Source organism: Argiope bruennichi, chromosome 8, assembly GCF_947563725.1.
Source record: "Argiope bruennichi chromosome 8, qqArgBrue1.1, whole genome shotgun sequence".
Taxonomy (NCBI): Eukaryota; Metazoa; Arthropoda; class Arachnida; order Araneae; family Araneidae; genus Argiope; species Argiope bruennichi.
In genome coordinates, this window is record NC_079158.1 from 107,498,014 (window position 1) to 107,626,600 (window position 128,587).

The 128,587-nt window shown below is 30.1% G+C and overlaps 4 protein-coding genes across 4 annotated transcripts in view; all 4 read left to right on the forward strand.

The window, feature by feature from the left end:
• The window catches only part of LOC129980713 (protein unc-93 homolog A-like), a 13,117-nt gene extending 6,773 nt beyond the window's left edge, over positions 1 to 6,344 (forward strand). Inside the window, exons 3-4 of the mRNA XM_056091096.1 lie at positions 1,559 to 1,826; positions 6,103 to 6,344. Coding sequence (XP_055947071.1) covers positions 1,559 to 1,826; positions 6,103 to 6,326 — 492 coding nt within the window. The 3' untranslated portion in view covers positions 6,327 to 6,344. The remainder of the gene's footprint in view (positions 1 to 1,558; positions 1,827 to 6,102) is intronic.
• Positions 6,345 to 35,613: 29,269 nt separating this feature from the next.
• On the forward strand, positions 35,614 to 51,530 carry LOC129980714 (protein unc-93 homolog A-like). The gene is made up of 5 exons (XM_056091097.1): positions 35,614 to 35,678; positions 43,075 to 44,436; positions 45,595 to 45,862; positions 50,217 to 50,363; positions 51,523 to 51,530. The coding sequence occupies exons 2-5, from the start codon at positions 43,189 to 43,191 to the stop codon at positions 51,528 to 51,530; spliced, it is 1,671 nt and encodes a 556-aa protein (XP_055947072.1). The 5' UTR covers positions 35,614 to 35,678; positions 43,075 to 43,188.
• Positions 51,531 to 56,466: 4,936 nt separating this feature from the next.
• LOC129980716 (uncharacterized) lies at positions 56,467 to 61,772 on the forward strand. The gene is made up of 3 exons (XM_056091098.1): positions 56,467 to 56,695; positions 60,541 to 61,689; positions 61,767 to 61,772. Exons 2-3 carry the CDS (start codon positions 60,619 to 60,621, stop codon positions 61,770 to 61,772), a joined length of 1,077 nt encoding a protein of 358 aa, XP_055947073.1. The 5' UTR covers positions 56,467 to 56,695; positions 60,541 to 60,618.
• Positions 61,773 to 74,265: 12,493 nt separating this feature from the next.
• Positions 74,266 to 87,367, forward strand: LOC129980717 (protein unc-93 homolog A-like). Its single transcript, XM_056091099.1, has 4 exons — positions 74,266 to 75,387; positions 78,416 to 78,683; positions 83,020 to 83,143; positions 87,304 to 87,367. Exons 1-4 carry the CDS (start codon positions 74,266 to 74,268, stop codon positions 87,365 to 87,367), a joined length of 1,578 nt encoding a protein of 525 aa, XP_055947074.1.
• The last annotated feature ends 41,220 nt before the right edge of the window (positions 87,368 to 128,587 follow it).

A 128,587-nucleotide genomic window follows, 5' to 3' on the forward strand; every position in this document is an offset into this window, starting at 1 on the left:
ATATATATATATGTATATATTGATATTTTTTTTAAACTTTCATTTTAAATTTTTCTAGCTGGCAAACAAAGATTTGAAGCTCGACCGTTTGGAGATGAAATAATAGCTATGATGTCATAGTTCTATGTCAACCTTTTAAAAACGCATCTGCTGTCAAAGAAGCATACGTAATAATAAAACAATACTGGTAAAAAAAGGTCAACCTTTTAAAAACGCATCTGATTTCAAAGAAGCATACATAATATTAATGCAATACTGGTAAAAGCAGTATTGCGTATAAAAATATATGCGATTAAAAGATGATGATGAAAATTGCCACTTATGCTTTATTTATTGCCTACGTGATTTCAAGTTTCAAAACCCTTAGCCAAAACAACATCATGTCCTCACATGATAATAAGTGCACCACTCAAATTTAAAGAAAAGATACTAGGAAAATATATCTTTCTTGAGAAAATAAAATATTCCTTATTGGTCCTTATTCCCTTAATGAAATATTCCTTATTAGCAATAACAATACATACGAAGAGCTTTTGCAAGAGCACATGTACAAAATTCTAAGAGCAGATTTCAGAAACAAAGGCAACATGTATTGTAACAAGAAAATTATTAATTTATTTTATTTTCCAAGTATTTATTAATGAAAAATTAATTGTTTAGTTAATTGTTTCTCAAAGTGCCCTGTAAAATTTTCTAACACTACAGCGTTTGTGATCAAAATTTGAAGTACTAATATTATAAACTAATAAAGAAAAATTAGCTTACCGCAGGTTTTAAAACCATCTGTAACTTACATTCAGATATTAATTTTTTCTAAAAAATATTTCAAATAATAAAAAGATATTATTTCATAAGATTTACAAAGGGCATAGATATAAAACTACAGAAAGATAGGACTGCAGATGGTAAAATTGTTATAATATTTCATAGAAAAGTAATATTTACATTAAAAGAATTACACATGAAAGGATTTTAATCCTGGGAACGCCAAATTATATCTAGTTTCTAATTAAATTTGAATATTTAAAAAAGAATTTTAATCTACAAAAAATTTTGAACTGTTAGAGAAAACACAATATTTTTTTGCTTCTAAATAAATTGAGATTGATCTAAATATAAATTTTCATAAATGTAGAAATATTAGAAAATATATGTTAGAAACATTCCCAGTGTCAAGGAAAAAAATGGAAAAATTCCCAGTGCCAAAATATAAAAATATCCTTTCAAAAATATATCTTAAATTCGTAATTTTCTTTTCTTAGAAAGAAATAAGAATATATTATTCTTTCTGAATAGAATAATTGTTCTGAATAGATTATATCTAGAATAATTGTTTTAAATAGAATAATTGTAGAATAATTTCTTTCTGAATAGAATAATTGTTGTAAATATAAAAATTTTAGAATAATTTTTTTCTGAAAAAATAATGGTAGACTAATTTCTTTCTGAAAGAATAATTGTAGACGAATTTCTTTCTGAATTGAATAAACTTAATAACTTTGAACAGAAAGATGTTATTTTCTGTTTTTTACTAATCACTGAATGAATTTATTTGTAGTCTTATATCGCATGCTCTTGGAGTACTTCACATATTGGACTGGTTTCTGTCTTTTACGGCATTACTTCCGCTTTATCATCTATGATATCCGGTGTGTTGAATAGACTAATTGGAAGAAGAATCGTTTTAATTTGCTGCCAGATTATCAACATAGTGAGTCTAGTCCTGCTTTATTTGTGGACTCCCGATGCACAACAACCTATTATGTTCTACTTGGCCGGTGGAATATTTGGCTTTGTAATTGGAATATTCCATTCTCAAACGAAAGGTGAGTATGAAGTTTCGTATGCTATATCATTGGAGAAAATTAAAAATAGTTAACCCTTGAGAAGTTTTGACCTTGGACAATTTCTATCAAATTATGAGATATATGGCAATTTGCCAGTACTTCCCTATTTGGTTGTACGGTGCTTTGGATGCAATTTTCCTTCCTATATAAGAATCATTAGATTAGAGTTTAGGTTAATGAGTTCTAGAGGTTCCGAGGTTTTTATTTTTTACATTTTTCATTCTTTAATGCACTTTAAAATAAACTTGCATTAAATTAAAATAATATGAAGCATTTAGCATCGTAATAATTTTAATTTCATCTGTAATGGCATGCAACATTTGAATCCTAAGTGGATTAATTTTAGATTATATACAAAACATCACATTTGGAAGATTTGAGTCTAGCCAATCATAGAAACTTGAAATCACCAAAAACGCAGTACAGCATCAAAAGTATGAAGTAAAGTATGTACCTTTAGTTATGTCCGAAACGCTTATTCATGTTGGCACTTAAAGTAAGATTTTTGGTTGAGATCAGATTTATAGTACGGTGGATTCTTCCTCCAATATGGTAAATCCAACAATTATGCTTGATGGGTATATTGCCGTAACTTCGCCTTGACTGCAAACGTAATTGCCAATGTACCTAATGATCATATTTTATAAGGCATTAAATATTTTAATGTTCTAAAATAGACATATCCATGTTCATGTGTTTTTTTATTACAAAAATGTTTCAGAATATCCTGAGGTTGCTGATTTCAAAATTGTGTTGCTTCTGCCGTATTGGCTCTAAATTTTTAAATAATGAATAATCTCAATATTTCAATGATGTCTTCGGCCAGTAATATATTCTGATTTCAGCTTATCTCTTTACCTGTTTATTTTAAACATTATATTATTTTACTCCTAAATTTAATATCGTAATAGGAACTGTGTACTTAATTCATTATTATTAATTCAGGTTCTTGAAGAAAATTCGATACTTTAATATTCTTATTTTTGGTCTTCTTGTTAGTATTTAGATCTTTACGCTTTTCATTGACATTTGTCAACTTTCTAGTTATTATCTGGGAGTCGAAAGAGAATCAGAACATTTCAGATTTTTTTTATAGTTGTTTTTTATTTTGTTTATGATGCGTCGTGGCAATTGAAGGTAACAGTAAGTAGTATCAAGTAAATCGATTACATGTTCGTTATTACTGCTATATTCTAGAAGCTATTGTAAGCGTGGTAAAATCAGCTGAATATAGAACAGATAGTTTGTATATTTATATTGTAATATTTACAGCATATTCTCTGAGGAACATTCACAATTTGTAAGAGTTCAGTTAAAGACGTAAAAGTGCTTTATAACAGCACACTTTTGTATACTTTTATAAGTATACAAAATATCGTTAACGAATAAACATAAATTACGTATTGCTAAATTACGATAATTGAAACGAAAAAAAAGTTCGAAATCACCAAACGGTATCCTCGTGATTCTTTGTGATGAAAGATTAATTAAACAAAAATAAAAAGTCAAACGATAAATTAATTGCGTCGTTTGAAAGCCTTAATTAAAAGTAAAAAAACCAAATGATAAATTTATAGCGCCATTTGAAGGTGACGTCATTTTATAGAAATGCCGCATAATAATCAATAAGACATATTTTAAATGTACAGTGGTTCAAACCTTACACCTTACTTTTACTTGATAAATCCGACTTTCAATAAAAAAACATATTACCGAGAAGTGAAAATATGTTTTAATTTTACACATAACAGATGGTTTAATTTAAAGTAAAAACAAAATACAATCAACGAAAAACTTTTAAATTGAAGAGTTTCAGAAGCATATTAAATAAACATACGCAAATTTTTGTCTCAAAAAATTGAGAATACACCAATGAAATTTTTGTAATATCTGGCATGCTAAGAAAGTAGCATTTGACATTACGTGCAGTGTGTTTGGGGTAATTGTCTTTCTGGAAAATGAAATTTCCATCTAAACCCAAATTTTTGGCACTTTCCTTTATATTGCTGCGAAGTCTATCCAAGTAAACCTATGGTTTATAATGCCATCTATAGGAACTAAATTACCCACCATGTATAAAGCCTTACAACCCCAAATCACGACAGAAATATAACCATGTTTAACTATAGAAGGTAATTCTTTTTCGATCCAAAGCAGTGTTAGGCTTTCTCCATACGGTACGACGGCGGTCGCTGCCAAGAATTTTGAGTATTCTTTGATCATTAAATATAACTTTCTTTGAAAAACTGGTTTTCAATCCGACTTTTATATCCTTCTCATTTCATTTCTGAAATATTCAGCACTTACACTTCTGCCTATGATTTGAAAAATTTCTGCAGCAAGTTGAATGAGCCATATGGTTGCAGCAATCTAAAGGAAAGTGCTAAAAATTTAGATTTAGATGGAAATTTCATTTTCCTGCAGGACAACGACCCCAAAAACACAGCACATAACGTCAGAATGTGATGTCTTTTTCATTTTAAACTGCAATTACACACACTGCCACTGTCCACCGACATGAATGTCACGAAATGTCTGTGGGCCACACTCGAAACAGTGGTCAAAAAACACAAAATTAGAAATAAAACCCATTTAAAACAAGTGTTGCAAGATGAATGGGGTAAAATATCTTCAGATACCCCCGAAAATTGATTCGATAAGTATCAGGACGTTTAAAAGCCATTATAAAAGCCAAAAGACATGCAACTAAATATTGACACTTTCTTTATAATCGAGATATTACAAAAACTTCATTGGTGTATTCTCAATTTTTTGAGGCAAACACTTGCTTATGTTTATTTAAAATGCTTCTGAAATTTTTCAATTTAGAAGTTTTTCGTTGATTGTTCTTTATTTTTCTCTAAATTAAACCATTTGTTATATGTAAAAATAAAAACATATTTTCACTTCCCGGTAATGTGTTATTTATATGGAAAGTCGGATTTATCAAGTAAAAGTAAGGTGTACTCGCAATTGTTTGTGCCACAACGGAAATCATCTCCTTCCCTGACAATTTCCTATTCTTTTAAAATTTAGGAGGAATATTAAAATGTTAAAATGGTTTTGTACTAGCTCTATTGTCAAGGACATCAGTGATATATTTGAGTTGATCTCAAGACGGTCATCTTCTTTGTGGAATAATGAAAACGATATACGCAATACGATTTGCGTGACAATAGGGTACACGGATGTCACTGAAAAGAAAGTGAAATGGCCTTAAAAAGATATACTTGCTTTATGAGCAAAGAAAACTTTCAGAGAGAAATTGATTAATAAAAATAAGAGAATTATCTTAGTATCCTCTGAATCTTCTATTCATAAAATAATACCTTTTGGAACTCAATAAAGATGGTGATTGCTTCCAATATATTAGCAAATTCTTCATCTGTGCAAAGAAAGTCCACTCAAGGAAACGGTTAACGATCCTCAAATTCATAAATTCATTAAAATGCAATAAAGGTTTTGGCAACTGTAATTAAACTGAATCATCTGATTGGTCACCTTTCATGTTGGTTATTAAGGTGTTTTGGAGAAACCACAAAAAAAAGTCAATCAGAAACAACACAAAATATATTAAAAAATACCTCTAAATCATGACGTGGAAATATGAGCATAAACTACATTTTCTACTTATTTGCTTGGTAAAATATTTGAACAACATCGGGGATTTTAGTGAAGACCAATATGTGTGGTTCCACCAGAATATCAAAATAATGAGAAAAAAATGAGTTCGAAATCAAAAGATTATGGTAAATTATTTCAGGGACCCTCCATACAAGATGTCCACCGGACATAAAAAGTAATCATATAAAGAGTGCCTTTTTTTACTTTTTTGAAAAATTGCAATGAATTGAGACAATACTTATGATTATATAGTGATATAGAGATACTTGTACCATAGTCAATACTTATATCATAGACAATACTTATACCATACTTATAGATAGACAATACTTGTACCATACTTAGAGATAGACAATACTAATTCCATATTTAGAGACAGATAATATTTATACTATACTTGAAGATAGATAACTTATACCATACTCAGATAATATTTATACAATACGAAAACATAGAAAATATACCATACTTAGACAATACTAATACCATACTTAGGGATAGACAGTAATTATACCATAGATTGATTAGATTGTTACAAAGAAGAAGAAGGTGAACTTATAACTGGCTCTCTTACGCAAATAAATAATTTTTAGAAGTTTATTTAAAAAATTCTTTTTTTTATTTATTTTAGCGCTTTATGGAGTTTTCTTCCAAGGAGAAGAAGAAACAGCCTATTCCAGCTGCAACATGTACAGTTCCATAGGATGGGCGTTACCATTTGTCTACAGTGAATTCTTTTGCACTTCAATCAAACTGTACATCATGTTTACAATTTCATGTTTGGGATTACTAGGATATTTACTGGCTGAAAGGAGTTTCAGCAGAAGAAAAAAACAAAATGAAACATTTAAATAAATATCTACTGATTAATTTGTTTTAATTATTCGTATAGTAAATGTTATTTTCTACTTCATAGTCTTATATAAATCAAACTTAATATCATACGCTTATTTTTTTAAGAACAGAACTTTGCAATCCATTTTTCACTCGTATCCAAAAATACCAGATTTCTGAAATTTTGTGCAGTTGGTGGTTCCATATGAAATAGAATATTTTAATTATTTCAGACTTCTTGATTATCAATAAATAAATTAATGTAGCTGAAAATAGATTTAACAACAACGGCGCCATCTAAAAAGTAATTTTCCAGAATTTTTAATAATACATTCCATACTATTTCCAATTATGAATTGAAATATATTAAAGATCGGTTGTTGTTATTGTTTCTAATGACATTTGCCATGGACAAGCTCGTTTAGGAAGTCAGTGATTTTTAAGCCAAGGGAGCATCTCTTGTTTTTTATTTATATTTATATTATATAAATTATTTATATTTGTTTTTCGAAGAGCAACTTCTTATCAAAATATTCAATTAACAAAATATGATTTTTGTCAAAGCAACAAGAAATGTAATCGAAATTCACAAAAGTCAGTAAGTAAAATCAATCAATGATTAATTAAATAAATAATCAAATAAAAGAATAATTAAACAAATAAATAAAATAAAATTAATAAGTAAATTAAAATCTTCAGTGAGAAAATGAAGACGAATTTTGGAGGGGAGTGATAGAGGAACAAAATAGATTGGGTTGGGTTTAGGATCAAACCCAGAATAGGTTTAGGATCAAAACCAGAATAGGTTTAGGATCAAACCGGATAATGTCAGCCTTGAAAACTCTTAATTCAAAGGTAGAAAAAGTGATCTCCAGTCTTCAAATCCATCAACTAGTTGCAAGTCTAGAAATTCATAAAATTATATCATAATACAAAATACGAAACTTTTTCCTTTAATTTCAACTAAAAATGAGCATACAAAATGAGAGAATTAATTATTTTAAAATGTAAATTAATTAACTATAAACATGACAAATTTTAATAATTCTGAAATTATTATTCTTTTTATGAACTGTGAATGCCAACTACTGCTTTGTTAAATAGACTGCTGAGCATATAAAAAGTAATTGAGTAACAAAACTCTCTTGAAAAAAAAAACCTTTGCATAGCAAATTTTATGTTTATTAAAATTAAGAAAAAAATTGCATTAAAATAACATAAAAAGCCATTTTTTTTTTTGGTTTTTGCTGCAAAATTGATATTTTTTAAGCTAAAATAGACTTTGAAGTTATTGAGAACAAGCATTAATATTTCGATTAATTATTAATTAAAAACTAACCAGAATTTAAAAAAGAACTTACAAAGCGAACACCTATATGGAAGCTTAAAACTCCAATGATTTGCTCTACAGAAAGTTTTAAACGGTTTTCATATCCGAAAATTTACAGATAAGTCAACCTACAAGAATTTTCATAATAAAATAATTTTTTAAGACGATTCTTAATATTTCGATCTGAGCAATCAATTTATTATTTGTTTTTGATCAAATCAGACATTGGTGGTGTTAGCTTTTTTTTTTCAATGTCCAGAGTATATTTCATAGACATTGAGAGTAATGTACACTGCTATTCCTTTAAAAAAATGCAAACTTTCAAAACCTTTCTTTAAGCACAATGGATCAAACATTTTACTTCATTCTGATTGAAATAGCATTAATATTTTGCACTAGATACATCTGAATGATGATGCAGAAAATTTGTATATAATCACACTATGTATATTATCGAGTTCTTTGCAATATGATCAAAGGCGATGAAACATTCATTATCCGAGCAGCTGAATATTTATTTCCTGTAGTTTTTTTGGAAAGATTTATCGACTTTCATTTTAAGGAAATAAAAATATGTACAGTTCAAAATAAAAAAGAATTTTTAAATGCATGCTCTTATTCGTGTAGTACAAAATCAAAATATTATTTTATTTTGTTAAATTTATTTAATTATTATTAATTTGTCTAAAACGTTGACAAAAATTTGTTTAGACAAATAAATTAAGTTTCTGTTGTTTTATGCTGTATGTTTTTTATTAATGATTTGTAATTATAAATATTATTAGAAGTGTAAAAGCATTTACTTTTTTCAAATTTGTACCACTCGTATCAAATACAAATTTAATTAAATTAATAGATTAATAATAAAACAAGTGCTGAAAATATTTTTTAAAAATGTTTAATTTTAGAGCAGACATTCAAGTCAAAAACCTTTATAATTCAAGTACATTCAAACTTGAGTAAGTTGTGTGGGAAATTAGGCTTCAAAGTTATCGAGGGAAAAAAACCACATTAAAATTTCTGTTAATATGAATTTAAAAAAGTCTAACTAAGGTTTCGAGAAATCTTGACTTCAAGGACCAAAAAGTAATGACACCCTAAATGGGGTAATTTCCTGCCCAACTGGCGGCACTGGACTGTGTTTTGAATAATGCTAATTTCATACATAACATGTTATGCCGAAGTCCATTTAGGCTAAAGAATGTCATTTAAAAATAATAATTCGAACCATTTTATAAAATCTCTTCCATCAAGGATAGAGTAGGGTTCAATGACATGATAGTATCATTAAAAACGTAAGTCTGAGGGGGATCTATCTGTTAATTGTATGTTGTCTTTCGCAGTAGTATAACTTCACTTTCTAGCTTCTTATAGAAACTGCGCAGATAAGTATCAGACGCTCTCTTCCTTAACTTTCAATTACGGAATAAAACTGAGCCAGTAAGCATTTGATGACAAAAGGAAAATGGCTTGAATTTAAAGCAGCGATGAAATTTATTGCCGTCAATCACGAGATGTACGTATAAAGAAATGCTGACATTCAGGTAAGAATCGCATGATTATTCCGTTGATATGATGAAAAGGCGATTCTGAATTTTTTGTTTGCCGTTTTGTGTGGTGTGGCTGTTATCACTACCGTTTACGACTCGTAAACAACTGTTAGTTGTAGTGTGCTGCTATCTAATCGTCTGAGCTGTATATATTTGTCGTCTGGGTGTTTGTCGTCTCTGCGCATTCGTCTCTTCCAGTGTAATAAAAGTCGTCGTCTTTTCTACTAAAGGACTATTTATTTCTGCATCGAACATCAAATCGTAAAAGAACCCCTATGGACGAGGGATTGAATGCGTAACACTTCTGACTGAATGAAGTATTTGACACGTCAAGTAGGTGTTTATGTTATAATACTTAGATGTAATGAGTGAAGTGTTGAATTAAGTGCAGCTGTAAAAATGTTGAAAAAAGCAGTCAGCGCGATATTTACATACATGTTTACATTTACAACATGCGCCTCATTAAAATTCATATAGGCTTTTCTTTTATTTGATGTTTGCCTGTGTATTTTCCTTCAAATCGAAGGAAATTATTATATGTTTTTTTATATTATCCTGTGAGAAGTATACAATGAAAAATCGTAAAAAAAATCAATTTACAGATTCTGAAAAATTTTCATGTTTCATTCCTCCGAGAGTGAAGTTATTGATGTATGAACACAATAACTGAAAACAGTTTTTAGCAAGATGAATGAAATTAGGTATGTTAAACTTGCAGAGTAATATTAAATTCTGAGCAAAGTCCATGCAGCGAAAGTCTGTCTGCCCGGTTACTAGGTTTTTCTATAATTATTGAAGAAATTACAACTGTGCTGCTAAAGGGAGTGGAAAAGAGGATTAGACGATTCTACATTTTTTCCGCCATAGCTTTGAAAGACACTGTCTTACAAATTTTTTAACGACATTTTAAAATTGTCTTTTCAAAAAAAAATTCCATACAGGTTTACTTTGCTTTTTAATCAATTTTTCAAAATTAATTAGATTAATTAATTATTACATAGAATACCATCAGGATACGTTTTCCCGAAATTCTTTTTGCTATTCTCTAATAAAGGTACTAAATGACACTGGCGTGCAATAGTTACGAAATATTAAATTTTGGCTTGAATTTAGCATTTTTTTACTGAATCTATCGTGTCCTTGGCGAAATATTTATCCATTAATACATGACATGAAATAAATAGCATCCAAATATCAAATTTGCACTTTAGAGATATTTTTCGCAATCGATTGAAACAAAAATTTAACACAAATCTGCACGTTACAAAATTCTACACCTATTTTGATGCATTTAAGTCTTCGTGTTTTTGAGTTATTACACATTTCTGAAAGTACAGACCGACAGACGGTCAACTCCTCGTTGTATTTACTCCAAATTTGGTAATTTTTTATACTATAGATGTTAAATTTGTGTGCCTAATCTAGCTCTCTTTGTTTTGTAATTACCGTGTTAACTTATATTCGAAAAGCCGGAATGACAGACTTCCTGTGAAAGGATTTTGCTCCAAATTTGATAGAAAGCTACAAATTTGTTGTAAAGAACACATACCAAATTTCAGGCATCTACCGCAAAGAGTGTTTGAATTATCTTTGTCACAGACAACCGGACAAACAGACAGACATTTTCCAAAAAAGTGTTTTTTGAACTCTGGAAAGTTAATACATGGATATTATTCAAAATCTGTAATTCGAATTTTTTGACGATTAAAATTCTTTATAATACGTATATGAGAAGGTAAAAAGCAAACATTTTTAAATGCGTGCGCAGTATTCACCATTATATATTTTCTTTTAAAAATGTCGTTATTATCTTTACTACCTCTAAATTATTAACTATTTAGGTTGTTAATAAAAATTTAGTGTCCTGAAAAGTTTAAAAAATTAAATATTGTGGAGTGAAGAGTTATGTGTTTTTTTCGACTTCTTTCGCAATAGACAATTTATCACACACGTACAGCGAAATCTTTTATTTCACGTATTCTCTTTATTTTATACTTGACGGAATTTTAAAAACGAAATGTGTGCTTGCTTTGCTTGATAGTAAAATATTACATCTCGATTACAAAATGTCTTGGGATGTTTAATATAAAAGGTATTTTATTCTTAATTTTTCCAATTTCTTCCTATTGCTTTTTATTTTTTTAATAGTATTGGCATGACTTCGGAATTTTATTCATAACCGAAAGTACAAGGAAATTATTATTGAAGGGAGTTATTTAGTTTCTTGGTCATTTGATAGATGGCAGCACATGTCATTGAGAAAATATAAAACATCAAATTGTTTTATTCTTGTTTATAATAATAATAATACTTTAACTTTTAAAATGAGTTTTTAATAATAGGACATGTGGAAGAAGCAACATGTTTTTCTCAATAAAATTATTTTTTGAAATGAAAAAATGAACAAAAACTTTAAAATGTGGAATTTTGATAGCAAAATTGTATTGTAATTTTGTTCTTCTGCTCCAATATGATCCTTTGATAGCCTGACATATTATTTGTTATTTGCTTAATGTGTCATGCATAATAATAATAATAAAAAAAAACTTTGAAAATGGTCTGTTGGGCAAATCATTGTCTGAGGAAGAACTACCACATTTGGCGAATAGTTACTTTTTGATAGCTGATCAGAAAGATTTTTTCCCAATATTATAATTAAATTTCTAATTAAAAGTTAATAGGAACTTTGTCGCTTTCTCTGAATAACTTCAAAAAAAATGATAGAATATCGCATTTTAATAGACTTTTTCGTAACTATCGTTCACAATTGGCATACTGTTGATAAATCAAATACATTTGTTAGAGAGTGTAACAGAAAGTGTTTGGTAGTTTATTTCCGCTAATATTCATCGCATGTGCAAAAAATACATAAAATTTCGAAAAATGCGTGAATTTCTCCATTCGCAAAAAATATAAATATTTTTTCTGTAATATTAAATTGTTATTTTTATTTATTTATTTATTTATTTTGCAAATTAGCATTTTTCATTTAAAAATATTATATATAGTTTTTTAAATTGATTTTTTGTTGGTGTCCTCGTTGTCAATATGTACTGCTTTTTTATAGATTTTTACTTTCTTTTGAACGATGTATAAAATTATTAATTAATTCTAATTGCTTAAAATTATTAAATAGTTCCTTAAAATTTTGTTTATAGCGTGGAGAAATAAGACAATATAAATGAATGTTTTGTGACAATTACATAGTTAATATTTTATTAATAATAAAGAATTAAAAATTTTTTTAATCCTAAAGTTTTTGGTCGTTGTACGGTGTACTGTTATTTTGAGAATTTTTAATCAAAGCCCCTGCTAATTTTTAAAAAACATTATTGAAGAATATTTCTTGTTCAAATATTAAAACAATTAAAAAAAGACAGAATGTAATTAGATCAGTTCTCAACATCGAAATTTTAAAAAAAATCACCCTCACAGTATCGTATCATCATATAAATATATGAACCATAAATACAACCACAAAAAATACCAATTTGCATAATAAATACAAAGTTACAGAATCTGAAGAGAAAGAATCGGAAATTCAGCAATTAACAGCTTGTCATTAAAAATATTTTTAAGAAGATTATCCATACATTTGTTATATCTCAAAAAAGTATCTCAATTTTTTTTTAATGCCGAAGTTCTTATTTTTATTTTCCCAAACGTCTTTTTATGATCCGCGGAATTAAATTTTGGCTGAATTCGATTGAGTTGCTTAAGAGAAGACATATATATGTAGCCACAATCACTTTTATTTATATTAAGGTAATCATAAATTAAAGATCAAAGAGTAGATAATTGAAATAAAAAGAGAAGTTAGAAAAGTCTTGAAAGATTGTTTTTTGACTTGTTCATATTTTCTTTTTCTGAAATGCAAATGAGACATAATTTTTCAAACGAATGAAATCAAATAAAAAACCAAGCCCACAAATAATCTGAGTCGAATCGTGCATGTTTATATTTCAAAGTACTCGATAAGATAGTTATGCGGCAGTTATGAAAAACTTTCCTAACTAGTAGATTTAAATTATACACGAAGTGTGAAACGTTGTCGCTGTTGCAATTGAAACGATGCGGAAAGTTTGAATCATTACGCATAATGTAAGTCTTTAAAGATTTCGTTTTTTCTTTTTTACAAGCTGTAATAGGGTATATTGTATTGAATGTTTTTGAAATATACACTGAAAGCTACAGGTGGAAAAATCTGGCGATAATTGCCAATGTTTTGTTTAATCATAAGCAGATTACCGATTGTTTTTGAAATCAGATTATTAGTATTTGTCTTTGAAAAATTATTTTAATATAAAAATATTTATATACTGGCATACTATCAGTAAATTGCAGGATTTGAAAAATAAATTTTAAAGCATGCTATAAAATTTAAACCTTAAGGCTTCGAAATTCTGTATTTAATTATTTCTTAGAAAGTATATATTTAATAAGAAAAATTTTTTTAAATTGTGATTAAATTTTTAATTAAAAATGAATTTAAATATGAACATTTTTTTCTCAATGATTTCATCGCATATTATTGCATAATAAAAACAAGTTATACATCATATTAACAGCCAAAGCATTAGGTTTTCAATGCTATTTTCAAGCGATATTTCTTATTCTAATAAATTTACTAAAATTTATTATGTAAAAATTTATTTCATAGAATTTTTTTCTTATAATCTTTTAGAAATTTAAACACTTAGAAATCTATAGAATCGTGAATATGGCTTCGTAAATATGCAGTAGTAAATAATAGTTAAATAAATATTAATAGCGAACTCATTTTAAACTTCGGAGTTTAATAATCATTTAATTTATCATCATTAATATCATTTAATATTAATATCATTCATATCATCAATATGAGTTCATATATTAATCTGTATATATTATATATTAAACATTCATATTTTATTATTAATATCATTCGTAACATTAAGAAATATCATTTAATTATTCATATCATTTCATCAGTTTTATAAGAGCTATTTTAAAAGTTATATATTGTCTTGTTTATTGAATTATATGCCTTTCTGATTTTCTGTCATTTCAGCAAAAATTTTATGATTAATTTTAAGTGAGAAGTAAACACATTTTTTTTTAAATTATAAGAACAGAAAGAAGAATCATTGAAAATTGAATTTGCATTGAAGTAAGTTCTCTGATTCAAAAAGAAAAATTCTATGTACTATTATAAAAAAAGAAAAATATCAAACTAAAAGATATAATTTTTATTTTAAGAAATTATAGATTTTTATTATAAGTCTATACTTCTGAAGTTAGAGGTCAACTTTGATTTCCAAGGTTAAAAGTTTTTACTAACCTTTTCGCAACAGGCGTGACATATATGTATCACCAGTGAATGACTCTCACAGCCGAGCTTACCACCCGTACATTTCTAGAAATCGAACTCATGGGACGGTGATGCATATGTGCAATTTAAACTGAAATAATTTTTAAACGCCACTAGAAGGCTCCATGTGCCCATTACTTTTGACATAAATATGGTTTGAGTATCCGGACCTTCAGTTTGCTCATATTCAGCCTTTGGTATTTTCTTCATCAGCTGCTGCGAGGGGGCGGGGGTATGAATTATGTAAAAAAACAGAGTTGGGTTGTGTAACTTTCCACTTGATAGAATCATTCGTGTTTCTGATGTCCTTCCGAAATCTTTTCTTTTTTGTTATTACTGTTTAAACGTAACTACTCTTTTTGGGTTCTTCCTTGAATTCTGTGTATGTTCCGTAGTTTTTGGATATATTTTGCGCACTTTTCTATTTATTGCGGAAAGCTTTGATTTCGGTTTATGATGACAAGAAAACGCGATTTATCAAAGGAAGAATGAACTCTTATTATGGATGAACTAACAGCCTAAAAAGGTATAAAATCTGACGATGTTAGGACATAAACTTTTTTTATTTTTGGCTTAGGGCCGCAAAACCTCTCTCCTGTGGGAGGAATCCTTTCGCGTACGCTTCGTCCTGTACGTGCATGCAGGATACAGGCCTCCCGTCCAGAAAAGGTTTTAAAGATAGGCTTCCGAAATCTATTTAATAATGAAAGCTAGTCGAATTTTTATATCTTAATTACTAGTAACATTTGTAAAATTCTTGATAAAATAACAATTGTAACAATGGAAATAATTGGGGCATTTTTCTAAATCTTGCAATAAACGTTCTTAAAAAATAACTTAAGATATGTTTAAAAATTCATTAAACCTCAACTAAAGAATTCAACCATAATTAATTTGGTATCAATTAAAAGATAATTTTTAAAAGTTTTAGAAATGGTTAAAAATTAATTTTCTACAATAATATCGTAGAACGTTATGGCAAGATAAATGCCAAATATCTGCTTAAATTTTAATTAATAGAAATTCTACTTAAAATTAAAAAAAAAATTTCACAGGGGCACTCTGAGATGCACATTTTTATTCTCCAAAATCAATTCTCCTGTAAAATTTAGGTGTTCTAGCTGAAAGATTTTAGCTTGTAGTGCGCCAACACACACACACACACACACACACACATTCACACCTTCATCTTTATTATTAGTAGAATAGTAGCTACAATTTTTATTCTCTATATAGAATTCAAAAAATTTAGTGAAATCTCACGCAACTTCTAATGGATGAATGAATTAAAGGAAACCGGTGAATGATTTTGTTAGAAAAGTCTGTTGTGCAAAAAGCAGAAATTGCAAAATCCCAGTTTATCAGTCTGTGTTGTTTATAAAATCCGATCCGAGGTCTTTCCCACATATGCAACAAAAATTTTGTTCATACTTTACGCTCCCACGCAGATGGTTGATTTACGTTTATCAGTGTGAATTTTGTTCTCCAAAGCGGAAGATTTTGTGAGACATTACAACAAATTTTGAATAAAAAATGGGAATCCTAGATTCTCTCTGAAATAAACCACTTAAATTATAACGCAAAGCAAAAAGACTTTACCGAACTTCAAAGTATGCATATTGTTGCGAATAATTAAGGAGTTCTTTTCACTCTTTGTTATTCCATGAAGAAACACACAATCAATAGGCCTGAGTAGGAAACAACGAAGTTTATTGAACATGAAGACATAATACAATAAATACACTACCGAGACGAAAACAGGCAACACATATCAACACACTACATCAAACAGTAGATCAAAAGTAGTAATAAATAGTAATAACAACAACAGCACACAACGCGGTTGGACAGAATTCAGCAGGAGGAGGTAATCTATTTAACTTCACTCTACTGCCACTCCTAACGCCTATGATTTTCCACAGTCTCATCGCGGCTATTATTAGGTCGTATAGTCTTTCCATGATTGATTTCGGCTTGAGATTGTCGGCCTTTTATAGTTCCCGGAGGCGGACAGAGAAGGTTCTAGATCAATCAGGCTTATCTCGGTTCCTATTGGCTCAATCGCTAAAATTCTGGAAGTTTCCAGTATTATCTATTTTGTAGCCAATGTCGCCAAATCCATCACCAAATCGCCAAGTTTGTTGCCAAGCGCTGAGACTACTGATTCGGTATCCGATCAGCATCCAGCAGAGCTGATCGTAAAATGGTCTTTCCAGTGATTGAACCAACCATGCTCGGAAGCAGCATCCCAGATTTGTAACAATATGTATTACAAACCAGCCGTTTTAGATGATCATTTGATACTCTAGGAATACTGTTTGCGTGTGGTTAAATTTCATCTCTAATATATAGTTTGATGTTCATGTTTATCTCCACAAAGATATATTTAAGCTTCAGAGTGTGATAGATATTAAAGTCGTGTTGCATTTTTTTCTATTGATTGTGTACACGAACCATTTTAATACAGTTAAGTCTCTCTTTTAATAACCAGTAAAGATAAATGAATCAGCCCAGTGAATGAATTTTAATTATTTATTGCAACAAAATTTGCTATTATTCTACGTTCGCAAATGCTTAAAAATTAGTTTGTTTTTTTTTTATCTATAGGCATTTTCTCAATTTCATCACATGCTGCAAGAAATTTTCAGAAACACTTCAAAGTCTTAATTACCCAATTACCCAAGCATGGAATACCCTCAACAAAACAGAAACTTCAGCAAATTAAGAATCATTAAGAATTTGATTGTAATATCCGTATCATTCCTTTTCTTGTTCACTGCTTTCAGTGGTTTAGGCATGCTGCAAACGACGATGAATAAAGAGAAAGGCACGGCTGCTCAAGCTGTCCTATACCTTTCTAACGGAATATCGTCATTATTATTTTCTAGTTATCTAGTCAGAAAACTTGGTACTAAGAATGCCCAACTTGTGGGCATGATTCTATATTTACCTTACATTGCAGCAAATTTCTATCCTTCACGGATTACTTTGGTGCCATCAGCAGCCATGATTGGCATCGGTTGCGCACTGCTTTGGGGAGCTCAGTGCACATATTTTAATGAATGCTCAGTCCTTTATATAGACCTTACAGACAAATCCCCTAATTACGTTACAAATCTTGTGATACCTAATACAAAAGGAACAAAAGAATTATTAGGAAAAGACTTCATGGAAAAAACTGAAGGTCTAAACTTTGAAGAAAATTGTGAGAACTCTCTAGAATTTTCTCCACCAATATGTCTGCCATCATATAAACGTTCTGAATCTGGAAGTGAAGCAGAATCAAATCGACAATGTTCTGAAAAAACTTTCGAAGAAATAACAGAATATGATCAAGGTTTTGAAGACTTAAATTCCGAAAGAATCACTGATCATAAATCGTTTGACGCCATCCAGTCCATTACGGAAATCGAACGAGATATTATCGAGTTACAAGGAATTAAAAATATTCAAAATAATCATAATCAAAAGTCCAAATCTCTTAGTTCAGTGAATTCTTTGTTTTTTAGCCTTCATGGTTTCGTATTTTGTTCTGCACAAGTTTGGAGTAATTTGATCAGTTTCTATGTGCTTGCCTCGGGACGTGTGGATAACTATGATAAAATTTCAAACTGTTCTTGTGGGGCAGATTTCTGTAATACTGACCAAGTGTGTGTTGATACTAAAATAGAAGAAGTCCCTGCAAATATCAGACAATATTACACAGGCGTTTGCTTTGCTTGTGGAATCCTTTCTGTACTACTGATATGGCTACTTGTGGATCACTTGGAAAAATCTAAAAGACGAATGACTCTATCGTGGAATCACATTTTTGCCACCATTAAATTCATCAGAAATAAAGAACAATTTCTTATAATACCGTTTACCATTTGTTCCAGCATGCTTCAGGCCTTTTATGTCGCCGATTTCACGAAGGTATGTTAAAGTACATTTTATTTAATTTATTGAATTTGTATTTCCTCATTTTGTCCTAAATCTGATTTTGAATTTATTTAAAGCTCAAGAAATGCTCTTATTAGATTTGAATGAACGTATTAGGGTGTCCCATAAGTTTCTTTCCTTTATCTAAAATGAAATGAATACACAATATTTACTGTTTAAGATATTATTTATTTTGTTATGTAAGAACTCTTTTGCTCTATTACCTTCTTCCATCTCTCAGGAACTCATTATGTCTTCTTTCCAAAATTTTTGTGCTTTGGACAAGAAGTAATCCTCGAGATTCGCTTTTATTCAGCTGATGGATTTAAAGCGCTTATCGTGAAGAGTATTTTTTAAGGACAGAACGAAGTAATAATCCGATGGAGCGAGATTTTTAGAATATGTAGGATGCGGTAAAATATCCCAATCTGCCGAATTATGTTGCTACCCTCGTATTATTTCCTGTTGAATATTTAATAGTTTTATTGGGAAGGTTAAAATAATTAATATAACCAGCACCTAAATGGCTAAATGGTCTTTAAATTAGTGATTTTATTATAGAAGGTCAGTTGTTATCTCTAATCTAAGGTTAATCTGTAAAAATAGACATCTATATTTCTAACACAAGCACAGCAAGCAATGCTTTCAAAAATATGCATAAAATCTATTTTCAATATTATCACATGAATTTGACGAAATGCATTAGTCGTAAGCTTCTCTCTTACGACTAATGCAATATGTGGTCTCGCGTTGTCATGATGAAAAACAATGTCTCATCTTTTCATTAATTCTGGCTATGGCAGCTTTCAACTGATTCAGTTGATGACAGTATTTCGCAGAATTTATTGTTTCACCTTGAGGAAGGAGCTCGTAGAAAACTCCGCCTTTTCAATCCCAAATGAACAAAAGAACTTTTTTGAGGTGTAGTCCGGCTTTGCAACAGTTGAAGGCTTATTGTCCTTACACCAAGTGAATTTACTATGCACATTTCCATATAAAATCCCACTTTCGTCTCCAGTGACATACCTGTTTAAAAACGGATACTTTTGCGCGATGAGAAAGAAAATTTTGGGACATGCTAATACATTTAAAAAAAATTGCTTTAAGTGAAATTAACGAGACCGAAGTAAATTTGAATTAGCTAGATCCGATCAAAACAGAATATTTATATTAATTGAAATTTATGTAGATTTAAATAGTTATAAAAAAATTTGTTCTTATCGAAAGGAATTTTTGTTTTCAAAGAACTACGAACTGCTCAAAAAGGGCATTTTTTTTTGTCTAAGTCAACCTAGTCTACTCGAAATCTATACATAACATTCTAATAAATTAAGTTAAATCAATTTAAAAAATGTCAATTTATTTAAAAAAAATTTCAAGAATAAAAGCATTTTTTTTTACAGAGAAAACATAGTAATCGTTAAAAATATTAGAACTCTTGATTTGGACGAATCTCAACGTTTTACACCTCCTTGAGTTCGAAAAATACGTTTTTGGAAAATGTCCGTCTGTCTGTCTAGCTGTGACAAAAATAATTCAAAAATGATGTGAGATAGGTGGATGAATTTTGGTATTTGGTCTTTACACCAATTTTGTGGACTGCTAACAAATTTTGAGTAAAATTCATTCAGGGGAAATCTGTCTGTCCGGCTGCTGTGTATAAATTTATACGATAACTTCAAAATAAAGAGAGTAGATAGATAAAAAACGGTACACATATTTAACATCTAAAGCGGGGATAAATTTTGTGGCAAATACAACAATGGATTGACCGTCTGTCGGTCTGCAAAACCATAAACTAATAAACGCTATAATTGACTAACTCGTTGATTCAAATGTATTAAATTTGTTATGGTATGTTTGTGACTGTAGGTGCAGTTTTGTATCAAATTTGGCGTGGGATTTTTGTGCCTATAAGTTCAGTTTTGTATCAAATTTTTGTATCAATGAATGGGAAAAACATTTTTAATTCGGTTTTCGTATCATTATTTCGATTTTCGTATCTTTATTTCGATTTTCGTATCTTTATTTCGATTTTCGTATACCATAAAAAGCATGGCAGGCATTCATCGCCAAAAGTTTCTCTAAGAATGACACAATAGATTCAGTAAAAATTTTAAATTCGCGCCAAAAATTAATATTTTGTTACTATTTTTTGCAAGCGCCATGCAAAGCGTTCTCGGGGGATAACACATTTTTTAGAGAGTATTCATGAAGGATATGGGGATACCAAACCCGCCAGTTTAAATACAATGCACTCCCGAGTATCCCCTGGCAACTATCCGGCCTAGTTTTCTTTTATCGTACTTAAATGAGGAAGGCAAGGACTCTAATTCATCATCTATTAAGGACGTATCAAAACTTAAAAACTACATGTTTTGACTCTTGTCATTTAACAGTAAGTAATAAAATCAGTTTCAGCCAATTTTCTTAAGAATTAGGCCTACACCTTAAGTTAATATTTTACTTATGTTTCTTACATTTAATTTGGTCATTGCAAAATTTATGTTAAAATGTGAGCAATTTATATCCTTTAACTTACCATTTTTCTAATAAATTCCTGAAACGTGCAGTGCAGTATATAAACATATTTAAACTACCAGTACAGAGCTTTCTATATTAACTCGATTCGTTTCTGGCAACTGCTTCTATGATTCACCGGGCAGCGGCTGCGTTCATATTGAGATAAATGGAAGCTTAGTACTCAATAAGTATTGTGAAAATACGTTTTATAACATTAAGTTTTGGTATAAAAACTTTGTCTTCTGGTGTTGGTGGGCAATGAAATGAGTTCGTAGAACTCCGGTTTATCCGGTATTTTTGTTATTGGACCTGCCTTTTCGCTACATTAGGCTGGATATTCGGGAGTGCACTGTATATATTTAATGAATATTTTGACTTTTTGAAAAGAATAAACAAATCTCGAATAATTTATTTTAAAAAGAGTAATTAAAATTTGAAAAATTTCCATACAAAAAAATGTTATTTTATTTTTGTACTTATCTATACTTTTGTCTATTTGTAGTCATACATCGCATGCTCCTGGAGCACCTCACGTATCGGACTGGTCTCTGTTTTTTTCGGTGTCGCTGCCTCTTTATCCTCTATTATTTCCGGTCTGCTGACCAGGCAGTTAGGAAGAAGAATCGTTTTAATTTGCGGTCAAATTATTAACATAGTGAGTCTCGTCTTGCTTTACTTGTGGACTCCTGACGCCCAACAAACAATTATTTTCTACTTGGCAGGTGGAACTTTTGGTTTTTTATGTGGAATATTCCAGTCTCAAACGAAAGGTGAGTATGATGTTTCAGATGATATAAACTATAGTAACTAGAAAGAGTTAACCTTTAAGGAGACTTCTCCCCAATTTTTTTTTTTATCAAATTGTGATATACTTGTCAGTTTATCGGTGGTGCCATCCTCTGGTCAATGGATGTATGGTGCTTTGGGTGGAAGTGAAATCCCTATATCGGGTAATTCAAAACTTTTCATTCAAATGTCGTGGGAAGGTAGGGAATATCTCAGGAAATAGATTTCACATAGGTAAATATGCCCTCAAACTTTATCTAAATGGACAAAATGGACAAGTGAAGTGAACACAAGGGAACAGTAGAGTAAAGTGGTAAAGTGACCTTTATTCCAACAAGGTAAAGTACATTCTTTACCAATTGGTGCTTCATAATAGGGATTGCGACTATTTACACGAACACGGGATTCACAGCGCCGTTGCATCGACCATCGAACATTTTCAAAAACACCCGAGAGTATTACGAACAATGCCTGCGGCATATCCGTCGATATATGTCATATCAGCACGACGGAGCTCCAGACCATAGCACAATTGTTGCGCGTTATTACCTGAACAGAACATTCGGAGCTCAATGGATCGGCAGAACGATCGCTTGGCCACCCAGGTCACCTGATTTATCGTCCGTAATTTTCTTTTTGTGCCTGGCCATGAAAGACCATATATACAAGATCCCCTTTGACATTGAAAGGGACCTTGTTGCACGAATAGTGGCCGCTTCAGACATTGGGCAGTCTATACAACGGCACTGGGTATCCTGTATTCGTATCAATGGCACGAACTGCACCCACTGTTAACTTGTGATTTATCTTTGTTGGAATAAAAGTCGTTACTACTTAAATGTACTGTTTCCTTGTATTCACTTGACTTGTCCATTTTGCCCATGCAGATAACGTTTGCGGACATACCTTCCTGTGTGAAGTCGGTTTCCTGACGTATTCCCTGCCAACCCACGAAATTTGAACGATAAGTTTTGAATCACCCTGTATACAAGTATAATTATAATGTATGATAGATGAATGTGATGTCTATTTTATATTTTACAGTCTTCCATGGAAAACAATAATTTTTATTTAGCATTCTTGAAGTTTTAAATTTATATAAAATGATGTGAAGAATTTAAACCCTCAGTGAAACCCTTTTAATTTTCCCATACATGAACTATACTAAAAAGAGCAGAGGGAGTGGTCTTTCTGAACTTTCTCGCATACGTTCTAATGAAGGTGCTATTTCAGAGAAAGCCTTGCATGGAACTTCCGTACAATAATCGCGAAGTATTAAATTTAGCGTGAATTATTAGATGAATCGAATCGAATTTGTGATTTAGATCAATTTTATCAAATAGATTCAAACAAAAACTTGATACCAAAAACACTAATAGTCACAAAGACTCATGCCAGATGTGATATATCAGTTCATTGTGTTTTTGAGCTATCGTGCTCATATACTGCTGAAAATATAGAGTCTTGAGCGATCAACCCTTTTTTGGATATTTCTCAAAATGTAACCGGTTTATTATTTTATTTGTAATTTTAATATCACATAATGAATTGCCCATGAAATTATGAGTTCAGTAAGTTAAAAAGAATTCATTTATTTCAAGTCAAAACTACGGTTGGCAAAATAAGTTTCAGAGCTCTTAGGATTTAGATTAAAACGAGAAACACTCTTCATAAAGCCTGATGTTAGAAATAACAGCGTAAGAAACCAAGGAGAAGAAATTTCTTCCACATTTTAATCAGTTTGCAAAGTTGCTTGCTGTTGAAAATCCTACAAATTAAAACTAAACAACATGATGTAAAATTTGAGTTTTTTTTTAAACACTTATATCCTCCCAAATATGCTTGCTTATTTTACGAAATTAGAAATCCATTGCTAATTTAATTCAAGTTACTAATCCCTTTCAGCTCCATATGAAACTGCAAGAGCTTTACATTATTCATCAGTTACTGGTCGATTTTCTAAATATTTGGTTATAAAAAGATCGCTATGAAATTAAAGCATTTTTTTTACATTGTAGGAGTTGAATTTCCGCATTTCTGGAATAATTCAAAATTAGCCGGTGTTGTCTCCTCGAAACGTTCCCGTATGCTGTTTAATAAAGGTGTTATTCCAGAGAACGCTTTGCATGGCACTATCAAACAAGAGTTACGAAATATTAACCTTTGATGTGAAATTAGAATTTTTATTGTATACATCGTTTCATCCTTTGTGAGTGTTTTTTTGGTGATTAATCCCTCGCATGCGTTTAATAATATTCGAAAATCAAATTTGTATTTTAGACAGCTGATTGAAAGGAAATTTGAGAGCGAAATTTAAGTAACAAAATTGCATATCGAATTTGATATATTTACATCATTGCATTTTTGAATTAGTGCATTTACATATTTTTGCAAGTAAAGACTGACAGACAGATCAATCTTTTATTGGATTTGGTTCGCAATGTGATAGCTGTCTACTTTATAGATGTTAATTCTGTATACCGAATTTTATCCATCTAGCTGTCTTCGTTTTGTAGTTATTGCGCTAATTTATATTCGAACTGTCGGACAGAATTCCGCTGAGCAGAGTTTACTCAAATAAAAATCTGCACATTTTTCAAAAGGTCATATACCAGATTTCAACCGTGTGTTTTACGAATTCAGGGAGGACTAAAACGAGAAGATTCGTCAAAATCTGGAGTTCGAATTTTTAGGCGAATTCTATGCTTTTTCTATACTACGTATACGAGAAAGAAAAACAATCTGAATCCAAGTGTCCGTATATTTTTTTATCTTGTAGTGCGTATCGTAGATTACAACGAATAAGACAAATGTTAACTAAAAACAGGCGCTTTTACGCAAGTAAATAGTTTTTAGAAATTTATTATAATAGTTTTTTTCTTTTAGCTCTTTATGGAGTTTTCTTCCAAGGAGAAGAAGAAACGGCCTTTTCAAGCTTGAACTTGTACGGCTCCATTGGATTTGCGCTACCATTTGTCTACGGCGAATTCTTCTGCACTTCAGTCAAACTCTACATCATGTTTACGATTGCATGTTTGGGATTACTAGGATATCTATTGGCTGAAAGGACTTTCAGCCTAAGAGACAAACAGAGTGAAACATTTAAATAAATATCTACAAATGAATTTGTTTTAATTATTCTCATAGTACGGATCATTTTCCACTTTATAATCAGATATAATCAGATTATTCAAAATGGTATTCTATTACATAATATACAAGGTGGGCAAAACGCCCGTAAAAACTTTTTAAATTTGTAAAACCCGGAAAAATGAAGCAAAATGAAAAACGGTTTGCAGGTTTAGCATCGATAAATCATAGTATTTTTTAATATAAAAAATTATTTAAAAAACATCCTATAGGTGGCGTTTTTTTGTAAATAATTGAAAGAAAACACACATAAGTTGTACAAATAATGTTACCAATTCATTTATTATAGCGATATATGTTCCACATGTCCGCCACCACAGGTGATAACACATTGCAGGCGTGTCACAAATCCATCAATGGGAGATTTCAGCATGTCCGGCTGTGTGCCGGTTCTCAGTACATTTAATCTCTCAATTCCAACAGATTGGATGGGCGGGATCGAGATACTCGGGATTTTAAATTTCCCCATAGCCTGCTGGGGTCAGATCTGAAGACCGAGGAGGCCATGGAAACTTGACTTCTGCCTGCTTCTCATTCATTGCTAGATCCTGCAGCGGATTTTGACGCTAATGTTTTCATTTGGGCTGAAAGCAAGTCGAACGTGTCTGCCTTAGACTTGATTGTCCATCTTCCAGCTATCCAGTTTTCTCAAATCATTGAACAAGCTTCATTTTAAAAGCTTTAAAGGTCCTTTTCCAGTCTTCATATTTTTCTGAAGTTGGAATCTGCGTAGTAGAACAGTCGCTGATTTCTGATTCAGGTAAAATAGCTTCACCAATAAAGTTTTATCTTTCCCACTTTCCATCCTTATTTACTTTCATGGCATGCAAAGGATAACTGGCTCTCAAGAGCGTAAGTATTTATAATCATCTGTCTCATTTGCATATTTACAACTGAGTCGTTCTTACAGCGCCATCTATCGGATTAAAAGAATGTCTTATCTTTAAAAAAAGTCCGCGACCCATGAATGCTAAAACTGCAAAGCGTTTTTTATTTTGATTATTTTTTTCAGGTTTTATGAATGTTTAGAGTTTTTACATTTATCCTCCCTGTATTACGACTGTATGTAGGTGTCGGAGTTAAAAAATATTCCCGCGCTTTTATTCTGCATTGTTTTCGGAAATGCAAATCCAAATATTTTGTTTCGGCGCCAAGCAAGTAAAACTGTTTTCTTTAATAACTTAATTGACTGATTTATGCGTGCAAACGAAGCTTAGCACGAATAAAAATCCTTTATGGAATCATAAAAATCACCCTTTATTTACATTATTTTATATTGAATTGTTGCAAATGTCAATGAGATGAGGTTTGAAATATTAATTATTTTATATTTAAGCTAATTCATCATATTGTCACGGAACTTCAATTTCGCTAAGTCCGTAAAGTCACCGGGTTCGATTGTAGAAGGTGTAAAGTGTGAAATAAATCAAGAGACCTCAATAACGAATGATGACTTTTATTAAACACGAAGGCAAGACTACGCTGCCAACAGATATAGAGGCGAGATGAACGTAAACACACAGCAGCACACTACAACAAACACTAGCCCACAAATAGTAGTTACAACCACAAAACAAAAAGCGGCGAGACAGAATTCAGAAGGAGAAGGGAATCTTCGCAGCTTCACTCTACGATCCCTCCAAACGTCTGCAATTCACCACTGTCTAATCGCTTCAGATGTATCCAACTGATGACCCACTAATACACGACTGGCTACTCCTCACATGACTCGATGCCGCTTCTACAATAAACACCAGGACTCGGCAAACAGCTCAATTCAGCAATCGCTTGTGCTCCACACAGCGCTTGCACTTTGTTGGATTGAAACAACTATTCGCCGTTGACTCTTTCCATGCTTACGACTCGTTTCAAGACTACGACTCGATTCGCAAATGACTTCGGCTTGAGACGGCCGGCCTTTTATAGTTCTCGGAGGCGGCCAGAGAATATTCTGGAACGGTGTCTCGGCTCCTTTTGAGTCAATAGCTAAAATTCGGAAAGTTTCCAGTATTACCTATTCTCTCGCCAAAACCACCAAATTCATCGACAGGTCAACAAACGATCGCCAAGTTTGTCGCCAAGCCCTGAGATTACTGATTGGCATCCAATCAGCATCCAATAGAGCTGATCGTAAAACGGTCTTTCCAGTGATTGCCCTTACCGTTCTGGAAAGCAACATGACAGATTTGCAACATTATTCTCACTTCATTTGGAAATTACGGCATTATTTTATTACAGCATTATTTTTTATTTACATTACATTCTTTAAGTTAGTGGATCACTATTTATTTCATTCCGATTTTAATAATTAGTTTTTGTTTGTATACGAGCGAGCATTATGGAAAAAGAAGAAGAATCCTGTTTCTAAAAATAATTTTTCTCTACGCAATCTGGCAATGTAAGTGAGGTTTTCTGCTTCAAGTGTTAGTTAATCTCATATTTTAATTGCTTTTAGTTATTTTCCTATGTTCCAAGTTTCTAAGTACAGAATTTTGCAATTAAATTAACCCTCACTTTCTCTTATACTAGAATTTTGTATACTTATTGATTCCGGATGACAATAGAATATTTTATCAATTCATAGAAATAACGTGATCTAGAGATTACATAATAAATTCTATTGTTTAAATTCTGTGCTATTTGTAAACATGAACTACAATATAGTAAAAACTAAAAGGTAGAAAATAATAAAAATAAATATGTTTCGAAATGTTTTTTATAAATGTAGTTAAAAGAAGAAGCAATTCACTTTCATGAAAAACCAAGCTTTGTTATCAAGAAATTTAAATACAATTTATCATAAGAAAGAAATTCTTAGACACTGAGTTAAAATAATGTTATAAATTTCTAATATTGTTTCTCTGTCTATCTCTGGTAAATAAGGAAGTCTCTGGTAAAGAAGGTATAATAATGGTTGTTGATATTGAATAGTTCCGGAATAGATGCCTAATCAATAATCCTTGATCTTTGAGCCCTTCAGCGACTTAGTAATGGATTTGGGGATTTCAAGAAAAAAGTAATGATCCGAAATCTTAGCTATCATTGGGCGAAATGTCGATGAATCTGGCGACTTTGGCGAAAAAGTCGAAGACTTTAGAAACTATAAAAATCTTGGTGGTATCTGCATTAGGACCTGAGTTTCTACAATCTTTTTAGAATCTTCTATGCTTTGTCACTGAAATTGAAAAAGCTGGGAGACGGACCTCCAAGCAGTCAGTATAAAGTCAATTGAGAGTTGCAGACGAATTGAGAGTCGTGAGTAGTCCAACGAAGTCTCTCTCCTGCGCGTTCTCTGAGCTCCTTGTACTGTTACGGTTGCATATTACTGCTCTTCTGCTTGTGACCTGCATTTTACTGTTCATTTTGTGTGTACTTCTTTTACCTTTTGCTACTGTGAATTAGTGCTTTAACTATGTAGAAAAAAAAGACTTTATCCGTTATTGGTCTTGTTGGACTCTTTTCTCCGTACACATCCCCAAAGGAATTGACCAAAAAAAGTATATAATGAAGGTTTCTGGCAGGACATTTAAGTATGACTCATAACAGTATATTTTGAATGAAGTTGGTAAACAAGGGACTTTGTTTTTACACTATGATACCATGTGATTATATCATATGATATCAAAAGGCATAGTGATAACCTAGCCATAAGAATTGATTCCATTAGGACAATTCATATACACAAAAAGTTCATGTCATTAATAAGCAAAATTGGCGTAAGGCTATTAAAATAACAAGGCTTTCATGTCTAAAGCAACATGATGCTTAAAAATATTTGTTTGAAACAATCAAAAAAACAAATTATACATAAGATAATTTATTCAATGTCGATCCAGCGTTCCTGGAGAACGAGCTGGTAATTGATTTAAAATATTTTGCATGACATTTAAATTACATATGCAATGCTTGCAAAGAACATTTATTACTGTCTCGTGTACGCTGTATGCGAGAAAGTAATTGTAATTGTCAAAAAATTCGAACTCCAGATTTGTACGAATTTTTAAAGTTTAAACCATGCAGAATTCCAAAACCATATTTTTGGAAAATGTCTGTCTGTCTGTCTGTCTGGGACAAAGATAACTTAAAACAGCTTTCAGCTAAAAGGATGAAATTTAGAATACGGTCTTTACACCAAATGTGTCTATTTTTATCAAATTTTGAGCAAAATTCATTGACAGGTAATCTGTCTGTAGACTTGTTCGAGAATAAGTGAACTCTATAACTACAAAAGTCAAAACGCAAGGTTGATAAACTTTGGCACACATTGTTTAACATCTGAAATATAGATACTTATCAATCTTGGAACCAAATCTTGATCGTCTGTCCTTCTGTACTTTCGCATGCATGTGAAAACAATTACTCATAAATTCAATGTCTTATATCAATAAAATTTGTATGTGATCGTGTATCTTCAATTGCAGTTCTCTGTCAGATTCTGGTATCAACTGGCCAGCAAAAAGGCATCGAAATATTCTCGCCATAGATTCAATAAACATGCTAGATTCACGCAAAAGAATTTAATTTCGTAACTATCGTTCACCAGTGCCACGTTAGGTATTCGTGGCCTTACTCAAAATCAAAATCCACAATTTTATGCGGAGGAAAGGGGATGAAACTTTTATTGGAGGATATATGAGAAAGATTCGGGGAGACCAATTTCAGGGGTTCAGTGTTATTTTCTAATGCTTGTTTACTTTAGTTGCAGCTGTGTTTTAAAAAAAAACCTTCTAAAAAGTTTTGTTATTCATTGCCTACGACGTGTATTTTCAGAGTAAGTTGCAAAGTAATGAATTTCTGGTTCTATAGAATGTAACGGTTACAAGTAAAATCAAATTTCCATTTCTTGGGTTCGTTTCTGAAAATGGAATGAAACAGGCATTTAAATAATGAAAAAAAGTTACTTTTTATTTATTTGTAATAATTCATTCTATAACAAGGATTAATATTAAATTTATTGAAAGTAATAGCTTTCCGTCAATCCCGTAATATTCATTATATTTTGTCAATTTAACGAATGTCATTTTTAAAGAATCTGCCAAGTAATCCATATAATATTAATTTTTATGAATGGATGTTGAAGCTGTTTGATGTAAAATATGGGAAAAACCAGCGGGAGGGGTCTTCGCAAAGATTTCTAGCAAATTTTCTAATAGAGGTGCCATACCAGAGTACACCTTGCATGACATTGGGGTACAATCGATACGAAATATCTAACTTGAATGTAGTATTTTTATCGAATCCATCATGTGTTCCTTGGCGAGGTTTTGGCGAGTACTCCCTGGCATGCTGTTAATTGTATCACAAACTCGAATTTGTATTTCAGACGCATTTTTCCCAACCAATCGAAACAAAAATTTGAAACTTATTGAAGCTTACTTGGAAACTAAACTTGTAGTTACAAAATTCCACATCAGGTTTGATGCATTTCAATGCATTTTCGAGTGATCGCGTTTGCAGGTTTCTGAAAGCTCAGACTGACAGACGAATTTGGCTCACATTTTGATAGTTGTCTAAACTATGGATGTTGTACCGAATTTTAACTCTAGATTTTTCATTTGGAGTTCATTTTGTAGTTAGCGTGTTAACGTATATTCGGACAGCGAATAGGCAGACTTCCTTTGAAGGGATTTTGATCAAAATTTTAGAGATATCTACAAATTTGATGCAAATCCTGCATAACAAATTTCATGCTTCTAGATGAAAGTGGTTTTCTGTTATCCTTGTCAAAGAGGGGTAGACGGAAACAGACATTTTCCAAAAAACCGAGGCAGATCTTAAATGTGAAGATACGTCAAAATCTAGTGTTCGAATTTTTTTACGATTATAATACTTTCTCTGTACCTTGTATAGAAAAAGCAAAAAATATAAAGTGATTTTTTTGTGATTATTAATAATTACAATCTACTAAAACTGTGGTGAATGCGGAAGTGTAAGATGTGGCCAAATTGCGCATATACAGGTGTAAAAAATGAAAATGACGAATAAATTCATCTTTTGTTTTTTTTATAAAATGAGCATCGTTTTGCAGAATTCGATAAGACAAAACGTAGTTTTATTTTTCAGTCGAAAAGTATTTTTTTGTTTAGTTAATTAAAAATATAAACTTCGAAAATAAACAATTAAATCTATTTTTTTTTCAAAAATTTCCAATTATAAATACAAATTTTATAAGTCCAAAAACCCTGTTATCCTCGTCCTGGCCCACTATTCTTTGCTATAAAATAGCAGTTGTATTAAAAAATAATTTTAATACGGTGCTGCATTTGAAAAGTCCATTTATATAAGTATCAGGTTTCTAGAAAGTTTCCAAAGTACAAATTAAAATTTGGATTCGATTTAAATTTTTTTTTTGATTAAAAATATATTTGTATATTTTTTGGGCAAAAATTTTCTTTAATTAATTTGATTCTTTTATTTAAATTTTAATTAAATTAATTTGATTCTTTTATTTAAATTTTAATTAAATTAATTTAATTCTTTAGACTTAAATTTTATTTCTGATTTCCACTCTTCTCATCATTTTCAAAACTGTCGAGAAACTTTAAACGAGGCTCAGACTCATTCTTTAGGCATTAAAAGTAATCATTATAAATTAGTATTATTTTTTATAAATGTATTGCAAGCTTAAATAGTAAACTATACTTTTATATCTCTGGTTGTATTGGCTTCACTATATTCGAATGCTGGTCGGAGATTCTGTTATTAGAAACGACATTTTAAGGCTTTCAATTTAAAGATTTTATATTCTGCTTGGTCATTGTTTACAAAAACAGAGAATATCACTGTTGTCCGGAAACGGAAATCACGTTACTACTGATCGCCATGTGAATATTCTTGTGACAAAATACATGGATTTTCTTTTTCATTTAATGGATACCTTAGATTGTGTATTGAATAATATATTGTTAATTTTATTCAAGAATAATATTTATTTCAACAACAGAAGCTCACAATTTCATGAGAGAATTTAGAATAATTTTTGCAGCTAATAAATACGGAAATTTTGAAGGGGGAAAAAAAAGAAAAAGAAATTGAATCTTTAAATCAAAGCCACATCACATGATAATATTTTAGACTTGACTCGGCTGTTTTCTTATCGTCTTGGCCTTGACGATTAGACAGACACTGGAAGTTCTGAAAAAAATATTTATCAATAAATTGCCTTCAAAAATGCTATTAAACCCATAAGTGGACTGAATTTTTAAGTTTTAAAACCAAATGTGAAGTTCGTTTTTAGGAAAGCATTGTTTTATTTGTGCATTCTTTAAATGGTTTTTAGAATTGTCATGAATTTTTATTTTTCTGAAAGATCACGTAGATAAATCATTTACACCATCAAAATTTCATGCATTATCTGCACCATACTGTAAATTTTGTTTTAAATCTGTAATGTTGCATCCCCGCATGGTTAGTTCGATCACTGAAAAAACCGTTTTTACGATCAGCTCTGTTGGATGCTGATCGGGTGCCTAGATCGGTGATCCTAGAGCTTGGCGACAAACCTGGCGAACATTTGGCGAGTTGGATGAAAAAATAGATATTCCTGGAAACTTTCAGAATTTTTGCGATTGAGCCAATAGGAATAGAGATATGCCTGATTATTTCAGAACTTTATCCTCCGAGAATTTTAAAGGCAAGCGGTCTAAAGCCGAAATCAGTCGTAAAACTAGTCGTAATCATGGAAAAAGCCAATGGCGAAGATTTGTATCAGTCCAGAGAAAAGCAAGTGTTGTGTGGAGCTCAAAGGATTGCTGAAATGTGCTGTGTGCCGAGTCCTGGTTTTTATTGTACAAGCAGCATCGTATCGTGTGTACAGTAGCCAGTCGTGTCGGCAGTTGGATACAGCTAAAGCAAGGCGACAGTGGTGAATTGCAGATATTTGGAGAGACCGTAGAGTGAAGTTACGTAGATTCCCTCCTTTTGCTAAATTCTGTCTGGCCGCTTTGTGTGCTGTGGGTGTTATTGCTACTGATTACTACTTGTGGGCTACTGTTTGTTGTAGTGTGCTACTGTTTATTGCCTGTATTCGTCTCGGCTGTATATTTGATGTCCTTGTATTAGTGTCTTCGTTTATTACTAAAGAGCGGTTTATTTCATCGACCAACAAATCGGCAAAGAACCCCGAAAAATTCCGTAACAATATGGTAAACAAATTGGATTTTTTTTTTTCATTACAGCCATATAATCAACCATTCAACTTCAGAATAAAATTGGTCGGAAAAGTTACGTTGTTACAGAATTTTCCTTCTTCGAGTCTTGAAAATTCCTCATATCTGATCATAGAACAACTAAAAAATATTTTTTATATACAAATTATCGTTCAATATAAACTGCGAAAAAGAAAACAGCTATTTTTTGAAGATTTTGCAGCATTTATCGTCTTTTATAACTATAAAATAATAACAATTATCCCGTCTTTATAAAAATTTCCATCTGATTAACATTTTAGAAAATTATTTCTATTTGTTTTTCGAAGAGCAATGAAAATAGATTTTACAACAATGGCGCCATCTAAAAATTAATTTTCCAGAATTTTTAATAATACATTCCATACTATTTCCAATTATGAATTGAAATATATTAAAGATCAGTTGTTGTTATTGTTTCTAATGACATTTGCCATGGACAAGCTCGTTGACGAAGTCAGTGATTTTTAAGCCAAGGGAGCATATCTTGTTTTTTATTTATATTTATATTATATAAATTATTTATATTTGTTTTTCGAAGAGCAACTTCTTATCAAAACATTCAATTAACAAAATATGATTTTTGTCAAAGCAACAAGAAGTGTAATCGAAATTCACAAAAGTCAGTAAATAAAATCAATCAATGATTAATTAAATAAATAATCAAATAAAAGAATAATTAAACAATAATATAAAATTAATAAGTAAATTAAAATCTTCAGTGAGAAAATGAAGACGAATTTTGGAGGGAAGTGATAGAGGAACAAAATAGATTGGGAGTGATTCTGTTTGAATCGATTTGAACTGCGATCAAGCCTGATTAGGTTTAGGATCAAACCCAGAATAGGTTAAGGATCAAACCGGATTATGTCAGCCTTGAAAACTCTAAATTCAAAGGTAGAAAAAGTGATCTCCAGTCTTCAAATCCATCAACTAGTTGCAAGTCTCCAAATTCATAAAATTATATCATAATGCAAAATACGAAACTTTTTCCTTAAATTTCAACACAAAATTAGAGAATTAAACATTTTAAAATGTAAATTAATTAATTATAAATATGACAATTTTTAATAATTCTGTAATTATTATTCTTTTTATGAACTGTAAATGCCAACTTCTCTGTTAAATAGACTGCTGAGCATATAAATAGCAATTGAGTAACAAAAATCTGTTTAAAAAAACCTTTGTATAGCAAATTTTATGAAACTTATTAACAAAAACTGCATTGAAATAACATAAAAATCCTTTTTTTTTCTTTGCTTTTCTTTTTGCAGTAAAATTGATATTTTTTTAAACTAAAATATGCTTTGATGTTATTGAGAAAAAGCATTAATATTTCCATTAATTATTAATTAAAAACTAAGAAGAATTTAAAAAAAACTTAATGAACACCTACTTCCCAATAATTAAGTATATCCTGATAGGGAAGCTGAAAGCACGATTGGTTTGCTCTACAAAACGTTTCAAAGACTATGAAAAATTATATTTCATTGAAGACCGCTCCGAGATTTCAAACTATTAGTGACAAAAATATCATGCTTATAATATAAAGACATATTCTGTAAACAAAATATTATGAGTTTCATAAAATAAGTTACACATAAATTTAATTCATTCTTACAGTCTAGAATTTTGCTTTTATCTTTATTACGTCTTAGGTTTGATTCATCTATCTTTATTTTATTTTTCGTTTTGCTCCTAATTTAAAAGCAATAACATGTCAATTCAGCAGCCTTAAATATATACTCTTTAAGTAAAAATTATATGAATATAAAATTTAAATTGTTGAAAAATTCGTTTATTTTTGATTTGAAAGTAGCGCAAAAACGGTTCGTGTTCGGCTATATAAATCGTAATAAAGGAAAAATTTTAAGATTCATTTTGAATTAAAATTCAATTTAAATAGGTCCATACTTTCTTAATGGATACATACTATTCAAGAAGTACCTGCATTCTCAATCTCACATCATACACATGTAATTAACAGATAGCATCCAACTTATAAACATATTATATTATAGTTATTAAAGCTGGCTCATTTAAAAATCCTGATTGTGAAATTCAAAATCTTTTCGTTGCATTTAGTCTACACCTCTACAGATGAACGTTTATTCCTTCTTTCAAAAACTTCTTGAATTATCACGTACTGTTACCAGAGTAATCCCTAAAAAGGGAAAATCTAGCGAGCGTTTTCCCTGTCCGATGGAGAATACAGTCAGTCTGGATAAATGCAAAGCAGATTGAATTTGGAATCGATAAATAGCCATAATAATAATTTAAAATAGCCCTATAATTATTAGCTCTATGATTTTAATGTTTTCTATGTTGAATCCATGTCGTTCAACATTCTTAAAATGTGTGTCATGAAATAAATAACCAAAAACATGTAGCAACAGAAATGTGTATTTAACACGTACCTTGCTGTATGTATGTTTAGCTGTTTGAATTCATTTGGTTTCTACTGCTATGTTAACATCGGAGAACAAACGATAAAAATTTCAAAAGAGTATTCATTACCACCTGCGGATGGCTGCCGATTCATAAACAGCATAGGATTTTACCATTGATTCATTGCTGGTTGGTGAATTTCTGAATATTATAAATTAATTTTAATATCGTTTGCTTAATTTATCTAATATTATATTTCATTATTATTACAAATAAGTAACATTTTTTATAATAATACAGAATACTGCTTTAAAAATATCTGTCTCCTAATTTGACATTGCTTATAATTGTTACTTTATCACATTATCATGTTGTTTGATGTCCGAAAGACACACACCATATAATTTCAGAGTTTCTAAGAATTAATTTTTAATTTGAGATTTTGGGAGATTATGACATTATAACTTCATCATCATAACTTCTGAAAATACAATATCACAGATTTTATATTAAAGATTATTTTAAAATTTTAAAAATTGCCTTTCTATAATGCCAATTTAAATGCTATGCAATTCTTCTCGTTTGGCAGTGTTAAAGATTTTTCAAAGTATTAAAGTTGGTAAAAAATAAAATTCATACATCTAACATTACTTTTTAAAACAATTTAACACGGTGTCTTTCATATTTATAAAGACTAAATTTAGTAATAATTTTTTCAGACTTGCTTATTAGCAGGAATTTTCATTTTTTTTTTTTTTTTTGCATTTGAATACCCTTTATAAAAATGCACTATTTTAATATAATTGGAACTTCATTATAATTATTTAATTCATTTAATGAAATTTTGATTCTTTACGAATGACGTCATCTATCAATAATTTTTGATAAAAAAGAAACTGTTTGTATGTAGGGACTGTAATACCGGACCAAAATTTCAATACCGGTATTCGGTATTTTTTAAATCTTAATACCGGGATACCGGTTTTAATACCGGTATTAGACATTTCAGAAAAAAAGAAAACACAGGTGTTTCTATCTTTTATTTGCCAGTTTTGTTAGAGAGTGTAAATATCACAAAAATAATTTGTAATTTATAAATTATAACGGTATATAATCACAAAAAAGTAAAGAAACATCTTATTTATTTAAATCACAAAAAAGTGTAAATATCACTATTCAGTCTGTGGTACTATTACAAATTTTTGAAATGTGATCTTAAAAAACATGATGCATCCATTGTACTGTCATTAAGCCTGAAAAGTAATTTTGTGTAAAAATTACCAGCTGTCGAAAACGCTCTTTCGGCATCTACGCTAGTTGGTGGTACTGTTAGCAATGCGCGATATACTTTTTCCAAGTATTTACCTCAACATGCCTCATCTTCAAATAAATCGATTTCTCGTCGGATGGTTTTGGATATAGCTGATTTCTGTATTGTATTTTGGTTAGTTGATTTTTTTAATTTATTGCTAATTTTAATTTTTGTTCAAGAGATAATTCCTTTTCACTATCGACAGTAGTGACATCATAATCTTCGATAATTGAACCGAATTCTTCCGAATGTGGATAGGTTTGTGGGTAAACATTTTTAAGAAAATTTACTCTAAACTTAATCAGATTTGAATTGGGTTATTTTCTTTTCTTCTTTTTCATTTTCATTTTTAAAATCATTATAATTATGTAAATACCATAAGACATTTTCTATTTCGGTATGAATTGCTTCTGTGAGATTTTTCAATGTAATATATAATTCTTCAGATAGTGATGCGTGCTGTTCTTTCAGTGAATGCAACATGAAATTTTTTGTTGCATTAGCTGTTAATAAATTCAAATCTCTCCGACATAATGCCTCAATAGTCAGTTTTATTGGAAGTCGAGCTGATATGGTTCTGGATATTAAGCCGAATTCACTATCTGAAAAATTAATTTACAGGTTTAAGTCGATTGCTTTTTTTGATTGGATTTCCCAGTTTCAAAAATCGTCCCATCATTAGGAGTAAACTGTTCCAACGTGTTTTAGAATCTAATATTAACATATATTCTGTTTTATTTTCAGTTAGTATATATTTTAGTAATATATCCTTTTTATAGGGAAACGTTTAAATATCTTTAAAAATTTTCGAACTTTATAAATTATAGGAAGCAATTTTTGATAGGTTAATATTTCATCCTCATTAGCAATATCTTCAACAATTACATTGTCATTATCTTCATTATCAATATCACTCTCACTCTTACTCTTTTCAAAGTTGGAATCCGAAATTTCTATATCCACAATGTTTGGATTCTTCTGGGGTTTTTTTTTTCAGTATAAATCATCTATTACTCCTAATTGAATTCCATGTGCATAGCATAAATGCTGATTTGCACCAATCAACTTTCCAACTTTTTTCATAATTGTTGCTCCATCAGTCGTTATGGATACAATATTTTCTTTCAGGGGTAATCCATGTTTCGCTAATTTAGATTTAAGCAATTAATTAAACCATTAATTAGCTAATTAATTTCGCCCGTTATGGGGACATAAAAACAAAAACGTATACTATTTTGCTATGTTCGCGATACCTGAACATATAGTGGAGACAATTTTAAAAATTTCTAGTAAATACCGAAAAACCGGTATTTAAACTTGTGAATACCGGTATAACGAAATTGTACGAATGGCTCAAAATACCGGTATTCGGTATCCCGGTATACCGGTATTGCAATCCCTAGTTGTATGATTCCATAATGTTTGTAACATTATATTGAAGGCCTAATAACAGAAAATAATTAAAATATAAAGGCCACTTCTTAGAAATGCATTAAAATAAAATAATATTTCTACCTTTTAGCTTACTTCCAAGATGATGCATTAAAAATAAAAAATTTACATAATTTCTTTATTTTGGTATTTTTTTAGAGTCTCAAAATAGTTTAAGTAAAACGAAACCAATTGAATAGTGCACATATAATCTAGATTTAATCGTGTTAGTTTACATTTCAAAGTACTTGATAAGAAAGATATCTGTGTGATAGTTAAGAAAACAACGGTACCATTGCTCCTATAGCTGTAGATAGACTATATATATATAAATAGTGTTAAATGTTGATACGGGTCCAAGTGAAACAATGTGGAGCGTTTGAAACATTGCCTTTGATGTAAGTTCTACAAAAATTTTGCATTTTTTAAAAGATAATAAGAGGATACATTCGACATTTGTCAGCGAATTTTGAAAGCGGAAAAAAAAAAGACCAGAATAGTCAATGTTTAACAGTCTCGAATTTCAGCAATCACTTTAAAAAATTATTTTAATCTGATAAGGCTTCTAAGATGGTGTACTGTTTATTACTTGCTCAGGTATGAAAATTGTTTGAAGTGCTTTCTAAATCTTAGATTTTAGAACTTCCAAATGTATTTGTTTCTTATCTTATTAATTAAGGTTAGTACTGTCTACGAAACTCTTTTTCTCAATTTTAATTAGATTTTTAATTAAAAATTAATCATTTTCAACAATAACTTCGGAGCATATAATGACACAAAAATTATTTTTATGCCTTTTTAAATACAAAAAAAAAATATTTTAGAGCTATGAATGTTAGATTTTTTTCCTTAACCTTAATAATAAAAATTAAATAATTATCATAATTTATTTTGCAAAAAGTAGTTAAAGACATTTTTACAAAATCCGTCTGTCTGTAGAATTGGCTTTTGCAGTATAGAGTAGGGAAAACTAATCTCGTAATTATTATGAATTGAAGTTTTTAAAGTTAATTAAATTGAGATTTAAAATATTCCCCATGTATTTTGAATTATTTTGATATAATTTTTATGAATATATAAAGTTGAATTTAAAAAAATCCGCGAAAAAATATTTTATAGCAAACGATAAAATAAACTTGCTTTTTTAAATAATAGCATTAATTGCTGGTATTTGTTTTAAATAAAACGACATAAAATTTAAAAAACGTTAACCTCATAATTCAATGATTGATATATTTTAATAAGCGGAGGCCAAGAAAACTGAATCGAACTTTAAAAAATATTTCGAAATCTTCTAAACATTGTTTCGAAGATTTCAAACTCTGAATTGAACCTCAAAATATACGAAATGAAAGTTCCACTTTCTTTCATTTTCTGTATTTAAATACTCCTATTTATTAGAGACAGTAAATTATTCTAAATATTATTGGAAATTCTGGATATCTGTTGCTGAAAAAAATACTGTCCCAAAATGAAATCTGCAATGTGAAACACGGTACAGAGCTTATATGAAATCCTTAATATGAAACAGAAAATGTATCTTTATCTTACGATTTTCAAAATAATCAATCATTGCGATATGAATGGCAATCTGAACTCTATTTCAGATCAAAACTGTTATTTTAGGTATTTAATATTAGGAATTATAATAAGTGCTTAAATAAAAATCTTGGTTAAAAAATTTAAAATCTTGATTAAAATAACTGCTTCTTTGGCCCAGCATTTCAAACTATGATTGAATGTAAATTAAAATAAAATATCATGAAAGAGAAATGATAATAACAATAATAATTGTAGCATAATGCTCTACCCTGAAATATTCCTTTGTAATCAGTAATAATTTGCGATAACTAATATTTAAATGTTTGAAGATTGGATCGAATCTGCCCAAAGAGCATTTAAATAAGGAATAATGTATAATATTAAGCAGAAAATACATGTCGGTTCCAAGAATTTCTTCTAAACGGGAAAACTAGCCCTTGAAATTTTTATGCGACATTCTGAAATACATTTCATAAATGGCGATATTTTTAACTATCAAAATTAATTTTTCTTAATATATTTAATTAAAAATTGAAAATTAAGATAATGTTCGTATTTTTTAGCCAATAGCTAGTGAAATATTTTAAAAAAATGGCATTTTTACATCACAAAAAAGGCAAAATCACATTTGCACCTTGTTAAAGAACAATAATTTATCTTTTTAATGACCTTAAATTTATACGATTCATTTTTTTCTCTCAATTTAGCAAACTACTAAAAAAGGTTTTCAAAACAATTCATAGTTATCAAATTTAAACCATTTTTTGTTCGTTCGTTTGATCAAATAAGAAAACTGAGGATTTTTGATTGTTAGGCAATCGTGAGACATTAACCAACTCCACTTTTACTTTTTGTTTTTCTTTCAAATTTTAAATAATTTCGGCAGCGTTTAGCTAAACTTTATGTAATTAGATTAAAATCACCTTTTCATCTTAAAATTTCATATAATTAAAAATTAAGCAAGCCTTTTGCATTATTCCATGATAGATTTGAAAATATCACACAAAATCTATTTTTTACACCATATTTAACTTAAAAGAGTTTAGCTTCTCAGTTGCATCAATCTCTCTTTCTTATAATTTGTTTCTCTTATTTTAATAAGTTTTCAAAATCAGTTTTATAACAATATTTGTTTATGGTTTTACAACAAGAATACTCGAAACTTTTTTGTCAGAACACATTAGAAGAATTCTGGAAGATCATGTGGAGAAAAATTTAAATGCAGACGATTCGAAGTTTAAAAGCAGAACTCTGGTAGAACATGTCAAGAAAGGTTTAAAAGCAAACGAATAATAATTTATATCAGAAGTAATTTATTTTATTCACTTTAATGTTTTATTACCTACTAGCCGCCTTTGGCGATCAGCCGGTTCGCCAATCTTAATGTTCGTTAAAATTTTAATAATTAAATATTTTATGCAATTTCTACTTTAATAGCTTCTTCATCAAAATATTTTAAAACTTCAAATTTTGATTATCATATAATTCCTTCATAATATTATAAAGGCCTTCAGTCATAACGTAATATGTATCTCTCTCATTTTCTGTTAGCACCCGTAGAATTTATTCTTTAAATTAAAGTGGAAAGAATTATTTTCATTTAATATAATAATATTTTTTACTGAAACAAAGCATTTTTTTATAATCTGATTACTGAAAATAGAGTCACTCAGCGTTTAAACTTTATGGGCACTAAAGAATATCTTCTTAAATTTATGTAATATCTCAAGAGTTGGTCAACAAAATTTTCTTAGATTCATTATGAGCAGATCGATTAATTAACAATGTTTAAATTTAAATGCATCAAACCCTAAGAAAATAAAACGAATCGTTTAAAAAAAACGGTTGAAAACGGTAGAATTTATGCTTTAAATTAAAGTGGAAAGAATTTATCTTCATTTAATATAATAATATTTTTTACTGAAACAAAGCATTTTTTTATAATCTGATTACTGAAAATAGAGTCACTCAGCGTTTAAACTTTATGGGCACTAAAGAATATCTTTTTAAATTTATGTAATATCTCAAGAGTTGGTCAACAAAATTTTCTTAGATTCATTATGAGCAGATCTATTAATTAACAATGTTTAAATTAAAATTAAAAGAAAATAAAACGAATCGTTTAAAATAAACGGTTGAAAACAGGTTTTAAAAAAACTACTTAAAAAACGATGTACTTAAAACTATAAACATATACAAAAAATATATAACTAACATAAATACAATTTACTTACAAAAGCATGCAACTAACCCAAAAATAATTTAAATCATCCATTGATAACGTTGTCATGGCAACAATCAGAACAGAATGCGCATGCGTGAATTTTCTTCGCCGGTTACGTAACGCAAATACGTGATTTTTTTCTACGCCAGTTGGGGTAACGCTATGCGGATTAGAAATTTTTAATTTCCTTTATTCTGTTTTATTTTAATTCAAAAGTACTTCAGAATGAATCTGAAAGATTGATTCATTAACAATGTTTAATTTTAAATGCATCAAACATTAAGAAAATAAACAGAACTGATTGAAATAATCCGCCGAAAAATTTTAACCCTAGCCTCATTACTGTTGGGAGAAAAAAAAAACTAAAGCCTTTCTCGTTTGGCGCTGGGGATAATGGAAGATTTTTTTGGCGAAAAAGTTGGCGGTGGGGAAAATGGAAGATTTTTTTGGCGGGAAAGTTAATTTTTAATTAATAATTAAAATTCTAATTAAAAATTCGAAAAAAGAAACCCCAGGTGCACATTCCCAACCTCCAAGGTATACATGTACCAAATTTGGTAGCTGTATGTCAAACGGTCTGGCCTGTAGAGCGCCAACACACACACACACACACACACATTGAGCTTTATTATAAGTATAGAAGAATTAATTAATGAATTTTCAAAATAGTAATTGAAACCTTCCTATGCTAATTCAAAAAAAATTTTGAATTATTTTCTAGCAAATGCTAATATTTTATGGGAAACATTTCTTAATAGTAGTTTTTAAAAATAATTTGATTGAAAACATTTTCTCTTTTTAAAACTAGCAATCAGGAAGTCCGATGTGTTTCCAAGTCTGACACGAATGAGCTTGAGTGCACGAATAAATTTTCCACACTTTTTTCTAGATAATTTAACATTTATATAAAAAGACTATTAAAAGATTTATATTATGCATGATTTTATGAACTAAGTGATATCACCAATAAATCTATTTTAATTTTTATTGCAACAAAGTCTATTGTCTAATTTTCATATTGTGAAAATATCCATATTATAAATAGTCCTTAATTAAATTATTCTTTTCATCAACAGGAACATTCCAAAATTTTCATTTAAGCTGTGAAATTCGGCATTTATAAATTGTGTGAAATTCGGAAATTTATAAATTGTGTGAAATTCCGCAAAGCTTTAGTTAATGGCACAAGAATGGAAATCCCAAACCAAAACGCAAGTTTTAGCAAATTAAGAATCATTAAAAATTTGACTGCAATATCTATATCATTTCTATTGATGTTCACTGCTTGTGATGGTTTAATTATGCTCCAAACGACTATGAATAAAGAGGAAGGGATAGGCACGGTCGGTCAAGCTGTCATACATATTACTTATGGAATTTCGTCTTTATTACTTTCTAGTTATGTTAGCAAGAAACTTGGCAGTAAATCAACTCAGCTTTTGGGAATGATTATGTATTTGCCCTACGTTGCAGCAAATTTTTATCCTTCGTGGATTACTCTGGTGCCGTCAGCCGTCATCACCGGTGTTGGCTGCACTTTACTTTGGGGAGCTCAATGCACATATTTCAATGAATGCTCAGTTCTCTATAGAGACGTTACAGATGATTCCACTGATTATATTCCAAGTCCTGTGATCACCTATAGATCTGGTAAAGGAGAGATAAAAGAACTATCTGCAAAGCATTTCCTGCAAGAAGCAGAAATAAGTCTAAACTTTCAAGGAGATTGCGAAAACTCTCTAAAAACTTCTCCATCATTTCATCTGCCATCATACAAACGTTCTGAACCTGGAAGTGAAACAGAATCAAATCGACAATGTTCGGAAAGAACTTCCAAAAAAACAACTGAATATGTTCAAGATTTTGAAAACTTAAATTCCGAGACAATCAATAATCATAAATTATCTGAGGACATTCAAACTATTGAGGAAAAAAAAAATAAACCTTTTGCGTTGCATACAAAAAACAAGATGGAATATAATCCTAATCAAAAGTCGAAGTCTCTTAGTGCTGTGAATTCTTTGTTTTTCGGCTTCCATGGTTTGGCGTATTGTTCTGCACAAGTGTGGAGCAATTTAATCAGTTTCTATGTGCTTGCCTCAGAACATACTGAAAACTATAATAAAACTTCAAATTGTTCTTGTGGGGCAGATTTTTGTAATACTGACCAAGAGTGTGTCAATTCTAAGATAGAAGAAGTGCCCTCAGATATCAGACAGTATTACACCGGTTTATGTTTTGCTTGTGGGATCCTAGCTGTGCTACTAATTTGGATATTTGTGGATCACTTGGAAAAATCTAAAAAGCAAGTAACTTTATCGTGGAATCATATCTTTGCCACCGTTAAATTCATCCGTAATAAAGAACAGCTCTTTATAATACCCCTAACCATTTGCACCAGCATGGTTCAAGCGTTTTATATGGCTGATTTTACGAAGGTATGTTAAAGTTCATTTTATACCATTTAATGAATCTGTTGTAGGAGTAAATTAATCACTCTAACAAAGGAAAAAAAATACTATGCACATTTCATCTATTTGTCACTGAAAGTTCGAAGGAAATTTATACCATCAATAATTTAGAATATTTTGCCTCTTTAACGATACTTATTTCATTTTTGCGCAATTTGTCTTTAAATTATTATTAATCCTTCAGAAAATTTATCTCACCGTATTTTGAAGTGAAAAATTTGGAAATAATCCTTAGCTCAACAGCTTTATTACAATTACCCTGCCAGAAATTTTTTTTAAATTCCTCTTTTATTTTAATAAGCCTTTTCACAGGGCTTATATTTATTCTTAAAGTAGAAATGGAGTCATTTTAAAACTTTGAAATCAATATGCACTGACATTGAAATAGTGATTTAACATGTCGTCAGACAAAAAAATATATCACCAAATTATTTTGATCTGCGCCAAAAAAAAACGTTGCCAAAAAATGTTTTAGCATTAAGATGCGCTCAGATTGGCGGATATCTAAATTTTCGCTTGCGCTTGGCTAACTGCAAAGTACCAGGAAAAGTAATGCTTTAACAAGCAAGTGAACTGAATTTCACTTGCAGACACAACAGAAGTTTCGAGCTTTGAAAAATTACTAAAACAATGCCGGTTTTCCACAGTAAGTTCGGAAAAAAATTCCAAAAAGTATGTTTTTACTCGCTTTTAAAGTTTAAATTTTTACTTTTTCTATAACACCAATTTAATTTCTGTCAATTATCATTTATATTTTTAAAAAAACATTTAGTGCAAATGACTCTGAAATAAGTAAATTTATTGGGACTCCTTTACTACGCAACTTCAATATGTTGAATGACTGAGTCATTATGTGTTTAATTCTCTTTTGTATTAATACACATCTCCTGAGAACTCCTTTTCTTTGTTTTTAAGAAAAGATAAAACAAGGAAACTAAGCGAAAAAAATATTTCAAAACTGAAGAAAAATTACAATGAATCTACAATCACAAATTTCAAGTTATCATGTGAGAACATTATTATTTATAAGTCATTACTTGTCTTAATTAATTTAAGTCATAAAACAGTTCAAACAGATTTGAAACATTCACGAAACTTCTCTATCGGTCTCTATCTCATTTGTAGTCCTATATCGCATGCTCTTGGAGTACTTCACATATTGGACTGGTTACTGTCTTTTACGGCATTACTTCCGCTTTATCATCTATGATTTCCGGTGTGTTGATTAGACTAATTGGAAGAAGAATCGTTTTAATTTGCTGCCAGATTATCAACATAGTGAGTCTAGTCCTGCTTTATTTGTGGACTCCTGATGCACAACAACCTATTATGTTCTACTTGGCCGGTGGAATATTTGGCTTTGTAATTGGAATATTCCATTCTCAAACGAAAGGTGAGTATGATGTTTCGTATGCTATATCATCGGAGAAAATTAAAAATAGTTAACCTTTAAGAAGGTTTGACCTTGAACAATTTCTATCAAATTATGAGATAGTTGGCAATTTGCCAGTGCTTCCCAATTTGGTTGTACGGTGCTTTGGATGCAATTTCCATTCCTATATAAGAATCATTAGATTAGAGTTTAGGTTAATGAGTTCTAGAGGTTCCGAGGTTTTTATTTTTTACATTTTTCATTCTTTAATGCACTTTAAAATAAACTTGTATTAAATTAAAATAATATGAAGCATTTAGCATCGTAATAATTTTAATTTCATCTGTAATGGCATGCAACATTTGAATCCTAAGTGCATTAATTTTAGATTATATACAAAATATCACATTTGGAAGATTTGAGTCTAGCCAATCATAGAAACTTGAAATCACCAAAAAAGCAGTACTGCATCAAAAGTATGAAGTAAAGCATGTACCTTTAGTTATTTCCGAAACGCTTATTCATTTTGGCACTTAAAGTACGATTTTTGGTTGAGATCAGATTTCTAGTACTGTGGATTCTTCCTCCAATTTGGTAAATCCAACAATTATGCTTGATGGTTATATTACCGGAACTTCGCCTTGACTGCAAACTTAATTGCCAATGTACCTAATGATCATATTTTATAAGGCATTAAATATTTTAATGTTCTAAAATAGACATATCCATGTTCAAGTGTTTTTTTATTACAAAAATGTTTCAGAATATATACTGAGGTTGCTGATTTCAAAATTGTGTTGCTTCTGCCGTATTGGCTCTAAATTTTTAAATAATGAATAATCTCAACATTTCAATGATGTCTTCGACCAGTAATATATTCTGATTTCAGCTTATCTCTTTACCTGCTTATTTTATTCATTATATTATTTTACTCCTAAATTTAATATTGTAATAGGAACTGTGTACTTAATTCATTATTATTAATTCAGGTTCTTGAAGAAAACTCGATACTTTAATATTCTTATTTTTGGTCTTCTTGTTAGTATTTAGATCTTTACGCATTTCATTGACATTTGTCAACTTTCTAGTTATCTGGGAGTCGAAAATGAACCAGAACATTTAAGATTTTTTATAGTGGTTTTTTATTTTGTTTATGACGCGTCGTGGCAATTGAAGGTAACAGTAAGCAGTATCCAGTAAATCGATTACATGTTCGTTATTACTGGAATATTCTTGAAGATATTGTAAGCGTGGTAACATCCGCTGAATATAGAACAGATAGATTGTATATTTATATTGTAATATTTACAGCATATTCTTTGAGGAACATTCACAATTTGTAAGAGTTCAGTTAAAGACGTAAAAGTGCTTTATAACAGCACACTTTTGTATATTTTTATAAGTATACAAAATATCGTTAACGAATAAACATAAAATTGCTAAAGTACATCGTATTGCTAAAGTACGATAATTGACACGAAAAAAAAGTTCGAAGTCACCAAACGATATCCTCGTGATTCTTTGTGATGCAAGATTAATTAAATAAAAATAAAAAGTCAAACGATAAATTAATTGCGTCGTTTGAAAGCCTTAATTAAAAGTAAAAAAACCAAATAATAAATTTATAGCGCCATTTGAAGGTGGCGTCATTTTATAGAAATGCCGCACAATAATCAATAAGACATATTTTAAATGTACAGTGGTTCAAACCTTACACCTTATTTTTACTTGATAAATACGACTTTCAATAAAAAAACATATTACCGAGAAGTGAAAATATGTTTTAATTTTACACATAACAGATGGTTTAATTTAAAGTAAAAACAAAATACAATCAACGAAAAACTTTTAAATTGAAGAGCTTCAGAAGCATATTAAATGAACGTATGCAGATTTTTGTCTCAAAAAATTGAGAATACACCAATGAAATTTTTGTAATATCTCGCATGCAAAGAAAGTATCAATATTTGTGTAATTGCATTTAACAATGAAAAAGACATCACATTTTGACATTACGTACTCTGTGTTTGGGGTAATTGTCCTGCAGGAAAATGAAATTTCCATCTAAACCCAAATTTTTGGCACTTTCCTTTATATTGCTGCGAAGTATATCCAAGTAAACCTATGGTTTATAATGCCATCTATAGAAACTAAATTACCCACCATGTATAAAGCCTTACAACCCCAAATCACGACAGAAATATAACCATGTTTAACTATAGAACGTAATTCTTTTTGGATACAAAGCAGTATTAGGCTTTCTCAATACGGTACGACGGCGGTCGCTGCCAAAAATGTTGAGTATTCTTTGATCATTAAATATAACTTTCTTTGAAAAACTGGTTTTCAATCCGACTTTTATATCCTTCTCATTTCATTTCTGAAATATTCAGCACTTACACTTTTGCCTATGATTTGAGAAATTTCTGTAGCAAGTTGAATGAGCCATATGGTTGCAGCAATCTAAAGGAAAGTGCTAAAAATTTGGGTTTAGATGGAAATTTCATTTTCCTGCAGGACGAAGAAGCCAAAAACACAGCACATCACGTCAAAATATGATGTCTTTTTCATTTTAAACTGCAATTACACACACTGCCACTGTCCACCGACATCAATGTCATGAAATGTCTGTGGGCCACACTCGAAACAGTGGTCAAAAAACACAAAATTAGAAATAAAACCCATTTAAAATAAGTGTTGCAAGATGAATGGGGTAAAATATCTTCAGATATCCCCGAAAATTGATTCGATAAGTATCAGGACGTTTAAAAGCCATTATAAAAGCCAAAAGACATGCAACTAAATATTGACAATTTCTTTATAATCGATATATTACAAAACCTTCATTGGTGTATTCTCAATTTTTTGAGGCAAAAACTTGCTTATGTTTATTTAAAGTGCTTCTGAAACCTTTCAATTTAGAAGTTTTTCGTTGATTGTTCTTCATTTTTCTCTAAATTAAACCATTTGTTATATGTAAAAATAAAAACATATTTTCACTTCCCGGTAATGTGTTATTTATATGGAAAGTCGGATTTATCAAGTGAAAGTAAGGTGTACTCGCAATTGTTTGTGACACAACGGAAATCATCATCCTTCCCTGACAATTTCCTATTCTTTTGAAATTTAGGAGGAATATTAAAATGTTAAAATGGTTTTTTGGAGCTCTATTGTCAAGGACATCAGTGATATATTTGAGTTGATCTGAAGACGGTCATCTTCTTTGTGGAATAATGAAAACGATATACGCAATACGATTTGCGTGACAATAGGGTACACGGATGTCACTGAAAAGAAAGTGAAATGGCCTTAAAAAGATATGTTTGCTTTAAGAGCAGAGAAAACTTTCAGAGAGAAATTGATTAATAAAAATAAGAGAATTATCTTAGTATCCTCTGAATCTTCTATTCATAAAATAATACCTTTTGGAACTCAATAAAGATGGTGATTGCTTCCAATATATTAGCAAATTTATTTTTCTTCATCTGTGCAAAGAAAGTCCACTCAAGGAAACGGTTAACGATCCTCAAATTCATAAATTCATTAAAATGCAATAAAGGTTTTGGCAACTGTAATTAAACTGAATCATCTGATTGGTCACCTTTCATGTTGGTTATTAAGGTGTTTTGGAGAAACCACAAAAAAAAGTCAATCAGAAAAAACACAAAATATATTAAAAAATACCTCTAAAACATGACGTGGAAATATGAGCTTAAACTACATATTCTACTTATTGCTTGGTAAAATATTTGAACAACATCGTGGATTTTAGTGAAGAATAATAAGTGTGGTTCCACCAGAATATCAAAATAATGAGAAAAAAATGAGTTCGAAATCAAAAGATTATGGTAGATTATTTCAGGGACCCTCCATACAAGATTTCCACCGGACATAAAAAGTAATCATATAAAGAGTGCCTTTTTTTACTTTTTTGAAAAATTGCAATGAATTGAGACAATACTTATGATTATTTAGTGATAGAGATACTTGTACCATAGTCAATACTTATATCATAGACAATACTTATACCATACTTATAGATAGACAATACTTGTACCATACTTAGAGACAGGAAATACTTATACCACACTTAGAGATAGACAATACTAATTCCATATTTAGATACAGATAATATTTATACTATACTTGAAGATAGATAACTTATACCATACTCAGATAATATTTATACAATACGAAAACATAGAAAATATACCATACTTAGACAATACTAATACCATATTAGGGATAGACAGTAATTATACCATAGATTGATTAGATTGTTACAAAGAAGAAGGTGAACTGATTATTGGCTCCCTTACGCAAATAAATAATTTTTAGAAGTTTATTTAAAAAATTCTTTTTTTATTTATTTTAGCGCTTTATGGAGTTTTCTTCCAAGGAGAAGAAGAAACAGCCTATTCCAGCTGCAACATGTACAGTTCCATAGGATGGGCGTTACCATTTGTCTACAATGAATTCTTTTGCACTTCAATTAAACTCTACATCATGTTTACAATTTCATGTTTGGGATTACTAGGATATTTACTGGCTGAAAGGAGTTTCAGCAGAAGAAAAAAACAAAATGAAACATTTAAATAAATATCTACTGATTAATTTGTTTTAATTATTCGTATAGTAAATATTATTTTCTACTTCATAGTCTTATATAAATAAACTTAATATCATACGCTTATTTTTTTAAGAACAGAACTTTGCAATCCATTTTTCACTCGTATCCAAGAATACCAGATTTCTGAAATTTTGTGCAGTTGGTGGTTCCATATGAAATAGAATATTTTAATTATTTCAGACTTCTTGATTATCAATAAATAAATTAATGTAGCTGAAAATAGATTTAACAACAACGGCGCCATCTAAAATGTAATTTTCCAGAATTTTTAATAATACATTAAATACTATTTCCAATTATGAATTGAAATATATTAAAGATCGGTTGTTGTTATTGTTTCTAATGACATTTGCCATGGACAAGCTCGTTTAGGAAGTCAGTGATTTTTAAGCCAAGGGAGCATCTCTTGTTTTTTATCTATATTTATATTATATAAATTATTTATATTTGTTTTTCGAAGAGCAACTTCTTATCAAAATATTAAATTAACAAAATATGATTTTTGTCAAAGCAACAAGAAATGTAATCGAAATTCACAAAAGTCAGTAAGTAAAATCAATCAATGATTAATTAAATAAATAATCAAATAAAAGAATAATTAAACAAATAAATAAAATAAAATTAATAAGTAAATTAAAATCTTCAGTGAGAAAATGAAGACGAATTTTAGAGTGGAGTGATAGAGGAACAAAATAGATTGGGTTGGGCTTAGGATCAAACCCAAAATAGGTTTAGGATCAAAACCAGAATAGGTTTAGGATCAAACCGGATAATGTCAGCCTTGAAAACTCTTAATTCAAAGGTAGAAAAAGTGATCTCCAGTCTTCAAATCCATCAACTAGTTGCAAGTCTAGAAATTCATAAAATTATATCATAATACAAAATACGAAACTTTTTCCTTTAATTTCAACTAAAAATGAGCATACAAAATGAGAGAATTAATTATTTTAAAATGTAAATTAATTAACTATAAACATGACAAATTTTAATAATTCTGAAATTATTATTCTTTTTATGAACTGTGAATGCCAACTCCTGCTTTGTTAAATAGACTGCTGAGCATATAAAAAGTAATTGAGTAACAAAACTCTCTTGAAAAAAAAAACCTTTGCATAGCAAATTTTATGTTTATTAAAATTAAGAAAAAAATTGCATTAAAATAACATAAAAAGCCATTTTTTTTTTTGGTTTTTGCTGCAAAATTGATATTTTTTAAGCTAAAATAGACTTTGAAGTTATTGAGAACAAGCATTAATATTTCGATTAATTATTAATTAAAAACTAGCCAGAATTTGAAAAAGAACTTACAAAGCGAACACCTATATGGAAGCTTAAAACTCCAATGATTTGCTCTACAGAAAGTTTTAAACGGTTTTCATATCCGAAAATTTACAGATAAGTCAACCTACAAGAATTTTCATAATAAAATAATTTTTTAAGACGATTCTTAATATTTCGATCTGAGCAATCAATTTATTATTTGTTTTTGATCAAATCAGACATTGGTGGTGTTAGCTAATTTTTTTTTTCAATGTCCAGAGTATATTTCATAGACATTGAGAGTAATGTACAATGCTATTCCTTTAAAAAAATGCAAACTTTCAAAACCTTTCTTTAAGCACAATGGATCAAACATTTTACTTCATTCTGATTGAAATAGCATTAATATTTTGCACTATATACATCTGAATGATGATGCAGAAAATTTGTATATAATCACACTATGTATCTTATCGAGTTCTTTGCAATATGATCAAAGGCGATGAAACATTCAATATCCGCGTAGCTGAATATTTATTTCCTGTAGTTTTTTTGGAAAGATTTATCGACTTTCATTTTAAGGAAATAAAAATATGTACAGTTCAAAATAAAAAAGAATTTTTAAATGCATGCTCTTATTAGTGCAATAGAAAATCGAAATATTATTTTATTTTGTTAAATTTATTTAATTATTATTAAACGTTGGCAAATTTTTGACAAAACGTTGACAAAAATTCGTTTAGACAAATAAATTAAGTTTCTGTAGTTTTATGCTATATGTTTTTTATTAATGATTTGTAATTATAAATATTATTAGAAGTGTAAAAGCATTTTCTTTTTTCAAATTTGTACCACTCGCATTAAACACAAATTTAATTAAATTAATAGATTAATAATAAAACAAGTGCTGAAAATATTTTTTAAAAATGTTTCATTTTAGAGCAGACATTCAAGTCAAAAACCTTTATAATTCAAGTACATTCAAAGTTGAGTAAGTTGTTTGGGAAATTAGGCTTCAAAGTTATCGACGGGGAAAAACCACATTAAAATTTCTGTTAATATTAATTTAATTCTGTTAATATTAATTTAATATTAATTTAATCCCTATGGACGAGGGAGGAAATGCGTAACACTTCTGACTGAATGAAGTATTTGACACGTCAAATAGGTGTTTATGTTATAATACTTCTATATCTAATGAGTGAAGTGTTGAATTAAGTGCAGCTGTAAAAATGATGAAAAAAGCAGTCAGCGAGATATTTTCATACATCGACATGTTTACATTTACAACATGCGCCTCATTAAAAATCATATAGGCTTTTCTTTATTTGATATTTGCCTGTGTATTTTCCTTCAAATCGAAGGAAATTATTATATGTTTTTTTACATTATCCTATGAGAAGTATACAATGAAAAATCGTAAAAAAAAATCAATTTACAGATTCTGACGAATTTTTATGTTTCATACCTCCGAGAGTGAAGTTATTGCTGTACGAACAAAATAACTCAAAACAGTTTTTAGCAAGATGAATGAAATTAGGTATGTTAAACTTGCAGAGTAATATTAAATTCTGAGCTAAGTCCATGCAGCGAAAGTCTGTCTGCCCGGTTACAAGGTTTTTCTATAATTATAGAAGAAATTACAACTATGCTGCTAAAGGGAGTGGAAAAGAGTAATAGACGATTCTACATTTTTTCCGCCATAGCTTTGAAAGACACTGTCTTACAAATTTTTTAACGACATTTTAAAATTGTCTTTTCAAAAAAATTTTCCATACAGGTTTACTTTGCTTTTTAATCCATTTTTCAAAATTAATTAGATTAATTAATTATTACATAGAATACCATCAGGATACGTTTTCCCGAAATTCTTTTTGCTACTCTCTAATAAAGGTACTAAATGACACTGGCGTGCAATAGTCACGAAATATTAAATTTTGGCTTGAATTTAGCATTTTTTTACTGAATCTATCGTGTCCTTGGCGAAATATTTATCCATTAATACATGACATGAAATAAATAGCATCCAAATATCAAATTTGCACTTTAGAGATATTTTTCGCAATCGATTGAAACAAAAATTTAACACAAATCTGCACGTTATAAAATTCTACACCTATTTTGATGCATTTAAGTCTTCGTGTTTTTGAGTTATTACACATTTCTGAAAGTACAGACCAACAGACGGTCATCTCCTCGTTGTATTTATTCCAAATTTGGTAATTTTTTATACTATAGATGTTAAATTTGTGTGCCTAATCTAGCTCTCTTCGTTTTGTAATTACCGTGTTAACTTATATTCGAAAAGCCGGACAGACATAGTTCCTCTGAGCGGATATTGCTCCAAGTTTGATATAAAGCTACAAATTTCTTGTAAAGACCACATACCAAATTTTAAGCCTCTACCGCAAAGAGTGTTTGAATTATGGTTGTCACAGACAACCGGACAAACAGACAGACATTTTCCAAAAAAGTGTTTTTGGAACTCTGGAAAGTTGATACGTGGATATTATTCAAAATCTGTAATTCGAATTTTTTTGACGATTAAAATTCTTTATAATACGTATATGAGAAGATAAAAAGCAAACATTTTTAAATGCGTGCGCAGTATTCACCATTATATATTTTCTTTTAAAAATGTCGTTATTATCTTTACTCACTTTAGAATATTGACTATTTAGGAATTGTTAATAAAAATTTAGTGCCCTGAAAACTTTAAAAAAGTTAAATATTGTGGAGTGAAGAGGTATGTATTTTTTTCTTCCTTCGCAATAGACAATTTATCACACACATACGGCGAAATCTTTTATTTCACATATTCTCTTTATTTCATACTCGACGGAATTTTTATAACGAAATGTGTGCTTGCATTGCTTGGTAGTAAATAATTATATCTCGATTACAAAATGTCTTGGGATATTTAATATAAAAGGTATTTTATTCTTAATTTTTTCTATTTCTTCCTATTGATTTTAATTTTTTTCTCGTATTGCCATAACTTCGAAATTTTATTCATAACCGAAAGTACAAGGAAAAAATTATTAAGAGAGTTATTTAATTTCTCACTTATTTGATAGATGGCAGCACATGTCATTGAGAAAATATAAAACATCAAATTGTTTTATTCTTGTTTATAATAATAATAATACTTTAGCTTTTAAAATGAGTTTTTAATAATAGGACATGTGGAAGAAGCAACATGTTTTTCTCAATAAAATTATTTTTTGAAATGAAAAAATGAACAATCACTTTAAAATGTGGAATGTTGATAGCAAAATGGCATTGGAATTTTTTTCTTCTGCTCCAATATGATCCTTTTATAGCCTGGCATATTGTTTGTAATTTGCTTAATGTGTCATGCATAATAATAAAAATAAAAATAAAAACTTTGAAAATTGTCTGTTGGGCAAATCATTGTCTGAGGAAGAACTACCACATTTCGCGAATAGTTACTTTTTGATAGCTGATCAGAAAGAATTTTCAACAATATTATAATTAAATTTCTCATTAAAAGTTAATATCAACTTTGTCGTTTTCTCTGAATAACTTTAGAACATAAAATTATAGGAAAAAATTTTTACTCAATTTTTAAATTTAAAAAAAATGATCGAATATCGCATTTTAATAGATTTTTTCGTAACTATCGTTCACAATTGGCATACTGTTGATAAATCAAATACATTTGTTAGAGAGTATAACAGAAAGTGTTTGGTAATTTATTTCCGCTGGTTTTCATCGCATGTGCAAAAAATACATAATATTTCGAAAAATGCCTCAATTACACCCCTTGCAAAAAATATAAATATATTTTCTGTAATATTAAAATGTTATTTTTTTGAAAATTAACATTTATCATTAAAAATATTATATATGGTTTTTTTTAAATAGATTTTTTCGTTGGTGTCTTCGTATGTCAATATGTACTGTTTTTTCATAGATTTTTACTTTCTTTTAACGATATTTAAAATTATTAATTAATTCTAATTGCTTAAAATTATTCAATAGTTCCTTAAAATTTTGTTTATTAATGTGGAAAAATAAGAATATATAAATGAATGTTTCGTAACAATTACATAGTTTATTAATAATAAAGCATTAACATTTTTTAAATCCTGAAGTTTTTGTGGTTGTACGGTGTATTGTTATTTTGAGAATTTTTAATCAAACCCCCAACTAATTTTTAAAAAACATTATTGAAGAATATCTTTTATCCAAATATTAAAACATTTTAAAAAAAGACAGAATTTATTTGAGCAGTTCTAAACATAGAAAATTCGAACAAAAATCACCCTCACAGTATCGTATCATAATATAATATAAAAACCATAAATATAACAAAAAAAATACTAAATTGCATAATAAATACAAAATAACAGAATCTGAAGAGAAAGAATCGTAAATTCAGCAATTAAGAGCTTGTCATTAAAAATATTTTTAAGAAGATTATCCATACGATTGTTATATCTCAAAAAAAGTTTTTACATTTTTTTTAATGCCGAAATTTTTATTTTTATTTTCCCAAACGTCTTTTTATGATCCGCGGAATTAAAATTTTTTAGAATTCGATGGACTTGTTTAAGAGAAGACATATATATGCAGCCACAATCACTTTTATTTATATTAAGGTAATCATAAATTAAAGATCAAAGAGTAGATAATTGAAATAAAAAGAGAAGAAGTTGGAAAAGGACTGAAAGATTGTTTTCTCACTTGTTCATATTTTCATTTTCTGAAATGCAAATGAGACATAATTTTTCATTCAAATGATATCAAATAAAAAACCAAGAGCACAAATAATCTGAATCGAATCGTATATGTTTATATTTCGAAGTACTCGATAAGATAGTTATGCGGCAGTTATGAAAAACTTTCATAACCAGTAGATTTAAATTATACATGAAGTGTTAAACGTTGTCGCTGTTGCAATTGAAACGATGCGGAAAATTTGAATCATTACGCATAATGTAAGTCTTTAAAGATTTCGTTTTTTTTAACAAGCTGTAATAGGGTATATTGTATTGAATGTTTTTGAAATATACACTGAAAGCTACATGTGGAAAAATCTGGCGATAATTGCCAATGTTTTGTTTAATCATAAGCAGATTACAGATTGATTTTTTTAAATCAGATTATTAGTATTTGTCTTTGAAAAATTATTTTAATATAAAAATATTTATATACTGGCATACTATCAGTAAATTGCAGGATTTGAAAAATAAATTTTAAAGCATGCTATAAAATTTAAACCTTAAGGCTTCGAAATTCTGCATGTAATTATTTCTTAGAAAGTATATATTTGCTAAGAAAGTTTTTTTAAAATTGTTATTAAATTTTTAATTAAAAATTAATTTAAATATGAACATTTTTTTCTTCATGATTTCATCGAATATTATTGCATAATAAAAACAAGTTTTACCTCACATTAACTACCAAAACATGAGCATCTCAATGCTATTTTCAAGCGATATTTCTTATTCTAATGAATTTACTAAAATTTATTATGTAAAACTTTATTCATAGAATATTTTTCTTATAATCTTTTAGAAATTTAAACAGAAATCTATTGAATCGTGAATATGGCTTCGTAAATATGCAGTAGTAAATAATAGCTAAATAAATATTAATAGCGAACTCATTTTAAACTTCGGAGTTTAATAATCATTTAATGTATCATCATTAATATCATTTAATATTAATATCATTCATATCATCAATATTAGTTCAAATATTAATCTGTATATATTATATATTAAACATTCATATATCATTATTAATATCATTCGTATCATTAAGAAATATCATTTAATTAATCATATGATTTCATCAGTTTTATAAGAGCTATTTCAAAAGTTATATATAGTCTTGTTCATTGAATTATATGCCTTTCAGGTTTTCTGTCATTTCAGCAAAAATTTTATGATTAAGTTTAAGCGAGAAGTAAGCACATTTTTTTTTTAATTATAAGAACAGAAAGAAGAATCATTCAAAATTGAAGTTGCATTGAAGTAAGTTCTCTGATTCAATAAAAAAAATTATGTGCACTATTATAAAAAAAGAAAAATATCAAACTAAAAGATATAATTTTTATTTTAAGAAACTATAGATTTTTTTAGCAGTCTATACTTCTGAAGTTAGAGGTCAACTTTGATTTCCAAGGTTAAAAAACTTTACTAATCTTTTCCCAACAGGCGTGACATATATGTATCACCAGTGAACGACTCTCACAGCGGAGCTTACCACCCGTGAATTTCTAGAAATCGAACTCATGGGACGGTGATGCATATGTGCAATTTAAACTGAAATAATTTTTAAACGCCACTAAAAGGATCCCTGTGCCCATTACTTTTGACATAATTATAGTATTAGTATCCTGACCTTCAGTTTGCTCATATTCAGCCTTTGGTATTTTCTTCATCAGCTGTTGCGAGGGGGCGGGGGTAAGAATTATGTAAAAAAACAGAGTTGGGTTGTGTAACTGTCCACTTGATAGAATCATTCGTGTTTCTGATCTCCCTCCGAAATCTTTTCTTTTTTGTTATTACTGTTTAAACGTAACTACTCTTTTTGGGTTCTTCCTTGAATTCTGTGTATGTTCCGTAGTTTTTGGATATATTTTGCGCACTTTTCTATTTATTGCGGAAAGCTTTGATTTCGGTTTATGATGACAAGAAAACGCGATTTATCAAAGGAAGAATGAACTCATATTATAGATGAACTAACAGCCTAAAAAGGTAGAAAAACTGACGATGTTAGAACATAAATTTTTTTATTTTTGGCTTAGGGCCGCAAAACCTCTCTTCTGTGGGAGGAATCCTTTCGCGTACGCTTCGTCCTGTACGTACATGCAGGATACAAGCCTCCCGTCCCGAAAAGGTTTTAAAGATAGGCTTCCGAAATCTATTTAATAATGAAAGCTAGTCGAATTTTTATATCTTAATTACTAGTAACATTTGTAAAATTCTTGATAAAATAACAATTGTAACAATGGAAATAATTGGGCATTTTTCTAAATCTTGCAATAAACGTTCTTAAAAAATAACTTAAGATATGTTTAAAAATTCATTAAACCTCAACTAAAGAATTCAACCATAATTAATTTGGTATCAATTAAAAGATAATTTTTAAAAGTTTTAGAAATGGTTAAAAATTAATTTTCTACAATAATATCGTAGAACGTTATGGCAATATAAATGCCAAATATCTGCTTAAATTTTAATTAATAGAAATTCTACTTAAAATTTAACAAAAAAAATTCACAAGGGCGCTCTGAGATGCACATTTTTATTCTCCAAAATCAATTCTCCTGTAAAATTTAGGTGTTCTAGCTGAAAGATTTTAGCTTGTAATGCGCCAACACACACACACACACACACACACATTGACACATTCATCTTTATTATTAGTAGAATAGTAGCTACAATTTTTATTCTCTATATAGAATTCAAAAAATTTAGTGAAATCTCACGCAATTTCTAATGGATGAATGAATTACTGAAAACCGGTGATTGATTTTGTTAGAAAAGTCTGTCGTGCAAAAAGCGGAAATTGCAAAATCCCATTTTATCAGTCTGTGTTGTTTATAAAATCCGATCCGAGGTCTTTCCCACATATGCAACAAAACAAAAATTTTGTTCGTACTTTACGCTCCCACGCAGATGGTTGATTTACGTTTATCAGTGTGAATTTTGTTCTCCAAAGCTGAAGAATTTGTGAGACATTACAACTAATTTTGAATAAAAAATGGGAATCCTAGATTCTCTCTGAAATAAACCACTTAAATTATAACGCAAAGCAAAAGGACTTTACCGAACTTCAAAGTATGCATATTGTTGCGAATAATTAAGGATTTCTTTTCACGATTTGTTATTCGATGAAAAAACACACAATCAATAGGCCTCAGTAGAAAACAACGAAGTTTATTGAACATGAAGACATAATACAATAAATACACAACCGAGACGAAAACAGGAAACACATATCAAAACACTACATCAAACAGTAGATCAAAAGTAGTAATAAATAGTAATAACAACAACAGCACACAACGCGGTTGGACAGAATTCAGCAGGAGGAGGTAATCTATTTAACTTCACTCTACTGCCACTCCAAACGCCTATGATTTTCCACAGTCTCCTCGCGGCTATTATTAGGTCGTATAGTCTTTCCATGATTGATTTCGGCTTGAGATTGTCGGCCTTTTATAGTTCCCGGAGGCGGACAGAGAAGGTTCTAGATCAATCAGGCTTATCTCGGTTCCTATTGGCTCAATCGCTAAAATTCTGGAAGTTTCCAGTATTATCTATTTTGTCGCCAATGTAGCCAAATCCATCCCCAAATCGCCAAGTTTGTTGCCAAGCGCTGAGACCACTGATTCGGTATCCGATCAGCATCCAGCAGAGCTGATCGTAAAATGGTCTTTCCAGTGATTGAACCAACCATGCTCGGAAGCAGCATCCCAGATTTGTAACAATATGTATTACAAACTAGCCGTTTTAGATGATCATTTGATACTCTAGGAATACTGTTTGCGTGTGGTTAAATTTCATCTCTAATATATAGTTTGATGTTCATGTTTATCTCCACAAAGATATATTTAAGCTTCAGAGTGTGATAGATATTAAAGTCGTGTTGCATTTTTTTCTATTGATTGTGTACACGAACCATTTTAATGCAGTTAAGTCTCTCTTTTAATAACCAGTAAAGATAAATGAATCAGCCAGTGAATGAATTTTAATTATTTATTGCAACAAAATTTTCTATTATTCTACGATCGCAAATGCTTAAACATGTGTTTTTTTTTTATCTATAGGCATTTTCCCCATTTCATCATATGCTGCAAGAGATTCTGAGAAACATTTCACAGTCTTAATTACCCAATTACCCAAGCATGGAATACCCTCAACAAAACACAAACTTCAGCAAATTAAGAATCATTAAAAATTTGATTGTAATATCCGTATCATTCCTTTTGTTGTTCACTGCTTTCAGTGGTTTAGGCATGCTGCAAACGACGATGAATAAAGAGAAAGGCACCGCTGCTCAAGCTGTCCTATACCTTTCTAACGGAATATCGTCATTATTATTTTCTTGTTACCTAGTCAGAAAACTTGGTACTAAGAATGCCCAACTTGTGGGCATGATTCTATATTTACCTTACATTGCATCAAATTTCTATCCTTCATGGATTACTCTTGTGCCATCAGCAGCCATGATTGGCATCGGTTGCGCACTGCTTTGGGGAGCTCAGTGCACATATTTTAATGAATGCTCAGTCCTTTATAGAGGCCTTACAGACAAATCCCCTAATTACGTTACAAATCTTGTGATACCTAATACAAAAGGAACAAAAGAATTATTAGGAAAAGACTTCATGGAAAAAACAGAAGGTCTAAACTTTGAAGAAAATTGTGAGAACTCTCTAGAACTTTCTCCACCAATATATCTGCCATCATATAAACGTTCTGAATCTGGAAGTAAAGCAGAATCAAATCGACAATGTTCTGAAAAAACCTTCGAAGAAATAACAGAATATGATCCAGGTTTTGAAGACTTAAATTCCGAAATAATCACTGATCATAAATCGTTTGACGCCATCCAGTCCATTAAGGAAACCGAACGAGATATTATCGAGTTACAAGGAATTAAAAATATTCAAAATAATTATAATCAAAAGTCCAAATCTCTTAGTTCAGTGAATTCTTTGTTTTTTAGCCTTCATGGTTTCGTATTTTGTTCTGCACAAGTTTGGAGTAATTTGATCAGTTTCTATGTGCTTGCCTCAGGACGTGTGAATAACTATGATAAAATTTCAAATTGTTCTTGTGGGGCAGATTTCTGTAATACTGACCAAGTGTGTGTTGATACTAAAATAGAAGAAGTCCCTGCAAATATCAGACAATATTACACAGGCGTGTGTTTTGCTTGTGGAATCCTTTCTGTACTACTGATATGGCTACTTGTGGATCACTTGGAAAAATCTAAAAGACGAATGACTCTATCGTGGAATCACATTTTTGCCACCATTAAATTCATCAGAAATAAAGAACAATTTCTTATAATACTGTTTACCATTTGTTCCAGCATGCTTCACGCCTTTTATGTCGCCGATTTCACGAAGGTATGTTAAAGTACATTTTATTTAATTTAATGAATTTGTATTTCCCCATTTTTACTAAATCTGATATTGAATTTATTTAAAGCTCAAGAAATGCTCTTATTGGATTTGAATGAAAGTATTAGGGTGTCCCATAAGTTTCTTTCTTTTATCTAAAAGGAAATGAATACACAATATTTACTGTTTAAGATATTATTTATTTTGTTATGTAAGAACTCTTTTGCTCTATTACCTTCTCCCATCTCTCAGGAACTCATTATGTCTTCTTTCCAAAATTTTTGTGCTTTGGACAAGAAATAATCCTCGAGATTCGCTTTTATTCAGCTGATGGATTTAAAGCGCTTATCGTGAAGAGTATTTTTTAAGGACAGAACGAAGTAATAATCCGATGGAGCGAGATCTTTAGAATATGTAGGATGCGGTAAAATATCCCAATCTGCCGAATTATGTTGCTACCCTCGTATTATTTCCTGTTGAATATTTAATAGTTTTATTGGGAAGGTTAAAATAATTAATATAACCAGCACCTAAATGGCTAAATGGTCTTTAAAATAGCGATTTTATTATGGAAGATCAGTTGTTATCTCTAATCTAAGGTTAGTCTGTAAAAATAGACATCTATATTTCTAACACAAGTACAGCAAGCAATGCTTTCAAAAATATGCATAAAATCTATTTTCAATATTATAACATGAATTTGACGAAATGCATTAGTCGTAAGCTTCTCTCTTACTACTAATGCGATATGTGGTCTCGCGTTGTCATGATGAAAAACAATGTCTCATCGGTTCATTAATTCTGGCTATGGCAGCTTTCAACTGATTCAGTTGATGACAGTATTTTGCAGAATTTATTGTTTCACCTTGAGGAAGGAGCTCGTAGAAAACTCCGCCTTTTCAATCCCAAATGAACAAAAGAACTTTTTTGAGGTGTATTCCGGCTTTGCAACAGTTGAAGGCTTATTGTCCTTACACCAAGTGTGTTTACTTTGCACATTTCCATATAAAATCCCACTTTCGTCTCCTGTGACATACCTGTTTAAAAACAGAATCTTTTGCGCGATTAGAAAGAAAATTTTGGGACATCCTAATACATTTAAAAAAAATTGCTTTAAGTGAAAGTAATGAGACCGAAGTAAATTTGAATTAGCTAGATCCGATCAAAACAGAATATTTATATTAATTGAAATTTATGTAGATTTAAATAGTTATAAAAAAATTTGTTCTTATCGAAAGGAATTTTTGTTTTCAAAGAATTTCGAACTGCTCAAAAATGGCACTTTTTTTGTCTAAATCAACCTAGTTTACTCGAAATCTATACATAACATTCTAATAAATTAAGTTAAATCAATTTATTTTTAAAAAATTTCAAGAATAAAAACATTTTTTTTTACAGACAGAGCATAGGAATCGTCAAAAATATTAGAACTCTTGATTTGGACGAATCTCAACGTTTTACACCTCCTTGAGTTCGAAAAATACGTTTTTGGAAAATGTCCGTCTGTCTCTCTAGCTGTGACAAAAATAATTCAAAAATTATGTGAGATAGGTGGACGAATTTTGGTATTTGGTCTTTACTCCAATTTTGTGGACTGCTAACAAATTTTGAGTAAAATTCATTCAGGGGAAATCTGTCTGTCCGGCTGCTGTGTATAAATTTATACGATAACTTCAAAATTAAGAGAGTAGATAGATACAAAACGGTACAGATATTTAACATCTAAAGCGGGGATAAATTTTGAGGCAAATACAACAATGGATTGACCGTCTGTCGGTCTGCAAAGCCAGAAACTAATAAACGCTATAATTGACTAACTCGTTGATTCAAATGTATTAAATTTGTTATGGTATGTTTGTGACTGTAGGTGCAGTTTTGTATCAAATTTGGCATGGGATTTTTATGCCTATAAGTTCAGTTTTGTATCAAGTTTTGTATAAATCGAATGTGAAAAACGTTATTAATTCGGTTTTCGTATTTTATATCGATTTTAGTATTTTTATTTCGATTTTCGTATACCTCAAAATGCATGCCAGGCATTTATCGCCAAAAGACTCTCTAAGGATGACAGGAAAGATTCAGTAAAAATTTTAAATTCTCTCCAAAAATTAATATTTCGTCACTATTTTTTGCAAGTGCCATGCAAAGCGTTCTCGGGGGATAACACATTTTTTAGAGAGTATTCATGAAGGATGTGGGGATACCAAACCCGCCAGTTTAAATACAGTACACTCCCGAGTATCCGCTCGCAACTATCCGACCTAGTTTTCTTTTATCGTACTTAAATGAGGAAGGCAAGGACTCTAATTCATAATCTATTAAGGATGTATCAAAACTTAAAAACTGCAAGTTTTGTCTCTTATCATTTAACAGTAAGTAATAAAATCAGTTTCAGCCAATTTTCTTAAGTATTAGGCCTACACCTTAAGTTATTATTTCACTTATGTTTCTTACATTTAATTTGGTCGTTGCAAAATTTATGTTAAAATGTGAGCAATTTATATCCTTTAACTTACTTTTTTTCTAATAAATTCCTGAAACGTGCAGTGCAGTATATAAACATATTTAAACTACCAGTACAGAGCCTTCTATTTTAACTCGATTCGTTTCTGGCAACTGCTTCTATGATTCACCTGGCAGCGGCTACGTTCACATTGAGATAAATGGAAGCTTAGTACTCAATAAGAATTTTGAAAATGCATTTTATAACATTGAGTTTTGGTGTAAAAACTTTGTCTTCTGGTGTTGGTGGGCAATGAAATGAGTTCGTAGAACTCTGGCTTATCCGACATTTTTGTTATTTGACCTGCCTTTTCGCTACATAAGGGTGGATATTCGGGAGTGTTATGTATAAATTTAATGAATATTTTCCCCTTTTTAAAAGAACAAACAAATCAAGAATAATTTATTTTAAAAAGAATAATTAAAATTTGAAAAATTTTCCATAGAAAAAAATGTTATTCTATTTTTGTATTAATCTCTGATTTTGTGTATTTGCAGTCATACATCGCATGCTCCTGGAGCACCTCACGCATCGGACTGGTCTCTGTTTTTTTCGGTGTCGCTGCCTCTTTATCCTCCATTTTTTCCGGTCTGCTGACCAGGCAGTTAGGAAGAAGAATCGTTTTAATTTGCGGTCAAATTATTAACATAGTGAGTCTCGTCTTGCTTTACTTGTGGACACCTGACGCCCAACAACCCATTATTTTCTACCTGGCAGGTGGAACTTTTGGTTTTTTATGTGGAATATTTCAGTCTCAAACGAAAGGTGAGTATGATGTTTTAAATGATATAAACTGTAGTAACTAGAAAGAGTTAACCTTTAAGGAGACTTTACCCCAATTTTTTTATGAAATTGAGATATACTTGGCAATTTATCGGTGGTGCCATCCTATGGTCAATGCATATTTCATGCTTTGGACGGAAGTGAAATTCCTATAGAAGGTGATTCAAAATTCATCATTCAAATTTCGTTTGAAGGTAGGGTATATCTCAGGGAAAAGTTTTCACATAAGTGAATATGCCCTCAAACTTCATCTGCATGGACAAATTGGACAAGTGAAGTGGACACTATGAAAGAGCAGAGTAAAGTGGTAGTAACGGATGTTACCTTTATTCCAACAAGGTAAAGTACATTCGTTACCAGTTGGTGCTTCACAATATTTGATCAAATTGGCGACTGTTTACACGAACATGGGATTCCCAGCGCCGTTGCATCGAACATCGAACATTTTCAAAAACGCCCGAGCGTATTACGGACAATGCCTGCGGCATATCCGTCGATATATGTGATATCAGCACGACGGAGCTCCAGACCATAGCACAATTGTTGCGCGTTATTACCTGAACAGAACATTCGGAGCTCAATGGATCGGCAGAACGATCGCTTGGCCACCCAGGTCACCTGATTTATCGTCCGTAATTTTCTTTTTGTGCCTGGCCATGAAAGACCATATATACAAGATCCCCGTCGACGGTGAAAGATACCTTGTTGCACGAATAGTGGTCGCTTCAGACATTGGGCAGTCTATACAACGGCACTGGGAGTCCTGTATTCGTATCAATGGCACGAACTGAACCCACTGTTAACTTGTGATTTATCTTTGTTGGAATAAAAGTCACATTCGTTACTACTTAAATGTACTGTTTCCTTGTATTCACTTGACTTGTCCATTTTGCCCATGCAGATAACGTTTGCGGACATACCTTCCTGTGTGAAGTCGGTTTCCTGACGTATTCCCTGCCAACCCACGAAATTTGAACGATAAGTTTTGAATCACCCTGTATACAAGTATAATTATAATGTATGATAGATGAATGTGATGTCTATTTTATATTTTACAGTCTTCCATGGAAAACAATAATTTTTATTTAGCATTCTTGAAGTTTTAAATTTATATAAAATGATGTGAAGAATTTAAACCCTCAGTGAAACCCTTTTAATTTTCCCATACATGAACTATACTAAAAAGAGCAGAGGGAGTGGTCTTTCTGAACTTTCTCGCATACGTTCTAATGAAGGTGCTATTTCAGAGAAAGCCTTGCATGGAACTTCCGTACAATAATCGCGAAGTATTAAATTTAGCGTGAATTATTAGATGAATCGAAACGAATCAAATGTGTTATTTAGATCAATTTTATAAAATAGATTCAAATAAAAATTTGATTCCAAAAACAATGATAGTCACAAAATCTCATGCCAGATGTGATATATCAGTTCATTGTGTTTTTGAGCTATCGCGCTCATATAATACTGAAAATATAGAGCCTCGAGCGATCAACACTTTTTTGGATTTGGCTCAATATGTAATCGGTTTATTATTTTATTTGTAATTTTAATATCACATAATGAATTGCCCATGGCATTATGAGTTCAATAAGTTAAAAAGAATTCATTTATTTCATGTCAACACTTCGGTTTTGTTGTTATTGCACTAATTTATATTCGAACAATAGGACAGAATTCCGCTGAGCAGAGTTTACTCAAAATTCAATAATCTGGGCATTTTTCAAAAAGATCATATACCAGATTTCAATCGTCAAGTCATCTATATCACAGAAGGCAGATGGATAATTTCCCCAAAAATTCGTCAAAATCTCGCTTTCGAATTTCTCTGCGATTACTATGCTTTTTCTGTACTACGAGAAAGTAAAAAAAAATTGAATCCAAGTGTCCGTATATAGTTTATCTTGTAGTGCGTACCGTAGGTTTCAACGAATAAGACAAAAGTTAACTAAGAACAGACACTTTTAGGCAAGTAAATAATTTTTAGAAATTTATTATAATAGTTTTTTTTTTTCGTTTAGCTCTTTATGGAGTTTTTTTCCAAGGAGAGGAAGAAACGGCCTTTTCAAGCTTGAACTTGTACGGCTCCATTGGATTTGCGCTACCATTTCTCTACGGTGAATTCCTCTGCACTTCAGTCAAACTGTACATCATGTTTACGATTGCATGTTTGGGATTACTAGGATATTTACTGGCTGAAAGGAGTTTCAGTCAAAGAGACAAACAGAGTGAAACATTTAAATAAATATCTACAAATGAATTTGTTTTAATTATTTTCATAGTAAGGATATTTTTCCACTTTAAAGTCAAATGTAATCAGATTATTAAAAATGATATTATATTACATAATATACAGGATATGTAAAAAATCCGCAAAACCTTTTAAAATTCGTAAAACCCGGAAAATTAAGCAAAATAAAAAACGGTTTGCAAGTTTAGCACCGATAAGTCATGGGATTTTTTTAAGATAAGAAAAATATATATATATATATAAAAAAAACCACCTGTAGGTGGCGTTTTGTAAATAAGTGAAAGAAAAGACACGCAAGTAATAAAAATAATGTTACCGATTCATTTATTATAGCGAATTGTATTCCCCATGTCCGCCACCACAGGTGATAAAACATTGCAGGTGTGTCACAAATCATGCAATGGCAGAATGCAGCATGTCCGGCTGTGTACATGGCGGATTGAATCCTTCAATTCCAACAAATTGAATGGACGGGATCGATATACCCTGGATTTTAAATTTCCCCATAATCTGCTGGTGTCAGATCTGGAGACCGGGGACGCCATGGAAACTTGACTTCTGCCAGCTTCTCGTGCACTGCTAGTCCCTGCAGCGGATTCTGATGCTAATGTTTCCATGTGGGCTGAAAGCAAGTCGAACGTGTCTGCCTTAGACTTGGGTTGTCCGTCCTCCAGCTATCCAGTTTTCTCAAATCACTTAACAAGCTTCATGAAACCTGCTAGTGTTAAAGGTCCTTTTCCAGTCTTCATATTTTTCTGAAGTTGGAATCTGCGTAGTACAACAGTCGCTGATTTTCGATTCAGGTAAAATAGCTTCCCCAATAAAGCTTTATCTTTCCCACTTTCCATCCTTATTTACTTTCATGGCATGCAAAGGATAACTGGCTCTCAAGAGCGTAATTATTTATATTCACCTGTCTCATTTGCATATTTCCAACTGAGTCGTTCTTACCAGCGCCATCTATCGGATTAAAAAAATTTCTTATCTTAAAAAAAAATTCCGCCACCTATGAATGCTAAACCTGCAAAGCGTTTTTTATTTTGGTTAAATTTTTCGGGTTTTATAAATGTTTAGAGTTTTTACATTTGTCCACCCTGTATTACGACTGTACGTAATACCTGGCGGAGTTAAAAAATATTCCCGCACTTTTATTCTGCATTGTTTTCGGAAATGCAAACCCAAATATTTTGTTTCGGCGCTAAGCAAGTAAAACTGTTTTCTTTAATGACTTAATTGACTGATTTATGTGTGCAAACGAAGCTTAGCACGAATAAAAATCATTTATCGGATCATCAACTTCACGCTTTATTTACATTCTTCTATGTTGAATTGTTGCAAATGTCAATGAGATGAGGTTTGAAAGTTTGATTATTTTATAATTAAGCTAATTCGTAATATTGTCGCGGAACTTCAATTCCGCTAAGTCCGTAAAGTCACATGTAGATGCATCTGGTGACTTTTGCGAAAAAATCGAAGATATTAAAGACTACAAAAATCTTGGCGGTACCTGCATTAGGACTTGAGTTTTTACAATCTTTGTAGAATCTCCTATGCTTTGTCACTGAAAATACAAAAAGCCGAGAGACGGATCTCCAAGCAGTCAGTATTAAGTCAATTGAGAGTTGCAGACGAATCGAGATTCATGAATAGTTCAACGAAGTCTCTCTCCTGCGGGTTCTCTGAGCTCCTTGTATTGTTACGGTTGCATATTACTGCTCTTCTGCTTGTGACCTGCATTTTGCTGTTAGTCATGTTTTATGCTTACTTCTTTTACGCTTTGCTACTCCGAATTAGTGCTTTAACTATGTAGAAAAAATTGACTTTATCCGTTATTGGTCTTGTTGGACTCTTTTCTCCGTACACACCCCCGCTAGAATTGACCAAAAAAGTATATAATGAAGGTTTCTGGCATGACATTTAAGTATGACTCATAACAGTATATTTTGAAGGAAGATAGATAACCCATGCGCTATATTTTTACGCTATGATACCATGTGATTATATCATATGAAATCATAAGGCATTTTGATAATCTCGCAATAACAATTGATTTCATTAGAACAGTTCATATACACAACAGTTCATGTCATTAATAAGCAAAACTGGCGTAAGGCTATTAAAATAACACGACTTTTATGTTTATAGAATTATGATGCTTGAAAATACCTTTTTGAAAGAATCAAAAATATCAAATTATACATACGATAATTCATTATTTATACATAAGATAATTCATTCATACAGCGTTCCTGGTGAATAAGCTAGTAATTGATTTGAAACATTCTTGCATGACATTTAAATTACATACGCAATGCATGCAAAGAACATTCATTACTGCCTCGTGTATTCAGTAAGCTAGAAAGTAACTGCAATTGTCAAAAAATTCGAAATCCAGATTTGTACGAATTTTTAAAGTTTAAACCATGCAGAATTCCAAAACCATATTTTTGGAAAATGTCCGTATGTCTGTCTGTCTGGGACAAAGATAACTTAAAACAGCTTTCAGCTAAAAGGATGAAATTTAGAATACGGTCTTTACACCAAATGTGTCGATTTTTATCAAATTTTGAGCAAAATCCATTCATAGTTAATCTGTCTATACACTTGTTCGAGAATAAGTGAACTCTATAACTACAAAAGTCAAAGCGCAAGGTTGATAAACTTTGGCACACATTGTTTAACATCTGAAATATAGATACTTATCAATCTTGGAACCAAATCTTGATCGTCTGTCCCTCTGTACTTTCGCGTGCATGTGAACACAATTACTCATGAATTCAATGTCTTATATCAATAAAATTTGTATGTGATGTTGTATCTACAATTGCAGATCTTTGTCAGATTCTGGTGTCATGTGGCCGGCAAAAGGGCGTCGAAATATTCCCGTCATAGATTCAATAAACATGCTAGATTCACGCAAAAGAATTTAATTTCCTAACTATCGTTCACCAGTGCCACGTTAGGTATTCGTGGCCTTACCCAAAATCAAAATCTGCAATTTTATGCGGAGGAAAGGGGATGAAACTTTTATTGGAGGATATACGAGAAAGATTCGGGGATACCAATTTTGGGGATTCAGTGTTATTTTCTAATGCTTGTTTACTTTAGTTGCCGCTGTGTTTAAAAAAAAAACTTCTAAAAACATTTGTTATTCATTCCCTACGACGTGTATTCTCAAGGCAAGTTGCAATGTAATGAATTTCTGGCTGTATAGAATCTAACAGTTACAAGTGAAAGGGAGACTCCCCTTATAACCCCCTTCCAAATTATAATTACTTAATTCATTTAATGAAATTTTGATTCTTTACGAATGACATCATCTATCAATAATTTTTGATAAAACAAAACTGATCGCACGATTCCATAATGTTTGTAACATTATATTAAAGGCCTAATAACAGAAAATAATTAAAATATAAAGGCCACTTTTTAGAAATGCATTAAAATAAAATAATATTTCTACCTTTTAGCTTACTCCCAAGAAAATGCATTAAAAAAAATTTACATAATTTCTTTATTTTGGTATTTTTTTAGAGTCTCAAAATAGTTTAAGTAAAACGAAACCAATTGAATAGTGCACATACAATCTAGATTTAATCGTGTTAGTTTACATTTCAAAGTACTTGATAAGAAAGATATCTATGTGATAGTTAAGAAAACAACCGTACCATTGCTCCTGTAGCTGTAGACAGAATATATATATATAAATAGTGTTAAATATTGATAGTGGTCCAAGTGAAACAATGTGCAGCGTTTGAAACATTGCCTTTGATGTAAGCTCTACAAAAATTTTGCATTTTTTTGAAAGATAATAAGAGGATACATTCGACATTTGTTAAACATGCAGCGAATTTTTAAAGCGGAAAAATGACCCGAATGGTCAATGTTTAACAGTCTCGAATTTCAGCAATCATTAAAACAAATTATTTTAACCTGATAAGGCTTCTAAGATGAAATGCTGTTTATTACTTGCTGATGTATGAAAATTGTTTGAAGTGCTTTCTAAAGCTTGGATTTTAGAACTTCCGAATGTAATTGTTTCTTAGGTTATTAATTAAGGTTAGTACTGACTACGAAACTCTTTTCTCAATTTTAATTAGATTTTTAATTAAAAATTAATCCTTTTCAACAATAACTTCGGAGCATATAATGACACAAAAATTCTTTTTATGCCTTTTTAAATACAAAAAAAAAAAAAAAAAAATTAGAGCTATGAATGTTAGATTTTTTTCCTTAACCTTAATAATAATAATTAAATAATTATCATAATTTATTTTGCAAAAAGTAGTTTATGACATTTTTACAAAATCCGTCTGTCTGTAGAATTGGCTTTTGCAGTATAGAGTAAGGAAAATTAATCTCGTAATTATTATGAATTGAAGTTTTTACAGTTAATTAAATTCAGATTTAAAATATTCCCCATGTATTTTGAATTATTTTGATATAATTTTTATGAATATATAAAGTTGAATTTAAAAAAATCCGCGAAAAAATATTTTATAGCAAACGATAAAATAAAGTTGCTTTTTTAAATAATAGCGTTAATTGCTGGTATTTGTTTTAAATAAAACGACATAAAATAAAAAATAAGTTACGCACATAATTCAATGATTGATATATTTTAATAAGCGGAGGCCAAGAAAACTGAATCGAACTTTAAAAAATGTTTCGAAGATTTCAAACCCTGAATTGAGCCTCAAAATATACGAAATGAAAGTTCCAATTTCTTTCATTTTCTGTATTTAAATACTCCTATTTATTAGAGACAGTAAATTATTCTAAATTTTATTCGAAATTCTGGATATCTGTTGCTGAAAAAAATATTGTCCCAAAATGAAATCTGCAATTTGAAACACGATACAGAGCTTATATGAAATCCTTAGTATGAAACAGAAAATGTATCTTTCTGTTACGATTTTCAAAATAATCAATCGTTGCGATATGAATGGCAATCTGAACTCTATTTCAGATCAAAACTGTTATTTTAGGTACTTAATACTAGGAATTATGATAAGTGCTTAAATAAAAATCTTCGTTAAAAAATTTAAAATTTTGATTAAAATAACTGCTTTTTTGGCCCGGCATTTCAAACTATGATTGAATGTAAAGTAAAATAAAATATGATGAAAAACAAATGATAATAACAATAATAATTGTAGCATAATGCTCAGCTTAGAAATATTCCTTTGTAATCAGTAATAATTTGCGATAACTAATATTTAAATGTTTGAAGATTGGATCGAATCTGCCCAAAGAGCATTTAAATAAGGAATAATGTATAATATTAAGCAGAAAATACATGTCAGTTCCAAGAATTTCTTCTAAACGGGAAAACTAGCCCTTGAAATTTTTATGCGACATTCTGAAATACATTTCATAAATGGCGATATTTTTAACTATCAAAATTAATTTTTCTTAATATATTTAATTAAAAATTGAAAATTAAGATAATGTTCGTATTTTTTAGCCAATAGCTAGTGAAATATTTTAAAAAAATGGCATTTTTACATCACAAAAAAGGCAAAATCACATTTGCACCTTGTTAAAGAACAATAATTTATCTTTTTAATGACCTTAAATTTATACGATTCATTTTTTTCTCTCAATTTAGCAAACTACTAAAAAAGGTTTTCAAAACAATTCATAGTTATCAAATTTAAACCATTTTTTGTTCGTTCGTTTGATCAAATAAGAAAACTGAGGATTTTTGATTGTTAGGCAATCGTGAGACATTAACCAACTCCACTTTTATTTTCTGTTTTTCTTTCAAATTTTAAATAATTTCGGCAGCGTTTAGCTAAACTTTATGTAATTAGATTAAAATCACCTTTTCATCTTAAAATTTCATATAATTAAAAATTAAGCAAGCCTTTTGCATTATTCCATGATAGATTTGAAAATATCACACAAAATCTATTTTTTACACCATATTTAACTTAAAAGAGTTTAGCTTCTCAGTTGCATCAATCTCTCTTTCTTATAATTTGTTTCTCTTATTTTAATAAGTTTTTCAAAATCAGTTTTATAACAATATTTGTTTATGGTTTTACAACAAGAATACTCGAAACTTTTTTGTCAGAACACATTAGAAGAATTCTGGAAGATCATGTGGAGAAAAATTTAAATGCAGACGATTCGAAGTTTAAAAGCAGAACTCTGGTAGAACATGTCAAGAAAGGTTTAAAAGCAAACGAATAATAATTTATATCAGAAGTAATTTATTTTATTCACTTTAATGTTTTATTACAGAAGAATTAATTAATGAATTTTCAAAATAGTAATTGAAACCTTCCTATGCTAATTCAAAAAAAAATTTGAATTATTTTCTAGCAAATACTAATATTTTATGGAAAAAATTTCTTAATAGTAGTTTTTAAAAATAATTTGATTGAAAACATTTTCTCTTTTTAAAACTAGCAATCAAGAAGTCCGATGTGTTTCCAAGTCTGACACGAATGAGCTTGAGTGCACGAATAAATTTTCCACACTTTTTTCTAGATAATTTAAAATTAATATAAAAAGACTATTAAAAGATTTATATTATGCATGATTTTATGAACTAAGTGATATCACCAATAAATCTATTTTAATTTTTATTGCAACAAAGTCTATTGTCTAATTTTCATATTGTGAAAATATCCATATTATAAATAGTCCTTAATTAAATTATTCTTTTCATCAACAGGAACATTCCAAAATTTTCATTTAAGCTGCTATAAATTGTGTGAAATTCGGCAAAGCTTTAGTTAATGGCACAAGAATGGAAATCCCAAACCAAAACGCAAGTTTTAGCAAATTAAGAATCATTAAGAATTTGACTGCAATATCTATATCATTTCTATTGATGTTCACTGCTTGTGATGGTTTAGTTATGCTCCAAACGACTATGAATAAAGAGGAAGGGATAGGCACGGTCGGTCAAGCTGTCATACATATTACTTATGGAATTTCGTCTTTATTACTTTCTAGTTATGTTAGCAAGAAACTTGGCAGTAAATCAACTCAGCTTTTGGGAATAATTATGTATTTGCCCTTCGTTGCAGCAAATTTTTATCCTTCGTGGATTACTCTGCTGCCGTCAGCCGTCATCATCGGTGTTGGTGGCACTTTGCTTTGGGGAGCTCAATGCACATATTTCAATGAATGCTCAGTTCTTTATAGAAACCTTACAGATGATTCCACTGATTATATTCCAAGTCCCGTGATCACCAATAGATCTGGTAAAGGAGAGATAAAAGAACTATCTGCAAAGGATTTCCTGCAAGAAGCAAAAAATAGTCTAAACTCTCAGGGAGATTGCGAAAACTCTCTAAAAACTTCTCCATCATTTCATCTGCCATCATACAAACGTTCTGAACCTGGAAGTGAAACAGAATCAAATCGACAATGTTCTGAAAGAACTTCCAAAAAAACAACTGAATATGTTCAAGATTTTGAAAACTTAAATTCCGAGACAATCAATAATCCTAAATTATCTGAGGACATCCAAGCTATTGAGGAAAAAGAAAATAAAACTTCTGCGTTGCATACAAAGAACAAGATGGAAAATAATCATAATCAAAAGTCGAAATCTCTTAGTTCTGTGAATTCTTTGTTTTTCGGCTTCCATGGTTTGGCGTATTGTTCTGCACAAGTGTGGAGCAATTTAATCAGTTTCTATGTGCTTGCCTCAGAACATACTGAAAACTATCATAAAACTTCAAATTGTTCTTGCGGGGCAGATTTTTGTAATACTGACCAAGAGTGTGTCACTTCTATGATAGAAGAAGTGCCCTCAGATATCAGACAGTATTACACAGGTTTATGTTTTGCTTGTGGGATCCTAGCTGTGCTACTAATTTGGTTATTTGTGGATCACTTGGAAAAATCTAAAAAGCAAGTAACTTTATCGTGGAATCATATCTTTGCCACCGTTAAATTCATCCGTAATAAAGAACAGCTCTTTATAATACCCCTAACCATTTGCACCAGCATGGTTCAAGCGTTTTATATGGCTGATTTTACGAAGGTATGTTAAAGTTCATTTTATACCATTTAATGAATCTGTTGTAGGAGTAAATCAATCACTCTAACAAAGGCAAAAAAAAAAAAAAAAAAAACTACTACTCACATTTCATCTATTTGTCACTGAAAGTTCGAAGGAAATTTATACCATCAATAATTTAGAATATTTTGCCTCTTTAATGATACTTATTTCATTTTTGCGCAATTTGTCTTTCAATTATTATTTATCCTTCAGAAAATTTATCTCACCGTATTTTGAAGTGAAAAATTTGGAAATAATCCTTAGCTCAACAGCTTTAATACAATTACCCTGCCAGAATTTTTTTTTAACTTCCTCTTTTATTTTAATAAGCCTTTTCACAGGGCTTATATTTATCCTTAAAGTAGAAATTGAGTCATTTCAAAACTTTGAAATCAATTTGCACTGACATTGAAATAGTGATTTAACATGTCGTAAGACAAAAAAATAAAAATAAAATAAAACGGTAGTCGCTCAGACGGAATGAAAATATAGGACCATCTGTTATATGTAAAAATAAAAAGAGTACTTTTCCATTAATCGGATATTGCGAAAATATCACCAAATTATTTTGTTCTGCGCCAAAAAAAACACCGTTGCCAAAAAATGTTTTAGCATTAAGATGCGCTCAGATTGGCGGATATCTAAATTTTCCCTTGCGCTTGGCTAGCTGCAAAGTACCAGGAAAAGTAAAGTTTTAACAAGCAAGTGAACTGAATTTTACTTGCAAACAGAACAGAAGTTTTGAGCTTTGAAAAATTACTAAAACAATGCCTGTTTTCCACAGTAAGTTCGGAAAAAAATTCCAAAAAGTATGTTTTTACTCTCTTTTAAAGTTTAAATTTTTACTTTTTCTATAACACCAATTTAATTTCTGTCAATTATCATTTATATTTTTAAAAAAACATTTAGTGCAAATGACTCTGAAATAAGGAAATTTATTGGCACTCCTTTACTACGCAACTTCAATATGTTGAATGACTGAGTCATTATGTGTTTAATTCTCTTTTGTATTAATACACATCTCCTGAGAACTCCTTTTCTTTGTTTTGAAGAAAGGATTAAACAATGAAACTAAACGAAAAAAATATTTCAAAACTGCAGAAAAATTACAATGAAATCTTCAATCACAGATTTCAAGTTATCATGTGAGAACATTATTATTTATAAGACATTACTTGTCTTAATTAATTTAAGTCATAAAACAGTTCAAACCGATTTGAAACAATCACGAGACTACTCTATCGGTCTCTATCCCCCCCCCCTGTCTCTGTTAATTTATGATTTTATATAAAGAGATCAATATATATATATATATATATATATATATATATATATATATATATATATATATATATATATATATATATATATATATATATATATATATATATATATATATATATATATATATATATATATATATATATATATATATATATATATATATATATATATATATTTTTTTTTAAACTTTTATTTAAAATTTTTCTAGCTGGCAAACAAAGATTTGAAGCTCGACCGCTTTGAGATGAAATAATAGCCATGATGTCATAGTTCTATGTCAACCTTTTAAAAACGCATCTGCTGTCAAAGAAGCATACGTAATAATAAAACAATACTGGTAAAAAAACGTCCACATTTTAAAAACGCATCTGTTTTCAAAGAAGCATACATAATAATAATGCAATACTGGTAAAAGCAGTATTGCGTATAAAAATATATGCGATTAAAAGATGATGATGAAAATTGCCACTTATGCTTTATTCATTGCCTACGTGATTTCAAGCTTCAAAACCCCTAGCCAAAACAACATCATGTTCTCACATGATAATAAGTGCACCACTCAAATTTAAAGAAAAGATACTAAGAAAATATATCTTTCTTGAGAAAATAAAATATTCCTTATTGGTCCTTATTCCCTTAATGAAATATTCCTTATTAGCAATATCAATACATACGAAGAACTTTTGCAAGAGCACATGTACAAAATTCTAAGAGCAGATTTCAGAAACAAAGGCAACAAGTATTGTAACAAGAAAATTATTAATTTATTTTATTTTCCAAGTATTTATTAATGAAAAATTAATTGTTTAGTTAATTGTTTCTCAAAGTGCCCTGTAAAATTTTCTAACACTACAGCGTTTGTGATCAAAATTTGAAGTACTAATATTATAAATTAATAAAGAAAAATTAGCTTACCGCAGGTTTTAAAACCATTTGTAACTTACATTCAGATATTAATTTTTTCTAAAAAATATTTCAAATAATAAAAAGATATTATTTCATAAGATTTACAAAGGGCATAGATATAAAACTACAGAAAGATAGGACTGCAGATGGTAAAATTGTTATAATATTTCATAGAAAAGTAATATTTACATTAAAAGAATTACACATGAAAGGATTTTAATCCTGGGAACGCCAAATTATATCTAGTTTCTAATTAAATTTGAATATTTAAAAAGGAATTTTTTTCTACAAAGAATTTTGAACTGTTAGAGAAAACACAATATTTTTTTGCTTCTAAATAAATTAGGATTGATCTAAATATAAATTTTCATAAATGTAGAAATATCAGAAAATAGAAATATTAGAAAATATATGTTAGAAACATTCCCAGTGTCAAGGAAAAAAAATGGAAAAATTCCCAGTGCCACAATATAAAAATATCCTTTCAAAAATACATCTTAAATTCGTATTTTTCTTTTCTTAGAAAGAAATAAGAATATATTATTCTTTCTGAATAGAATAATTGTTCTGAATAGAATATATGTAGAATAATTGTTTTAAATATAATAATTGTAGAATAATTTCTTTCTGAATAGAATAATTGTTGTAAATATAAAAATTTTAGAATAATTTTTTTCTAAAAAAATAATTGTAGAATAATTTCTTTCTGAAAGAATAATTGTAGACGAATTTCTTTCTGAATTGAATAAACCTAATAACTTTGAACAGAAAGATGTTCTTTTCTGTTTTTTTTCTAATCACTGAATGAATTTATTTGTAGTCCTATATAGCATGCTCTTGGAGTACTTCACATATTGGATTGGTTTCTGTCTTTTACGGCATTACTTCCGCTTTATCATCTATGATTTCCGGTGTGTTGATTAGACAAATTGGAAGAAGAATCGTCTTAATTTGCTGCCATATTATAAACATAGTGAGTCTAGTCCTGCTTTATTTGTGGACTCCTGATGCACAACAACCTATTATGTTCTACTTGGCCGGTGGAATATTTGGCTTTGTAATTGGAATATTCCATTCTCAAACGAAAGGTGAGTATGACGTTTCGTATGCTATATCATCGGAGAAAATTAAAAATAGTTAACCCTTGAGAAGATTTGACCTTGGACTATTCTATAAAAGTATGAGATATATGGCAATTTGCCAGTACTTCCCTATTTGGTTGTACGGTGCTTTGGATGCAATTTTCATTCCTATATAAGAATCATTAGATTAGAGTTTAGGTTAATGAGTTCTAGAGGTTCCGAGGTTTTTATTTTTTACATTTTTCATTCGTTAATGCACTTTAAAATAAACTTGTATTAAATTAAAATAATATGAAGCATTTAGCATCGTAATAATTTTAATTTCATCTGTAATGGCATGCAACATTTGAATCCTAAGTGGATTAATTTTAGATTATATACAAAACATCACGTTTGGAAGATTTGAGTCTAGCCAATTATAGAAACTTGAAATCACCAAAAAAAGCAGTACTGCATCAAAAGTATGAAGTAAAGTATGTAAATTTAGTTATTTCCGAAACGCTTATTCACGTTGGCACTTAAAGTAGGATTTTTGGTTGAGATCAGATTTCTAGTACGGTGGATTCTTCCTCCAGTATGGTAAATTCATCAATCATGTTTGATGGTTATATTGCCGAATTTTCGCCTTGACTGCAAACGTAATTGCCAATGTACCTAATGATCATATTTTATAAGGCATTAAATATTTTAATGTTCTAAAATAGACATATCCATGTTCAAGTGTTTTTTTAATACAAAAATGTTTCAGAATATCCTGAGGTTGCTGATTTCCAAATTGTGTTGCTTCTGCCTTATTGGCTCTGAATTTTTAAATAATCTCAACATTTCAATGATGTCTTCGGCCAGTAATATATTCTGATTTCAGCTTATCTCTTTACCTGCTGATTTTATTCATTATATTATTTTACTCCTAAATTTAATATCGTAATAGGAACTGTATACTTAATTCATTATTATTAATTCAGGTTCTTGAAGAAAACTCGATACTTTAATATTCTTATTTTTGGTCTTCTTGTTAGTATTTAGATCTTTACGCATTTCATTGACATTTGTCAACTTTCTAGTTATCTGGGAGTCGATAATGAACCAGAACATTTAAGATTTTTTATAGTGGTTTTTTATTTTGTTTATGACGCGTCGTGGCAATTGAAGGTAACAGTAAGTATTATCAAGTAAATCGATTACATGTTCGTTATTACTGGAATATTCTAGAAGCTATTGTAAGCATGGTAAAATCCGCTGAATATAGAACAGATAGATTGTATATTTATATTGTAATATTTACAGCATATTCTCTGAGGAACATTCACAATTTGTAAGAGTTCAGTTGAAGACGTAAAAGTGCTTTATAACAGCACACTTTTGTATACTTTTATAAGTATACAAAATATCGTTAACGAACAAACATAAATTACGTATTGCTAAAGTACGGAAATTGAAACGAAAAAAAAGTTAGAAATCACCAAACGATATCCTCGTGATTCTTTGTGATGCAAGATTAATTAAATAAAAATAAAAAGTCAAACGATAAATTAATTGCGTCGTTTGAAAACCTTAATTAAAAGTAAAAAAACCAAATGATAAATTTATAGCGCCATTTGAAAGTGACGTCATTTTATAGAAATGCCGCATAATAATCAATAAGACATATTTTAAATGTACAGTGGTTCAAACCTTACACATTATTTTTACTTGATAAATCCGACTTTCAATAAAATAACATATTACAGAGAAGTGAAAATATGTTTTAATTTTACACATAACAGATGGTTTAATTTAAAGTAAAAACCAAATACAATCAACATAAAACTTTTAAATTGAAGAGTTTCAGAAGCATATTAAATGAACGTATGCAGATTTTTGTCTCAAAAAATTGAGAATACACCAATGAAATTTTTGTAATATCTCGCATGCAAAGAAAGTATCATTATTTGTGTAATTGCAGTTAACAATGAAAAAGACATCACATTTTGACATTACGTACTCTGTGTTTGGGGTAATTGTCCTGCAGGAAAATGAAATTTCCATCTAAACCCAAATTTTTGGCACTTTCCTTTATATTGCTGCGAAGTATATCCAAGTAAACCTATGGTTTATAATGCCATCTATAGGAACTAAATTACCCACCATGTATAAAGCCTTACAACCCCAAATCAAGACAGAAATATAACCATGTTTAACTATAGAACGTAAGTCTTTTTGGATCCATAGCAGTATTAGGCTTTCTCCATACGGTACGACGGCGGTCGCTGCCAAGAATGTTGAGTATTCTTTGATCATTAAATAGAACTTTCTTTGAAAAACTGGTTTTCAATCCGACTTTTATATCCTTCTCATTTCATTTCTGAAATATTCAGCACTTACACTTTTGCCTATGATTTGAGAAATTTCTGCAGCAAGTTGAATGAGCCATATGGTTGCAGCAATCTAAAGGAAAGTGCTAAAAATTTGGCTTTAGATGGAAATTTCATTTTCCTGCAGGACAACGACCTCAAAAACACAGCACATAACGTCAAAATGTGATGTCTTTTTCATTTTAAACTGCAATTACACACACTGCCACTGTCCACCGACATCAATGTCATGAAATGTCTGTGGGCCACACTCGAAACAGTGGTCAAAAAACACAAAATTAGAAATAAAACGCATTTAAAACAAGTGTTGCAAGATGAATGGGGTAAAATATCTTCAGATACCCCCGAAAATTGATTCGATAAGTATCAGGACGTTTAAAAGCCATTATAAAAGCCAAAAGACATGCAACTAAACATTGACAATTTCTTTATAATCGAGATATTACAAACACTTCATTGGTGTATTCTCAATTTTTTGAGGCAAACACTTGCTTATGTTTATTTAAAATGCTTCTGAAACCTTTCAATTTAGAAGTTTTTCGTTGATTGTTCTTTATTTTTGTCTCAATTAAACCATTTGTTATATGTAAAAATAAAAACATGTTTTCACTTCCCGGTAATGTGTTATTTATATGGAAAATCGGATTTATCAAGTGAAAGTAAGGTGTACTCGCAATTGTTTGTGCCACAACGGAAATCATCCTCCTTCCCGGACAATTTCCTATTCTTTTGAAATTTAGGCGGAATATTAAAATGTTAAAATAATTTTATAGGAGTTCTATTGTCAAGGACATCAGTAATATATTTGAGTTGATCTGAAGACGGTCATCTTCTTTGTGGAATAATGAAAACGATATATGCAATACGATTTGCGTGACAATAGGGTACACGGATGTCAATGAAAAGAAAGTGAAATGGCCTTAAAAAGATATGTTTGCTTTAAGAGCAGAGAAAACTTTCAGAGAGAAATTGATTAATAAAAATAAGAGAATTATCTTAGTATCCTCTGAATCTTCTATTCATAAAATAATACCTTTTGGAACTCAATAAAGATGGTGATTGCTTCCAATATATTAGCAAATTTATTTTTCTTCATCTGTGCAAAGAAAGTCCACTCAAGGAAACGGTTAACGATCCTCAAATTCATAAACTCATTAAAATGTAAGAAAAGTTTTAGCAACTGTAATTAAACTGAATCATCTAATTGGTCACCTTTCATGTTGGTTATTTAGGTGTTTTGGGGAAACCACAAAAAAAAGTCAATCAGAAACAACACAAAATATATTAAAAATACCTCTAAAACATGACGTGGAAATATGAGCATAAACTACATTTTCTACTTATTTGCTTGGTAAAATATTTGAACAACATCGTGGATTTTAGTGAAGAATAATAAGTGTTGTTCCACCAGAATATCAAAATAATGAGAAAAAAATGAGTTCGAAATCAAAAGATTATAGTAGATTATTTCAGGGACCCTCCATACAAGATGTCCACCGGACATAAAAAGTAATCATATAAAGAGTGCCTTTTTTTACTTTTTTGAAAAATTGCAATGAATTGAGACAATACTTATGATTATATAGTGATAGAGATACTTGTACCATAGTCAATACTTATATCATAGACAATACTTATACCATACTTATAGATAGACAATACTTGTACCATACTTAGAGACAGGAAATACTTATACCACACTTAGAGATAGACAATACTAATATCATATTTAGAGACAGATAATATTTATACTATACTTGAAGATAGATAACTTATACCATACTCAGATAATATTTATACAATACGAAAACATAGAAAATATACCATACTTAGACAATACTAATACCATACTTAGGGATAGACAGTAATTATACCATAGATTGATTAGATTGTTACAAAGAAGAAGGTGAACTGATAACTGGCTCTCTTACGCAAATAAATAATTTTTAGAAGTTTATTTAAAAAATTCTTTTTTTTATTTATTTTAGCGCTTTATGGAGTTTTCTTCCAAGGAGAAGAAGAAACAGCCTATTCCAGCTGCAACATGTACAGTTCCATAGGATGGGAGTTACCATTTGTCTACAATGAATTCTTTTGCACTTCAATCAAACTGTACATCATGTTTACAATTTCATGTTTGGGATTACTAGGATATTTACTCGCTGAAAGGAGTTTCAGCAGAAGAAAAAAACAAAATGAAACATTTAAATAAATATCTACTGATTAATTTGTTTTAATTATTCGTATAGTAAATATTATTTTCTACTTCATAGTCTTATATAAATCAAACTTAATATCATACGCTTATTTTTTTAAGAACAGAACTTTGCAATCCAATTTTCACTCGTATCCAAGAATACCAGATTTCTGAAATTTTGTGCAGTTGGTGGTTCCATATGAAATAGAATATTTTAATTATTTCAGACTTCTTGATTATCAATAAATAAATTAATGTAGTTGAAAATAGATTTAACAACAACGGCGCCATCTAAAAAGTAATTTTCCAGAATTTTTAGTAATACATTCCATAGTATTTCCAATTATGAATTGAAATATATTAAAGATCGGTTGTTGTTATTGTTTCTAATGACATTTGCCATGGACAAGCTCGTTTAGGAAGTCAGTGATTTTTAAGCCAAGGGAGCATCTCTTGTTTTTTATTTATTTTTATATTATATAAATTATTTATATTTGTTTTTCGAAGAGCAACTTCTTATCAAAATATTCAATTAACAAAATATGATTTTTGTCAAAGCAACAAGAAATGTAATCGAAATTCACAAAAGTCAGTAAGTAAAATCAATCAATGATTAATTAAATAAATAATCAAATAAAAGAATAATTAAACAAATAAATAAAATAAAATTAATAAGTAAATTAAAATCTTCAGTGAGAAAATGAAGACGAATTTTGGAGGGGAGTGATAGAGGAAAAAAATAGATTGGGTTGGGTTTAGGATCAAACCCAGAATAGGTTTAGGATCAAACCGGATAATGTCAGCCTTGAAAACTCTAAATTCAAAGGTAGAAAAAGTGATCTCCAGTCTTCAAATCCATCAACTAGTTGCAAGTCTAGAAATTCATAAAATTATATCATAATACAAAATACGAAACTTTTTCCTTTAATTTCAACTAAAAATGAGCATACAAAATGAGAGAATTAATTATTTTAAAATGAAAATTAATTAACTATAAACATGACAAATTTTAATAATTTTGAAATTATTATTCTTTTTATGAACTGTGAATGCCAACTCCTGCTTTGTTAAATAGACTGCTGAGCATATAAAAAGTAACTGAGTAACAAAACTCTCTTGAAAAAAAAAACCTTTGCATAGCAAATTTTATGTTTATTAAAATTAAGAAAAAAATTGCATTAAAATAACATAAAAAGCCATTTTTTTTTTTTTTTGGTTTTTGCTGCAAAATTGATATTTTTAAGCTAAAATAGACTTTGAAGTTATTGAGAACAAGCATTAATATTTCGATTAATTATTAATTAAAAACTAACCAGAATTTGAAAAAGAACTTACAAAGCGAACACCTATATGGAAGCTTAAAACTCCAATGATTTGCTCTACAGAAAGTTTTAAACGGTTTTCATATCCGAAAATTTACAGATAAGTCAACCTACAAGAATTTTCATAATAAAATAATTTTTTAAGACGATTCTTAATATTTCGATCTGAGCAATCAATTTATTATTTGTTTTTGATCAAATCAGACATTGGTGGTGTTAGCTAATTTTTTTTTCAATGTCCAGAGTATATTTCATAGACATTGAGAGTAATGTACACTGCTATTCCTTTAAAAAAATGCAAACTTTCAAAAATTTTCTTTAAGCACAATGGATCAAACATTTTACTTCATTCTGATTGAAATAGCGTTAATATTTTGCACTATATACATCTGAATGATGATGCAGAAAATTTGTATATAATCACACTATGTATCTTATCAAGTTCTTTGCAATATGATCAAAGGCGATGAAACATTCAATATCCGCGTAGCTGAATATTTATTTCCTGTAGTTTTTTTGGAAAGATTTATCGACTTTCATTTTAAGGAAATAAAAATATGTACAGTTCAAAATAAAAAAGAATTTTTAAATGCATGCTCTTATTAGTGCAATAGAAAATCGAAATATTATTTTATTTTGTTAAATTTATTTAATTATTATTAAACGTTGGCAAATTTTTGACAAAACGTTGACAAAAATTCGTTTAGACAAATAAATTAAGTTTCTGTAGTTTTATGCTATATGTTTTTTATTAATGATTTGTAATTATAAATATTATTAGAAGTGTAAAAGCATTTACTTTTTTCAAATTTGTACCACTCGCATTAAACACAAATTTAATTAAATTAATAGATTAATAATAAAACAATTGCTGAAAATATTTTTAAAAAATGTTTAATTTTAGAGCAGACATTCAAGTCAAAAACCTTTATAATTCAAGTACATTCAAAGTTGAGTAAGTTGTGTGGGAAATTAGGCTTCAAAGCTATCGAGGGAAAAAAAACCACATTAAAATTTCTGTTAATATTAATTTAAAAAAGTCTAACTAAGGTTTCGAGAAATCTTTACATCAAGGACCAAAAAGTAATGACACCCTAAATGGGGTAATTTCCTGCCCAACTGGCGGCACTGGACTGTGTTTTGAATAATGTTAATTTCATACATAACATGCTTTGCCGAAGTCCATTTAGGCTAAAGAATGTCATTTAAAAATAATAATTCGAACCATTTTATAAAATCTCTTCCATCAAGGATAGAGTCGGGTTCAATGACATGATAGTATCATTAAAAACTTAAGTCTGAGGGGGATCTATCTGTTAATTGTATGTTGTCTTTCGCAGTAGTATAACTTCACTTTCTAGCTTCTTATAGAAACTGCGCAGATAAGTATCAGAAACTCTCTTCCTTAACTTTCAATTACGGAATAAAACTGAGCCAGTAAGCATTTGATAAAAAAAAAAAAGGAAAATGGCTTGAATTTAAAGCAGCGATGAAATTTATTGCCGTCAATCACGAGAGGTACGTATAAAGAAATGCTGAAATTCAGGTAAGAATCGCATGATTATTCCGTTGATATGATGAAAAGGCGATTCTGAATTGTTTGTTTGCTGTTTTGTGTGGTGTGGCTGTTATCACTACCGTTTACGACTCGTAAACAACTGTTAGTTGTAGTGTGCTGCTATCTAATCGTCTGGGCTGTATATATTTGTCGTCTGGGTGTTTGTCGTCTCTGCGCATTCGTCTCTTCCAGTGTAATAAAAGTCGTCGTCTTTTCTACTAAAGGACTGTTTATTTCTGCATCGAACATCAAATCGTAAAAGAACCCCTATGGACGAGGGAGTGAATGCGTAACACTTCTGACTGAATGAAGTATTTGACACGTCAAGTAGGTGTTTATGTTATAATACTTATATATGTTATTAGTGAAGTGTTGAAAAATGTTGAAAAAAGCAGTCAGAGAGATATTTTCGTACATCAGCATGTTTACATTTACAACATGCGCCTTATTAAAAATCATATAGGCTTTTCTTTATTTGATATTTGCCTGTGCATTTTCTTTGAAATCGAAGGAAATTATTATATGTTTTTTTACATTATCCTATGAGAAGTATACAATGAAAAATCGTAAAAAAAAATCAATTTACAGATTCTGACGAATTTTTATGTTTCATACCTCCGAGAGTGAAGTTATTGATGTACGAACAAAATAACTCAAAACAGTTTTTAGCAAGATGAATGAAATTAGGTATGTTAAACTTGCAGAGTAATATTAAATTCTGAACAAAGTCCATGCAGAGAAAGTCTGTCTGCCCGGTTACAAGGTTTTTCTATAATTATTGAAGAAATTACAACTGTGCTGCTAAAGGGAGTGGAAAAGAGGATTAGACGATTCTACATTTTTTCCGCCATAGCTTTGAAAGACACTGTCTTACAAATTTTTTAACGACATTTTAAAATTGTCTTTTCAAAAAAATTTCCATTCAGGTTTCCTTTGTTTTTTAATCAATTTTTCAAAATTAATTTAAACAATATCAATTGCATTTTTTTGATGAAGTGTTAAATCTATTTATTCTCTAATTATATCTATTTTGTGTGTGTGTGTGTGTGTGTGTGTGTGTGTGTGTGTGTGTGTGTGTGTGTGTGTGTGTGTGTGTGTGTGTGTGTGTGTGTGTGTGTGTGTGTGTGTGTGTGTGTGTGTGTGTGTGTGTGTCTGCCTTTTTGTAGGTGTTTATACTTTTACTTTTATTACATAGAATACAATCAGGATACGTTTTCCCGAAATTCTTCTTGCTACTCTCTAATAAAGGTACTAAATGACACTGGCGTGCAATAGTTACGAAATATTAAATTTTGGCTTCAATTTAGCATTTTTTTACTGAATCTATCGTGTCCTTGGCGAAATATTTATCCATTAATACATGACATGAAATAAATAGCATCCAAATATCAAATGTGCACTTTAGAGATATTTTTCGCAATCGATTGAAACAAAAATTTAACACAAATCTGCACGTTACAAAATTCTACACCTATTTTGATGCATTTAAGTCTTCGTGTTTTTGAGTTATTACACATTTCTGAAAGTACAGACCGACAGACGGTCAACTCCTCGTTGTATTTACTCCAAATTTGGTAATTTTTTATACTATAGATGTTAAATTTGTGTGCCTAATCTAGCTCACTTCGTTTTGTAATTACCGTGTTAACTTATATTCGAAACGCCGGACAGACAGAGTTCCTCTGAGCGGATATTGCTCCAAGTTTGATATAAAGCTACAAATTTCTTGTAAAGACCACATACCAAATTTTAAGCCTCTGCCGCAAAGAGTGTTTGAGTTATGGTTGTCACAGACAACCGGACAAACAGACAGACATTTTCCAAAAAAGTGTTTTTGGAACTATGGAAAGTTGATACATGGATATTATTCAAAATCTCTAATTCGAATGTTTTGACGATTAAAATTCTTTATAATACGTATATGAGAAGGTGAAAAGCAAACATTTTTAAATGCGTGCGCAGTATTCACCATTATATATTTTCTTTTAAAAATGTCGTTATTATCTTTACTCACTTTAGAATATTGACTATTTAGGAATTGTTAAAAAAAATTTAGTGCCCTGAAAACTTAAAAAAAGTTAAATATTGTGGAGTGAAGAGGTATGTATTTTTTTCTTCTTTCGCAATAGACAATTTATCACACACATACGGCGAAATCTTTTATTTCACGTATTCTCTTTATTTCATACTCGACGGAATTTTAATAACGAAATGTGTGCTTGCATTGCTTGGTAGTAAATAATTATATCTCGATTACAAAATGTCTTGGGATATTTAATATAAAAGGTATTTTATTCTTAATTTTTCCTATTTCTTCCTATTGATTTTAATTTTTTTCTCATATTGCCATAACTTCGAAATTTTATTCATAACCGAAAGTACAAGGAAAACATTATTAAGAGAGTTATTTAGTTTCTTGGTCATTTGATAGATGGCAGAACATGTCATTGAGAAAATATGAAACATCAAATTGTTTTATTCTTGTTTATAATAATAATAATACTTTAGCTTTTAAAATGAGTTTTTAATAATCCGACATGTGGAAGAAGCAACATGTTTTTCTCAATAAAATTATTTTTTGAAATGAAAAAATGAACAATAACTTTAAAATGTGGAATGTTGATAGCAAAATGGCATTGGAATTTTTTTCTTCTGCTCCAATATCATCCTTTTATAGCCTGACATATTATTTGTAATTTGCTTAATGTGTCATGCATAATAATAAAAATAAAAATAAACTTTGAAAATCGTCTGTTGGGCAAATCATTGTCTGAGGAAGAACTACCACATTTGGCGAATAGTTACTTTTTGATAGCTGATCAGAAAGAATTTTCAACAATATTATAATTAAATTTCTAATTAAAAGTTAATATCAACTTTGTCGTTTTCTCTGAATAACTTTAGAACATAAAATTATAGGAAAAAATTTTTACTCCATTTTTAAATTTAAAAAAAATGATCGAATATCGCATTTTAATAGATTTCTTCGTAACTAGCGTTCACAATTGGCAAACTGTTGATAAATCAAATACATTTGTTAGAGAGTATAACAGAAAGTGTTTGGTAATTTATTTCCGCTGGTTTTCATCGCATGTGCAAAAAAATAGATAAAATTTCGAAAAATCCGCGAATTACACCCCTCGCAAAAAATATAAATATATTTTCTGTAATATTAAATTGTGGTTTTTTTTTTTTAAATTAACATTTTTCATTAAAAATATTATATATGGTTTTTTAAATAGATTTTTTGGTTGGTGTCTTCGTATGTCAATATGTACTGTTTTTTCATAGATATTTACTTTCTTTTAACGATGTTTAAAATTATTAATTAATTCTAATTGTTTAAAATTATTAAATAGTTCCTTAAAATTTTGTTTATAGTATGGAGAAATAAGAATATATAAATGAATTTTTCGTAACAATTACATAGTTTATTAATAATAAAGCATTAACATTTTTTAAATCTTGAAGTTTTTGTGGTTGTACGGTGTATTGTTATTTTGAGAATTTTTAATCAAACCCCCAACTAATTTTTAAAAAACATTATTGAAGAATATCTTTTATCCAAATATTAAAACAATTTAAAAAAAAGACAGAATTTATTTGAGCAGTTCTAAACATAGAAAATTCAAACAAAAATCACCCTTACAGTATCGTATCATAATATAATATAAAAACCATAAATATAACAAAAAAATACTAAATTGCATAATAAATACAAAATAACAGAATCTGAAGAGAAAGAATCGTAAATTCAGCAATTAAGAGCTTGTCATTAAAAATATTTTTAAGATTATCCATACAATTGTTATATCGTAAAAAAAGTATTTACATTTTTTTAATGCCGAAATTTTGATTTTGATTTTCCCAAACGTCTTTTTATGATCCGCGGAATTAAAATTTTTTAGAATTCGATGGACTTGTTTAAGAGAAGACATATATAGGCAGCCACAATCACTTTTATTTATATTAAGGTAATCATAAATTAACGATCAAAGAGTAGATAATTGAAATAAAAAGAGAAGAAGTTAGAAAAGTACTGAGAGATTGTTTTTTGACTTGTTTATATTTTCATTTTCTGAAATGCAAATGAGGCATAATTTTTCATTCAAATGATATCAAATAAAAAACCAAGAGCACAAATAATCTGAATCGAATCGTATATGTTTATATTTCGAAGTACTCGATAAGATAGTTATGCGGCAGTTATGAAAAACTTTCATAACCAGTAGATTTAAATTATACACGAAGTGTTAAACGTTGTCGCTGTTGCAATTAAAACGATGCGGAAAGTTTGAATCATTACGCATGATGTAAGTCTTTAAAGATTTCGTTTTTTCTTTTTTACAAGCTGTTATAGGGTATATTGTATTGAATGTCTTTGAAATATACACTGAAAGCTACATGCGGAAAAATCTGGCCAAAATGATCTATGTTTTGTTTAATCATAAGCAGATTACCGATTGTTTTTGAAATCAGATTATTAGTATTTGTCTTTGAAAAATTATTTTAATATAAAAATATTTATATACTGGCATACTATCAGTAAATTGCAGGATTTGAAAAATAAATTTTAAAGCATGCTATAGAATTTAAACCTGAGGGCTTCAAAATTCTGTATGTAATTATTTCTTAGAACGTATATATTTACTAAGAAAGGTTGTTTTAAATTGTAATTAAATTTTTAATTAAAAATTAATTTAAATATGAACATTTTTTTCTTAATCATTTCATCGCATATTATTGCATAATAAAAACAAGTTTTGCCTCACATTAACTACCAAAACATGAGCATCTCAATGCTATTTTCAAGCGATATTCTAATAAATTTTACTAAAATTTATTATGTAAAAATTTATTTCATAGAATTTTTTTCTTATAATTTGTTAGAAATTTAAACACTCAGAAATCTATTGAATCATGAATATGACTTCGTAAATATGCAGTAGTAAATAATAGCTAAATAAATATTAATAGCGAACTCATTTTAAACTTCGGAGTTTAATAATCATTTTATTTATCATCATTAATATCATTTAATATTAATATCATTCATATCATCAATATGAGTTCATATATTAATCTGTATATATTATATATTAAACATTCATATTTTATTATTAATATCATTCGTAACATTAAGAAATATCATTTAATTATTCATATCATTTCATCAGTTTTATAAGAGCTATTTTAAAAGTTATATATTGTCTTGTTTATTGAATTATATGCCTTTCTGATTTTCTGTCATTTCAGCAAAAATTTTATGATTAATTTTAAGTGAGAAGTAAACACATTTTTTTTTAAATTATAAGAACAGAAAGAAAAATCATTGAAAATTGAATTTGCATTGAAGTAAGTTCTCTGATTCAAAAAGAAAAATTCTATGTACTATTATAAAAAAAGAAAAATATCAAACTAAAAGATATAATTTTTATTTTAAGAAATTATAGATTTTTATTATAAGTCTATATTTCTGAAGTTAGATGTCAACTTTGACTTCCAAGGTTAAAAGTTTTCACTAATCTTTTCCCAACAGGCGTGACATATATGTATCACCAGTGAACGACTCTCACAGCCGAGCTTACCACCCGTGAATTTCTAGAAATCGAACTCATGGGACGGTGATTCATATGGCAATTTACACTGAAATAATTTTTAAACGCCACTAGAAGGCTCCCTGTGCCCATTACTTTTGACATAAATATAGTATTAGTATCCTTACCTTCAGTTTCCTCATATTCAGCCTTTGGTATTTTCTTCATCAGATGTTGCGAGGGGGCGGGGGTAAGAATTATGTAATAAAAGTTGCGAGTTGGTTTGTGTAACTTTCCACTTGAGAGAATCATTCCTGTTTCTGATCTCCCTCCGAAATCTTTTCTTTTTTGTTATTACTGTTTAAACGTAACTACTCTTTTTGGGTTCCTCCGTGAATTCTGTGTATGTTCCGTAGTTTTTGGATATATTTTGCGCACTTCTCTATTTATTGCGGAAAGCTTTGATTTCGGTTTATGATGACAAGAAAACGCGATTTATCAAAGGAAGAATGAACTCATATTATGGATGAACTAACAGCCTAAAAAGGTAGAAAAACTGACTATGTTAGAACATAATTTTTTTTATTTCTGGCTTAGGGCCGCAAAATTTCTCTCATGTGGGAGGAATCCTTTCGCGTACGCTTCGTCCTGTACGTGCATGCAGGATACAGGCCTCCCGTCCCGGAAAGGTTTTAAAGATAGGCTTCCGAAATCTATTTAATAATGAAAGCTAGTCGAATTTTTATATCTTAATTACTAGTAACATTTGTAAAATTCTTGATAAAATAACAATTGTAACAATGGAAATAATTGGGGCATTTTTCTAAATCTTGCAATAACCGTTCTAAAAAAATAACTTAAGATATATTTAAAAATTCATTAAACCTCAACTAAAGAATTCAACCATAATTAATTTGGTATCAATTAAAAGATAATTTTTAAAAGTTTTAGAAATGGTTAAAAATTAATTTTCTACAATAATATCGTAGAACGTTATGGCAAGATAAATGCCAAATATCTGCTTAAATTTTAATTAATAGAAATTCTACTTAAAATTTAAAAAAAAATTTCACAGGTGGCACTCTGAGATGCACATTTTTGTTCTCCAAAATCAATTCTCCTGTAAAGTTTAGGTGTTCTAGCTGAAAGATTTTAGCTTATAGTGCGCCAACACACACACACACACATTCACACCTTCATCTTTATTATTAGTAGAATAGTAGCTACAATTTTTATTCTCTATATAGAATTCAAAAAATTTAGTGAAATCTCACGCAATTTCTAATGGATGAATGAATTACAGAAAACCGGTGAATGATTTTGTTAGAAAAGTCTGTCGTGCAAAAAGCGGAAATTGCAAAATCCCATTTTATCAGTCTGTGTTGTTTATAAAATCCGATCAGAGGTCTTTCCCACATATGCAACAAAACAAAAATTTTGTTCGTACTTTACGCTCCCACGCAGATGGTTGATTTACGTTTATCAGTGTGAATTTTGTTCTCCAAAGCTGAAGAATTTGTGAGACATTACAACTAATTTTGAATAAAAAATGGGAATCCTAGATTCTCTCTGAAATAAACCACTTAAATTATAACGCAAAGCAAAAGGACTTTACCGAACTTCAAAGTATGCATATTGTTGCGAATAATTAAGGATTTCTTTTCACGATTTGTTATTCCATGAAGAAACACACAATCAATAGGCCTGAGTAGGAAACAACGAAGTTTATTGAACATGAAGACATAATACAATAAATACACAACCGAGACGAAAACAGGAAACACATATCAACACACTACATCAAACAGAAGATCAAAAGTAGTAATAAATAGTAATAACAACAACAGCACACAACGCGGTTGGACAGAATTCAGCAGGAGGAGGTAATCTATTTTAACTTCACTCTACTACCACTCCTAACGCCTATGATTTTCCACAGTCTCCTCGCGGCTATTATTAGGTCGTATAGTCTTTATATGATTGATTTCGGCTTGAGATTGTCGGCCTTTTATAGTTCCCGGAGGCGCACAGAGAAGGTTTTAGAAAAATCAGGCTTATCTCGGTTAATATTGGCTCAATCGCTAAAATTCTAAAAGTTTCCAGTATTATCTATTTTGTAGCCAATGTCGCCAAATCCATCACCAAATCGCCAAGTTTGTTGCCAAGCGCTGAGACTACTGATTCGGTATCCGATCAGCATCCAGCAGAGCTGATCGTAAAATGGTCTTTCCAGTGATTGAACCAACCATGCTCGGAAGCAGCATCCCGGGTTTGTAACAATATGTGTTACAATCTAGCCGTTTTAGATGATCATTTGATACTCTAGGAATACTGTTTGCGTGTGGTTAAATTTCATCTCTAATATATAGTTTGATTTTCATGTTTATCTCCACAAAGATATATTTAAGCTTCAGACTGTGATAGATATTAAAGTCGTGTTGCATTTTTTTCTATTGATTGTGTACACGAACCATTTTAATGCAGTTAAGTCTCTCTTTTTCTAACCAGTAAAGATAAATGAATCAGCCAGTGAATGAATTTTAATTATTTATTGCAACAAAATTTGCTATTATTCTACGTTCGCAAATGCTTAAAAATGAGGGTTTTTTTTATCTATAGGCATTTTCTCAATTTCATCACATGCTGCAAGAAATTTTCAGAAACACTTCAAAGTCTTAATTACCCAATTACCCAAGCATGGAATACCCTCAACAAAACAGAAACTTCAGCAAATTAAGAATCATTAAGAATTTGATTGTGATATCCGTGTCATTTCTTTGGTTGTTCACTGCTTTCAGTGGTTTAGGCATGCTGCAAACGACGATGAATAAAGAGAAAGGCACGGCTGCTCAAGCTGTCCTATACCTTTCTAACGGAATATCGTCATTATTATTTTCTTGTTACCTAGTCAGAAAACTTGGTACTAAGAATGCCCAACTTGTGGGCATGATTCTATATTTACCTTACATTGCATCAAATTTCTATCCTTCATGGATTACTCTTGTGCCATCAGCAGCCATGATTGGCATCGGTTGCGCACTGCTTTGGGGAGCTCAGTGCACATATTTTAATGAATGCTCAGTCCTTTATATAGACCTTACAGACAAATCCCCTAATTACGTTACAAATCTTGTGATACCTAATACAAAAGGAACAAAAGAATTATTAGGAAAAGACTTCATGGAAAAAACAGAAGGTCTAAACTTTGAAGAAAATTGTGAGAACTCTCTAGAATTTTCTCCACCAATATGTCTGCCATCATATAAACGTTCTGAATCTGGAAGTGAAGGAGAATCAAATCGACAATGTTCTGAAAAAACTTTCGAAGAAATAACAGAATATGATCAAGGTTTTGAAGACTTAAATTCCGAAAGAATCACTGATCATAAATCGTTTGACGCCATCCAGTCCATTAAGGAAACCGAACGAGATATTATCGAGTTACAAGGAATTAAAAATATTCAAAATAATCATAATCAAAAGTCCAAATCTCTTAGTTCAGTGAATTCTTTGTTTTTTAGCCTTCATGGTTTCGTATTTTGTTCTGCACAAGTTTGGAGTAATTGGATCAGTTTCTATGTGCTTGCCTCAGGACGTGTGGATAACTATGATAAAATTTCAAACTGTTCTTGTGGGGCAGATTTCTGTAATACTGACCAAGTGTGTGTTGATACTAAAATAGAAGAAGTCCCTGCAAATATCAGACAATATTACACAGGCGTTTGCTTTGCTTGTGGAATCCTTTCTGTACTACTGATATGGCTACTTGTGGATCACTTGGAAAAATCTAAAAGACGAATGACTCTATCGTGGAATCACATTTTTGCCACCATTAAATTCATCAGAAATAAAGAACAATTTCTTATAATACCGTTTACCATTTGTTCCAGCATGCTTCACGCCTTTTATGTCGCCGATTTCACGAAGGTATGTTAAAGTACATTTTATTTAATTTATTGCATTTGTATTTCCTCATTTTGTCCTAAATCTGATTTTGAATTTATTTAAAGCTCAAGAAATGCTCTTATTAGATTTGAATGAACGTATTAGGGTGTCCCATAAGTTTCTTTCTTTTATCTAAAATGAAATGAATACACAATATTTACTGTTTAAGATATTATTTATTTTGTTATGTAAGAACTCTTTTGCTCTATTACCTTCTTCCATCTCTCAGGAACTCATTATGTCTTCTTTCCAAAATTTTTGTGCTTTGGACAAGAAATAATCCTCGAGATTCGCTTTTATTCAGCTGATGGATTTAAAGCGCTTATCGTGAAGAGTATTTTTTAAGGACAGAACGAAGTAATAATCCGATGGAGCGAGATCTTTAGAATATGTAGGATGCGGTAAAATATCCCAATCTGCCGAATTATGTTGCTACCCTCGTATTATTTCCTGTTGAATATTTAATAGTTTTATTGGGAAGGTTAAAATAATTAATATAACCAGCACCTAAATGGCTAAATGGTCTTTAAATTAGTGATTTTATTATAGAAGGTCAGTTGTTATCTCTAATCTAAGGTTAATCTGTAAAAATAGACATCTATATTTCTAACACAAGCACAGCAAGCAATGCTTTCAAAAATATGCATAAAATCTATTTTCAATATTATCACATGAATTTGACGAAATGCATTAGTCGTAAGCTTCTCTCTTACGACTAATGAAATATGTGGTCTCGCGTTGTCATGATGAATAACAATGTCTCATCTTTTCATTAATTCTGGCTATGGCAGCTTTCAACTGATTCAGTTGATGACAGTATTTCGCAGAATTTATTGTTTCACCTTGAGGAAGGAGCTCGTAGAAAACTCCGCCTTTTCAATCCCAAATGAACAAAAGAACTTTTTTGAGGTGTAGTCCGGCTTTGCAACAGTTGAAGGCTTATTGTCCTTACACCAAGTGAATTTACTATGCACATTTCCATATAAAATCCCACTTTCGTCTCCAGTGACATACCTGTTTAAAAACGGATACTTTTGCGCGATGAGAAAGAAAATTTTGGGACATGCTAATACATTTAAAAAAAATTGCTTTAAGTGAAATTAACGAGACCGAAGTAAATTTGAATTAGCTAGATCCGATCAAAACAGAATATTTATATTAATTGAAATTTATATAGATTTAAATAGTTATAAAAAAGTTTGTTCTTATCGAAAGGAATTTTTGTTTTCAAAGAACTTCGAACTGCTCAAAAAGGGCATTTTTTTTTGTCTAAGTCAACCTAGTCTACTCGAAATCTATACATAACATTCTAATAAATTAAGTTAAATCAATTTAAAAAATGTCAATTTATTTAAAAAAAATTTCAAAAATAAAAGATTTTTTTTTTTTTTTTTTTTTTTTTTTTACAGACAGAGAATAGTAATCGTCAAAAATATTAGAACTCTTGATTTGGACGAATCTCAACGTTTTACACCTCCTTGAGTTCGAAAAATACGTTTTTGGAAAATGTCCGTCTGTCTGTCTACTGTGACAAAAATAATTCAAAAATGATGTGAGATAGGTGGATGAATTTTGGTATTTGGTCTTTACACCAATTTTGTGGACTGCTAACAAATTTTGAGTAAAATTCATTCAGGGGAAATCTGTCTGTCCGGCTGCTGTGTATAAATTTATACGATACCTTCAAAATAAAGAGAGTAGATAGATAAAAAACGGTACAGATATTTAACATCTAAAGCGTGGATAAATTTTGAGGCAAATACAACAATGGATTGACCGTCTGTCGGTCTGCAAAGCCAGAAACTAATAAACGCTATAATTGACTAACTCGTTGATTCAAATGTATTAAATTTGTTATGGTATGTTTGTGACTGTAGGTGCAGTTTTGTATCAAATTTGGCGTGGGATTTTTGTGCCTATAAGTTCAGTTTTGTATCAAATTTTTGTATCAATGAATGGAAAAAACATTTTTAATTCGGTTTTCGTATCATTATTTTGATTTTCGTATCTTTATTTCGATTTTCGTATCTTTATTTCGATTTTCGTATACCATAAAAAGCATGGCAGGCATTCATCGCCAAAAGTTTCTCTAAGAATGACACAATAGATTCAGTAAAAATTTTAAATTCGCGCCAAAAATTAATATTTCGTAACTATTTTTTGCAAGTGCCATGCAAAGTGTTCTCGGGGGATAACACATTTTTTAGAGAGTATTCATGAAGAATGTGGGGATACCAAACCAGCCAGTTTAAATACAGTACACTCCCGAGTATCCGCTCGCAACTATCAGACCTAGTTTTCTTTTATCGTATTTAAATGAGGAAGGCAAGGACTCTAATTCATAATCTATTAAGGATGTATCAAAACTTAAAAACTGCAAGTTTTGTCTCTTATCATTTAACAGTAAGTAATAAAATCAGTTTCAGCCAATTTTCTTAAGTATTAGGCCTACACCTTAAGTTATTATTTCACTTATGTTTCTTACATTTAATTTGGTCGTTGCAAAATTTATGTTAAAATGTGAGCAATTTATATCCTTTAACTTACTTTTTTTCTAATAAATTCCTGAAACGTGCAGTGCAGTATATAAACATATTTAAACTACCAGTATAGAGCCTTCTATTTTAACTCGATTCGTTTCTGGCAACTACTTCTATGATTCACCGGGCAGCGGCTACGTTCATATTGAGATAAATGGAAGCTTAGTACTCAATAAGAATTTTGAAAATACGTTTTATAACATTGAGTTTTGGTATAAAAACTTTGTCTTCTGGTGTTGGTGGGCAATGAAAGGAGTTCGTAGAACTCCGGTTTATCCGGTATTTTTGTCATTTGACCTGCCTTTCCGCCACATTAGGCTGGATATTCGGGAGTGCACTGTATATATTTAATGAATATTTTGACTTTTTGAAAAGAATAAACAAATCTCGAATAATTTATTTTAAAAAGAGTAATTAAAATTTGAAAAATTTCCATACAAAAAAATGTTATTTTATTTTTGTACTTATCCTTAATTTTGTCTATTTGTAGTCATACATCGCATGCTCCTGGAGCACCTCACGCATCGGACTGGTCTCTGTTTTTTTCGGTGTCGCTGCCTCTTTATCCTCTATTATTTCCGGTCTGCTGACCAGGCAGTTAGGAAGAAGAATCGTTTTAATTTGCGGTCAAATTATTAACATAGTGAGTCTCGTCTTGCTTTACTTGTGGACCCCTGACGCCCAACAACCAATTATTTTCTACTTGGCAGGTGGAACTTTTGGTTTTTTATGTGGAATATTCCAGTCTTAAACGAAAGGTGAGTATGATGTTTCAGATGATATAAACTATAGTAACTAGAAAGAGTTAACCTTTAAGGAGACTTCTCCCCAATTTTTTTTTATCAAATTGTGATATACTTGTCAGCTTATCGGTGGTGCCATCCTCTGGTCAATGGATGTATGGTGCTTTGGGTGGAAGTGAAATCCCTATATCGGGTAATTCAAAACTTTTCATTCAAATGTCGTGGGAAGGTAGGGAATATCTCAGGAAATAGATTTCACATAGGTAAATATGCCCTCAAACTTTATCTAAATGGACAAAATGGACAAGTGAAGTGAACACAAGGAAACAGTAGAGTAAAGTGGTAAAGTGACCTTTATTCTAACAAGGTAAAGTACATTCTTTACCAATTGGTGCTTCATAATAGGGATTGCGACTATTTACACGAACACGGGATTCACAGCGCCGTTGCATCGACCATCGAACATTTTCAAAAACACCCGAGCGTATTACGGACAATGCCTGCGGCATATCCGTCGATATATGTGATATCAGCACGACGGAGCTCCAGACCATAGCACAGTTGTTGCACGTTATTACCTGAACAGAACATTCGGAGCTCAATGGATCGGCAGAACGATCGCTTGGCCACCCAGGTCACCTGATTTATCGTCCGTAATTTTCTTTTTGTGCCTGGCCATGAAAGACCATATATACAAGATCCCCTTTGACAAGGAAAGGGACCTTGTTGCACGAATAGTGGCCGCTTCAGACATTGGGCAGTCTATACAACGGCACTGGGTATCCTGTATTCGTATCAATGGCACGAACTGCACCCACTGTTAACTTGTGATTTATCTTTGTTGGAATAAAAGTCGTTACTACTTAAATGCACTGTTTCCTTGTGTTCACTTGACTTGTCTATTTTGCCCATGCAGATAACGTTTGCGGACATACCTACCTTTGTGAAGTCGGTTTCCTGACGTATTCCCTGCCACCCCACAAAATTTGAACGATACGTTTTGAATCCCCCTGTATACAAGTATAATTATAATGGATGATAGATGAATGTGATGTCTATTTTATATTTTGCAGTCTTCCATAGAAAACCATAATTATTATTTAGCATTCTTGAAGTTTTAATTTTATCTAAAGTGATGTGAAGAATTTAAACCCTCAGTGAAACCCTTTTAATTTTCTCATACATGAAGTATTATACTAAAAAGAGCAGAGGAAGTGGTCTTTCTGAACTTTCTCGCATACGCTCTAATAAAGGTACTATTTCAGAGAAATACGTGCATGGAACTTCCGTACAATAATCGCGAAGTATTAAATTTAGCGTGAATTATTAGATGAATCGAATCGAATTTGTGATTTAGATCATTTTTATCAAATAGATTCAAACAAAAATTTGATACCAAAAACATTGATAGTCACAAAGACTCATGCCAGATGTGATATATCAGTTCATTGTGTTTTTGAGCTATCGCGCTCTTATACTGCTGAAAATATAGTCTTGAGCGATCAACCCTTTTTTGGATTTGGCTCAAAATATAACCGGTTTATTATTTTATTTGTAATTTTAATATCACATAATGAATTGCCCATGGCATTATGAGTTCAGTAAGTTAAAAAGAATTCATTTATTTCAAGTCAAAACTTCGGTTGCCAAAATAAGTTTCAGAGATCTTAGGATTTAGATTAAAAGGAAAAACACTCTTCATAAAGCCTGTTGTTAGAAATGCCAGCGTAAGAAACCAAGGAGAAGAAATTTCTTCCACATTTTAATCAGTTTGCAAAGTTGCTTGCTGTTGAAAATCCTACAAATTAACTTTTTAATAACGAAATGTGTGCTTGGTAGTAAATAATTATATCTAGATTACAAAATGTCTTGTTTATTTAATATAAAAGTTATTTTATTCTTAATTTTTCCTATTTCTTCCTATTGATTTTAATTTTTTTCTCGTATTGCCATAACTTCGAACTTTTATTCATAACCGAAAGTACAAGGAAAAAATTATTAAGATAGTTATTTAATTTCTCACTTATTTGATAGATGGCAGCACATGTCATAGAGAAAATATGAAACATAAATTGTTTTATTCTTGTTTATAATAATAATAATACTTTAGCTTTTAAAATGAGTTTTTAATAATCCGACATGTGAAAGAAGCAACATGTTTTTCTCAATAAAATTATTTTTTGAAATGAAAAAATGAACAATAACTTTAAAATGTGGAATATTGATAGCAAAATGGCATTGGAATTTTTTTCTTCTGCTCCAATATGATCCTTTTATAGCCTGACGTATTATTTGTAATTTGCTTAATGTGTCATGTATAATAATAAAAATAAAAAAAAAACTGAAAATCGTCTGTTGGGCAAATCATTGTCTGATTAAGAACTACCACATTTGGCGAATAGTTACTTTTTGATAGCTGATCAGAAAGATTTTTTCACAATATTATAATTAAATTTCTAATTAAAAGTTAATAGGAACTTTGTCGCTTTCTCTGAATAACTTCAGAACATAAAATTATAGAAAAAAACTTTTACTCCATTTTTAAATTTAAAAAAAAATGATAGAATATCGCATTTTAATAGACTTTTTCGTAACTATCGTTCACAATTGGCATACTGTTGATAAATCAAATACATTTGTTAGAGAGTGTAACAGAAAGTGTTTGGTAGTTTATTTCCGCTAATTTTCATCGCATCTGCAAAAAATACATAAAATTTCGAAAAATGCGTGAATTACTCCATTCGAAAAAAATATAAATATATTTTCTGTAATATTAAACTGTTGTTTTTATTTATTTATTTTGCAAATTAGCATTTTTCATTTAAAAATATTATATATAGTTTTTTAAATAGATTTTTTTGTTGGTGTCCTCGTTGTCAATATGTACTGCTTTTTTATAGATTTTTACTTTCTTTTGAACGATGTTTACAATTATTAATTAATTCTAATTGCTTAAAATTATTAAATAGTTCCTTAAAATTTTGTTTATAGTGCAGAGAAATAAGACAATATAAATGAATGTTTTGTGACAATTACATAGTTAATATTTTATTAATAATAAAGCATTAATTTTTTTTTTAATTCTGAAGTTTTTATGGTTGTACAGTACAGCGTAGTGTTATTTTGCGAATTTTTAATCAACCCTCCTACTAATTTTTAAAAAAATATTATTGAAGAATATTTCTTATCCAAATATTAAAACAATTAAAAAAAGACAGAATGTGATTAGATAAGTTCTCAACATACAAAATTTTTAAAAATCCCCCTCACAGTATTGTATCGTAATATAATATATAAACCAGAAATACAACAACAAAAAATACTAATTTGCGTAATAAATACAAAGTTACAGAATCTGAAGAGAAAGAATCGGAAATTCAGCAATTAACAGCTTGTCATTAAAAATATTTTTAAGAAGATTATCCATACATTTGTTATATCTCAAAAAAGTATTTACATTTTTTTTAATGCCGAAGTTCTAATTTTGACTTTCCCAAACGATCGATGTCTTTTTATGATCCGCGGAATTAAATTTTGACTGAATTCGATTGAGTTGCTTAAGAGAAGACAAATATATGTAGCCACAATCACTTTTATTTATATTAAGGTAATCATAAATTAAAGATCAAAGAGTAGATAATTGAAATAAAAAGAGAAGAAGTTAGAAAAGTATTGAAAGATTGTTTTTTGACTTGTTCATATTTTCTTTTTCTGAAATGCAAATGAGACATAATTTTTCAATCGAATAAAATCAAATAAAAAAATCAAAACCACAAATAATCTGAATCGAATCGTGCATGTTTATATTTCAAAGTACTCGATAAGATAGTTATTCGGCAGTTATGAAAAACTTTCCTAACTAGTAGATTTAAATTATATACGAAGTGTGAAACGTTGCCGCTGTTGCAATTGAAACGATGCGGAAAATTTGAATCATTACGCATAATGTAAGTCTTTAAAGATTTCGTTTATTTTAACAAGCTGTAATAGGGTATATTGTATTGAATGTTTTTGAAATATACACTGAAAGCTACATGTGGAAAAATCTTTCGATAATTGCCAATGTTTTGTTTAATCATAAGCAGATTACCGATTGTTTTTGAAATCAGATTATTAGTATTTGTCTTTGAAAAATAATTTTAATATAAAAATGTTTATATACTGGCATACTATCAGTAAATTGCAGGATTTGAAAAATAAATTTTAAAGCATGCTATAAAATTTAAACCTTAGGGCTTCGAAATTCTGTATGTAATTATTTCTTAGAAAGTATATATTTACCAAGAAAGTTTTTTTTAAAATTGTAATTAAATTTTTAATTAAAAATTAATTTAAATCTGAATAATTTTTCTTAATGATTTCATCGCATATTATTGCATAATAAAAATAAGTTTTACCTCACATTAACTACCAAAACATGAGCATCTCAATGCTATTTTCAAGCGATATTTCTTATTCTAATGAATTTACTAAAATTTATTATGTAAAAATTTATTTCATAGAATTTTTTTCTTGTAATTTGTTAGAAATTTAAACACTCAGAAATCTATTGAATTGTGAATATGGCTTCCTAAATATGTAGTAGTAAATAATAGTTAAATAAATATTAATAATTACTTGCTGGTTCAATGGAATTTTCATTTGCCTAAAATTTCAATGAAATCGCGTGAACGCATTAAAGAATGCCATCCATAGCGAACTCATTTTAAACTTCGGAGTTTAATAATCATTTAATTTATCATCATTAATATCATTTAATATTAATATCATTCATATCATCAATATGAGTTCAAATATTAATCTGTATATATTATATATTAAACATTCATATTTTATTATCAATATCATTCGTAGCATTAAGAAATATCATTTAATTATTCATATCAATTCATCAGTTTTATAAGAGCTATTTTAAAAGTTATATATTGTCTTGTTTATTGAATTATATGCCTCTCTGATTTTCTGTCATTTCAGCAAAAATTTTATGATTAAGTTTAAGAGAGAAGTAAGCATTTTTTTTTTTTAAATTATAAGAACAGAAAGAAGAATCATTCAAAATTGAAGTTGCATTGAAGTAAGTTCTCTGATTCAAAAAGAAAAATTCTATGTACTATTATAAAAAAAGAAAAATATCAAACTAAAAGATATAATTTTTATTTTAAGAAACTATAGATTTTTTTAGCAGTCTATACTTCTGAAGTTAGAGGTCAACTTTGATTTCCAAGGTTAAAAGTTTTTACTAACCTTTTCGCAACAGGCGTGACATATATGTATCACCAGTGAATGACTCTCACAGCCGAGCTTACCACCCGTGCATTTCTAGAAATCGAACTCATGGGACGGTGATGCATATGTGCAATTTAAACTGAAATAATTTTTAAACGCCACTAGAAGGCTCCCTGTGCCCATTACTTTTGACATAAATATGGTTTTAGTATCCGGACCTTCAGTTTGCTCATATTCAGCCTTTGGTATTTTTTTCATCAGCTGTTGCGGGGGGCGGGGGTAAGAATTATGTAAAAAAACACAGTTGCGTTGTGTAACTTTCCACTTGATAGAATCATTCGTGTTTCTGATCTAACTCCGAAATCTTTTCTTTTTTGTTAACTGAATTAAAGTAACTACTCTTTTTGGTTTCTTCCGTGAATTCTGTGTATGTTCCGTAGTTTTTGGATATATTTTGCGCACTTCTCTATTTATTGCGGAAAGCTTTCATTTCGGTTTATGATGACAAGAAAACGCGATTTATCAAAGGAAGAATGAACTCATATTGTGGATGAACTAACAGTCTAAAAAGGTAGAAAAACTGACGATGTTAGAACGTAAATTTTATTTCTGTGTTTTTTTATTTTTGACTTAGCGCCGCAAAACCTCTCTCCTGTGGGAGGAATCCTTTCGCGTACGCTTCGTCCTGTACGTGCATGCAGGATACAGGTCTCCCGTCCCGAAAAGGTTTTAAAGATAGGTTTGCGAAATCTATTCAATAATGAAAGTCGAATTTTATATCTTAATTACTGTAAAATTCTTGATGAAATAACAATTGTAACAATGGAAATAATTGGGCATTTTTCTAACTCTGGCAATAAACGTTCTTAAAAAATAACTTAAGATATATTTAAAAATTCATTAAACCTTAACTAAAGAATTCAACCAGCATTAATTTGGTATCAATTAAAAGATAATTTTTAAAAGTTTTAAAAATTATTAAAAATTAATTTTCTACAATAATATCGTAGAACGTTATAGCAAGATAAATGCCATATATCTGCTTAAATTTTAATTAATAGAAAATCTACTTAAAATTTAAAAAAAAAATTTCACAGGGGGCACTTTGAGATGCACATTTTTATTCTCCAAAATCAATTCTCCTGTAAAGTTTAGGAGTTCTAGCTGAAAGATTCTAGCTTGTAATGCGCCAACACACACACACATTCACACCTTCATGTTTATTATTAGTAGAATAGTAGCTACAATTTTTATTCTCTATATAAAATTCAAATAATTTAGTGAAATCTCACGCAACTTCTAATGGATGAATGAATTACAGGAAACCGGTGAATGATTTTGTTAGAAAAGTCTATCGTGCAAAAAGCGGAAATTGCAAAATCCCATTTTATCAGTCTGTGTTGTTTATAAAATCCGATCCGAGGTCTTTCCCACATATGCAACAGAACAAAAATTTTGTTCCTACTTTACGCTCCCACACAGATGGTTGATTTACGTTTATCAGTGTGAATTTTTTTCTCCAAAGCTGAAGATTTTGTGAGACATTACAACAAATTTTGAATAAAAAATGGGAATCCTAGATTCTCTCTGAAATAAACCACTTAAATTACAACGCAAAGCAAAAGGACTTTACCGAACTTCAATGTATGCATGTTGTTGCGAATAATTAAGGAGTTCTTTTCACGATTTGTTATTCGATGAAGAAACACACAATCAATAGGCCTGAGTAGAAAACAACGAAGTTTATTGAACATGAAGACATAATACAATAAATACACAACCGAGACGAAAACAGGAAACACATATCAACACACTACATCAAACAGTAGATTAAAAGAAGTAATAAATATCAATAACAACAACAGCACACAAGGCGGTTGGACAGAATTCAGCAGGAGGAGGTAATCTATTTAACTTCACTCTACTGTCACTCCTAACGCCTATGATTTTCCACAGTCTTCTCGCGGCTATTATTAGGTCGTATAGTCTTTCCATGATTGATTTCGGCTTGAGATTGTTGGAATTTTAAAAATCCCGGAGGAGGACAGAGAAAGTTCTAGAACAATCAGGCTTATCTCGGTTCCTATTGGCTCAATCGCTAAAATTCTGGAAGTTTCCAGTATTATCTATTTTGTAGCCAATGTCGCCAAATCCATCACCAAAGCGCCAAGTTTGTTGCCAAGCGCTGAGACTACTGATTCGGTATCCGATCTGCATCCAGCAGAGCTGATCGTAAAATGGTCTTTCCAGTGATTGAACCAACCATGCTCGGAAGCAGCATCCCAGATTTGTAACAATATGTATTGCAAACTAGCCGTTTTAGATGATCATTTGATACTCTAGGAATACTGTTAGCGTGTGGTTAAATTTCATCTCTAATATATAGTTTGATGTTCATGTTTATCTCCACAAAGATATATTTAAGCTTCAGAGTGTGATAGATATTAAAGTCGTGTTGCATTTTTTTCTATTGATTGTGTACACGAACCATTTTAATGCAGTTAAGTCTCTCTTTTAATAACCAGTAAAGATAAATGAATCAGCCAGTAAATGAATTTTAATTATTTATTGCAACAAAATTTTCTATTATTCTACGATCGCAAATGCTTAAAAATGTGTTTTTTTTATCTATAGCCATTTTCCCCATTTCATCATATGCTGCAAGAGATTCTGAGAAACATTTCACAGTCTTAATTACCCAATTACCCAAGCATGGAATACCCTCAACAAAACACAAACTTCAGCAAATTAAGAATCATTAAGAATTTGATTGTAATATCCGTATCATTCCTTTTCTTGTTCACTGCTTTCAGTGGTTTAGGCATGCTGCAAACGACGATGAATAAAGAGAAAGGCACGGCTGCTCAAGCTGTCCTATACCTTTCTAACGGAATATCGTCATTATTATTTTCTTGTTACCTAGTCAGAAAACTTGGTACTAAGAATGCCCAACTTGTGGGCATGATTCTATATTTACCTTACATTGCATCAAATTTCTATCCTTCATGGATTACTCTTGTGCCATCAGCAGCCATGATTGGCATCGGTTGCGCACTGCTTTGGGGAGCTCAGTGAACATATTTTAATGAATGCTCAGTCCTTTATAGAGACCTTACAGACAAAACCCCTAATTACGTTACAAATCTTGTGATACCTAATACAAAAGGAACAAAAGAATTATTAGGAAAAGACTTCATGGAAAAAGCAGCAGGTCTAAACTTTGAAGAAAATTGTGAGAACTCTCTAGAATTTTCTCCACCAATATATCTGCCATCATATAAACGTTCTGAATCTGGAAGTGAAGCAGAATCAAATCGACAATGTTCTGAAAAAACGTTCGAAGAAATAACAGAATCTGATCAAGGTTTTGAAGACTTAAATTCCGAAGAAATCACTGATCATAAATCGTTTGACGTGATCCAGTACATTAAGGAAAAAGAACGAGATATTATCGAGTTACAAGGAATTAACAATATTCAAAATAGTCATAATCAAAAGTCCAAATCTCTTAGTTCAGTGAATTCTTTGTTTTTTAGCCTTCATGGTTTCGTATTTTGTTCAGCACAAGTTTGGAGTAATTTGATCAGTTTCTATGTGCTTGCCTCAGGACGTGTGGATAACTATGATAAAATTTCAAATTGTTCTTGTGGGGCAGATTTCTGTAATACTGACCAAGTATGTGTTGATACTAAAATAGAAGAAGTCCCTGCAAATATCAGACAATATTACACAGGTGTGTGCTTTGCTTGTGGAATCCTTTCTGGACTACTGATATGGCTACTTGTGGATCACTTGGAAAAATCTGAAAGACGAATGACTCTATCGTGGAATCACATTTTTGCCACCATTAAATTCATCAGAAATAAAGAACAATTTCTTATAATACCGTTTACCATTTGTTCCAGCATGCTTCACGCCTTTTATGTTGCCGATTTCACGAAGGTATGTTAAAGTACATTTTATTTAATTTAATGAATTTGTATTTCCCCATTTTGTCATAAATCTGATATTGAATTTATTTAAAGCTCAAGAAATGCTCTTATTAGATTTGAATCAACGTATTAGGGTGTCCCATAAGTTCCTTTCTTTTATCTAAAATGAAATGAATACACAATATTTACTGTTTAAGATATTATTTATTTTGTTATGTAAGAGCTCTTTTGCTCTATTACCTTCTTCCATCTCTCAGGAACTCATTATGTCTTCTTTCCAAAATTTTTGTGCTTTGGACAAGAAATAATCCTCGAGATTCGCTTTTATTCAGCTGATGGATTTAAAGCGCTTATCGTGAAGAGTATTTTTTAAGGACAGAACGAAGTAATAATCCGATGGAGCGGGATCTGGAGAATATGTAGGATGCGGTAAAATATCCCAATCTGCCGAATTATGTTGCTACCCTAGTATTATTTAATGTTGAATATTTAATAGTTTTATTGGGAATTTTAAAATAATTAATATAACCAGCACCTAAATGGCTAAATGGTCTTTAAAATAGTGATTTTATTATAGAAGGTCAGTTGTTATCTCTAATCTAAGGTTAAGCTGTAAAAATAGACATCTATATTTCTAACACAAGCAATGCTTTCAAAAATATGCATAAAAACTATTTTCAATATTATAACATGAATTTGACGAAATGCATTAGTCGTAAGCTTCTCTCTTACGACTAATGCAATATGTGGTCTCGCGTTGTCATGATGAAAAACAATGTCTCATCGGTTCATTAATTCTGGCTATGGCAGCGTTCAACTGATTCGGTTGATGACAGTATTTCGCAGAATTTATTGTTTTACCTTGAGGAAGGAGCTCGTAGAAAACTCCGCCTTTTCAATCCCAAATGGACCAAAGAACATTTTGGGAGTGTAATCCCGGCTTTGCAACAGTTGAAGGCTTCTTGTCCTTACACCAAGTGAGTTTACTATGCACATTTTCATATAAAATCCCACTTTCGTCTCCTGTGATATACCTGTTTAAAAACGCATACTTTTGCGCGATGAGAAAGGAAATTTTGGGACATCCTAATACATTTAAAAAAAATTGCTTTAAGTGAAAGTAACGAGACCGAAGTAAATTTGAATTAGCTAGATCCGATCAAAACAGAATATTTATATTAATTGAAATTTATGTAGATTTAAATAGTTATAAAAAAATTTGTTCTTATCGAAAGGAATTTTTGTTTTCAAAGAACTTCGAACTGCTCAAAAAGGGCACTTTTTTTTGTCTAAGTCAACCTAGTCTACTCGAAATCCATACATAACATTCTAATAAATTAAGTTAAATCAATTTAAAAAATGTCAATTTATTAAAAAAAAATTTCAAGAATAAAAGCATTTTTCTTTTTTACAGACAGAGCATAGTAATCGTCAAAAATATTAGAAGTTTTGATTTGGACGAATCTCATCGTTTTACACCTCCTTGAGTGCGAAAAATACGTTTTTGGAAAATGTCCGTCTGTCTGTCTAGCTGTGACAAAAAAAATTCAAAAATGATGTGAGATAGGTGGATGAATTTTGGTATTTGGTCTTTACACCAATTTTGTGGACTGCTAACAAATTTTGAGTAAAATTCATTCAGGGGAAATCTGTCTGTCCGGCTGCTGTGTATAAATTTATACGATAACTTCAAAATAAAGAGAGTAGATAGATAAAAAACGGTACAGATATTTAACATCTAAAGCGTGGATAAATTTTGAGGCAAATACAACAATGGATTGACCGTCTGTCGGTCTGCAAAGCCGGAAACTAATAAACGCTATAATTCACTAACTCGTTGATTCAAATGTATTAAATTTGTTATGGTATGTTGTGACTGTAGGTGCAGTTTTGTATCAAATTTGGCATGGGATTTTTATGCCTATAAGTTCAGTTTTGCATCAAATTTTTGTATAAATCGAATGTGAAAAACGTTCTTAATTCGGTTTTCGTATTTTTATTTCGATTTTCGTATACCTCAAAATGCATGCCAGGCATTTATCGCCAAAAGACTCTCTAAGGATGACATGATAGATTCAGTAAAAATTTCAAATTCTCGCCAAAAATTAATATTTCGTCACTATTTTTTGCAAGTGAAATTTTTTATAACACATTTATAAGTGAAATAACACATTTTTTAGAGAGTATTCATGAAGGATGTGGGGATACCAAACCCGCCAGTTTAAATACAGTACACTCCCGAGTATCCGCTCGCAACTATCAGACCTAGTTTTCTTTTATCGTATTTAAATGAGGAAGGCATGGACTCTAATTCATCATCTTTTAAGGATGTATCAAAACTTAAAAAGTGCATGTTTTGACTCTTGTCATTTAACAGTAAGTAATAAAATCAGTTTCAGCCAATTTTCTTAAGAATTAGGCCTACACCTTAAGTTAATATTTTACTTATATTTCTTACATTTAATTTGGCCTTTGCAAAATTTATGTTAAAATGTGAGCAATTTATATCCTATAACTTACCTTTTTTCTAATAAATTCCTGAAACGTGCAGTGCAGTATATAAGCATATTTAAACTACCAGTACAGAGCCTTCTATTTTAACTCGATACATTACCGGCAACTGCTTCTATGAATCACCGGGCAGCAGCTACGTTCACATTGAGATAAATGGAGGTTTAGTACTCAATAAGAATTTTGAAAATACGTTTTATAACATTGAGTTTTGGTATAAAAACTTTGTCTTCTGGTGTTGGTGGGCAATGAAATGAGTTCGTAGAACTCCGGTTTATCCGGTATTTTTGTTATTTGGCCTCCCTTTTCGCTACATTAGGCTGGATATTCGGGAGTGCACTGTATATATTTAATGAATATTTTCCCTTTTTGAAAAGAACAAACAAATCACGAATAATTTATTTTAAAATGAATAATTAAAATTTGAAAAATTTCCATAGAAAAAAATGTTATTTTATTTTTGTACTTCTCTGTAATTTTGTCTATTTGTAGTCATACATCGCATGCTCCTGGAGCACCTCACGCATCGGACTGGTCTCTGTTTTTTTCGGTGTCGCTGCCTCTTTATCCTCCATTATTTCCGGTCTGCTGACCAGGCAGTTAGGAAGAAGAATCGTTTTAATTTGCGGTCAAATTATTAACATAGTGAGTCTCGTCTTGCTTTACTTGTGGACCCCTGACGCCCAACAACCCATTATTTTCTACTTGGCAGGTGGAACTTTTGGTTTTTTATGTGGAATATTCCAGTCTCAAACGAAAGGTGAGTATGATGTTTAGATGATATAAACTGGAGTAACTAGAAAGAGTTAACCTTTAAGGAGACTTTACCCCAATTTCTTTTATGAAATTGAGATATACTTGGCAATTTATCGGTGGTGCCATCCTATGGTCATCGGATATATGGTGCTTTGGGTGGAAGTGAAATCCCTATATCGGGTAATTCAAAACTTATCATTCAAATTTCGTGGGAAGGTAGGGAATATCTCAGGGAATAGATTTCACATACGTAAATATGCCCTCAAACTTCATCTGCATGGACAAAATGGACAAGTGAAGTGAACACAAGGAAACAGTAGAGTAAAGTGGTAGTAACGGATGTGACCTTTATTCAAACAAGGTAAAGTACATTCGTAACCAGTCGGTGCTTCACAATACGTGATCAAATTTGCGACTATTTACACAAACACTTGATTCCCAGCGCCGTTGCATCGACCATCGAACATTTTCAAAAACGCCCGGGCATATTATGGAGAATGCCTGCGACATTTGCACCGAGATATCTAATATCAGCACGACGGAGCTCCAGACCATAGCACAACTGTTGCGCGTTATTACCTGAACCGATCATCCGGAGCTCAATGGATCGGCGGAACGATCGCTTGGCCACCCAGGTCATCTTCATTTATCGTCCACAGATTACCTTTTGGGCCTGGCCATGAAAGACCATATATACAAGATCACCTTTGACAATGAAAGGAACCTTGTTGCACGAATAGTGGCCGCTTCAGACATTGGGCAGTCTATACAACGGCACTGGGAATCCTGTATTCGCATCAATGGCACGAACTGCACCCACTGTTAACTTTTACTTTATCTTTGTTGGAATAAAAGTCACATTCGCTACTACTTAGATGTACTGTTTCCTTGTGTTCCCTTGCCTTGTCCATTTCGCCCATGCAGATAACGTTTGCGGTCATACCTTCCTATGTGAAATCGGTTTTATGACGTATTCCCTACCACCCCACGAAATTTGAACGATAAGTTTTGAATCATCCTGTATACACGTATAATTATAATGGATGATACATGAATGTGATGCCTATTTTATATTTTGCAGTCCTGCATGGAAAACATCATTCTCATACATGAAGTATACTAAAAAGAACAGAGGGAGTGGTCTTTCTGAACTTTCTCGCATACGCTCTAAAAAAGGTGCTATTTCAGAGAAAGCCTTGCATGGAACTTCAGTACAATAATCGCGAAGTATTAAATGTAGCGTGAATTATTAGATGAATCGAATCGGATCGAATTTGTGATTTAGATAAATTTTATCAAATAGATTCAAACAAAAACTTGATACCAAAAACATTGATAGTCACAAAATCTCATGCCAGATGTGATATATCAGTTCATTGTGTTTTTGAGCTATCGTGCTCATATATTTCTGAAAACATAGAGCAACGAGCGATCAACCCTTTTTTAGATTTGGCTCAATATGTAATCGGTTTATTATTTTATTTGTAATTTTAATATCACATAATGAATTGCCCATGGCATTATGAGTTCAATAAGTTAAAAAGAATTCATTTATTTCAAGTCAACACTTCGATTTTGTAGTTATTGCACTAATTTATATTCGAACAGTAGGACAGAATTCCGCTGAGCAGAGTTTACTCAAAATTCAATAAACTGGACATTTTTCAAAAAGATCATATACCAGATTTCAATCGTCAAGTCATCTATATCACAGACAGGCAGATGGATAATTTCCCCAAAAATTCGTCAAAATCTCGCTTTCGAATTTCTCTGCGATTACTATGCTTTTTCTGTACTACGAGAAAGTAAAAAAATTTTGAATCCAAGTGTCCGTATATAGTTTATCTTGTAGTGCGTACCGTAGGTTTCAACGAATAACACAAAAGTTAACTAAGAACAGACACTTTTAGGCAAGTAAATAATTTTTAGAAATTTATTATAATAGTTTTTTTTTTCGTTTAGCTCTTTATGGAGTTTTTTTCCAAGGAGAGGAAGAAACGGCCTTTTCAAGCTTGAACTTGTACGGCTCCATTGGATTTGCGCTACCCTTTCTCTACGGTGAATTCCTCTGCACTTCAGTCAAACTGTACATCATGTTTACGAGTGCATGTTTGGGATTACTAGGATATCTACTGGCTGAAAGGAGTTTCAGCCTAAGAGACAAACAGAGTGAAACTTTTAAATAAATATCTACAAATGAATTTGTTTTAACTATTCTCATAGTAAGGATCATTTTCAAATTTATAATCAGATATAATCAGATTATTCAAAATGGTATTCTATTATATAATATACAAGGTGGGCAAAACGCCCGTAAAAACTTTTTAAATTTGTAAAACCCGGAAAAATTAAGCAAAATCAAAAACGGCTTGCAGGTTTAGCATCGATAAATCATAGTAATTTTTAATATAAAAAATTATTTAAAAAACATCCTATAGGTGGCGTTTTTTTTGTAAATAATTGAAAGAAAAGACACATATGTAAAAATAATGTTACCAATTCATTTATTATAGCGATATATGTTCCACATGTCCGCCACCACAGATGATAACACATTGCAGGCGTGTCACAAATCTATCAATGGGAGATTTCAGCATGTCCGGCTGTGTGCCGGTTCTCAGCAGATTGAATCTCTCAATTCCAACAGATTGGATGGGAGGGATCGAGATACTCGGGATTTTAAATTTCCTCATAGCCTGCTGGCGTCAGATCTGAAGACCGAGGAGGCCATGGAAACTTGACTTCTGCCTGCTTCTCATTCATTGCTAGTCCCTGCAGCGGATTCTGACGCTAATGTTTTCATTTGGGCTGAAAGCAAGTCGAACGTATCTGCCTTAGACTTGATTGTCCATCTTCCAGCTATCCATTTTTCTACTATATTTTTAAAATCTTCTATGCTTTGTCACTGAAACTGCAAACCGCTGGGAGACGGATCTCCAAGCAGTCAGTATTAAGTCAATTGAGAGTTACAGACGAATCGAGAGTCGTGAGTAGTCCAACGAAGTCTCTCTCCTGCGGGTTCTCTGAGCTCCTGATATTGTTACGGTTGCATATTACTGCTCTTCTGCCTGTGACCTGCATTTTGCTGTTAGTGATGTTTTATGCTTACTTCTTTTACGTTTTGCTACTGCGAATTAGTGCTTTAACTATGTAGAAAAAATTGACTTTATTCGTTATTGGCCTTGTTGGACTGTTTTCTCCGTACACATCCCCATTGTAATTGACCGTAAAAGTATATTATGAAGGTTTCTAGCATGACATTTAAGTATGACTCATAACAGTACATTTTGAATGAAGATAGATAACCCATGCGCTTTGCTTTTACGCTATGATCAATGCGATTATATCATATGATACCATAAGGCATTTTGATAATCTCGCCATAACAATTGATTTCATTAGGACAGTTCATATACACAACAGTTCATGTCATTAATAAGCAAAACTGGCGTAGGGCTATTAAAATAACACGACTTTCATGTTTATAGAATTATGATGCTTGAAAATACCTTTTTGAAAGAATCAAAAATATCAAATTATACATAAGATAATTCATTCATACAGCGTTCCTGGTGAATAAGCTGGTAATTGATTTAAAACATTCTTGCGACACATTTAAATTACATATGCAATGCATGCAAAGAACATTCATTACTGCCTCGTGTATTCAGTAAGCTAGAAAATAACTGTAATTGTCAAAAAATTCGAACTCCAGATTTGTACGAATTTTTACAGTTTAAACCATGCAGAATACGAAAAACATATTTTTGGAAAATGTCTGTCTGTCTGGGACAAAGATAACTTAAAACAGCTTTCAGCTAAAAGGATGAAATTTAGAATACTGTCTTTACACCAAATGTGTCGATTTTTGACAAATTTTGAGCAAAATTCATTCATAGTTAATCTGTCTATACACTTGTTCGAGAATAAGTGAACTCTATAACTACAAAAGTCAAAGCGCAAGGTTGATAAACTTTGGCACACATTGTTTAGCATCTGAAATATAGATACTTATCAATGTTTGAACCAAATCTTGATCGTCTGTCCCTCTGTACTTTCGCATGCATGTGAATACAATTACTAATACATTCAATGTCTTATATCAATAAAATTTGTATGTGATATTGTATCTACAATTGCAGATCTTTGTCAGATTCTGGTGTCATGTGGCCGGCAAAAGGGCGTCGAAATATTCTCGTCATAGATTCAATAAACATGCTAGATTCACGCAAAAGAATTTAATTTCGTAACTATCGTTCACCAGTGCCACGCTAGGTATTCGTGGCCTTACCCAAAATCAAAATCCGCAATTTTATGCGGAGGAAAGAGGATGAAACCTTTTTTGGAGGATATACGAGAAAGATTCGGGGATACCAATTTCGGGGGTTCAATGTTATTTTCTAATGCTTGTTTACTTTAGTTGCAGCTGTGTTTAAAAAAAAACTTTTAAAAACTTTTGTTATTCATTTCCTACGACGTGTATTCTCAAGGCAAGTTGCAATGTAATGAATTTCTGTTTCTGTAGAATCTAAAAATTACAAGTAAAAGGGAGACTCCCCTTATAACCCTCTTCCAAATTATAATTACTTAATTCATTTAATGAAATTTTGATTCTTTACGAATGACATCATCTATCAATAATTTTTGATAAAACGAAACTGATCGCACCATTCCATAATGTTTGTAACATTATATTAAAGGCCTAATAACAGAAAATAATTAAAATATAAAGGCCACTTTTTAGAAATGCATTAAAATAAAATAATATTTCTACTTTTTAGCTTACTTCCAAGAAAATGCATTAAAAAAATTTACATAATTTCTTTATTTTGGTATTTTTTTAGAGTCTCAAAATAGTTTAAGTAAAACGAAACCAATTGATTAGTGCACATATAATCTAGATTTAATCGTGTTAGTTTACATTTCAAAGTACTTGATAAGAAAGATATCTATGTGATAGTTAAGAAAATAACGGTACCATTGCTCCTGTAGCTGTAGACAGAATATATATATATATAAATAGTGTTAAACATTGATACTGTTCCAAGTGAAACAATGTGGAGCGTTTGAAACATTGCCTTTGATGTAAGTTCTTCAAAAATTGTGCATTTTTTTAAAAGATAATAAGAGGATACATTCGACATTTGTGAAACATGCAGCGAATTTTCAAAGCGGAAAAAAAGACCAGAATGGTCAATGTTTAACAGTCTCGAATTTCAGCAATCATTAAAAAAAATTATTTTAACCTGATAAGGCTTCTAAGATGAAATGCTGTTTATTACTTGCTGAGGTATGAAAATTGTTTGAAGTGCTTTCTAAAGCTTGGATTTTAGAACTTCCGAATGTAATTGTTTCTTAGGTTATTAATTCAGGTTAGTACTGACTACGAAACTCTTTTTCTCAATTTTAATTAGATTTTTAATTAAAAATTAATCATTTTAGACAATAACTTCGGAGCATATAATGACACAAAAATTCTTTTTATGCCTTTTTAAATACAAAAAAAAATAATATTTTAGAAATATGAATGTTTGATTCTTTTCCTTAACCTTAACAATAATAATTAAATAATTATCATAATTTATTTTGCAAAAAGTAGATTAACACGTTTTTACGCAATCCGCCTCTCATTAGAATTCGCTTCTGCAGTATAGAGTAGGAAATATTAATCTCATAATTATTATGAATTGCAGTTTTTACAGCTAATTAAATTGAAATTAAAATTATTCCGTATGTATTTTCACGACCTCCGTAATACAAGGCCTCACAACTAGATTGTGACGTCACACAATTAGGATGATTGCCTGCCGTGAGCAGAATCCTGCTTTCTTCCTTGATATGTAGGTATATTTTAAATTCACTTAAAAATAACTTACTATTCTTAATATTAAGACATGAATCTTGCATAAAATTCAAGATTTATTTTTTCCCGTGTGAATAAAAGAAACGGCATGATAGAAAATCTTAAAAGTCCTCTATAGCGTATTGACCATTTAATATCATTCAAACTTTCGAAGATGTAAATTTATTAGATATATACATTGAGGTATTGTTAGTTTTCTTGTTTTAATAGTTTTTTTTATTTTATTAAAAGCTGTTAAAAATCGTTTTATTTTTTCCTTGAAAATATTTTTTAAAGCTTGAAATTAAATTAATCATTAAGACTTTTTAAAGCTTTTGATGATTTTTTTTATTGTAGTGACAGGTAATACATGTATTTTATAAACTAACATATAATTGTTTACTTCTCAAATTACTTATGAACTTTCAAATAAAACATTAATGTATTTAATATCAGATTTAAATTTTACACCAACTAATTCTGTTGATAAAAAAGAATTACTTTCACACCTTGTTTTTTCACATTAAGAATTGTTTTCATTTAATATATTAGTAATTCATACAATTTAATAAACTAGCTTTTATTACATCTGATTTCACATTTCAATGCACTTATACTTAATCTGAAGTAACAGTAAAGGATAACACAAATAAAAAATCACACACTATTTGATTCATAACATTTTATTTTCAGAGACAATAACAAAATACATTTTGTTTCTTAACTTTATTATAAATTTCACACAGACAAATGAAAATAATTATAATATTAAATAAAGTTAAAATACAAATTTATAAGTAAAAGTTAATAACAATATTAAAAGAAACAATTGTGATAAAAGTCAATTAACAATTTATACTGATATTACTTGTTATGCTTGAAAATTTAATATTAAATATTTTTATCATCCCTCCTCTTTTTCAAGTTAGTAATACTTTGAACACAGATGATTTATAGTATTTGGATGAGGCGGAACCAAATATCCACTTTGTCTTAGGAATTTATATGCAGATGGTGCTATAGTATACAGTAAAGATGAAAATATCATTAAATCAGATGAATATATGCGTGCATATTTATTATTTCCAAGAAAAGAAACTTGCTCCATCAAAAAATTAATTGCTTGCGAGCTAACTTCAGAATTTTCCGAAAGGGCCTTTAATAAGTTGCATATTAACTGGACTGTATCTTTTACTTCAATTTTCCCTTTTAACTCATACATAAAATTTTCTAAATGATCTAGAATTTCTATAATTGTACCTGATTTACTTATGACTAATGGAAAAGAAAAATTGCCTAAACTTCTAACCTCATGATCTGCAACATATGCATGGGCTTCTAATTTGGAAGAAATTAATAAAGAATGACTTACCTTAGGAGCTTGAGAAGTGTCTAGACAAATAAAAATTATTTGGTTTGCTTTTTGAATTACACTCCATATATTTGATTCAAAGTTTTTAAATTTTAAAATTAAATCAGAAAAAGTGTTGATTTTTTCTAACTCCTCTTTTTTTGCTATGTCCTGTAGACTGCTATTTAAAGCTGCTTTTAAGTTTTCCATATCCTTACGTGTTGCCCTATCCATTGGAGTTTCTCTTCTTGCTTTTGATTCCGAGGAAAAATATGAGGGTAAATTAGGGAAAATTGAAGGTACAGCACCAGGTACAAGCCTAGAAAAAAAAAGTGGAATTCATTAGATAAAAAAAAATTAATAATTTTATAATGCATAAACTGAAAGCTAACGTATGTTGGACAGTATTAAATAAAATCATACTATTAAATAATAAAGTTTAAAATCAACAGAAACATTTATTCATCCAAAATAAATAGTTCAATATTGTCTTGGAATATCTAAAATAATTATTTATTATTACTACCATTCAAGTAATACAATATTCTACATGAATTAATCAATTGATTTTACAAGGTATGAAAAATTGATTTAAAAACAGTTAACTTTTCATTACTTTTTTTAAAAAGTTTAAGATATTTTGTAAAAGTTGCATTCATTTATAATTAAAGATTGTGTATAACTAATGATATTTAAAAATAATAAATATTAATTGTTTTATATATAATCTGATGATTTATAGATAAACAAATAAAAACTACATTTTCTAAACCTATATGAGCATGCAATTCGTATTGTTTTACAACTATATCTAACTTTTTTACATAATATTTTAGAACAAAATATAAATTTAATTTGCTACAATCTATAGTCATGATATATATAATAAAAAATTAAGTTTTATTATTCATTAGATGATTTTAAACTTTTTTATAAGAGTATAATAACAGTAAATCACTTAAGTACTTTGTAAGATTTTGGTGATAATTATTACATATTTCTAAAAAAAACTTACCTTTTATACTCCATTGGTACTTGAATAAGTTCTCCTGTACTGGTATTAAACGCTTCTCTAACAGTTAAAAACTGATTTTCTGGAAAATGTTTAGCACAGACCTACATATATGAAACCAATATTAGGCTTAAGTCAAATTTTTAAAAAATATATATGAAGTATAATTAAAAAGATACAGAAACAAAACATTTTAAATATTAAGAACAAATTTAAAAAAAAGACTATGAGAAGTAACAATAAAACAAAGAAATTTTTTATTTAGCTCAAGCAAACAATACCAAAGTAATTGGAAGCATAAGCAACTAAATGTAGAGAAAACAAAATGACAGAAATGGAAGTTATACATAATTTTAAATGTTTCACAGTTCAAGAGAATTAATTAACTAAAAACTGTACAAAAAAGAATCAAACTTACCTTACTATATTTAGTTGGCACGAAATTTTCCCGCTTTATTGCAGAGATCCATGCTTTTCTAGTGTTTTCATATCTTGGAAACGAAAATACTGAAATATTGGGGCTATTTTTCGTGTAATTACTTTTACAATTAGGAACACAGCACGCACTAGGCATCTTTATTACAATAAATTAAAATTAATATGAAAAAAAGATCAGAAAACTTTTAAATAAAACCAGTAACACATTACCCGCACTTCGCTACGCCAACATCTACCGTGACTAACCGCACTCTTTTACACCAGCTGCCTTTAGAATTTTCCTGAAAATTCATCCTAACTCGTGACGTCACGGGCTGAACGCGTTGGGAGTTGTGAGGCCTTGTATTACGAAGGTCGTGGTATTTTGCATTATTTTGATATAATTTTTATGAATATGTAATGCTTTATTTAAAAAAAATTAGCGAAAAAGTTTTTTAATTAGCAAACGATAAAATAAATTTGCTTTTTTAATAATAATGTTTATTGCTGGCAATTGTTTAATAACTAAATAATTATGATGATTTATTTTGCAAAAAGTAGTTTAATACATTTTTACACAATCCGTCTATCTAGAATGGCATTTGCAGTATAGAGTAGGGAATATTAATCTCATAATTATTATGAATTGAAGTTTTTACAGTTAATTAAATTGAGATTTAAAATATTCCCCATGTATTTTGAATTATTTTGATATAATTTTTATGAATATATAAAGTTGAATTTAAAATAATCCGCGAAAAAATATTTTGAAATAGCAAAAGTTAAAATAAAGTTGCTTTTATAAATGATAGCGTTAATTGCTGGTATTTGTTTTAAATAAAACTAAATAAAATAAAAATAAAAAGTTACGCACATAATTCAATGATTGATATATTTCAATAAGAGATTTCAATAAGAGATGATAGATATATTTAAGAAAACTGAATCGAACTTTAACAAATATTTCGAAATCTTCCAAACATTGTTTCGAAGATTTCAAACCCTGAATTGAACCTCAAAATATACGAAATGAAGGATCCAATTTTTTTCATTTTCTGTATTTAAATACTCCTATTTATTAGAAGCAGTAATTGTTCTAAATTTTATTCGAAATTCGGGACATTTGTTGATAAAACAAATACTGTCCCAAAATGAAATCTGCAATGTGAAATACGGGTAAGAACTCATGTATCCTTAATATGAAACAGAAAATGTATCTTTACCTTACGATTTCCAAAATAATGAATCGTTGCGATATAAATGACAATCTGAACTCTATTTCAGATCAAAAATGTTGTTTTAAATATTTAATATTAGGAATTATAATAAATGCTTAAATAAAAATCTTGGTTAAAAAAATTTAAAATCGTGATTAAAATAACTGCTCCTCTGGTCCGGCAATTCAAACTATGATTGAATGTAAAGTAAAATAAAAAGTCATGAAAGACAAATGATAATAACAATAATAATTGTAGCATAATGCTCAGCTAAGAAATATTCCTTTGTAATCAGTAATAATTTGCGATAACTAATATTTAAATGTTTGAAGATTTGATCGAAACTTCCCCAAGTGCATTTAAATAAGGAATAATGTATAATATTAAGCAGAAAATACATGTCGGTTCCAAGAACTCCTTCTAAACGGAAAAACTAGCCCTTCAAATTTATATGCGACATTCTGAGATACATTTCATAAATGGCGATATTTTTAACCATCACAATTACTTTTTTCTTAATATATTTAATTAAAAATTGAAATTTAAAACAATGTTCGTCTTTTTTAGCCAAAAGCTAGTGAAATATTTTTTAAAAAATGGCATTTTGGCATCGCAAAAAATGCAAAATCGCATTTACACCTTGTTAAAGAACAGTAAATTATCTTTTTAGTGAACTTAAATTTATCACAATTCATTTTTTCTCTCAATTTTACAAACTCCCCAAAAAAATTTTAAAAACAATTCATAGTAATCAAATTTAAACCATTTTTTGTTTGTTTGTTTGATCAAATAAGAAAACTCTAGATTTTTTATAGTTAGGCAATCGTGAGACATTAACCAACTCCACTTTTAATTTTGGTTTTTCTTTCAAAATTCCTAATTGTAGTTTTGATAATAAATTTATTGAAAACATTTTCTCTTTTTAAAACTAGCAATCAGAAAGTCCGATGTGTTTCCAAGTCAGACACGAATGAACTTGAGTGCAAGAATAAATTTTCCGCTCTTTTTTCTAGATAATTTAACATTTATATAAAAAGACTATTAAAAGATTTATATTATGCATGATTTTATGAACTAAATGATTTTACCAATAAATCTATTTAATTTTTATTGCAACAAAGTCTATTGTCTAGTTTTCATGTTATAAAAGTATCCATATTATAAATAGTCCTTAATTAAAATATACTTTTTATCAACAGGTACATTCCAAAATTTTCATTTAAGCTGTAAAAAATTCTGTGAAATTCGGGAAACCTTTAGTTAATGACACAAGAATGGAAATCTCAAACCAAAAAGCAAGTTTCAGCAAATTAAGAATCATTAAGAATTTGACTGCAATATCTATCTCATTTCTTTTGTTGTACACTGCTTGTGATGGTTTAGTTATGCTCCAAACGACTATGAATAAAGAGGAAGGGATAGGCACGGTCGGTCAAGCTGTCATGTTTATTGCTTATGGAATTTCGTCTTTATTACTTTCTAGTTATGTTAGCAAGAAACTTGGCAGTAAAACTACTCAACTTTTGGGAATGATTATGCATTTGCCCTACGTTGCAGCAAATTTTTATCCTTCGTGTATTACTCTGCTGCCGTCAGCCGTCATCATCGGTGTTGGTGGCACTTTGCTTTGGGGAGCTCAATGCACATATTTCAATGAATGCTCAGTTCTCCATAGAAACTTTACAGATGATTCCACTGATTATATTCCAAGTCCCGTGATCACCTATAGATCTGGTAAAGGAGAGATAAAAGAACTATCTGCAAAGCATTTTCTGCGAGCAGCAGAAATAAGTCTAAACTCTCAGGGAGATTGCGAAAACTCTCTAAAAACTTCTTCATCAATATATCTGCCGTCATACAAACGCTCTGAACCTGGAAGTGAAACAAGATCAAATCGACAATGTTCTGAAAGATCTTCCAAAAAAACAACTGAATATGTTCAAGATTTTGAAAACTTAAATTCCGAAAGAATCAATAATCATAAATTATCTGAGGACATCCCAGCTATTGAGGAAAAAGAAAATAAACCTTTTGCGTTGCATATAAAGAACAAGATGGAAAATAATCATAATCAAAAGTCCAAATCTCTTAGTTCTGTGAATTCTTTGTTTTTCGGCTTCCATGGTTTGGCGTATTGCTCTGCACAAGTGTGGAGCAATTTAATCAGTTTCTATGTGCTTGCCTCAGAACATACTGAAAACTATCATAAAACTTCAAATTGTTCTTGTGGGGCAGATTTTTGTAATACTGACCAAGAGTGTGTCACTTCTATGATAGAAGAAGTGCCCTCAGATATCAGACAGTATTACACAGGTTTATGTTTTGCTTGTGGGATCCTAGCTGTGCTACTAATTTGGATATTTGTTGATCACTTGGAAAAATCTAAAAAGCAAGTATCTTTATCGTGGAATCATATCTTTGCCACCGTTAAATTCATCCGGAAAAAGGAACCGCTCTTTATAATACCCCTAACCATTTGCACCGGCATGGTTCAAGTGTTTTATATGGCTGATTTTACGAAGGTATGTTAAAGTTCATTTTATACCATTTAATGAATCTGTTGTAGGAGTAAATCAATCACTCTAACAAAGGCAAAAAAAGTACTACTCACATTTCATCTATTTGTCACTGAAAGTTCGAAGGAAATTTATACCATCCATAATTTAGAATATTTTGCCTCTTTAACGATACTTATTTCATTTTTGCGCAATTTGTCTTTCAATTGTTATTAATCCTTCAGAAAATTTCTCGCATCGTATTTTGAATTGAAATAATTGGAAATGATCCTTAGCTCAACAGCTTTAATACAATTACCCTGCCAGAAATTTTTCTAAATTTCCTCTTTTATTTTAACAAGCCTTTTGACAATGATTATCTTTATTCTTAAAGTAGAAATTGAGTCATTTTAAAACTTTGAAATCAATTTGCACTGACATTGAAATAGTGATTTAACATGTCGTAAGACAAAAAAATAAAGATAAAATAAAACAGTAGTCGCTCAGACGGAATAAAAATATAGGAAAAGAATACTTTTCCATTCGTCGGATATAAGCAAAAATATCACCAAATTATTTAGATCTGCGCCAAAAAAACCCTTTGCCAAAAAATGTTTTAGCATTAAGATGTGCTCAGATTGGTAGATATTTAAATTTTCGCTTGAACTTGGCTAATTGCAAAGTACCAGGAAAAGTAAAGCTTTAACAAGCAAGTGAACTGAATTTCACTTGCAGACACAACAGAAGTTTCGAGCTTTGAAAAATTACTAAAACAATGCCTGTTTTCCACAGTAAGTTCGGAAAAAAATTCCAAAAATTATGTTTTTACTCTCTTTTAAAGTTTAAACTTTTACTTTTTCTATAACACCAATTTAATTTCTGTCAATTATCATTTATATTTTTAAAAAAAAACATTTAGTGCAAATGACTCTGAAATAAGGAAATTTATTGGCACTCCTTTACTACGCAACTTCAATATGTTGAATGACTGAGTCATTATTTGTTTAATTCTCTCTTGTATTAATACACATCTGCTGAGAACTCCTTTTCTTTGTTTTGAAGAAAAGATTAAACAATGAAACTAAACAAAAAAAATATTTCAAAACTGAAGAAAAATTACAATGAAATCTACGATCACAAATTTCAAGCTATCATGTGAGAACATTATTACTTTTAAGTCAATACTTGTCTTAATTAATTTAAGTCATAAAACAGTTCAAACCAATTTGAAACAATCACGAGACTTCTCTATCGGTCTCTATCCCCTTCTCTCTGTTTATATATGATTTTATATAAAGAGATCAATATATATATGTATATATATTGATATTTTTTAAAACTTTTATTTTAAATTTTTCTAGCTGGCAAACAAAGATTTGAAGCTCGACCGTTTTGAGATGAAATAATAGCTATGATGTCATAGTTCTATGTCAACCTTTTAAAAAGGCATCTGCTGTCAAAGACGCATACGTAATAATAAAAATATACTGGTAAAAGCAGGTCAACCTTTTAAAAACGCATCTTCTTTCAAAGAAGCATACATAATAATAAGGCAATACTGGTAAAAGCAGTATTGCGTATAAAAATATATGCGATTAAAAGATGATGATGAAAATTGCCATTTATGCTTTATTCATTGCCTACGCAATTTCAAGCTTCAAACCCATAGCCAAAACAACATCATGCTCTCACATGATAATAAGTGCACCGCTCAAATTCAAAGAAAAGCTACTAGGAAAATAGATCTTTCTTGAGCAAATGAAATATTCCTTATTGGTCATGAGCAATAACAATACATACGAAGAACTTTTAAAAGAGCACATGAGCAAAATTCTAAGAGCAGATTTCAGAAACAATGGCAACAAGTATTGTAACAAGAAAATTATTAATTTACTTTATTTTCCAAGTATTTCTTAATGAAAAATTAATTGTTTAATTAATTGTTTCTCAAAATTTGTAAAATTTTCTAACACTTGAGCATTTGTGATCAAAATTTGAAGTACTAATATTATAAACTAATAAAGAAAAATGAGCTTACGGCAGGTTTTAAAACCATCTGTAACTTACACTGAGATAATTATTTTTATTAAAAAATATTTCAAATAATAAAAAGATATTATTTCATAAGATTTACAAAGGGCATAGATATATAACTACAGAATGACAGAACTGCAGATGGTAAAATTGTTATAATATTTCTTAGAAAAGTAATATTTACATTAAAAGAATTATACATGAAAGGATTTTAATCCTGGGAACGCCAAATTATATCTAGTTCCTAATTAAATTTGAATATTTAAAAAGGAATTTTAATCTACAATGAATTTTGAACTGTTAGAGAAAGCACAATATTTTTTGCTTCTAAATAAATTGAGATTGATCGAAATATAAATTTTCATATATGTAGAAATATCAGAAAATAGAAATATTAGAAAATGTATGTTAGAAACATTCCCAGTTTCAAGGGAAAAAAAATGCCGAAATTCCCAGTGCCAAAATATAAAAATATCCTTTCAAAAATATATCTGAAATTCGTATTTTTCTTTTCGTAGAAAGAAATAAGAATATATTATTCTTTCTGAATAGAATAATTGTTCTGAATAGAATATATGTAGAATAAATGTTTTAAATATAATAATTGTAGAATAATTTCTTTCTGAATAAAATAATTGTTGTAAATATAAAAATTTTAGAATAATTTTTTTCTGAAAAAATAATTGTAGACTAATTTTTTTCTGAAAGAATAATTGTAGACGAATTTCTTTCTGAATTGAATAAACCTAATAACTTTGAACAGAAAGATGTTCTTTTCTGTTTTTTACTAATCACTAAATGAATTTATTTGTAGTCTTATATCGCATGCTCTTGGAGTACTTCACATATTGGATTGGTTTCTGTCTTTTACGGCATTACTTCCGCTTTATCATCTATGATTTCCGGTGTGTTGATTAGACTAATTGGAAGAAGAATCGTTTTAATTTGCTGTCAGATTATCAACATAGTGAGTCTAGTCATGTTTTATTTGTGGACTCCTGATGCACAACAACCTATTATGTTCTACTTGGCCGGTGGAATATTTGGCTTTGTAATTGGAATATTCCATTCTCAAACGAAAGGTGAGTATGATGTTTCGTATGCTATATCATCGGAGAAAATTAAAAATAGTTAACCCTTGAGAAGATTTCACCTTGGACAATTTCTATCAAATTATGAGATATATGGCAATTTGCCAGTGCTTCCCTATTTGGTTGTGCGGTGCTTTGGATGCAATTTTCATTCCTATATAAGAATCATTAGATTAGAGTTTAGGTTAATGAGTTCTAGAGGTTCCGAGGTTTTTATTTTTTACATTTTTCATTCGTTAATGCATCCAAACTTTAAAATAAACTTGTATTAAATTAAAATAATATGAAGCATTTAGCATCGTAATAATTTTAATTTCATCTGTAATTCCATGCAAATTTGAGTGTAGCCAATCATAGAAACTTGAAATCACCAAAACAGCAGTACTGCATCAAAAGTATGAAGTAAAGTATGTACCTTTAGTTATTTCCGAAACGCTTATTTACGTTGGCACTTAAAGTACGATTTTTGGTTGAGATCAGATTTCTAGTACAGTGGATTCTTCCTCCAATATGGTAAATCCAACAATTATGTTTGATGGTTATATTGCCGAAACTTCACCTTGACTGCAAACGTAATTGCCAATGTACCTAGAGATCATATTTTATAAGGCATTAAATATTTGAATGTTCTAAAATAGACATATCTATGTTCAAGTCGCTTTTTATTGCAAAAATATTTCAGAATATCCTGAGGTTGCTAATTTCAAAATTGTGGTGCTTCTGCCTTATTGGCTCTAAATTTTTAAATAATGAATATTCTCAATATTTCAATGATGTCTTCAGACTGTAATATATCCTGATTTCAGCTTATCTCTTATGTTACTGCACAACGGAAATCATCATCCTTCCCTGACAATTTCTCAATATTTTAAAATTTAGGAAGAATATTAAAATGTTAAAATGGTTTTGCAGGAGCTCTATTGTCAAGGACATCAGTGATATATTTGAGTTGATCTGAAGACGGTCATCTTCTTTGTGGAATAATGAAAAGGATATACGCAATACGATTTGCGTGACAATAGGGTACACGGATGTCACTGAAAAGAAAGTGAAATGGCCTTAAAAAGATGTGTTTGCTTTAGGAACAAAGAAAACTTTCAGAGAGAAATTGATTAATAAAAATAAGAGAATTATATTAGTATCCTCTGAATCTTCTATTCATAAAATAATACCTTTTGGAACTCAATAAAGATGGTGATTGCTTCCAATATATTAGCAAATTATTTTTTTTTCTTTCATATGTGCAAAGAAAATCTACTCAGGGAAATGGTTAACGATCCTCAAATTCATAAACTCATTGAAAGCAAAAAACTTTTTGGAAACTGCAATTAAACTGAATCATCTGGTTGGTCATCTATCATGTTGGTTATTAAGGTGTTTTGGGGAAACCACGAAAAAAAAGTCAATCAGAAACTACACAAAATATATTAAAAAATACCTCTAAAACATGACGTGGAAATATGAGCATAAACTACATTTTCTACTTATTTGCTTGGTAAAATATTTGAAGAACATCGGGGATTTTAGTGAAGACCAATAAGTGTGGTTCCCCCAGAATAACAAAATAATGAAAAAAAAAATGATTTTGAAATCAAAACATGATAGCTGATTATTTCAGGGATCCTGAATGCAAGATGTCCACCGGACGTAAAAAGTAATCATATAAAGAGTGCCTTTTATTACTTTTTTGAAAAACTTGCAATGAATTGAGACAATACTTATAAACGTATAATGATAGATATACTTATACCATAGTCAATACTTATATCATAGACAATACTTATACCATGCTTAGAGATAGACAGTACTTGTACCATACTTAGAGATAGA

What these genes read in the sequence shown, in the direction of transcription:
- LOC129980717 (XM_056091099.1), top strand. Translation starts at nt 74,266, where the DNA reads ATGAATAAAGAGGAAGGGATAGGCACGGTCGGTCAAGCTGTCATACAT. An exon ending in ATATGGCTGATTTTACGAAG is followed by an intron (nt 75,388 to 78,415) that starts GTATGTTAAAGT and finishes ATTTATTTGTAG; the next exon opens with TCCTATATAGCATGCTCTTG. An exon ending in ATTCCATTCTCAAACGAAAG is followed by an intron (nt 78,684 to 83,019) that starts GTGAGTATGACG and finishes TATTTATTTTAG; the next exon opens with CGCTTTATGGAGTTTTCTTC.
- LOC129980714 (XM_056091097.1), top strand. Translation starts at nt 43,189, where the DNA reads ATGGAAATCCCAAACCAAAACGCAAGTTTTAGCAAATTAAGAATCATT. An exon ending in ATATGGCTGATTTTACGAAG is followed by an intron (nt 44,437 to 45,594) that starts GTATGTTAAAGT and finishes TCTCATTTGTAG; the next exon opens with TCCTATATCGCATGCTCTTG. An exon ending in ATTCCATTCTCAAACGAAAG is followed by an intron (nt 45,863 to 50,216) that starts GTGAGTATGATG and finishes TATTTATTTTAG; the next exon opens with CGCTTTATGGAGTTTTCTTC.
- LOC129980716 (XM_056091098.1), top strand. Translation starts at nt 60,619, where the DNA reads ATGGAATACCCTCAACAAAACACAAACTTCAGCAAATTAAGAATCATT.